The 144,179-nt window shown below is 40.5% G+C and overlaps 3 protein-coding genes across 6 annotated transcripts; 2 read left to right on the forward strand and 1 right to left on the reverse strand.

The window, feature by feature from the left end:
* The first annotated feature begins 2,595 nt into the window (after window positions 1-2,595).
* Window positions 2,596-36,917, forward strand: GFPT2 (glutamine-fructose-6-phosphate transaminase 2). Its single transcript, XM_048490328.1, has 19 exons — window positions 2,596-2,893; window positions 15,400-15,507; window positions 16,769-16,867; window positions 19,639-19,764; window positions 20,273-20,331; window positions 21,321-21,455; window positions 22,695-22,756; window positions 23,126-23,205; window positions 23,721-23,838; window positions 24,678-24,842; window positions 25,918-26,033; window positions 26,157-26,254; window positions 26,782-26,902; window positions 27,221-27,378; window positions 28,241-28,355; window positions 29,597-29,724; window positions 30,532-30,699; window positions 33,389-33,550; window positions 35,891-36,917. The coding sequence occupies exons 1-19, from the start codon at window positions 2,611-2,613 to the stop codon at window positions 35,933-35,935; spliced, it is 2,346 nt and encodes a 781-aa protein (XP_048346285.1). The 5' UTR covers window positions 2,596-2,610; the 3' UTR covers window positions 35,936-36,917.
* A 3,353-nt stretch (window positions 36,918-40,270) lies between these two features.
* Window positions 40,271-97,157, forward strand: LOC125427657 (mitogen-activated protein kinase 9). 4 transcript variants are annotated; one of them, XM_048487191.1, is made up of 12 exons: window positions 40,271-40,375; window positions 54,495-54,667; window positions 55,615-55,744; window positions 58,250-58,308; window positions 59,599-59,737; window positions 70,061-70,226; window positions 71,298-71,369; window positions 78,481-78,663; window positions 79,525-79,649; window positions 80,575-80,638; window positions 82,513-82,584; window positions 85,094-97,157. In XM_048487191.1, the coding sequence occupies exons 2-12, from the start codon at window positions 54,546-54,548 to the stop codon at window positions 85,234-85,236; spliced, it is 1,275 nt and encodes a 424-aa protein (XP_048343148.1). In that variant the 5' UTR covers window positions 40,271-40,375; window positions 54,495-54,545; the 3' UTR covers window positions 85,237-97,157. The 4 variants fall into 4 exon arrangements, with proteins under 4 accessions (XP_048343148.1, XP_048343147.1, XP_048343149.1 ...); XM_048487190.1 differs by lacking the exon at window positions 71,298-71,369 and adding an exon at window positions 71,628-71,699; XM_048487192.1 differs by having other exon boundaries at window positions 85,089-85,234.
* Window positions 97,158-97,552: 395 nt separating this feature from the next.
* LOC125427651 (rho GTPase-activating protein 24-like) lies at window positions 97,553-100,209 on the reverse strand. The gene is made up of 2 exons (XM_048487184.1): window positions 99,673-100,209; window positions 97,553-99,002 (listed from the first exon to the last, which is right to left on the reverse strand). Exons 1-2 carry the CDS (start codon window positions 99,975-99,977, stop codon window positions 98,765-98,767), a joined length of 543 nt encoding a protein of 180 aa, XP_048343141.1. The 5' UTR covers window positions 99,978-100,209; the 3' UTR covers window positions 97,553-98,764.
* Between the last annotated feature and the right edge of the window lie 43,970 nt (window positions 100,210-144,179).

Genomic DNA, 144,179 nt, shown 5'->3' on the forward strand with positions numbered 1-144,179 from the left:
GGAACTATCAACTAAGACGCCTAAATCCCTTTCTTGGTCTGTGACTGATAGCACTGACCCCTGTAGCATGTATGTGAAGTTTGGATTTTTTGCCCCTATGTGCATCACTTTGCATTTTGCTACATTGAACTGCATTTGCCATTTCTTAGCCCTGAACACTGAACTATTTAAGATGGGTGTTCTGTTCCAGGTAATAGGGTTGCAGTGCACAAAACAGTTTTATAAACTTGCTTGGATACATTATATGGGATTGTGGAATATACTGCTGTATATAGTGCACTGTAAGTAGGATCCTGTTATGTAATTTTTGTTCCACTTTGTGAGTTATGTGAATACTTATGCTCTGCTTAAGTTCTTTCTGGTGGTTCTATACTTCTAATCTCATAACCTATTGTATATTAAATTTCCCATTTCGTTGACTGCACTGACTCACTGTATATAATCCACCTTAAACCCTTGTGAGTAAGGCAGACTGTAAATAACATAAATAAATAAAAGTCTAAGATCTGGATGGTTAATTGGTAACTGTGAAGAGGTGCTATAGTTAGTGGTGAAGATATAGAGTAAACCTCAGATTTTCCTCTGGAAGATTCTACTCTTTTTCCTTAATCCCATACATGGGAGTTTGTTAGAATTAAGAAAATACATAAAGCACATATCTTAAGTAACTGTTACTATAGCATATATTGCAATGATGAAGCATTGGAACAAATTATTCCCTGATTGGGTGCCATACAAAATTAGATTCAGTAAAGTGGTAAGAGTGAATGTAAGAATTGCCTTACGCAATCCAACCAAAAATCCATCTAGAATCCATCCATCTTTGGTAACTCAATGTATTGAGGACCTTAGAACTCTTATCGGTACTTGAATGCATGGTATATAGATAACAATTGCACATGGATTTATTTTCAGATATTTGGAAACTTTTTATAGAAACTTATGTCTAGATCTGCTAAAACTGTTATTCCATTTTTGTCTTTATGCATATTCTTCTTACATTTTTCTTTGCTTTTTTCTTATTTTTCTCTTTTGAAAAAAATAAAAGAAGGGGGAGGGGAAAGAATCCATCTAGTTTAGCATTCATTTTCCAGTAGAGTCAGATGCCTATGGGAACTCACAGATAGGACAAGATGTAGTAACTATAATCTGTTGTTTGCTTCAATATACAGAAGTCAGAAGTAAACTCTCTCTAATTAAGTAGGCTTCATTTGGACAGTTTGGTTCATATGCATGGATAGAGCTATCTTCTATAATGAGTTTGATCATCCCTGGGGGGGAGGGGGGGACACCTTTCCAAGTATTTTCATGTGCCATGGCAATAATTTCCATATGTGAAACATAACTGAACATCTAGCCCAAAGTAAAAAATCTGAGGAACTCAAAATCTTGCTCACTTGGTGACATTTTACATGTATAATAAGTGATGCTACATTGTTGTTATTGTTCCATAATTCTTATCTATAACTACCATAATTATAGAAAGGACTCATATTGCACTTTAAAGGCTTACAATATTTATTCTAGCATAACTACAGCCCATTTTGTCAAATTTATGTAGTGCTGTATTTTTGTATATTTCACAATCCATTGAACCTTCTGTTTACATTTTTTGTCTTCTTAACCTCTAGCCTACAAAAGCTTATGTTGGAATAAAAACCTGCTAGGCTTTAAAGTGTCACAAGACTCCTTATTTTAGCTGCAGCAGATTGATATGGCTACTGTTCTGGAATTATACTCATAAATATGTTTCACTGTCAGTGTTTCACTGTCACTGAAACCAAGTACAATGGCACTTAAGCTAGATGAAGGAAGACATGCATTCTAAGTGTGGCAGACAGGGGTGTACCTGCCAGAGGGACGGGGGGGTATCCCCTGTCCCTGGGTGCCACCCTGCAGGTCTCGTGGGGAGGTGCAAAATCACTCCCCACACACACACCAAAGCCTGCTGCGGGCCAGCTGGGCACCTTTTGACTCGAGGAAGGGCGCCTCTCGACTCACAGAAGGGGGTGGGGTGCTTGGAGGTGGTGTTGCCCCTGGGCGCCATTTCCCCCTGATACATCTCTGGTGGCAGAAGTGGCTTTATCATGAAAATCAGTTCTATTAGCAGTGTAAAAGAAGAGGAGTTTGGATTTATTCTCCACTTTTCTCAACCATAAGGAGTCTCACAGTGGTTAACAAACTCCTTCTCTTCCTGTCTCCACAACAGACACCTTGTGAGGTAGGTGCAACTGACAGAGTTCTGAGAAAACTGTGACTAGCCCAAGGTCACTCAGCAGGATTCCTGTGTGAGCAGGGAAAACAAATTCAGTTCACTTCAGGATACCTGTCCACTTTTCCCTTGCTTTTAGATCAGTCTGCACAAACACAGGATTGTGGCAGATTTTGGAAAGGGAGATCCCAAATGCAGCTGCTCAGTCCATAAACAAGCCCAGCAGACAGCACTAGACGGTCCTATTCCTACGTCAGCCGCTGGCCCTGGCCATGCAAGCCCCGAGCATCCCGAGGCGGAATCCAGCTCCTAAACCCTGCAAAAACGCACGCAGGGATGATGCGGCCTCTCGGGGACTCTTCGCTGAGAGCTGGCCGGGCGCTGAGGCTCCAAAGGGGATGTGCTCGTTCCTACCGCCCACCACGCTAGCAGGATTTGACGAGTCCGACGGCTCCTCCAGGCAAGGAACAGCCGCGACCAGCCCCCACTCGTGCCTCGGTTTGCTCGAACAGCCAATGAATCTGCCAAGGGGGCCGTCCGACTCATATTATAAAGGACAGGCGGAGTGGGGAGAGGCGGAGGCGCTGGCTGCGGGTTGCAGGGATCTTCGTGGCGGCGCTGGCCTCTTGGAAGAGAGAAAGAGACACGGGGACTCCTGCGTGCAGGCGCCGGCCATGTGCGGTGAGTGAGGCGCGGGGGCCAGTTCTCTGAGCCGCTCTGCGGAAAGCTGGTAGGATCCAGGAGGGGAGAAGGCGTCGCGCTTTTTTTTTTTCTCCTTCTTGCTGCCTGAAACCTAACGAGAGCGTTGCCAATGATATTTGCGGGAAGGGAAATTGTCGAAGGTAGCCCAGAAGGTAACCCCGTCCACGCACAAAGAGAAGGCAGCCCGCCTCGCTTCCTCGCTGAAGTGATCTGTCGTTCTCTTTCCCCATCCTTGGTATTGCCGTGCCTTGCTTTCATCCGGGTAGCCATTAGCCACAGACTGGGGTGTCACTTAGTGCTCGTTCCTCCCTTGGGTCCTCTAACGTTGGGCTTTATCCCTTGAACGAGTTCCGTCCGTGCCTTTTGGAGGATAAAGTCCTGGGCTCATCTTCTCATAGGGGAACGGACTGAAAAGAAATGGAAGCAGCAGGAATTCAAACAGCAAACTTATTTTTTTTTCTTTTCACAGTATACTTCTCCCATTAAAATGCCTCTTTGGAGGCACTGAAGTTCTTAGAAACCCAGGTTTCTATTTCCCGGGGCTTTCTGATCCAAACTCTGTTTTGTTGCCTCTTCGGATTTCTTTTAAAATGATGGACAAAGTAGATTCAACAAGGGACAAGGTTATAGTTCATTTTCTGTGCCACAAGTAAATATGGGATGGAATCTTATTTCAATAAACGGATTCAAGGGACTTCCGAAATATCTTGGTGGGAATGCTTGCATACCTACACATTCATACATGTGCACACGTGTGGGTGTGTGTGTGTGTGTGTATACACACACACACACACACATCTTTCTTTTGAAGAAGAAGAAGAGTTGGATTTATGCCTCCCCTTTCTCTCAGGGGACTCAAAGGGGCTTACAAACTCCATTCCCTCCCTCACAACAAACACCCTGTGAGGTAGGTGGGATGGAGAGAGCTCCAAAGAACTGTGACTAGCCCAAGATCACCCAGCTGGCATGTGCTGGAGTGCACAAGCTAATCTGGTTTACCAGATAAGCCTCCACTGATCAAGTGGCAGAGCGGGGAATCAAACCCGGTTCTCCAGATTAGAGTTGAGCACTTTGAGACTCAAGACAGGTTGCAACAATATATGTTGCTGACAAATGGGCCATCTGAATCATGTGACACAAACATAAGTTTCACATATTGTTGTTTAACCTGAACCCAGAAGGTTTGCAGAGACATGCAAAACCGCAGTTTGTTTTCATTCAGTTCACTGTTGCTGTACAAAGTGTCACCTTGGCTGGGACAGGGGATGTCTAGCCACACAGAGAGACTCTACAAAGGATCTCTGAAATTGTGGCAGACATTTGTTGAATTGTTATTTCTACTGTTGCTGTCAGAACATTTGAGCTAACAAATATTAAAATAATGGCCAAATAGTAAAATATCCTAGAAATTTACAGTTCCATCCTTAACAGATTACACCGTTCTAAACCCACTGAAATAAAATGGCTTTGAGTAGTGTAGCTCTTAGGCCCCTTCCACACAGGCCAATAAACACAGGTTAAGGACAGTAAAAACCCCGTTTTGGGGGGGAACTTCGCATGAATCCCGCCCCTACAGTGAGTTTGCCCCGTGTTTCCCCCCAAAAAACCCAGGTTTTTCGGGAATTGCACTGTCTGCAAGTCTTTTTAAAAAAATCCTGGGTTGCATCTGCTTGCAAGTAAACAGCCAGGGAGGAGGTGCTTTATTTGGCTGTGGGTTTTTTTTGTTTTTAAATTTCCCGCATTACATCTGTGTAGCCATGCTGGTGCAAAGGGTCTTATCATGAGATAGCATGACTGTGGGGGCCCATTCATGCATGCCTGTGTATCTATGCATCAGTGGGACGTAATTTTTTTAAAAAGAAGCACCTCCTTGCGAAGGCGCAACAACAACCTGCATTGTTTTTGTGGGCTCCAATCTCTGCCTGCATGGATGCATGCGAACACAAAGACAGGAAAGCGAGTTACTTTATCCCGACTGCAACCCGCTGTACATTTGCTATGCGGAAAGGGCCTTACAGCCCAATCCGAGGGTGGTGGTGGAGCAGCAGCAGCTGGGGGGTGGCACTGCAGCAGCATACCCGCACTACCTCAATGAGATTTCAAGTAGTACAGGGCGGGGGGGGGGGGGATTTCAAAAAAATCCAACCACCTAAAAAATTCCATTGTGAAGACTGACTTATGCCAAACTTTTTGGTGGCACAAGTTGGCTGTCGGTGGGGAGGGCAGGGTGGATTTGATTTAAATCAAATCAATTTAAATAATGATTTAAATCACTAGTCAGTAGTGCTTGATTTAAATCATGGTTTTCTACATAAAAAACTAATTCTTGCAGGTATAATGTTAATATTTACAAGCAGACAAAGGTTTCATTTTTAGAATAATAACTTTTCAGACTAGTTTTACAGTGACACCAAAAATTACTGATTTGGTTATACTTTTAGAAATACATAGATAATTGTGACATTATTGCATAGTGAAGTATCTCCAGTTTTATTCGGGCCACCTGTCCTTGCATTTCTTTGCATTTTAATTTAAACTGGACATTGATTTGAATGTAGATAGGCCTCCTTTAAGGGTGTACATGGAAGTTTGCCAACCATTCCAGTCAGTTAAACCGACGTACTCTTTTAAAGGTGAACAAGAAGTACCTTTTTTCATCTGCATAAGACGATTCTGTTCTAGCAAAACCAGCCTGTTAAATTGACCCTTCTATGCTAAAGAAAATCCCTTCAAAAGTGCTCTGTGTAACTGTTGGTTACCATTCTGAGATTTTCACATAAACACAGGAAAGTATATTATCAAAAATAACACATCTGTGCTTTGATTGGGAAATAGAGATGTTAACACAGTTCAAGTGCAGCTAAGTGCTAAGAAGTGAGATGGATGACTCAGTATGAAGTAGCAATGAATCTGGTGTGATTTAAGACACTCAGCCTTTCTATGCTGCCTTAGCAACCAGACATTTTTAGTGATGTAAAAAGAATACATAAACGCATGGTTGAGGCAGCAACAGTTTTACCATCTTGTGGCTTCCCTCTTTTCCACCCTCCTCTTTGTATCCTCTGTTTATGGTGATGTTTTAACTTCATGGGGGTTTTAATTGCCACCAGAATATATTTTTAGATAGATTAGACTGACAGATTTGTATATTAATTTATTATATTTATCTTATTCTGGAAGCCACCCTGAGCCTGCAAGGGGAAGGGCGGCCTACAAATAGAATTAAACAAACAAACAAAGGCTCATTCCGCACAAGCAGAATAATGCACTTTCAAACTGCTTTCAGTGCTCTTTGAAGCAGTGCGGAATAGCAAAATCCACTTGCAAACAGTTGTGAAAGTGGCTTGAAAATGCATTATTTTGCCTGTGCGGAAGGGGCCAAAAATAATCAGATCTGCTCAAAAAATGTCAATGGAAGTGGAAAAGGAAAGTGTCTTGTTCCAGCTGAAAACCCCTCACAAAATAGGCATAGTTTGACAAACTAAGTTTGTACACCTTTGTATTCTGCTTTCTTTCTTTTTCTGCTGTCAAGTTGCAGCTGACTTGCAGAGACCCTGTAGGGTTTTCAATGCAAGAGATGTTTAGAAGTGGTTTACAGTTGCCTGCCTCTGTGTATCACTCTGAACTTCCTGAACTTCCCATCCAAATACTAACCAGGGCCAATCCTGCCTAGCTTTCGAGATCTGAAGAGATCAGGCTAGCCTGGACTATACAGGTTTGGTGGTCTGTTTTGTACGTTAAAAAAAAATTAAACTCATAATATTCTAAAACTTTATTTAAAGTTCAGATTTCAGAAGGATTCTGAAAGATATACTGCTGGCTTGTTGACTTTTGATAATGTTACTACTTCAGTTGTGTAGCATTGACACGGTAAGCACCTGACCAGATTTATTGGACATGGGTAGACTTATTTTATGACAACCTATTGGTCACAAAACACATGTGGGATTACTGACAGTAAATAAAATAAGAAGAGATGGAATAAAAAAAGATTTGGACGCTTAGAAAAACCTAATGAGTTTGGGTGGGTTTGTGAAAACTTTCTTTTTGGTTTCTGGCAGCACAATCTTAATCAGAATTGCACCTTTCTAAGTTCACATGGGGCTCAGAAAGATGTGATTCTGCATGCAATAGTCACAGCTGTTCTTTTGTAAAATTAGGAGTCTTGAGAACGGGACATCAGAACATCAGTGCAGGCTTTCTGGATCACACCGAATTCCTATGATCCAACATTTTGTTATTAAAGCTACCAGCCTGATGCCTCTGGGAAGCTCACAAGCAGGATTTAAAATCAACAACTTTTACCTAATGTTTGTCTTCTAATATTTGCTATTCAGAGGTATACTACTATTGAAAATAAAAGTTCAATTCATGGGTAATGACTGTTGATGGAATTTGTTGGACAATTTACAGAGCCATTCAAGTAGGCTTAAGCTTGCAGAATGCCTAAAGGTAAAACATGATGCGTGTTTCTGCCCTACCTCTTTTTAAACAGACTCATATTTGGGTGTTGGACCTTGTTGTGAGCAGAGAAAAATGGGAGATTGCTGAATGGATCAAATTCACTCCAAAAGAATGCTGGATTGTCATCCCCAAAACATAGTATGAAAGGGCGATACTAGTGTACATGAAGGCAAAATGTTGTGTAAGAATAATATGGAAGTAAACTCTTCTATGGAAGCATATTTAAAGGTAGCTAATGTGCAAGAAGTTAATATTTCAGCAAACTGGCTTGAGCTCACCGACATTTTATGCGGCAGCAGGAAATTCTTCCGCTCGTGGAAACACTCCAGTGCAGTGGTTCTCAACCTGGGGGTCGAATGACCCTTTCACAGGGGTCGCCTAAGACTCTCTGCATCAGTGTTCCCCATCTGTAAAATGGATAAATGTTAGGGTTGGGGGTCACCACAACATGAGGAACTGAATTAAAGGGTTGCGGCATTAGGAAAGTTGAGAATCACTGCTCCAGTGCATCCAACCTACTGTTTCCATCTCAGAAGACAGAGGTTGCTTTGAAGCAAGCTTTAGATATATGTAATGACCTAATTTTACATAAGTATTATCAGCAGTGCATGTTTAAAAGGAAACAAGAGCATGTGTGTTGTCACTCGTAAGTTTCAAAGGGACACTGATCTCTTGATCCTGGCAAAATAACTCAAGAACCAACTTCCCCGTGGAATGTCCCCACTAAAAACTCTGAAGGATCCCTTCTTTACAAGCCAGTTACATTCCTGCAAGGGGAAGTAAGCACTTCAAAGCCTCAGAGAGAGATAAAAAGAATCTTAAACAAAGATTGGCTTATAGGACTGCTAGCTGACACTCTGCTTGAACTTCAGTATTTTTACAGTGTTAGCATGAAGACCGACTCCCTCCTTCAGCTATCTTTTGAGTCTTTGCCTGGACAGCATTACTTCGGTGTAATCATTCAAAAGTAACTTGAACCTTTTTGTGTTTTTATGAAACCAGTTGTAACAGTACTTAATGTCATCTGTTATCTCTTGCCTGATTAAGGCAGCAGCTTGATGAAGACTGTGACACATGAAGCTCTGCTTTGGGAGCTTCTGTCAGGAAGTGAGGTGTCAATCTAAGAAATAAAGAATGTGAACAGTGAGGTTAAGACAGAAACAGTATCCTGAACAATAAAAGTCTAACTATATGTGCAAAGTCTCACTGTACAATGTCACATACTGTTTTCTGCTCTGTAGGATGTAGTGAATTTACACACACACAAAAGTTCAGCAGCAGCAAAGAAAAAAGTTGTTTGTGTAATTGCAGTGCATCCTCAGACTCTAACCAGAAACACATTTTATAATTGAAGAGAGCTATGGTTGACCCAGCATTTTTAAAATAATGTTTCTGCCTGTTATAAAGACTTACTTCAGCATTGCTAAACTGTCCATCAGGTTAACATTTTGAGTGCAGATCCTGGGTCAATTAGTGGCTTTATTTTTATTCATAGTATTTCAGACTACTTTCTCCTGCAAAGCAGAACTCAAAGCAGCTTACTAAACATAAACAACAATATAAAAATTAAAAACCATGAACAACAATATAAACATTCAAAGATGACTTACTGAAAAATGAATATTTATTATAGTTTCTAATATTCTCATAGTTTCTGAGTAGTTAATATACTCATTTACAAGACTGAATAATATGTTTCATACGAAGCTTATACAGTTAATAGCAAATGCTATACTGACCACAAACCAGCACATTGTTAGAGTGTGCATTTATTGAAATAAATGGGATTAAGCAATCTTAAAGCTGGATTGTGACCTTTATCTGTTTTGAAAGTGAGCAGTTAACAATTGCAAATGAAGGCACTATAGAATGTGTGTGTTGAAAGTCTGATTTCTTTCCCATGAACCAAAGAAATGGTAATATATTCTTTGGCAATCAATGCTATTGCTATCATTTTCAGTATGGTAGTCTCAGGTGGCTCTGAATCTCCTAGTATGCATAAATAAGAGAGGTGCTACAGTTCAGTATAATTTTATTTATTTATTTACAATTACATCCCCTGAACCTTTACTAGTCTCTGGCTGCATTGTGAATGGATCCTTCACAGAGGTTTTTCCTGGACTGACATGGGCATAAGGCTACTATACTGTAAGACTGGTATCCGTTGTTCTTAAAGTACATACACTATGAACCACTGGCTCAAAAAGTATCCAAAAGGCCCTAAAAAGTTTAAATGCTGCTCTGGAAAAGCAGCAAACAGTTGGAGCTGAGTACATGGAAAAATGGTTAACTGTCATAACCTTAGGGGATTTTCTAGCTTTCACTGGGAAGCTTTTTATTTCACTTTCTCAGGCATGGCCTAAATCTAGTAAGTTTTACCAGAAATGCAAAAACATGCCTTGAATGGACAATATATACAACTATAGCTTCCTGCCAGACCTATGAAATTCCAGCTATGTTCCCCTTTTCCCATTCATCAATCAAGTTCATTATGAGAAGGTTTGCTGTCTAAAACCTCCAAAAATCTAGCAAGTGTCTTCTCCTGTACTTTCCCATCCTTGAGATTGAGACTTAGCATAACATAGCTTCACATGTTCTTTAAGAATAAATTGCTTTTTATTTTGCTTGCTGAAGGAAAGTTTGTGTTAATTTGTATTCTTAGCCAGCAGTATCACCTAAACCCTCAGGACTGAATGGAAGTGACACATGGTTGATATAAATGGTTGAATTTGATACCTTTAAAATATGCTGTCATATAAAATTAATTTATACACCAATGGTATTATATTTATAATGTGCATTGAAAAAGACAGTACAATTTAGCATTTCTTAAACTTAATACAAATAAATTCGAATTCTTTTTAAAAATATGAATGCTGTGTACATGTTAAGTACTGCCAAGTCACTTCCAACTTAAGGTGACCCTATGAATTAATGATCTCCAAAATGTCCTGTCATTAACAGCCTTGCTCAAGTCTTGCAAACTGAGAGACATGGTTCCTTTATTGAGTAAATCCATCTTGTGTTGTCCTCCTCTTTTCCTGCTGCCTTCAACTCTTCCTGGCATTATTGTTGCATTATTCCTAGCGTGATGGTTGTTTTCTCATAATATGACCCAAGTATGGTAGCTTCAGTTTAGACATTTTAGCTTTTATGGAGGGTTCAGAGTTGATTTGATCTTGAAGCCATTCAGTTGTATCTTTGGCAGTCAATGGTATCTGTAAAACTCAAAATCTCGGTTCTATAGTTAGAGACATGATAGATAAGTGGTTTGAATGTTCCCATTTAAAAAGGGGGAATTGACTGCAACTAAGAAATACAGATAATAAACAAATATCATTTAACTATCCTCTTGATAACCTGGTAGACCTACCTGTTTGGTCTCTAGTTGACCTTTCTGAGGTGTTGATCCTTATTCCTTCACTCAAGTCAAGAAAGGCCCCAGATTGTGATCTGATACCCCCAGATCTAATTAAGAGAAATGTGAATTGGTGGTCTCCAATGCTGGTGTCCCTGTTTACAGCCACTGACAAATGTGGACAAATTCCTAAGGTCCAGGGCACAGCAATCATTGTCCTCATTTACGAGAAGGGAAACAGAATATCCCTCAAATATCCAGAGCCCTCCGGGGATGGGGCGGTATAGAAGCTGTAACAATAAATAAATAAAATTATAGACCAATACACTTTCTCAGTTCTATCAGTAAACTTTATGTGAGTCATCTTTAATGGAAACTTTGGGATTGGGTGGAACATGAAAACCTGTTGGGGGAAGAACAAGTTGGATTCAGAGAAGAGCAGTCAACAATAGATCAGTGTATGATTTTACATTTGGTTGAAAAATACTCCTGCAAGTTTACAGCTTTTATTGATTTAAAATATGCCTTTTATTCCATTCCTAGAGTTGCCCTGTGGGTAAAATGGCAAGCATTATCTATTGATAGAAGATTATTATTCCAGATCAGTTTATTACATAAGAATACAACAAGCAAATAAATGTAATCCCTGAGGCCATCTCACAGATTCAGTAATATCTGATAAAGTCTGTATTTTTGGCCCACTTTTGTTTAATTTTATATAGTTGATTTAAATAACATGGATTAACATTCTCCTAAATAGCAGACAGATGTAGCTCCATCTTGGTTTATGTAGATGATGGAGTTATTCTTCTAGAACCCCCTACTGGTCTTCGTATTACAAGTAACTGCCCAATATTGGAGAGAAGGCCATTTAGAGATTAATTATTCTAAAAGTAAGATTATGATTTTCACTAACATTTATTCTTGGTTTATCAATAAGATCTGTATTCATAGGTCTCCTGTTTTAAATGTCTGGGGGTGGCTTTTCACACAACAGTCTAATTTACATATGCTGCAGTGATTACACAAAGAAGTGCAGTGGCAATCCTATGAGAATATTGGATAAAGGAGGGGTAGCAGCTGTCTTTTAGCAGTACTTAAGCTATTTCAAGCCAAATCACTTGCCCAGCTTATGTTTGGGACAGTGACGTAGGTATAAATTTGTATGGGGGGGGGTTGGGGACAAGGCCATGCCCCCACCCACCCCTGGGGTGTGGCCACACCTTTCCAAGCCCCGCCCCTGGCCTCAGTGCTTGTAAAAGCAGCTCTCCAAGGCCAGAGATGGCAGACTCCCCTGCCCTGCCTGCCCCGCCCCCCACCAGCTGGGCTCCCAGCAGGTAGTGGCAGTCCCTTCTCCCTCCCCTCCAGGCAGAGGAGTAGCTAGGGAAAATGGAGCCTGGTGCAAAACTTGAGGTTTGCACACACACACACACACCCATGGGTGGCTGCTGTGATGCTGAAATCCACCCACAAACAGCATCACTTTCAATGGTGTTTAAATTAGGGAGCCCAGATTCTCCTTTTAAATCCATCTTAAAGGGAGAATTTGGGGTTCCCAGTTAAAACAACATTGAAAGTGATGCTGTTTTGGGGTGGATTATCCCCCACCCTGAAACAGCATCACTTTCAAGGTTTAATCTGGGGACCTCAGATTCTCCCTTTAAATCCATGCCGAAGGGGTTGGATTCAAAAGGAGAATCTGGGGAAACCTGGGGGGTCAATTTTCCTGCTGTCAGGGGTGCAATCGTTAAGCTAGCAGCACCAAACTTTCAGGATATCTTTAGGAGAGACTCCTGATGATACCACCCAGGTTTGGTGAAGTTTGGTTCTGGGGGTCCAAAGTTATGGATCTTCAAAAGTGTAGCCCCCATCTTCTATTAGCTCCTATTGGAAACAATGGGGGATGGGGCACCCCTTTTGGGAGTCCATAACTTTGGACCCCCTGAGCCAACATTCACCAAATCTGGCTGGTGTCAGCAGGAGGCTCTCCTGATGATACCACCTCGGTTAACTGAAGTTTGGTTCAGGGGGTCCAAAGATATGGACCCTCAAAAGGGTAGCCCCATCTTCTATTAGCTCCCATTGGAAATAATGTGGGATGGGGCACGCTCTTTGGAGGTCAATAACTTTGGACCCCCTGAACCAAACTTCACTAAACTTGGCTGGAACCATCAGGAGTGTCACTTGACGATAGCCTGAAATTTTGGTGCCACTAGCCTAAAAATGCTCCCCCTTTAGGCCAAAAACCAAACAACACTTTAAAATACAAAAAATCCCAGAAATGGTGGAGCTTTGGACATGCAATGGGGGGGTTTGAACCCGAGAACCCCCCCTTACCTACGTCCTTAGTTTGGGATCAACTTAAGAGTTTTTTTAAGCATTGTCCTAATAGAGACGGTCCAGTCCATATCCCTCAGGACAATTTTTCAAGTGCCACCTTGTGTCTCAAATGTAACCTTATGTCTTGAGGCAGGCTTAATTAAGGAGACACCAAAGTATGGATGTTAGTGTTTACCTACTGCCTAAGACTGGTTTTTTTCCTCCTGTCTTGTTCCTTTGCTAGTACAGGAAAGTTTTGTATCGCCACAGATAATATCTATAAGTTCAAAATTACAAACATATGGTCTTGTCCAATAACTGCTTCTCTCAGTGGGCCATGATCAGGCTAGGGCATTCCTTAAACAGTGCATACTTTATGTGGAGCATCAAAAAGATTTAAATATGGCACCTAAACTATTCCTCAATCCAAGTATAGGGTATAAGGTAATTTCAGTGCCTTATCTTGTACTTATGGAAAATCCAGGACACAGTAGAGTTTTCACATTTCACAGAAGAGTTTCTCAGCATTCATAGATGGGAGATATAAGTAAATTCCCTTTGTAGAAAAGCTGTGTCCTTCTGAGGATGGGATTGTTGAAACTGCTGAGCATGTTCTGTTGGACTGTGCTTTTTACATACAGATTTGTAGTGCCCTTATAACACTAATACTTATGGGTCATTGTAAATAACACACAAGATAGCTACATTTGGCATGGCGGCATACAAGATTAAGAAGACTCTGAATAATTCCATATGATAAATATTGCCCGTAACTGTATAATTAATATTAGTCTGGTTACTTGTGTTTGGATTTTGTATTATTATTTTTTTGCTGTAATTTATTTATGGTCAGTGACCAGTATAAAATATCTTGTACTGGTTATTGACTGTAAATAAACATTAACTGATATTATATAACAACATTAAATATCTCAGTAAGTAGTTTTTGAATATCAACAATTCAAAAGTTATCTCTGTGATATGTCAAATGTTACATAAATGTTTTGTGTTACAGCCTATGCCAGAGGTTTTTCTAAAAATGATTTTTAATACCTCCCTTTTGAACCTGTATGCTATTGAACCTGTATGCTATTGTATTGGATGTATTGGATGGATCACTTAAACCTGATAATAGCTTTCTTAGGATGGCAAAAAATATTGGTAGTGATAGGCAGCCCAATCCTGAGGGCCATTGTGGCAGAGGTAGTTGGCTGTCAGCAAAACAGGTTTTAAAAAAAAGAACCAGCCACACTAATGACTACCAAACTGAAGCCACAAAAAAGTATCTATTGTGAGAAGAGGCAAAGGATCAAAGAGCAGCAAACACAGTGTATACAGCATGTTAGATATAACAGTGTAAACAAAAATGCAGTAACAATTTACAAGAGACCAACAAGGTATAGGACCACAAGAATGTGTTTCAAAAAAGAACTGCAGGGAAAGACGAAGACAAAAAAGGAAAACTCAGGTAAGTTCTGGTTCAAAAGCCTCCCAACAGATAAATCTCCCAACACAATATTGATGGGGATTCTAGGTCTCTCCTATTTCTCAGCAGCTGGACTGCTTTGTCAGGTACACTTAATTTATTTTAGCCTGCCCATATTGAGGGACATTATTGTAACATAAAAATTAGCAGCTATTATTGAATCCCATAAATATGTTTAGGAACTAGTCAAACAAGGTGTCATCTTGTAAATGCTCCATAGCAACCCTAGCAGCACCCATTAATCAGGCAGTGGCACCCCATTGAGTGGCACAACAGGCACAACCAGTCACCACCTACCAATCTGGCTGCTTCCCCTTGATGCTACTCGTTCCCCAGTAGAAAGCCAACAGGCAGCAAGGAAAGACCCAGTGTCAATTCAATCTAAAAAAGCATGTGACCAGAGCATTCCGCCCGCCCCCCCAGTCCATAAGGAAAGGGCAGACAGGATGCCCACCATGTGACAGACAGGATGCCCACCCCTTCCCCAGCAAAGGAGTAACCGGCAGCAAAAATGCTCACATGCAGCCATCCCCGTTCTGAGCCACTCATATCCTTTCCTTGATTTTTTAAAATGACAAAAGTCCAGGCTTGAGCCCGCCCGCCCCCCCCCCCTCACGACCAGCATCCTAACCACTGGGCCAAGAAGGAAAATGCAAAGGAGGATGTTGTCTCCAAGCTTCTAAAACTCCCTCTTAAGCACAAGAAAAAAAATCCTGAGCCAAATTTGAAGTATTTGTTGGGAAAAGTTTACTTAGCACTTGATGTCACAGTACTCTATTTTTAACTTGTGAATGTATTACACAAACATATTAAAGACCAGGTTTTCCTTTCTTCTCTTCACCACTCCCTCTTTAACAGGAATCTTTGCTTATCTGAACTACAAAGTGCCTCGGACCAGGAAGGAGATATTTGAAACTCTAATAAAAGGACTACAAAGACTAGAATACAGAGGCTATGACTCTGCAGGTATGTAAACTATCTTATTGTACACATGAATGCTTGCAGTTACTTACCACCTTATTGCCACTTACAACCCAAGCATTTTTGTAGCACATGAGGGTGGAAGTTCTGAGAGATTTGGTGCTATCACCCTGTTTCCCCTCTCTTACTCATGATCACAATTCATGATGATATGTCATAAATTGTACTTTGCCCAACATCATTAGTTATCCTTGAATATCATAAAGTATGAAGTTGCTTTTGTCATGTTAGACTGATGACCTTCAACCTTTTCAGACCTGGGGCTGTGCAGAAATGGGCACCCACTGAGCTGCAAGCTCAGAGAAAGGATATCTGAGTCACATGACAGGAAGCTGGGGAGCCAGAGTACCTGCACCTGGCTGTGATAGAAGAGGAAATGTCTGCATTTCTCAGTAACCTTATAGAACTTGCTGTCCCAGTGCTCCTTTTGGTATGGCTGCAAAAAGAAGCAGAGTGTGTGGTACACTAGTGGCTTAGCAGAGAAATCGCCTAAAAAAGAAAAACAAAAAATTGTAGCTCTGCTGGGGCTCACAACCCAACCAGTCGGACCCTGTGACCACCCGAGGGTCCCAACTTGTGGGATAAAGATCAGTGTGGTAGATAATTGGTCCATTTAGCCCAGTACTGCCACTCTCCAAGATCTCAGGCACAAGTCTCTCTTTGGGGGGGGGGGGCGCTCTGCAACCTCCTTAAATGGAGACAACTGAGGAAATGTACCTGAGCCTCTCTGCAGGCAAAACATGTTTCTATCTTTGGCTGCTATCAGCAACAGGGGAAGGTAATGCACTTCAAAGTAGTTAGGAGGAATGAAGGGAAGAATAGACAGTGTAGTGGCAGCCCTGTGTTTCTGTGCAACATCTAACTCTGCCATTGCTCTTTAATAGGTCAGCGACTTCAGAGGTCAATCCCAAGTCATCCTTGGATGGGGTTTTTTTTCAGTTAAAAGGATCATAATTTTTCTCTTTGCTATGCATAGATAAGGTTGTTAATGAGGAAATGTATGAGACTAACACTTTGAGCTTCAGAAGTCATACATTCTGAATCACTCCTAATTAACATTTTGGTAGAACAAACATAATACTATTGAAGCCATACCGGTAGTTTAATTATAGGCAGATTTATGCAAAGCCAGATAAGAGTTTTATCTTAGAAAACTTATCTAAACATAATCTCTTCATACAAATATCACTACTACTTCATTCTCATATACCTTACATGAGGTTGAATGAGGTGTTCTGTGTTTCAGGTGTTGCAATTGATGGAAATAATAATGAAGACAAGGAAAGGTACATCAAATTAGTCAAGAAAAGAGGAAAAGTCAAGACTCTTGATGAGGAGCTGCAAAGTAAGTACAAAAATAGCCTTGTTGGTCTGACATTCACACTGACTATAACTATAATTTTACCTAGAGCTACCACTTCAGTGATACTTAATGATCCAGGGCTGCAAACCTAAAATTTAATTGTTGGTACACTTAGAGCTTCTGAACATTTGAGCCTTCATCCCAGATCAGCATGATCCCAATTTTTTGTAAACAGTTGCTAGTGAAGCAATGTTTTGTTCCAATTTATCTCTTTCCTCTGTTGATATGTCCTGTTTTTTTGGCATTTAAGCCTGAGATTTGATTTGGTAAAGTTACTGCAATGATGTACCACTGAAAAACAGCACCTGGGGTCACCGGGTCACCTGGGGTCACCCCAGGCACTGCCCCCCCTCACCCCCAGCCCCTGAACTCCCCCTGCCCCTCTGCTGTTACCTTGTTGGTGGGCAGAAGGAGTTTGGCCAGGGGGGGTTGCAGCGGTGGGAGTTTGGCCAGGGACTGGGTGTGGGGCAAGAGAGAAGGAGGGAGCATGCAAGGCGGTAGACCTTGCAAGGCGGCAGGCTGGGGTTGTGTGAGACGGTGGGCCATGCGAGGTGGTGGGCGAGTGGAGGCTGGTGGATGTGGGCCACGGGAAAGGTTGCAAAACTCCCCCCTAGATATGGGTTGCTGCAAAGCTTTCAGTAAAGTTTTTGAAGTGCTTTAAGACAAATTATAAATGCATGCCACAAAGATACACAAAGCTTAATCCTGACAAGAGAAGACATGCTACTCGTGGGCAGAAGATATGACCTGGAATTTAAGGTTCTGGATGGGTTGAAAGAACAGGTCTGTAATCTGGATTTGCTGTTGGATCCAGACCTACTACTGGATAAACAGGTGGCAGCTGTGGCCAGCAGTGCCTTTTACCAGCTTTGACTGGTTAGCCAGCTGCAGCCTTTCCTGGGCATGTAAGATCTGGCCAATGTGGTGTGTGCCCTGGTTACATTCAGGTTCGAATACTGCAGTGAGCTCTACAAGAGGCTGTCCTGTGTTTTGGAAATTTCAGATGGTGAGTGGGTCATAGGGACTATATTATTACAGACTTGGCCCGTCTATGCTGACTCACAGTTTGTTTTGGGGCATAATTTAAGATGCTAGTCTTGACCAAAACTGTATATAGTTTGGGATCAACATACCTGAAGGACCGCCCTTATGAACCCACCTGACTACTACAGCCATCTTCCAATGTTCTGATTTGGGTGTCCCTGTCTTCGGAAGTTAAGTGGGTGGCTTCACAGAAGAGGGCCTTGTGAATCATGGCATCAAAGCTCTGGGCTGTCTCCTGCTGCCATCTCCTACCAATGGGTGAATATTTCTTTTTGTTTTGTTTAGCATTTTTTCTGCGATCCTGACCACTGTTTTAAGTGCTATTTTTTAATGTCTTTGTACATATTTAAGCTCTATTTTTAATTGCTTTGGTGACGTGTGTGTGTTTTGGGGTTTTGGGGATTTTAAAGATTTTTAAATGTGACTTTACTATGTATGTTTTAAATTTTGAGACCCGGTGACCCTTGTGAAGGCAGAAAGGCAGGATACAAGTTAAATAATTAATAGATAAATGCCTGAGAGAGTGACACTTCAGAGGGTCTTTCCTGCATCTTTCCAAATATATCACGGCCCCTTCTGTCAGTTCCACTGGCCACCAACTGGACTGCATAGTATGCATTGAGAAATAAATAATGGATTGAAGAGGATAGACTTTGAAGCACTCTGTTCATGTGATATCTCAGTTCCCTGAAGCAAGGTTTTTTTTAAGATCTGTGGAAAACAGCTGTATTGCATTCCATTTGCATTGCAACACAAAATCATGCATTTTTACAATTTCCTTTTATTAAAGTGCTTACCAGTCATTTTTTTGTGCATCAAATGTACAGCTTTTGTCCATATACTCTACAGAATCCAGACAGCTTCCCTTTTACTTATCTTTTTCCAGTATTGGATGTATTGTGTTGTGTGAATCATTTCCCAGCTGTCACATCTGTCAAAATGGCAATTTCTGTGTTGAACATGTTTGTATGAGTGCATGTGTTGTCATCACAATTCTCTCATGTTGTTTTGCTGAACTAACTGCTGCTAACATGGATTGCCCAATGTTCAGACTTGCAAATATAAGCCCATATTATTAATATAGACACAACTATTTGACATGAGTTCTAAATTTGCAAATACCCTATTCTTTACAATCCAGAGAGCACATCTATTAAGATTTCGTTAATCATATGCCTTCTGATGATAGTTTGACCCTTAATAGCCCAAACCAGAGCCTCCCAACTGGCGGCGAGACCCAGCACTGCTGCAGGGGGGGCCCACCATCTCCAAGACGGCTTCTCGGTGGCATGGGGAGGCAAAAAACAGAAAAAAGCTTTGCAGCCACTGAAAAGCCCTCTATTAGGCTCTGTGGACTTTTAGGTGGCATAAGTCCAAGCCCTGGGAGCTGGCATTCTGGCAGGCAAAGGCTGCGCGGAAGCCAACTAATGTCAGCTCCACCCCTGGCCATGCCTCTAGAATGCTCCCAGCCATGCCAGGGCAGTGTCCTGTGTCAACAGGGCCGAGATATGACAGCTGCTTTTGGGGTTGGGCACCTGCAGCTCCCAGGTACCCACATATCTGGCCCCTCTGGTGGCGCATTTTTCTCTTGTGCCAGTGGGGTCAGCACCCACACCCGCACAGGACTGCGCCAGCTCCAAAGGTAGGTCTGCCCCACCCCAGATTGGGCTGCCAGTTGTTTAAACTTTGTTTCTTTTTCTCTTACTCAGAACAAGGTGTACTGGACTTAAAGGCAGCCTTTGAAACACATTTTGGAATTGCTCACACTCGCTGGGCGACCCATGGGGTACCTAATGCTTTGAACTGTCACCCTCAGCGATCAGATAAAAGTAATGGTAGGTGGATTATGTTGAAAAGAAATCTGGAGATGTGTTTGAATCAAAATTCCCAGGAACTACTTCTGAAATGTTTGTGCATTTTAGATAGTGAGGGATTGGTCAGCAGTGATTCCATGAGAAAGACATTTTTGCTAACACAATGGAATGTTGTCATTTTTCCTAAAGATGCATCCCCAACATATCTGAAACCTGGCAGCCTGGGTTCAGGAATTAGAATCAGGTAGCACAAGAGTACCCTTTATAAACAGACTTCCTTGTAAAGAATTTTGCCACACTTTTGACAAACTGTGAGTTGCATAGCCAAAATCCTAGGTCTAGTGATAGTGGTACCTTGACAGTTGGGGAAACAAACAAGAAATGGACTGCAAAAATTACATATTGAAATGGGCTATTACAATTTCCTGGATTTTAAGAAATTACACCTTTAAGCTATTGATAGAATTGTGGTTTATTGTCTTGTGGTTTATTGTCACCTCATTCTTTTTATTGTTCTTATTACATGCAGAATTTGTTGTTATTCATAATGGGATCATTACAAATTACAAAGACTTAAGGATGTTTTTGGTAAGTGTATAACTACTTAATTCTCAACAATGTCAATATGTTATTTCAATTCTGCCTCATGTTCAGATTTCCCATGTGAAATTTTTTGGGGAAGATCTATCACTGCATATCCTTGAACAGAGTGACAATGAATTCCTGATACTTCCTCAACTAGTCAGTGGCTTTTTTCCTCATCCAGTTCCCTTTTCTTCCTGCCAGATGAGAGAAACTTGGAGAAGAGGGCAAATAACTAATCAGTTGTATGTCTGTAATGCAATATATGTCCTTAAATTAGCCCCATGATATCCAATTTTGTAGTGCTGCAATCGTGCACTTAAATGTGCCTATATGTAACTTGGTACTGTGACTTTGAAGGTGGTCAGAAGGATAATGTTAGTTGTTATCTGTCATTGTCAAGTCTGGGCTCAGTGACAGTGAGCACTCCTTGGAGGAGGAGGAGGGACCCTGTGTGGCCAGCTGACAGCTGACAACCAGCAGAGAGACAAGTTTCAGGCACTCCTGGATTTTCAGCTGACGGTTGGCTCTGAGGCACTTCAGTCTTCTGACTCCAAGTCAGCAAGGGCAGACCATTAACCCGGCTCCAGCTCTCCAGCCCCCTTGGAATTTTGTGGGAGAAGACTGTGGTCAGAGCTACAGGCTGAGCAGTACAGTGTGTGCCTTGCTGCTCAGCACCAGCTGCATGTTGATAGTGAAGAGGAGTCTTTGAAGGACTTTTCCTGAAAGGCAGGCTGTACATGTAATTTCCTTAGAAAGAACAATTGGCTTTCTGAAACGCCTCTGCCTTTGCTGATCTCAGTCTGCACAACTTTGCTTTTAGAAATTCCTATAACTTCTTGTCTCGTGGAGCTGAGAGAGACACAGTAACCTGACACCAGCAGTCTGCAGGCAGGCAGACCAGTATCTTTTTTGTTTTGAGGTGTAGACTGTGAATTTAAATCCCCCCAAGCAAAGTGAAATGCATGTTATATGTCTCCTTTAAAACATTCCAGGAGACCAAAGGCTATGAGTTTGAATCTGAAACTGATACTGAAACCATTCCAAAGCTGATCAAGTATGTGTACGATAACACGGAGACAGAAGACATAAGCTTTTCTGCCCTGGTTGAAAGAGTAATTCAGCAGTTGGTAAGTGGGGAACTTTCCCCTCTATATTGATTTAAACAATATTGTGTTAAAGAAAGAATGAAGGGCTGGATCCCATGATCCGTCGAAAGATGGGACTGATGGTTGTGCATCTTTCCAACGTGCCCCTTCCACTAGCAGTTCTTTCCAAGGTTATTCCCAGGGTGGGACCTGCATGGACTAATAACCATGTGGCTCTGAAGGCTGCAGTGTGGAAGAGACCCAGTGATCCCAGGAATAAACCTTCCTAAGAATGAAGAGCTACTGAGGAAGGAGAATGCAGAAAATATCTTCTGTTGTTGGAACCACAGATCACAGGATCCAACCCCAATTGTGGCAAGAATTAATTATTGTTGATATGTTAGAAATGCATTAAAGAAGTCAAATTTCAATGCCCTTTTGAAGTTTGTGATGTAAGGCAGCATTTTGTTACTTGGAAGCTGCCTGCGGGTTAAGGTGAGATAACAATTCCAAAGAGATGAAAAAACACTAACAGTTCTAGCAATGTTGATTTTGTTTGTTTGCCAGTAATTTGAAGTAGAACACCCTAAGAACAATTTAAAAATTAAAATAGAATAATGACCATGATAGGATTAAAATAAATGGAAATAGCAACTGCTAAAAAAGGTTGAGTGGTCCGTTGAATCTGAATTAAGACAAACTTAATTGAAATAATGTCTTCCCTCTCCTTGGAAAGACAGGTAATAAAGTGGGGAGATTGCATGGGAACAGGTGCGCCTTGAAAAACAAGGATATTCATAATTATCACATAGAAAGAGTGTCACCTTCCCATTTACAATATTTCTGTTTCTACTGCCTTGCACATTGTTCAAAGAGGTTACCTAGTTGTCTGAACATTCTTGATCTTTTAGGAGTCCTAATTCCATGTCCTACAGCTGGATTTTGAAGTGAGTCTCCCATTGGCATTTACAGAACAATCTCTTCATCTCTGTTGAATTCAGAAGAGAGGGAGACTTTTACTTGTAAATGTATGTCTGATGGCTGATTGGCAGGCTGAATGTATTTCTGAATGTTTATTTTGCTTTATTTTTTTGCTGAAAGTTAATTTCATCCAGTACAGACTGACAAAGAGAGCTTTTGGGTAGAGAGCAGCAGGCTAAGACATGAATGGGTAGAGAGGGTAGGCTAAGACGTGAATGTACACATTCTTTCAGTATTGCTGTTACCGTTACATTTTTAAACTTGCTAATGCAGAGTGCTTATCTTTTTCTTTCCATTCAGGAAGGGGCTTTTGCACTAGTTTTCAAAAGTATCCACTACCCTGGAGAAGCTGTTGCTACCAGGTTGGTAAATGTTTTTGTACACTACAGAGAGTGAGTGAGTGAGTGAGTGAGTGAGTGAGTGAGTGTGTGTGTGTGTGTGTGTGTGTGTGTGTGTGTGTGTGTGTGTAATACCAAGGGGGATTGTATGCAGAGCCTAATACTTTTCATAATTAAGGACTAGTTTGCACATTAATGAAACTTGTTTTTCTATCAATATATAGGCTATATACAGGAAAGAGCCCAGTTGATTAGGCCACTTTTTTTTGACACAGTGATAACTTTAGTTTTCACCTTGAGCCAAGAGGCAAGGCAAGATACAAGTATGTTAATAATAAATATTCTTCATAAAATATTTGTAACTAACTTGCCTGTGATTCCACTATTTGACAGAAGGGGGAGCCCTCTGCTTATTGGAGTTCGCAGTGAATCTAAGCTTTCCACAGAACAAATTCCCGTCTTGTACAGAACTTGTGAGTAGTCGAAGCTCTACAATTATAAATATTTTTTTCAGAAGAGAAATGATTAAAAATTATGTAACACATTTTCTATAATTATCAGGTCAATTGCAACTGGAGAATTAGCCTGTAGCTAACTTATACTATACAAGAACCATGGATCCTTGGCGGTGGAAATGTTAGGCTGAAATTTCATTAAAAACATGGTTGATTTCAAACTAGTTTATTGATTGTATTTATAAACCTAGACATTTATAAGGATAGGAAGTTAAATTATATGAGAATGCATCCTAAAGGAAACTTGATATTCTGATACACAGGAGCATATTTGAGCTAATAATAAGCAGTCTCAGCCTGTGCAAAGTTTTCTCCCACTGAAATCAATAGAAGTGCTTAATTCTGACTGAATCACAGTATTTTCTTAGTGAGGTAATTATGATAATTTCTTTGTGATTCCTGTGCTAAACAAGATTTTAAAAAGTCCTCATCTCTTTTTTTTAACTCATGCATGTTTGTGATTTAATTGGCAGGTAACATTGAAAATGTAAAGAATATATGTAAAACAAGAATGAAAAGACTAGACAGTTCCACTTGCCTTCATGCTATTGGTGATAAAGCGGTTGAATTTTTCTTTGCTTCAGATGCCAGGTAACTGAAGAGATGTCTGTTGTCTTCACAATAATGTTATGTCACTTGGCTGCTTCCTTGCAGTTCAGTGAAGAAACGTCATCCAGAAGGAACTGTTAGGTTGCTGTTAGCCAAAGCTTCTGGAAAAGTCTGTGAGCGCTGTTCTAGCTTTTGCAGCTTGATTACAAGATATATTGTGCAGGGAGGCTTCTGTGTCATGGCCTGAGGTGCAAGGACATATTTAGCATGGTCACGTGCAGTGGCAGGGAGCTCGTGTTCAAACTAGTCACAGTGGATGAGTATGTCCTCGGCCACTTAGTCTTTTATATGCACTAAAACCTTGTATCCTTCTACCCTTAAGCTGTGATCAGGAGTTGAATAGCATACCAATTGGCCCTTACAGGTCTTTAATCTTTCACACTTAAGTAGAACACATTTATTTTACATTTTACACTCCATTCCAGTGCTTTCTTTGTTATCTGTCAAGATTTTCCATGTCATGAGGTAGCCAGTGTAGTGGTTAGAATACCAGACTAGGATCTGGGAGACTTAGAGAACTCAAGAGCCGATAGTTAACAATTGATTCATGAATGCCACAGCTGATAGAGAATAGAATCGTTAATTAGGCTGTAAAACATAGAAACAAAAGAGGAATTGCAGGAAGAAGGGTCACATGCTGAGTAGGACTTTCTTCCATGTACACACATAATAGGATTTGGCCTGTGAGAATGACCCTGTTTAATTTATATAGGAAATATAGTGCTAGATAAAGTGCATCGAACTAGTTTCAAAAGGAATGATGAACAAAAGTGTCTTCCTGTGAAAAAGTGTCTCTGATTCTTTTTTGATTTTTTTTGTAGTGCTATAATTGAGCACACCAACAGAGTCATTTTTCTAGAAGATGATGACATTGCTGCAGTCGCTGAAGGGAAACTTTCTATTCACCGGCTAGAACGTTCTGCTAGCGATGACTCATCTCGAGCCATACAAACCTTGCAGATGGAATTGCAGCAGATCTCAGAAGGGTGGCAGTAGGCCGATTTTGGCACTTTAAGAGAATATAAAGACAGGCAGCGCCAAAGGAAACGAATAACCAGTTCGCCTTACCTTTGGTAAAAACAGAACTGGATCCTGGTAGAATGAAAAAAATAAATAAAGGTGATATGTACATGTATCAAATATTTCAGGAAGCTCTTGCTTCCAAGTCTGGGAAATTATTCTGTGTATCTTACAGCAAATCCACAGCCTAAGGCAGCTGGGGACAGCTCTGCAGCTATACCACTTGCCGCCTCCATAGGGTTTTCCTGTGGCCCAGGGAGGCAGAAAACACAACACACACACCATCACTAGAAAGCCTTTCATGGGGCTAAACGGACTGACATCATGCAAAAGAGTGGCATATGTCCAAGCCCTGAGCCTCAGGTAGCTGCTCAAAGCAGGGTGGAAACCAAGTAATGTCAGCTACACCCCCAGGAATACCCCATCCTGCACCCCCCCACACATTGGTGTTCAGTTAGATGCCATCACAGCTCCATGGTGACCATGACTTTCGGGTTTCATCACCACGCAGCTGAGGGGCAGCTGGCTGTTGGCACCTTTTCTCCCTCTGCCAGCAGGGCTTCCCCTTGTACTAGTGGAGGGGGTAAACACATCAGCCCGGCCCTGTACCGGCTCCACTTCTCAATTCATTCCTCATAGTATTGTACTGTTAGAGTCATCAAATTTACATGTGATGGGGTAAGCACTTCAAGCATGATCATTAATCCCATTTTAGTGGTTCAGATTTTAAGATTACTGCTATTGGATTGATGTGGTGGAAGTTCTGTTAAATAACTGCGGATTTTTTAATTCTTGATTTCATTTGGGTATGTCACAGCTCTTATGAAATAGATTTTTAGAAATGTTTAAATTAAGCATGGTTCCTGTTTAGGAAGATTAAATTAGTTGAATTAAGTAAATTGACCAAATCCCTTCTATACCTTTCCTCTAATCTTTTACTGGCCGCCATTTTATTTCCTGTTGACTTTCTGTCCCAAGTGACCTGATCTAAATTTCATTCTTGTTTAAGATATAACAATAAAACCACTAAGAAACTTACAGTTCATATTTTTGTGAAACAGGCAACTTCAGTGCTTTCATGCAGAAAGAAATATTTGAACAACCAGAGTCTATTTTCAATACCATGAGAGGAAGGGTGAACTTTGAGACCAACACAGGTAAACTGGTGGGCAGATGAAGTGCATTGCTGTAATTCCATGAATCATTTCCTTCACTCTGCATTAGAAAAGGTGGCTGATCTAAACTTATCCTTCTGTTGTTGGTTTGTGTGTAAACCTCAGTTCTTTTGGGAGGCTTGAAGGACCACTTGAAAGAAATCAGAAGATGCAGAAGACTGATTATTATTGGCTGTGGAACCAGTTATCATGCTGCTGTGGCTGTAAGTTCAATGTGCTTTGAATATTTGACAGCTGTCTAGAAAAATTATCTCAACTGTGGAACTTGCAGCTTTTAAAGAACTTTTCAATATTCCTTGTCATATTTTCACACTGCAAACACATCATGTACTTTTTTGTTTATTTAAAATATTTTTAACTGCCTCTCAGCAGACTGCTATCAAGGTAATGTATAAAATAAAAATGACCTACAAATTACATTTGCCAGCAAACAATGAGAAGCCTAAAATACCCCCAAAACAGAAAATAAAAAAATGGGGTCCAACGTTCCTTGTAAAATCAACACCTTGATATACACCTTTTGGATACGCCTATCCAAGACAGAGATGTTAACTTTTTACATTTGCAAGATATTGTCACCGAAGCTGCCATTAAATGATTGGTTTTGCATTTTTCTGAAAGGCACATTCAGGATTTTAGTTCTCTCTATGCTATTGACTCGCCAATGTTGCCTTATTTTGTTCAAGCTTTAAAGATTTTAAAACTGAAGCTGGCTGCCATGTCATTATAGACTCGTCAAGTGTTGGAAGAACTGACTGAGTTACCTGTAATGGTGGAACTGGCTAGTGATTTTATGGACCGGAATACCCCTGTATTTAGAGATGATGTGTGCTTTTTTACCAGCCAGTCAGGTGAGTTGTATTCTGCTTTATATTCATTATATTCAAGCTAATTCTTTATAAAGAGCGTAGATCATTAGTGAAAGCTTCTTGTCATTTTATTCTGGCTTGCTCTAAGCAAGCCTGCATGTTGTCAATAGGTCCATTTTGCATCAATTTCAAGCCCTTTGCGCTTCTGACTCTGTCATTTTTGCTGCTTTTCTCTTTGCTAGTATTCACAATGGACATTTTCCTCCAGTTTGGATAATTAAGATGTTTCTGGAAATGAAATCTACATTTTATTCTACATTCACAGCTAATCATCAACATCATTGTGTTCTTCTATTGAAGGTGAAACTGCTGATACATTGATGGCTTTACGGTACTGTAAAGATCGTGGAGCTCTGACAGTTGGAATTACAAACACAGTTGGAAGCTCAATATCCAGGGAGACAGACTGTGGCGTACACATCAATGCAGGACCTGAGATTGGAGTGGCAAGCACAAAAGTAAGTTGCAGTAATCTGTAGCTGGGTTTTTTTTCCTCCTAGTTCAAAACAAATGCACAGGAGGCAGGGGCAGCTGGAAGGAGATTGGAGGCGGGGTGATTGGAAGAGGCAGAGGGGATAAAAAGGCAGAGGGGATAAAAAGGGACGAGAAAGCAGACAGGTGGTGGTTGGTGGTTGGGGAGAAGGAGGGAAGGGAGAGGTGGAGAAACAGAAGGGTAAAAGCAGAGTGTGAAGAAGGAGGGCGAGAAAGGAGGAGAGGGTTGGAGGGAAGCAAGGAGGAACAGGCCAGCAAGTCAAGGCAGAGCGGACTTGTATGGGCTGTTGGCTCAGCTGAGGAGGGATGGGGGAAGAAGGTGGCCAAGAGGAGCCACCTTCTTAGCCACACTGAGGCTTAAATTCCTAGTGGGAGTAGACCACTCCCTTGAGCCTGGGAGTGAGGTGGGGATTGACAACACCCGGGTAAGGAATGGAGGGACGGCAACAGGGCCCTGACAGGGACCCTGCAGAAGGAACAGGACAATATAACAGCAAACCCAAGTTTGCTTGGTTGTGCCTCGGCCTTATGCTCACATACTCCTTCTCACCCTTTTCATGCACACAGATTGTTTTGGACTTTTTCTTGTGTAGCAAACAACAATTTGCTGTGACATTTGAAATGGGAAAACTATAATTTGTACAAGTAATAGCTTGCCTGGCTACAGTGTAGCAAGAAACTATGGTTTGCTGGAAAAAAGGAAATGCAGGAGGGAATCTAAGCATGTGGAGGAGTGGGGAGCAAAGTTTTGGTGTTGCATTGGAATGAACCATTGTGCTGGCAAAAAGCAGGGAGCCAGTTTAACTGATGTGCTTTCTTCATTTTCAGGCTTATACCAGCCAATTTGTAGCTCTTGTAATGTTTGGTTTGATGATGTCTGAAGACAGAATTTCTTTGCAGCACAGGAGACAAGAGATCATAAGTAGCCTACGATCATTGCCTGGTATGCATCTTCTTTACTATTCACATTACTGTGGAATATACCAGGATATCATCTGAGAGGGCTAAAGTTGCATGGGCCTGATGAGATTTCCTTTCAGCAGCTCCCTCTACTAAACATGTTTTAAAACTCTCTTGAGACTTTAGTTGCCAGTGTGAAAGCAGTTTGGGAGGGATTGCTAGCTAAAGGAAATTACAGAGGATGTAACTGCATAGGATTGCACTGGTAACCTAGCAAAAAGTGTTCTAACTTCTTCTTTTTTTGCTTTTAAAGATAATGATGAAACTGTTAGCATGGTAAAACTTGAATTTCAAAATAAAAAGTATTTTAAAATTGACAGATCAATTCAAGGAAATGTATACACTGAAAATTATGAATTTATTGTTACTCCCACGATAGTATGAAATAATAAACCCTTGCTTTGTCTGTTTTGGCATTTTGTTTGCAAACAGACTGGCTACATTCTTGCAATGTAGTAATTCTACTGAATGCCCGATACATCAGAATAATAATTAGAATCAGGGCACACTTCTAGGTTAGAGGGAGAAAGGGAACATAAGAGGTCAGCTCAGGACTTCCCAGTTCAGTTTTTTCATAAACGGGTTATTTATGACATCTCATGTTAGGATGGTTTGTGATGTCTCTGCAAATGTGGTTACATCTGTTAATTGATGTATTTATTAAAATCTTTATATTCTGACTTTTAGCACAAGTCTCCTATGCAGCTAACAAAATCAATTAAACGAAAATATAAAGTAAAACCATGTCAAAAGACTAGATCAACAAAACAGTAGAAACCAAACAATTAATGGGTGTAACTATGGAAGATGTGGGAAATCTATGACTGAATGTCTAGACTTCTTTCATTTTTTTAAAGCATCTATGGAGTGGCCTGATTTGGATCTGGTCACTGCAGTGGGCAGGGTTGTTGTCCTTGGAGAAAAGCCACCACCTGTCCCAGTCAGCCACTCTCTGCATGTCAGATGGTGAGAGTATATGGAGCAGGACCAATCAAGTCAGCATGGTGTTGTGGTTGGAATGGTGGACTAGGATTTCAGAGACCTAGTTTCGGATCTGTACTCTCCCATGGAAACTTGCTTGGGTCAGTCACACACTTTGAGCCTAACCTACAGAGGCAGCTGGCTGAAGCCTGATCTGGGTCCAAGTATTACTGCTCATGAAATAAGAGAGATTTTTGCAGTCAAGGAATCTAAGTAATTCTCAGTTTTGATCTGTTGGTGCAGCACTGATTAAAGAAGTATTATCCTTGGATGAGAAGATACATGATTTGGCCCTTGAGCTATATAAACAAAGATCACTTTTGGTAATGGGTCGTGGCTACAACTATGCCACTTGCTTGGAAGGAGCATTGGTACGTATCCTTTACTCCCATTTCTCTTAACCTATAAATCAGGAAATGATCCATAAAATAAAATGGATCAATAACTGTTTACTGTTCCCCCCACTTTTCTTGACTTCTCTGATACAGTGAGCATTTATTAAAGTCTTTAATTATTTCAAAAGTGCTGATGCAATTTATTGCTGTAGGTAAAAGTAGAAATACTCTGTATATATTAGTTTTTGGGCATGTATAGTTATATTAATTTTGTATTCATTAGTTGTAAGCAAAATTGACTCGGTTGGATCAGACCTTTTTTTAACCAGCGAAATAATTCCTCTGTAGACTTTTCACTTTCATGCACTTCATGGAACATTACTGCTGTGCAGCTTTTTTCATTAAATTTGGACATTCAGTTTTCATGCAACTCCCTTTAATAAGTATAGAAGAAGCACAACAGCAGTATTTGATAAGCTTATATTTTATTAGGGTTTATTACCTTGAGGCATCCTCGCAGTTTCATGCTTTGTATTTAGCCATGTGGATCCCATACCAGTGGACTTTGGATAGGTTTACAAGAAAACAGACTGTCCTCTTACGCAGCATGGCCAAACTACTTCTGAAGCTGAGGAGAATTTCAACTACACCATTTCATTTTGCTATTGGGTCTTCCCCCTTTTCCTTTTTGGTCAAAACCCCCAAGCAGGCTCTTGAACTTGATAAAAGTAGCATTTGAATCTCAGCCATTATGAGTTATCTATCTGCATGCATTGTGAAAAGCTTAAAGAATTCTTTCTATGTAATATTTTGACTGTGATTTTTTTCTCACTTGCTTTGTAGAAAATCAAGGAGATTACATATATGCATTCTGAAGGAATCTTAGCTGGGGAACTGAAGCATGGTCCACTGGCTCTTATAGATAAACAAATGCCAGTTATTATGATTATTATGAAAGATCCTTGTTTCACCAAATGCCAGAATGCTCTGCAACAGGTCACTGCTCGCCAGGTAATCTTGCTAGAAAGTTTATTATAATTATAGGTACATCATGAATGCATTCCTGAACATTATTGTAAAGCTTACAAAATCATAGTCTTCCCTATATGGCAGTCCTCAACCTGAGAACTCATGCACAAACAGGTTAGTGTTCACATTTCTCCATGCTGAAAAGTCTTGTCTAGGAATTTATAATAATTATATTCTCATGCCTCTTTAAGAGTTGGTAGTGATAATGATTGTTCTGGTTGGGACAGAACCAAGGAGTAATGAATCCAACCCTCCAATTCCCCTCTCCATGAACATATTTTCAGTATTATTATTGACAATCTAGGATGCTGAATAAAGCTTTTATTTTTATTTCAAATTCTATGCCAAAGTTTTTGAGACGACTAAAAACAACACCCCTCTCACTGTGTTCCAGAAGATGGCTATTCTCTGTGCTAGAAGGCAGTGTTTTGACTGTACCTCCACCCCCATCCCCATTGCACTTGAAAGCACAGAAAATATCTCTGTTATATCCCAGATACTTGCAACACGAACACCTGGGATCCAATGGAAAAATTTCCCACAGGGGAAAAAGTTAGAATGCCACCTCTCAGCCCAAGAAACACCTGAGTAGCTGTGTTCTGATCTTTCCCAAATGGAGCCAAGAACATCACAGGGGAGAGCCATGCAATGTTGTAAGGCACTTAGTTCTTGTCAAGACCTCTGATGCCCTTGACTGACCTTTACACCCCTGATCTAAGGAATCGATTATATGTTGTGTGACGTACTTCCTTTGTTCAGAATCTGCTATCATTCTAATCAGTTTCATTGTGAACCCAAGTTCTAGTGTTGTGAGAGAGTGAAATTATTATCTGTCCACTTCCTCCGCACTATGCATAATTTTGTAAATGTCTATGAACTCTTCAGCTTTTTATCTAAACTCAAAAGCCCTATTACACTTCAGGTGTTTCTGCATAGGGAAAGTACTCCAACACTGTTGAGTATTTTGATTGTCCTTCCTGCCCTATCAGCAGCTCTTCTTTCTCTCCCTGGTGGTTGGATCTAGTGCCTGGCTGCAAAGGAAGGGGGAAAAAACAACCTTTGAACTGCTGTAGGCCTTTTGGTCATTTTGAATGCATAGAAATATGTACTCAGCAGCCCACAGCTTCATGTCCATTATACACAATCATGGACAATGAGTTTTAGGTTTTTAAAGTAATGATAGCTTGCTGAAAGTGTTTTATTTCCCCTAAAAAAAATTCAGTATTTTTATGGGGGAAAAAAAGAAATAATATTTTGGTCTGGAAATATTATATTTCTAGTAAAATATTACTTGAATATGTTTATCTGTACTCTAATAGTGGGCTATAGTTATAACTGTGTAAACTGCAGTTATAAATGTTTAAACTGCAAAAAGCTGAAGCTTGGTTTTGAATCATTAAGAGTACAAGCTTATGCATTCTCTCCTATACCCATTGAAGTGAATGGGCTTATACTGGAATACTTTTATGCAGTTTTGTGCTACAATTCAGTCAAAAAATGCCTGGAAAAATAGAACTGCTGCCTGCATTTAGATTAAAAATTAAGCCCCTCTAAAATCCCTGCTGGAGACCAGGGGCTCATGGGAACATGTGGATCAGATCATTTTGTCACTTGGGGGCGGGAAATTGCCCCCCACTGCACCCCAGACAAGGGCTCTGAGCCAGGCCCAGCTGACGGGCCAACTCTGCTGCGAGCTGTGTCTTGGCAGCTGGCCCCACAAGAGATAGGTCAGCCGGTGCACCCAAGGCCAGGGACGGCATGGCCAGTGCTGCAAACGGCATGCAGGCCAGGGAGAGGCCAACCCGGCACTGCCTCCCTGCCTGGCCCACCTGAATGGGAAGGGGTGCCAAGGCCTGGCCTGTAGGGCCAGGCCTTGGCAGCAGGCCCCACAGGAGAAGGCTCAGCCAGTGCACCAAGAAGCGGGGGTGGCATGGCCGGTGTTGCAGAGGGCATGCTGGCTGGGGAGAGGGCCTTCTCATTCAGGTGCATCAGGCAGAGGCGGCGCTAGAGCTGGCCTCTCCCTGGCCAGTGCGCCCTCCACAGCACTGACCATGCTGGCCCTGGGTAGACCAGCTGAGCCTTCTCCTGTGGGGCCAACCACCAAGGTACAGCCCTGCAGGCCAGGCCTCAATGTCCCTTCCCATTTGGACGCGCCAAGCAGGGAGGCGGCACCGGGGCCAGTTGGACAGGAGAAGGCTTAGCTGGCACACCCCGAACCGGGGGCAGCGTGGCCAGTGCTGCGGAGGGTATGCTGGCTGGGGAGAGGCTAGCCCCGGTACCACCTTCCTGCCTGGCATGCCCAAATGGGAAGGGGTGCCGAGGCCTGGCCTGCAGGGCCACACCTTGGTAGCTGGCCCCCAAACCCTCCTTGGCCGAGCCCCCCTGGCCAGCCACCTCCCACCCTGTCTCGTCCCTTCCAGTCTTGCGGAGGTGAATCCCAGGGGACGGGCGGTGCATTGTGCTCTTCCGAAGGCGCATTCCTGAGGCCTGAGAAAAATCTAGGGAAAATTGAGCCGGTGGAGGGGGGTGGAAAACTCTGATTTTTACCACAGGCTCCATTCCCCCTAGATACGCCTCTGCTGAAAACTGTAGATATTTATGGTAGTACACCTGATACAGGTAAGTAAAATATTATCTCTAATCTATATTATTCAACTTTTTTGATTCACAGGGTCGCCCAGTTATTTTATGTTCTAAAGAAGATACAGAGAGTTCAAAATTTGCTTACAAGACTATTGAGCTGCCCCAAACAGTGGACTGTCTGCAAGGAATTTTGAGTGTTATCCCACTGCAGCTGCTTTCATTCCACCTGGCTGTTCTCCGAGGATATGATGTAGGTCTCTTCTATACTTAGGCACCCCAATTTAAGCACTTGCAGAAAGACATTTAGACAGTTCCTCCATTTGTTCAGGCTGGTGGCAAGAACAGCTCAATAGCATTTATGTGCTCTGTGAAGGGCGTAATTCAATGCAAACATCCCAAGTTGCCTTTAAGTTTTGTAGAAACCAATTCAAAGAACAGTACGTAACATTTTTCTGAACATGCATATTCTCATTATACAAAAAGTAAAACTAGATCACACTAGTGATGGCAGTTACCTTATCATGGTTACTATAGGCTTGCTGATCATGTAGGGTCCTTATGGTATAAACCAGTTATGATCAGTTGTGTACATTTGAATAAGTCTTTTTTTTTTACCTATGTAACCCCACCGTTATTTTTTAAAAAACCCTGGGAATGGGACCTTCCCTATTCTATGAGGCCAAGAGGACAGGACTATGACTAAGAGGCAGGCAATGGACATTGTTCCCAACCCATGGAGATAGGCCACATGTGTACATACATTAATCATATACTGTGTAGCTGATTACACCATTGTTTCCATACAGTCTGGACCTGTTTTCATATACTTTGCCAGCATTAACTGGTGCAGAATGTGGCGGCGAGAGCCCTTGCAGGGACCCAGTAACAGTACATATTCATCCTGTGCTTTAGCATCTGCACTGGTTACCACTTCTCCCCGTTTTCCCCCCAGTGAGCATTATGCTCTGCTGGCAGTAACCTCTTAGTGGTTCCTGGCCTCATGAATGTCCGGCTAGCCTCAACTAGGGGCAGGGCTTTTTAGGCCCTGGCCCCAACCTGGTAGAACTCTGTCAGTTGAGTCCAGGACCCTGCGGCACTTAGTTCAGTTCTGAAAGGCCTGCAAAACAGAGATGTTCCACCAGCTTTCAGTTGAGGCAACAGTGGCTTTCCTTGAGTTCTGCTGCCCTGCCAATCTGCTGCACCCCCCTTCCCTCCTCTTTAATTGGCTGTAAACTAAATGTAAAGTGAGGTAGGAGGGTGTTATTTGATCAACAATTGGGATATTTACTGGCACCTAAAGTTATTTAAAGAACTTAATGTCATCTAGAATGGGATTCAATGTTTTAATGTTATTAAAAACTTATTTTATTGTGGTTGTCAATGTTTTGTTAGCCACTCTGAGCCTGGCTGTTGGGATGGGGACAGTGGGATATTAAGTTTAATAAAATAAATAAAATAAATCTCCTGGTGGTAGAGGCCCTAAATGACTGCCTGGCAGGTTTGGTAAAATAGATAAGAATGAACAAATTGCAGTTAAATGGAAAGGCAGAAGTGATGCTGGGAAGGTGGAAGACTTGAAGGACAGTATGCTACCTACTTTTAATGGAGTTTACCTGGACGTTGCTGACTCAGTTAAGACCCTCAGGTTATACTGGACCCAACATTATTGCAGCAGAAGCAAGTTAATACAGTTGCAAAAAAGGCTTTCTTCCAACTCAGACCAGTTTGAAAAATGCTTCCTTACCTTGATATGGCTAATCTGACCACCTGGATCCATGGCATAGTGACATTGAGATTAGACTGTGGTAATGAACCGTACATTGGGCTCCCCTCAAAACCATTTTGGAAACTCTAGTTAGTGCAGAATGCTGCAGCTCAGCTATTATCAGGAGCTAGATAGAGCATTCATATTACTCCCATATTACTCCACTGGTTGCTCATCAGTTACCAGGCTCAATTTAAAGTCTTGACCCCGTCATATCTGTGAGATTGTCTCTTCCCCTAAGCTCAGCCACATCAGCTTTGCTTATCTGAGCAAGGCTTTTTGCAGGTGCTAACCTGCAAACAGGCAAAATCAACAACTGCCCACATATGCCTTCTCCACTGTGGCCCCACCTTGCGAAATGGGTTCCTGAGGAGGTCAAGAAGGCTCCCACTCTCCTGGCTTCCTGCAAATTATGCAAAATTGAATGATTCAAGAGGGCTTTTCTACACAGGCAATAACAGGGGTAGCCCTGTTATAAAAGGTTTCACAAAATTATGTGGATGAATTATTGGGGACTGTGGTAAATACTGTTGTGTATAGTTTCCTGTGGATTGGTTCCTGTTGTGTAATTTTGCTTCATTTTATGTGTCATGTCAACACACATGCTTTGATTCAGTTCTTTTTTTAGACTTCAGGTTGGATCTACAACCCAAATCCTATTTCATTGTTTATTGTGTGTCCCATCTTGTTAATTGTATTGACTTGCTCTGTGTAATCCACCCTAAGTCCCAGTGAGTAAGACAGACGATAGGTAATGTAAATACATTAATTAAGTAAGTAAGTGTCCTAAAATTGTTATAGATGAATGTTTCTTATTTATTCCAGGTGGATTTTCCTAGAAATCTGGCCAAATCTGTGACTGTGGAATAAACAATATATCATTGAATATCTGTCACCAACAATCCTAATTTATATTTCTGCCAGTTAATCTTTAACAGAATGTTTGATTTGACTCATATCAACCAATAATACCACTACAAAGAATAATTTCAATTACTTCTGTGGAGTTTCTGATAGCGGATCTCTTGAGCCAGTACAACAAACATACTGCTAACTGGAAAGTATCTTGGAAAGGGTTTTTAACAGTTTAACGTGCCTTTAAATACTTGTTATACGTCTTGCACCTAAGTGGTCTTGCTTAAAAGGCTATAGCATCCTTTAAATACTAACATTGCCAAAGAAAGGAAGAAAATCATTGTTTACATATGGTTAATAAATGGGTTAGGTTTTTTTTTACTACTGTGCAATATATGTATAGCTTTCTTCTAAGTCACTGTGAATAAGTCACTATATGCAGTCCAGTCTCATACATGGTTATGTGGAAGCAAGTCCCATCTGAAGCCAGTGAGAATTGCTCAAGCTGAGAATGTATAGGATTGCTGCTTTTGGTTTAAAGAAAAGTATTTATATATACACAATTGTATAGCTTAAATTATTTTTAGTATGTTGCTTGCCTATATTAGTTGTAATACCCACTTAAATCTGTGCACATTGAGATTTACTATATACAAATTCTCTTATTTCTGCTAGTTCTGTATTTGTACTTTTAATTGGAATTCTATCTTATGACTTTTCTTTTTCCATCTATAATTGAGAAAATTTTGCTTTTTATATATAATTCCACAAATCTTCCATCTATTATTCCTGTCTATGACTATTCTGTACTCAGATTTTACTACACGTTACTGAAAATAGGCTTTAGTCAACTTAAATAAAAATGCTATCTTCATTTTGAATTGTTATTGTTTATAATCCTCTAAGACTATTGATTATTTTATGAGCTCAATATGTTTCTATTTAAAATGTTTTACAATCAAAATGCTATGCAATTAAAGAGAATATTGACTACAAAGGGTAGCGAGTCTGGATTTTACCTAATTACTTTCTCTTCTAGTAAGATGACCAGAATATTATCATTTTATATTCTAGTAGCGAAGTTGGCATATACATATTAGCGAAGTTGGCAGATACTTAAAATCAGTGACTGTAATTATGAATGAGCAAGACAGATCTGTTTACAACCTCAAAGGGGCTGCAGGTTTGCAGAAAACTTTGAAATCTTTAAAAAATGGGGAATTTTAAAAACTAAAAATGATAAAAAAGAGGATCTGTAGCTTTAACCAATGAATTCCCTCACTCACTGTTAGTAGGCAACTACAGAGTTCAGGCTTGGTTCTACCAGTAAAAAGGGGGGGGGCCTTTCCAGGCCTACTTTGACTTTTGAAGGAGGACATCCTGGGTCTAAGCCTGACTAGGGTTGTCAGCTCCAGAGAAGGGGTTGTCTCTGGGCACCATTTCCCCCTGATATGCCTCTGCTCAGGAAGATATAGTGCCATAGAATCCACTCTCTAAAGCAGCCATTTCCCCCAAGAGGATAGATCTCTTGTCTGAAGTTCAGTTATAATTCAGGGAGATTTCCAGGTCCCACCTGCAGGCAGGCTACCCAAAGCCTGGCAGCAGCCTCTAGGTTACTTGATACTGCCTGACTTATATGACACAATTCAACCTGGCTGCTTGCTACTGTCCAATAGTAGCCATCCTGGGAATGCCAGTATGATGTAGTGGTCAGAACTTCAGAGCAGGGTCTGGGAGGACTAGGTTCGAATCTCTATTTTGCTATAGAAGCTCACTGGGTGATTATGGACCAGTCACCTGTTTTCAGTCTAATCTACCTCACAGGGTTGTTGTGTGGATATAAAGGCAGAGAGGAGACTAATGTAAACTGCTTTAGTCTCCACTGTAGAGAAAGATTTTAGTTTTCCAAAATTGAAGGTGGGAGAGGGGGGAGTGGAGATGGAAAACGTAAGACAGATGGGCAGATAAAGGTAGGTTGGCTATTGGTTGGGTTGGAGGGAGTGTTTCCAACTCCAGGTGGGGAAAATCTTGGAGATCTGAAAGGTGGAGCTTGGGAAGGGTAGGGTTTGAGGACGAAAGGGACATCAGAATAGTATAATGCCATAGACTCCATCCTCCAAGGCAGCCATTTCCTCCAGAGGAACTAGTGTTGCCAACCTCCGGGTGTGGGCTATAGACCACCCAGAATTTCATCTGATCTCCAGATTATGGAGTTCAGTTCCCCTGAAGAAAATGGCTGCTTTGAAGGGTGGAGTCTATGGAATGATACCATTCTGAGGTTGCTTCCCTCCCCAAACCTCAGAGAATTAGGGGGAAAGGGGAAGAAGCAAAGGTGGGGAGAATGAGATAGCTGATTCCACAAGTTTCTTGTGGGTCCCTACTTGTTATATCTAATACTAAAGTCTTGGCCAATATAATGAAAATATCGAACTGGGGCCACCCACAGACAGGGAAGAGGTTTCCATGTACTTTGGGGGTCTTCTAAGATATGCAGAAAAATGACCTTGTAAATTAATCAAAATTAAAGTGATCCCTGCTCCCCAAACAGCTTGATGAGAACTGCCATATGCTCCATCAGGGGTATTTTTTTATTTATTTTAAAAACTTTACATCTCTTCCTTCAAAATGCTTGGAACAGCTATAGAGAGATTGGACACTGTTGACTGCCTCATTTACATCCTTAACCAGAGGCTCCTGCTTTTTTTAACCCCGCCCACTTCAGTTCTATTCAAAATTCTACTAAAATGCTTTAACTATATATAGTTTGTATGGGTGAGACTGTCATCCCTTAATTTTAACTAAAAGGTGGACAACTACCGGCACAATCCTAAACAGTGTTACACCTTTTAAAATCCATTGAAGTTAATAAGCTTAGATGGTAAACTCTGCTTAGCTGCATATTTTTTTTTATTATTATGAAAGCTTCCATAGGTTCAATATAGGTATGTTTATTAACTTGTATGTTTATATTTAAAATCCCTTTTTAAAAGGCGAAATATGAGATGGTTGACAGATATTAAATAAAAGGTTATGAAACCAGGTGAACAGAAGGGCCCTTGCCATATTTCACTGGGATTATTGCAGAAACAGGGGACAGCTTTGAAAAAGGACACATTAAATCAAATTACAGAGAATGGTTTTCAGAGCCATTGATTTGTTCTGAATGACTACAGGATTATTTGAATCTAAATGGATACTGGAAACTATTAACACAGATGAATGGTTAATTGCAAGATGATTGTTACCAACTTGCCTCCAAATTGCTGACCAAAAAGCCTCTGCTGACTATAATGTCTCTTATGGCAAATTTTATTTCAATTACATTTATGTATGTTACTTATATTCCACCATTCTCACTAGGACTCAGACTACAGAGTGAGCCAGTACAAACAACAGATTGGACATCCAGTAAATAATATAATAGGATTAAGATTGGAGAAGTCTGGCATCAACCAAAAACAGAACTGAAGCAAAACATAACTATCAGGCACATTAATTGATGCAATAATTCCATAGTAAGATCTTACTTATCCTGACCCACGTGCACCAGTCCAGCCCAGCCCAATTTCATCCGATCTTGTAGGTTAAGCAAAGTTGCCCTTGGTTAGAATTTGGAGGAAATTTAATGTCTAATACTGTTCAGTACGTCCAGTATTCTTGTACTTCTTTGCTGTTCTACCTAAAAAAATGTCTGCTCTACAAATTGCCTAGCAACAATAAGTATATAATACATCTACTAGGTCTGGAAAAGTATTGTAAATGCTTTTTCAATGAAGAAAATAAATCATGGTCTGCCATGTGGAGACAACCCTGGAGATCAGCTTGAAATCAACCATTCATTCGGGCTTTAACAAGTATACATTCCTAAAAATACACTTCAAATGTCGACTGACATTTGAGTTGTGGGGCACCCGTGACTTTTCTCTTTAACATTTTGATGTTCGCCTACGGCATTTTCTCAAATCGTGACAGGGGGACCTCATTCATGTTAAACGTCACTACAGTTCGGAAGGTGAGGATGTGAGAGAAAAAAATCATCACAAAACGGAGCTCTGACGTCAAAAATGATGCCACTTTTTTGCAAGGCTGTATTGGAAGGCGCTTGACTGAGCCATCCTCACGTTACGTGACATCCTGAATCCCGCCGCTTTTTCCCTCGTAGGCAGGTGACGTTACCTCGAACGTCCCCCTCCCCGCCCCTCATAGTCACAGGGGGGGAAAAAACCTCGTCTCTTTACCTCATACAGCGCCCTTTAGGACACGCCTCCGAAGGCTGGTTGGCCAAGCCTAGGGAAATCCAAGCGCTGGTTGGTTTCCGCGTATGCTTGTCAGCATCGTAGCATCGTTGGGCCTGGTGCAGCTTGTGAGCGGCTGAAGGAGGCCATTGCAGCTGGAGCGGCTTTGACTGAGCTGGGTGAGGAGTCGGAGTCTCGGAGACGCTCGCCGTAGGGAAAGGTGAGCCGGTTGCCCTGGCTGGCGGGTATCTGGGGGACCAGCAGCGGGTGCGGTCGAGGAGACCATGAAGGGACAGAGATGCGAGGGGGAGGGAAAGGAGGGGGGGGGCGATGACGGCTGCATGGTGGAGGCTTCAGGTACCCTCCCCCACCCACAGCTGAGGCTGGGAACTTTCTCTGCAGGGCTGTCAGCCTCCCCGGCTGTGCGAGGGTGCACATTGGAGGCTCAGGCCGAAGCCTGCTTCCCGCCCTCCCCTTCTCTGTTTCCTCTCAGCCGAAGGAAGCTTAAGGGGAGAGGTCGTAGCTGGTGGCCTGGCGCATGCGATGAATGTGCAAAGATCCCCTGGTACCTTTCAGATAGCAGGGCTAAAACTTACGGAGGTGCTGCAAGCCAGAGCGGGCAAATTCCTTGCTCTAGGCGCCGGTGAAAGGCGGCGAAGTCCGTCTAGTCCAGTCACCCTTTTCCGTTGTCCCTCCGTGCTGCTGCCACTTTACAATTCGTGAAAAGGAAAAGAGTCTGGGGTGTTGCTGGTTTTTGACCAGCCAGTTTGTGCACACCTGTCCCAAGTATCTAACTGCATAACTAACAAGGTCTCATTCATAGTCTAGGAAGAGTACTACTGTAGCGAAGGAAGACATTTACACAGGCTGCTCTTGTCCTTTACATCTGGATAAGCATCTCTGGGCAAGCTGGTATATATGAAAATATTATTAAATTGAAAGCAGAGTGAGGGAGATTGACAGTGCAGTCCTAAATAGTTACATCCTTTAAGGCTGTTGACTTAAATGCATTTAGAAGGGTGTAACTGTGTCAACCTCCAGCCATTTGTTTACTTTATTTATGTTATTTGTAATCTGCCTTACTCAGACGCCAGGCAGGTTACATGCTGTACTATCAACATGATCAACAGATAGGGCATCCAGTAAGCAGTGTAATAAGACTGGGATTGTGGAAATCTGAAACAGAATTTATTAAGCAATGCAGAGAGTTTATAATAGGATAACAACAGATAGTATTCTCAGTTCACTGCCCCTTTCCCTCCACTAAGTCATGTTTAATAAAACATCTTTATAATGTGGTAGGTGGTAATGCAATATTGTATTATTTTTGTAAAAATGCCCTGTATAATTTGCATTGTTTCAGAGTGCCAGGAAAATGAAAGCTGTGTTGACCTCATCCAGGCAGTTCCATAAGGTGGAGGCCACAAGAGAGTATGCACATGTACAGACTGTTTATTGGTCTTGCCCATTTACAAGGTGGTACCTTAAAAAGGTTTTGAGAAGATTAGGAAAGTAGCAGAGTCAAGATAGGGAGCCATATTTTGAGCTAAACTAAATGGAAGAAAGCTTTTTTTTTTCAGCTCCTCCAGCAGTACTGTTGGATCCAGTATAGCTCCTAGGGTCTTAACTGAGCCACCAAGTGTCAGCTGAACCCCACTGATCTCTTCCTTCTCAACCAGTGTTGTCTGCAGTGTTGTCAGAATGTAGTTTCAAATTGTAAATCGGTAGCCCTTTAACCACAGTAGACCAGTTAGCAGGTCAGGACCACTACCTCATTACCTAAAGATCTCGATAAGGAGAAGCAGAGCTGGGTGTCTTCCGCCTGTGAATGACAGCCAACTCGCATACTATTAATGTTTGTCCTACGGGCTTTACATAGAGGTTAAACAGCATGCATGGGAGATATGGTTGCACCCTGTGGATGGTCCCGCCCTGATGACCATTGATCTGCAATGGCAACCCTTTGAATCCAGTCTGTGAGGAATGATATGAACCTGTCCAAAGTACATCCTGTGATGCTTATTTCTACCTCCAAATTCCGGAACAAGATGCATTTAAGGCCAGCAGAAGCAACAGCAGAACCGCAGAAGAGTCAAGGCGTATACCTGTGTTCAAACAGAGGTCATCATCTAAGCCACCAGGGGTACATCTGTCCCATAGCCAGGCATGAAGCCAGCCTTAAAATGACCCTTAGGGTTTCTTTCAGCATTTCCTTCAAATCAGCCATAATTATATGGTTCTTTAACTCTCACAAGGAAAGGTAATGATTATTCCAAACAGAATTATTGTTCAGTTCAGTAATTCACCATGGCTGTTAATGTGCTTGATATCGCTTGATAACATGTTTCTCTGGTCCAGGATGGTTGTTTTTAAGGTTATAAAATGTGGTATAAAATGTCTCACATTTGTGGGGCCCAAATTATTTTATTTTGGGGATAATGTCTTTGCATATAGGAATTACATTTTAAGAAAAATCAGTAGTTTCTTTGTGTATATTCAAGATAGAATTTTCACCAAGCAAAAGGTGAAAGGACTAAAAAACTCATACTGTAAGTGTTTGGTGAAAATTAATCCATAATGGAAAAAAATATACACAATTACATTCAGTGCTGCAATTAAAAGCAATATACTTACCTTGGTATGGCTGATCTGACCACCTTATCCCCACAGTTGTATTATCTAGACTATTGTAACACACTGTACATTTGTCTCCCCTCAAAATCAACTCAGAAACTTAGCTGGTATAGAATGTTCCAGCTCCACTACTATTGGCCACCAGACGGAGCATGCATATTACTCCCATTCTGCAGACACCTATTGGTTGCCCGTTTGTTACCAGGCTCAGTTTAACATATTGGCCGTAGCATACAAAGTTCTCCATGACTTTGGTCACTTTTATCTGTGGGGCCACTGCTCTATCATCCTCCACCACAACAACTTTGCTCATCTGAGCAGAGGCTTCTGAAGGTGTCAACCAGCTAATGGACAAAATCAACAGTGCCTTCTCTTTGTGGCCTCCATCTTATGGAATAACCTGTCTGAGGACCTTGGGAAGATTTGCATTCTCTTGGCTTTCTGCAATTATGCAAAACTGAATTGAAGTTTTTCTGTGCAAGTAATAGGGTTTCACTGTACAACATGGTTCACAAATTTACTGGGATAAATTATTAGGGACTGTGGTTTATACTGCTGTGTATTTATTTATTTATTTTTGCCATCACAGCTGACTTATAGCAACCCTGTAGGGTTTTTAAGGCAGGAGATGTTCAGAGGTGGCTTGCCATTGCCCCCCCCCCCCCCCCGACTCTTACATTCCTTGGAGGTTGCCCATCCAAATACTAACCAGGTCTGAGTCTGTGTGGCTTTTGAGATCTCACAATGCAGTCAGGGCTAGGGTCCTGCGGGTCGAGGGCCAGAATCCACCTATCAGTTCTCAACATGGCCAATTGGCCATACCTGACAGAGGCTGGACGGGACCTGTAGTTCCTGAACATCTGGAGAGCCGCGAGAGGTTCCTCATCCCCTGGCCAGCCAGAGGTAGGGAACACGCGGCTCTCCAGATGTTCAGGAACTACAAAGAATTCCCATCGGCCTACCAGCATGGCCGGTGTTATGCGGCAGAGAGCTGATGGGAATTGTGGTTCTAATTTATCTGGAGCTCTAGGCTAACCAGATGTAGGGAACCTCGCGGCTCTCCAGATGTTCAGGAACTACAATTCCCATCAGCCCCTACCAGCATGGCCAATTGGCCACTGACAGAAGGCTGATGGGAGTGCGGACCTGGACGTGGGACCCTGGAAGCTTCTTCTGCAATCTATCCAGATCGTGGCTGGACTTAGATATACTGATACACTGCTGTGTATAACCTACTGTAAGCAGGATCCTATTAAGTAATTTTGTACCTCTTAATGTGTCATGTAAATGCTTAATGCTGCTTATTCTTCAGCTCTCTCTTGTGATCCCAGACTTCTAACAATCCCAATGTATTGTTATGCATTCTTTATTAAATGTTCCATTTTGTTTATTTGTACTGACTCACTATTTGTAATCTGCCTTCAGTTTCTGTGAGAAAGAAGCACTATAAATAACATGACACAGCCAAATATTCCAGAACTGTCTAGCTTCAATCATGTACCCTCTGGAATAAAATGTTCTTAATGCTGCAAATGAAGGTGTCATCCACATCCTCTGTGTTGGACTCTTCAAAAGGAATGGGCCTACCACAGGGAAAGATGTGAAAATGAGAAATAATGCTTGGTTAAGTAATGTTCCAGGTTAGCCAGTAAGTGCATGTCTAAATGTAGAAATACAAATCCAGTGTGCTTTTCCACTGGATAAATCCATGGCATATTCTGTACAGCTGAGATACATTCTAGAGCTGTGTTTCTACATTTAAAAGGACAAATATCTGTAAGAATGTTGAACAAGCAGCTCATTTCTATATGTATTTGTTCAAAGGTAAGTTTGGTGGGATTTACTCTCAAGTGTATGTAAAACTAGTCCTAAAACTGCTTTATAAGTTACGATTTTGCTACATGGCAATAACGTGCTACATAGGCAATAACTTAAATCTACCTTATGTAGGTTGCCATTTGTAATGACCCAGCATGTCTATGTTACGGTATAAGCATGCATGCATGAGTACAAGTGGCTGCTGTTTCCCAATACATGTATATTCTTCCGACTACATTATGGGGGTTCATTATAAGTGTATTGTATGATGAGTAGACAGTATTTATTGCCCAAGTGTTAGAAAAAATGCAGCATTTGCCTGTGAAGAAGTTGGTATCCCGGTAAATGGGCAGGGAGAGAAAGAAGGGTTGCCCTTGGCTAAGCTTGCCAGCATCTCAGGGGGTCATGGTTGGTGACTATGTAGGTCTGTGAGGTGATGCTGGGCATAAGCCATGCTTTTTGCCTTCTTCCGTAACACTGACCACAGCAGTGCTGAGACACAGGACATGAAGCTGACTGGTTTACTGCTGTTGGTTTGCTGCTGTTGTCGCATATGTGGGCGTTTCTTGCCCCTGCATTCTATGTTGTTTATTATGCATAAGTGTTTTTATATCATCTAAGAATTACTACAACGTAGCCTTGTATGTAAAACCACAGCCTAAGAAATTGCTAATTCACCTGCAACAGGTAACTCTGTTTCTTCAGTTACAAAAACCCAAAGTACACATGTATTTCAATATGTAAAGCACATAAATATTAGTTTTGCCCTCCAATTACATGCACTTTTTTCTTTTCCTTTTTTTTTGTTTTTGTTGGAGTGTCTTTAAAGCTACAAAGACACCTCATTGGAAAAAAGGGGGAAAGACCTGTGTGTGGAATCGGAAGGCAAAACTAACTTTATGTGTGTGCTTTACAAATTGAAATGGCGGACGACTGCATTGCAAGCAGAGGAAACCTCCATGGGAAATGCAACCAATGATGGATAGCATGGAGGATCTCAAGTGGAAGAAAATGGCAGGCACAACCAAAATGAAAGTGAGAGCTTCTAAAGGGGTGGGGAATACAATGTTTCCAGTGCTCCACACAGTGAGCAAGAAACATTCGGAAAACATTTCAGGAAAAACATGTCGCTAGTTAAGCGTTTCAAAATAAAATGTTTTGAGTAAAAATAAGACATTTTGCAAATCTTTTGAGCAAAAAGCTGTGCAGAATTCCTTCAGGAAACGTTTTATATTCCAACCTCAAAATGCTTTATTAGTATTATGCAGAAATGGCCACAGTTTTATATTTAATATTTATATTACAGTGCAGGGTTTGGGTGAAATGAGGATCCAGTCCAATGAATAAATGGTCCAATTGCAACATGTGTCCAACTCTATTGATTAATTCTGTTCTGCAAATTTATCTGGATACTGTGTAAAAACATGTAAGGTGCGATATTTACTTTTTGTAGTGAGCTAACCACCTCTGGTCCATCTTGAGTCCTAGTCTAATAATGTCAAACATTCATGATGTTTGTTCAGTTTTCAGATGTTGAATATTCTGTTTTGCTTTTGGAGGCAGGTATGAAGACATATCCGTTTGCTCTGGCCAATTGGTGTATGTTTTTATTTGTTTCTTTTCTCTATCATAGTTCCATAACGATTTTTAATTGCATGCTGATCTTAATGCCTTTATCTTCCAAACCTGTATATATATTTGGTGCATTTGTGTTTGTATGAAGCTGCTTTTATTACCTGATAGTACAGAATTTGACTTCTTTCAGCTTTTTTTTTTTTTTTGCTTCTGGATTCTGATATTTTGCTGGGTTGATTTTGTAACCTTAGTATACCTAAATTTGCAGTTGCACAGTGCCCCAGTAACCTTTTGGCATACGGTAATTGTATCAAATAAATAAATACATTTGTTCCCTGTTGGGCCTGTTCTATAGATGGTGGCTACTGGATATATGTTTAGCTTTACCAAGCTACCTTTTCATTTCTATAGCTAAGTATTGTAGTTTTAGGAAATTTGTTGTATATTCTGCCACTGTTTGTTTCTATTGAAAGGACTAGCACAAATACAGCTGTATCTTTGACATTGCCTGTAGTCAGTGATTTGTGCGCTGTGTTCTGGATGGTAGTTGAAAGCAAGTAGCACAACAAAGTTATCAGAAAATTTCTGATTTAAAGTTATTTATCTGTCCATAATTTAATTATATAGAAAGTGAACTTGCTGCATGGGTTGGTGTGGGCTTACACTGATGGTAGCAACTATAATGATCATCGAGTCTTTTGTGTCTGGAATAACAGTTAAGAGACAGGAAATTTATTCTATTTTGTAGAGGATAATCCCAGAATGACATAGGAATTTCAGTTAAAGGTACAAACCTAATTAAGAAGAGAATTGTTAATCATGCAGCAAGCATAATCAGTGCACAAACTTTGGGGCGGGATGTGGTTACATTCTACCACAGCCCAGGAGGTGAAGGGGCATGGATTGAGCTGCTGCTGGCATGATATGATTATCTGTCATTTCAGAAACAGGGAATGTTCTTTGATATTTCGTGAGTTGGTTAGTATTGGGGGAGGGGAGATCATGTGTATCAGAAGGTACCAAGTCTAGAGAAATAATGCTTTGGTCCTGAACTTAAAAACTTTGTAACTGATGCAATATATTAATGACTTAAGATTTAAGAAAAAGGAATAGTCTGGACCCCATTAACCAGTCAATTATTTCTTTATATTAATATTAGCTGAATTACTTGTTCAGTATTTTATTATGAATCAGTTTAAGCAAATCCTGTTGGGTGGAAGAGGGAACCCACAGCAAAATATTGCGGAACACACCAGCTTGTCCAATCATCCAAGCCATGATTTGGAAGACTGTAAATAATTATCTAATTTCTATGTTTAGTACTATTTCCAGTTTGCCATGATGCTCAGATTGGAAAACCATGGTTACCAGTTCTCAGATATTCAAACATCACCCACTACTTGATAGTGTTTTTGTTGATATGTTGCTTTAGATTTAACACAAAGTTCTCTCACAGTATTTGACAGGACAATACTAAGGACAATTCTTTCTTAAAATACATTTGTTTTCTTAAAATAAATTAGTTCTAGAGGCTTCTACTTTAATCTACAAAACAATTTGCATACAGTCATAAAATCCAACACAATACACGTGTGTGTGTGTATGATGCGCACACACATGTTAAATGCTGTCAAGCAACTTCAGACTTATGATGTAGGAATTAATGACTGTCCAAAGGTTCCATAGTTAACCTTACTCAGGTTTGCATACTGAGGGTCATGGTTTCCTTTATTCAGTCAATCCATCTCACGCTTTATTAAAGCATTCAGTATTTTCAGTGTTATAAGGTTTAGACCAGGGGTGGGGAACCTGCGGCTCTCCAGATGTTCAGGAACTACAATTCCCATCAGTTAGACTCCTAACTTTATCCAAACCTTCTGGCAGATGTACCTACTGTGACTATAAGAGAGTTTCTGTCCAAATAATATGTTTATTTCAGAATGTATTTTCTGCCTTCAGTTTTTTTTCCTACCTCTTAGATGACAAAAATTTTAAATGCATGTGTTGTAATAGCACTGGATGCAGCAATTTGCAACACTTTTTCAATAATTAAGTATGTTTACAATCTTTCTTACAGAGAATTGAGAAAAAAGACAGGGAAAGGAAGAAAAGGAGAGGGGGAGGTCCCTTCCTCATGAGTTTCTGGTGGTCCCCATTTGTTATTAATCATACAGTGACAAATTATTGAGAACAAATGGGACATTTGGAGCTAAATAAGTTCCTTTTGTTCATTGAATTAGAAACCTCAAGATGTTTTGCTCTGAATTCTACCGTGCTGACTAGTGGGGTAGTGTGGAGTGATTTTACCCTTACTTTCTCCATGGTATGGTTAAAGAGTTGGTTCAGGGAGAGTTGGTATTGGTCATGCATCTCTTGACCCTTACACACCATTCCAGAATGCCAGAATCACTTGGATGCTTTGTCATTAGAATCTTAGTCCGCAATTTGGAGGAAGTGCTTTTTCTGCTTACAGGGACAAGATGATCAAATTTGCTGTGAAAAGGAAGTGGATATTGCCAGTAATATTCTGTACGTGCAATATTCTCTGCTTTTGTTGATGGTAATCACTATGGTATATATTCACTTTAATAACCAAGTTGAATCTATTATAACATATTTGTATTTACAGTACAGCGTGGTTACAATTAAACAGGAAACCAATTTTAGTGAAACTGATTTTCATTCAAGTAACTCTTAGCTAGTATATGGCCAGAAAGAGCGCTCATCAGTGGCTCATTTTCATCCTGGAGAGAAGTGGGTAGTGAAGTGCCACAGGGTTCTGTCCTGGGCCCAATGATGTTCAATATTTTTATTAGTCACTTGGGTAATGAAACAGAGGGGATGTTGATCAAATTTGCAAATGATACCAAATTAGGAGGGGTAGCTAAAACCTGGAGGACAGGGGCAGGATTCAAAATGATCTGGTCAGATTAAAGAGCTGGGCCAAGCTAACAAAATGAATTTCAACAGAGATAAATGTAAGATTCTACATAGGCAGAAAAAATGAAATGCAGAGATATAGAATGGGTGACATCTGGCTTGACAACACTACATGTGAAAGGGGTCTGGGAGTCTTAGTAGACCACAAACTGAACATGAGTCAGCAGTGTGATATGACAGCCAAGAAAGCCAATGCAATTCTGGGATTCATCAATAAGACTCTACTCTGCATTGGTCAGACCTCACCTAGAGTACTGTGTTCAGTTCTGGACACCACAATTTAATACCACAATTGACAAGCTGGTACGTGTCCAGAGGAGGGCAACCAAAATGGTAAAAGATCTGGAATCCATGCCCTACGAAGAGAGGCTTAGGGAGCTGGGGATGTTTAGTCTGGAGAAGTGAAGATTAAAGGGGGATATGATAAGCTATGTTTAAATATTTGAAGGGATACCACGTTGAAGAGGGTGCAAGCTTAGTTTCTGCTGCCTCGGAGATTAGGACACGAAGTAATGGATTCAAGGTGCAGGAAAAGAGATTCCACCTAAACATTAGGAAGAACTTTCTGACTGGTTAGGGCTGTTTGACAGTGAAATTCACTGCCTCGGAGAGTGGCAAAGTCTCCTCTTTGGAGGTTTTAAAACAGAGGCTGGATGAACATATGTCGGGAGTGCTTTGATTGTGTGTTCCCTGCATGGCAAGGGGTTGCACTTGAGGGCCCTTGTGATCTCTTCCAACTTCCAATTCTAGAATACAACCAATAAGATCAACAAGAGGTTCACACCCTCTTGCTGCTTCACTCTGGGAATGAATCTGAATGTTCTTGTTAGAACATTTTAAACATTAATCATTTTCTGCACAAAAATTTTCATATGGGCATGAAAGAGGAATGTGCATTTCACATTCAGACCTTCTCAACCTGTGTAGAAGACTCAGTATTTAAAACAGAAAAAAAGGGATTAATGCTTTAATGTGATGTGGACAGTGGATCTAGTTTTATTGGTTTTGTATATACTGAGACAAGAAGATCTTGTTATTCCACCTCAGATTCAGAATAAAAAACCCAAACGTAGTCAAGATGTTTGATTAGAACATCTACAGCAGGGGTGTCCAATTCTGACCCTCCAGATGTTCATGAACTACTATTCCCATTAGCACAATGCTGGCGGGGGTGGATGGGAATCATATAAACATCTGGAAGGCCAGAGTTGGACAGCCCTGATATGCAGCACTCCCCTGCAGCAGCTTGTGAGGCTTCCTGTGTTCCTGAAATGTTGTTCTTCTGATCTTCTACCTTTTCTTGACCAGAATTTATTTCCAATATTTTATATTTATTAAATATGAAATGCAGAGGAAGAAATGATACTGTTGTGTTGTTGAATGCTTTCATGGCTGGAATCAACTGAGTGGTGTGAGTTTTCCAGCTGTGCGGCTACAGTCTGGTGGTTTTTGCTCCTAATAGTTCACCCGCATATATGGCTGGCATCTTCAAAGGCATGTCAGATTTATAGCTCTCCACACTATGCCATGGAAAGAAACACATCTTACTGTGACTTGCCCCTGAAGATGCCAGCTATAGATGCAACTGAAACATTAGGAGCAAAAGCTACCAGACCATGGTCACTCAGCCCAGAAAACCTACAAGACCCAAATACTAATGTTACTTTAAGAATGCTGTTAGTAAAAAGCTCTTTAAAAAGCTCTTAAAATTACATCACGGGTGACTTGCACAGTGAGCCTGTTTCTCTGCTTTGGCTTGGTTTGAGTAGCATGGTTATAAAGAGCATCCGCTTAACATCATCCCTTATTCGTCCTGTTTCTCTGTTTCTCTGTTTTCTCTCCCTCACTTTGCTGTGATCCTTTCCAAACCTGATTTTGCACAGTCTTTCTGGAAAGACCAAGTCAAAGCATCTTTGGATGCTGTATGGATGGGAAGGTGTTCATTTTGCAGATATTTATTTATTTATTTATTTATTTATTTATTTATTTATTTATTTATTTATTTATTTATTTATTTATTTATTTATTTATTTATTTATTATTTGGCTTTATTAACCGCTCCACCCCGATAGGGCTCCGGGCGGTGTACAACATTATTCCATAAACGCAAAAACTATAATAAGGGAGCAAATAAAATAAAATTAAACAGGCTCCAATAAATGCAAAAACTAAACCCCATTAAAACAGCGAACAATATACAAAAGGCGCCCAGCAATAAAACCCCCCATTAAAACCCTCCCAAGAAAAAGGGGGTAATGGCAAGTCCCACTGATGTTCAAGGGACCCCCGGAAAAGCCGGGAGGGGGAGGGGGCACATCAGCAGCCAGACGCTCCAAAAGCCCGGTGGAACAACTCAGTCTTACAGGCCCTGCGGAACTCACCCAAATCCCGCAGGGCCCGGACAGCTGGAGGGAGAGTGTTCCACCAGGCAGGGGCCAGGGCCGTAAAGGTCCTGGCCTGAGTGGAGGCCAGCAGCATCATTCTACCTCACCCCCCACATGTACGAGAGGGCTTTTAAAAAATGAGAATTTTTACATGAGAATTTAATTATAATGATCTTTTAATATAATTTACTTTCATATTTAAAAAAGTTAAGTCTCTAGCCCTTTTCGTTGTGGAGGCTATATATTTTCTCTTACAACTTTACAACAAACGTGGTGAGATACTGCTGTGTAAGTTCTGTAGCCACTGTTCCACTACAAAAGCTTATGCATTCACAGCTGTAATGAGAATTACCTGAAATAGTCTCCATTGGCTTGTTTAGTGAAATATTCAGTATGTTAAAACTATTTCAAGAGTTTGGTTAGTGTTTGTTTAAAAGTCCTTTGAAGACAATTGTAAAGTCTTATATTGTTTGTTTTCAAGCTACATTATTTTATGACTGCTGGCTTTCTGTCACAGTGTTTTCTTTGTTACCTCTTATTTACTGTGCTTATAAGTAGAATATTTTTCCATGGTTAATGTGGCTACAACAATGCTGAAATATGGATGTGGCATTAATTTTGCACAAAGGGGCATAGCAGCAAAACAACTCTACTCTAAATGGAAACCTATTTGACACTATTTACAAAGCTGACATTAGTATTTGATTTACTTGGAGCTCTAGATTTGGTAAAAAATGGGAATTGTTTGATATGGTACAACACGGTGAAATCACACTTGATCTTTCATGGATATGACATGTTTTGATTGATTCAGTCACTTATAGAAAGTTTTCTGTGTATGTTTAAAATGGAAGAATTGGTGTTCAGACTTGTTCTATACGCAGTTGCTATGTCTCTTTCAAAGCCTTAGGTACCAAAATCTGTATATATATTTAGTGGGACTAACCCTTTACTATGGCTACACAACAATTTTTCACTGATGTTGTGTTTGCTGTCTTGTCAAAACATGAGTTGGTTTTATGTTTGTTACACATTTGTCCTTCCTTCAAAGAACTCAGGGGATTATAAATGCAGTCTTATCAGATATAATGATGTATTTCTTTTCACTGACTGACATTTCTTTCATTGGTCCTTTTTAAAAAAAATCAAACAAATCTGGCTTGTAGGAAAAGGCGAAATTCATGGGCCTGTTTTCCACACCCTAAGGCAGTAGTACTTACTGCATGCATGCAAGCAACATGTGCCTGTTTCCCATGCCCCTTTTGGTGTGAAAGGGCCAAAAGGCTCTTTCAATTTTGGGTTTGCTCCATAAAATCACAGACACACTAGAAGTGGTGTGGGACAAGCTATACAAAAATCTTTAAAGGGCCAAAGGACACTAGAGGAAGTAAAGAGAGACTGTCTGGGAGACAGTAGGAGAATATTTCTCTTTGCCAAGAGAGGGAGCAAAACATGGTGAAAGGTAAAGGTAATAATGCATGCAAATAGACAACAACATTAAAATAGATACAAAGATACAAAAGAAAATCAAGTAATATTTATAGTTACAGTAAAATATGTTATTTGGAGGGGGAAATGTGTAACAGCCCCATCTAAGGGGAGCTGAAACTGCCGGTGGAAGCAACGTAGGACCCCCCCACCCCCCCGGACACTTATGTCAGTGGGAGGGCAATCCTGCTGCCGTGCAGACTCCACTGCTGTCTCCTGGTTCTGGAGTTCAGTGGTAGACTGTGCCAGTGTCACAGGGCCATTTCCACTGGCGTAGTGAGGGCAGGCAGGGGGAGGTACCGACATTAGTCAGCTTCTTCCTGATCAATCACTGTATTATGCGGGTGGCTAGGAGTCCTGACTTACAGAACCTCAACTGGGGGCATAAGGTGGGTGTAGGGCAATGTGGTTCCTTGGCAGCGGCGGCAGCGGGAAGCCCCTTTAGGAATGGCAGGATAGGGTGGCTGGCCACCCAGCTTGTGGATGGGACTGTAAGCCATGGAGTGGATGCTTCTTGGTTTGTGGTGGTTGCAAATGCATCTTTTCCATGAGCCTCACAGTGAGTACTGCCCCTAAAATTTCTTACATCTTTCAAAACATTTTCAGTAATACCTTCCTCTCTTCTGATTTCTGCTGACATCTGTTGAAAAAGAGAACAGGATGGGGGGTTGGGGAGGTAGTTGGGCGTGAGGCTGGGAGAGAGGTATGTAGTCATCCTTTTTGAGTTGCCTGCCCCAGAATTCCTTCTGACCCTTGGAGACTTCCAGTAGTGACTAATGATACAAGCACACAAGTGGGCCTAGAAAATTACAAGGTGGAATTAGTTACTTGTTTCTGGTTTATCAGTTTGAATGGTTTTTCTGTTTCTATGTAAGAACTGCTTATGTATCTTGAATTTGTGGTGAAAAGTGCTGTAATGTTCTAGCTGACTAATGGCAACCCTGTGGTTTTCAAGGCAAGAGATGAACAGAGGTTTGCCATTGCCTGCCTCTTCGTAACAACCCTGAACTTTTTTTTATGGTATCCCATTTAAATACTAACCAGAACTAATTCTGCTTAATTTTTGTTTCTGGTGAGATTGGGATAGCTTGAGCCATCCGGGTCCAGGCTGCTCTTTTAGAGACCCCTTAGAAGGGAAGAAGCAGATTTATGCAGTGTACTAGCTAGTTTCTGTAAATTGCTTTTAATTGACCTTATGAGGTGGATGTTGATGCTGTAAATTTACCATTTGGCTGCTCAGATAGAAAAAAGCAAAGTGCATAATTGAATGACTTCATGTGTGTTACAAAAACTGTGGAGTCTGAATAATCTTATATTGCAATGATCCATCATTATACTAGTTCCTTTTTGGATAATCCATCATGTTGATTAAGCTTTAAAATAGGATAATAAATGCAAAGCCCCCTCCAACTCCAGCTCTTTCTTGGTTATCTGATAAAGAGAAAGATCACTCTTCAATAAATTTACATATTTTACTTTTTGGGTACTCTTTGTATATAGATCTTGAAAAGCGTGCCAGCTGTTGGGAGGCAACCTACATGACACTGCATCATGACCGAGAATAAATGTGACAGTCAGTTTTACAGCGTTCAGGTTGCAGACTCTACATTTACTGTACTGAAAAGATATCAGCAATTGAAGCCAATTGGCTCGGGGGCTCAAGGCATTGTTTGGTGAGTACTCTTAATCCAAAACAGATATTAGCAGTCAGGTACAATACATAAGATAAACTGCATATTTCCGGAATATAAATTATTCACAGTAAATTCAGATTAATGAAATGTTATACTTTCTGAAGTTCTAGAGCAGAATGTTTTATTTAGTTTTGTCTATAGGGTAAGGGCACCTGAGTGAAAAATTATGTTAAGTAAGCCGTGGAGCAGCTGTCAAAATAATTTGCATATTGGAGAAGAATTTGTTAAAACATAGTTTATAGAAGGATTTGTTACAAAATTGTTTCTTTAATTTGTATTTGGTTGAGTAAAACTAATTTTTTTAAAAATTCTTTATAAAGTTTTTTTGTTGTTGAGACCACTTATAGGTGTGTTGACGATACTGTTACCAAAATCAAAAAGCAGTTTTCTCCAGAGGAGTGGTCAAAGGAATTCTTTTTTCCTCCCTTTCCACCCAATGACATTATCTTCTGCAAAATCCTTTTCCAGCCCTTTAAAATACAAGGAGGCTATCTAGATAACCATGGGTTTATGTTTTCTAGTCAGGAAAATAGTATTATGATGGCTGCGCATATGTGTTTGTTGTAAGGCTGGAAAAAAAACAGAGAGTGCATGTGCACAGCTGCCGTACCATACCACTGTCCTTCTTGAGCCAGAAACTGCTGTGCTGTTTTGGCTGGTTGTGACTAAAGAATTGATGTAAGCAAGGAATGTAATATGTGTGAGTTGCGGAATTACTTGTTTCCGGTTTATTGCAGGCAGCAAAGGAGAAGGAATCCATATAAAGTCAAGAGAGGGACAGGGAATAGAGAAGGAAGGGATTAAGAGTCCACTGAAGATTAGTTAAGCTATTTCATCTTGTTCTACAGTTACCCTTGCAAGCCTTTCAGTGCTTGTTTTGCATTGCAAAGGGCTAGAATTAGTGTGCTTCTGTCTTTCCCTTTCAGTGCTGCATTTGACACAGTCCTTGGAATCAATGTTGCTGTAAAGAAGTTGAGTCGTCCCTTTCAGAACCAAACACATGCAAAACGAGCTTATAGGGAACTTGTGCTTCTAAAGTGTGTCAATCACAAAAATGTGAGTAATTTTAATTGAACATATATTGGAACCAAATAAATGTGAAATAACAGTTCATTGATTGCCAAGTCAGCTGTGATTGAAACATCTGTACAACACGTTTGTTAATATATGTATCTCAGTTTAAGTATTTGGAAAACTACATCAATTGCTACCTTTGTTATATACTTTTATAAAACATACATTATAAAATAAATATAATGTATCTTTGTTAGCCCCTATCTTAAGCATAATCCATACGTTACTGTTACTTTATGACATTATGTTTTCTGGCTTTACTTCAGTTGGTCTAATCATTGTCCAGTTTCATCATGTTAGCTCATTTAATATTACTGAAATAATATAGTCTAAAATTCCAAAAAGAAAATAATGTTAGTCTGTTTCTGAAAAAGAAAAAGTAGTCTTATGGCACCGTTACAGACTGATACATTTTTTTGTATCATGAGCCTTTGTGGACTTTCTGGACACTTCATCAGTTGTATGGAGTATATTCTCTGTTGTCTTTTGGCCTGTGTGTGTACGTTTGTATAATTGTACGTATGTCACGCAAGGTAGCATTCCATCACTTGGTGGAAGCTTCCATATGCTACCAATACAAGTCTGAGCTGGACCACAGGGAAGTGTTTGTCACTGACTACCATGCCTGATTTGAGCTGCATGAATTAAGCCTTACTGAATTTGGATCATTAGAACATATGCAGCACTTGTGTATAAACAATTCACAAAAGGTCACAGTGTTTCTAGAAATAGGCCATGTCAGTCTGAGATGGAATCACACAGAAGAAAATCTAGTAACCTATACAAAATCTAATTTAATATGTTGATGGAACCAGGTAATATATTGAAGTAATTAAAGTTTATTAATTTCAGGAAAGTAATTGGTTTTATTGACTTTCAGTTTTCAGAATATAATAAAACTAATCTGTAAAACTGCTCAAGAGCAGTTTTTGTTGTACACTATCTGTCCTTCAGTGCCCCCAAAAGAACAACATAAATTACCATTTTCTAGTGCATTGTAATTGAAGTTTCAGTATGACAGTAACAAACTGAGTACGCCAATAATTGTTGCAATATGGGAAAAATTTGTTCATTCTTTATTGTCATGCTTACTTTAACAATTAAGGTAAATATTAGCATTTTTAGATGGATTTAGTTTCATATCTTCACAGATGCATAGGCTTGGTTTCTGCGTAGTGCCCACAGAAGATGCTGAAGGTTGAGATATTCCCTGCTTGCCTCCCTCCAAGACCCTTTATTCCCAGTTTATTTGCAGACTAAAGGGATTCGCATGTGCTAATAGCTGGGTAGGTTGGGCTGCTGCAGTGGGGTGGGGGAAGGGAAAGAGATCGGTCTTTCTCTTGATTGATCAGAGTTCTGCTCACAGAAGGGAAGGAGCAGCTTTACTGTTCCCCCTCTTCACTGGAGCAGCTCAGCCCACTTGGACTCAGGTCAGGTAGAAAGGCAGCATAAAAGTGTTTTAAATAAATAAAATCCTTCCCTATGGGATCCAACCCATGCAGTGTAATAGGTTTGCCAGTGTCACCACCTTGAACAGCCTTTGGGTAACTTTCTTAATAGAACACATTGCAGGCTTCTCCCTCGTACTGGGAACCAGTATTCAAATCATTTCAGTATGTTTTCCTTTAAGACTTGGAGAATTTCAGTCCAGCATGTTCATAATCCAGGACTGCCCCAGTGAACCTGAAAGTACATCAGATTAATTTACCAATTCCACCCCCCCAGCTGACCTCTGACTTTTCCTCATGCTGTTCTTGGGGTCTCTGTGTATATTATATGTGCTGGAAAATGAGCTTCCTATATAGATAAAATCAGGGGTTTTGCATACTCAGGAGACTCTTATGAATGTTAAACGAAGTATGTAAATAAAAAAACACATACCAAAAATGTCTTGATGAGAACTGAGCATGCTCATTGATTTCAGAATACTGAGCAAAGATGAGAAACAGTATGGTTACTTCCCATTTGAGTTTGGACTTTATATGATTTCTGTGTTCGGTTACTGGAATAGTGCTATACTAATTCCTAATGAAAGAATCAGCTTGATACCAAAACTCTCATTAATGAAGTTCTGGATTTTTGATAAATCAATTTCTAATCTATCTACCTAATAACCTATATGCAGTCCTGCATGCAGCTAGTTTAAGCCTGTTGATTTCAGTGGGCTTAGACTGGAGTACCTCAGGATAAATTTGTGTTTGAAATCTTTATCTTCTTTGTTGCAATACTGACCTATACAGCAGTTGATAAATAAGTAACACTATGCAAACATTTCAGGTTTGCAATAGTAAATTTGTTCTAAAATATTTTAGAACCATTAGGTTAAAATCATGATTTTTTTTGCCATTGTTGAAACTGCTGGTATACTGAAGATACAAAATCAGTAAATGAAATATTGTGTGCATTCTGGTTATGTAACACTGTTTATTTGTTTCTGCAAATATCTGTGGTGACGATCATGATTTTGTTTTACTTCTGGTTTTCCAGATAATTAGTCTGTTAAATGTATTCACACCACAGAAGTCACTAGAAGAATTTCAAGATGTGTAAGTTTTTGTTAATTGAGTTTTCTTGATAGCTACTCGTTTCAGATTTTAGGATCAAATTCTTTATGCTGTATGCAACAAAATGGGAATTAGTCTTGATTACAAGCAGGGTACCCACAAGGACATTCCGGGACGTCTCATTTTCCACAGTATCTCCTCCCCCACTCTTTCCTCTTTTCAAATCCTTGGGAGCCCCCATGGGCTCTCCCTTTTTCTTGCTTGCTTGTTTTCTTCCCACCCACTAGTCAACCCATGTTTATCTGCATCCCTGCTGCTTCAGCTTTCCCTCCTTCTCTACCTGTGGCAGCCCCTCCTTGGGAAAACTTTCACTTAGTTGTGCAGTGGTTACTAGACTGGGCCCAGTTGCAAAGCGGCAGCTGAGCCTGTCCCTTGGTGAGACCTCCTCAATTAAGGGACATGACAGGTGAGAGTGGAACCCTTTCCAGACTCTTTGGCATCCAGGTCCATCTGTGCTTTGGTTTACAGAAACCCAGTTTTGAAAGGTTTAGGAATATTGTTGTAGTTGTCAGCAATTACCGAAACTGTGATTCAGAGCTCAGTGGGCATTCTTTTCTTAAAGCCATTGTTTCTATTAGTTTGAGGAGCCTTTTAAGATTTCACCTTTTAAATGTTGGATTTACTGACCAATTTTTAATTGGCAATTTTCCCTTTTCCAACAGGGCAATTGAACCCATAACTAAAATCAGATTATGTTTTGTATTTGATGTAAGCCAATCTTTTAAAGTCAGTGAATATTATTCCCGTTGGCTTCAGTGGGAGGGTCTTGCACAACCTTATGCACTGAACATAGGACTCATGGATTGTTCAGATATTTCTGCTAAGCAGTATAAATAAATTAACTGTTAAATTGTTTAAATGGAACTTTTACTTAAAAATAAAATATATGGTCAGTGAATCTCAATTTTGTCCATTGTACTTAAACAAATTAATCTGATTTCCCATAATCTCTGTGTGTGAATAAAGGAAGACTATGTACTCTACTTATATTTAGACTTCTAAATGCTGTAGTTTTAATTCTGAAAAGTTTTTTTCTTGTGTTTTTTATTGTCACAAAGTTTTTGCCTTTAATGAAAGTAATAATGACTTATATTATTTACTGTAGACCATTTTTGGAGTTATCTCTTTTGCAAGCTAGTTGTATATAAGTATAATAGCAGTCTTCTTCACTTCCTTAATTGCACAGAAGAAAACATTCCTAGTGGACTGTACTCTGAGTGTTTATGAGAATCAAAATACATATGAAAATAGATTGTTTTTAAAATGCTTCAGGTATTTAGTAATGGAACTGATGGATGCTAACTTATGCCAAGTTATTCACATGGAGCTGGACCATGAACGAATGTCCTACCTTCTGTACCAGATGTTGTGTGGAATCAAACATCTTCACTCCGCTGGTATCATCCACAGAGTAGGTAGTATTATAGAAATAACATTTAATTGTTTAATTAAGAAGTTTTGCTTTTTACTACTTATTTCATTCATAATCAACTATATGTGAAACCTAGTGCTGATGATAAAATAAGAATTGCCTTAGCAGTTAAGGTGAAAGGCTCTGTCTCTAGCATTGACCAGCTGGATAATCTAAGAAATCTTGGAAGTGATGTGAGTTTTATACCATTCTCTCCTGTTTATCACTTTCCTTTAGAACCAGTCTCTCTCTGTCATTACTATGTCCTTTCTGTTGTGACTGAGGAATCTTTTGTCTAACGATAGGTAAAGAAGAAATTGAACATACAGGTTATAATAATAAATGGGAGCTCTTTATTTTAAGCAAATACCTGCCACTATACAGAATTACTATTCAGAAGGAGCAGTAACTAGTGTGTGTTTTCATTTCTTGATGCTAGACTGCTACTTAGTCACTTGCCTGTTTTTATAGGTTATGTGGCAATAGCTTGCAGGTGAATGGCAGCAGACTGGTTTCTAAGATAATGTTCTGCTGTTCCTGGCCTTTTAAGGATGAGAAAAGCTATATGAGAGCAAAGGAGCATGTTGGGCTCTGTAATGCTGGCAGCAGTCATTATCATCGGGGTCCCTAGGGCTGTAAAGCACTGCAATATAATTCTTTGAGCTACGGCAAAGAATAATGGGGAATTTGAGGGACAGGGGCTTGAAAAAGGACCGATAGAAAGTGGAGCTGAGGACTCAAAAACCTGTCTCGAACGTTTCTACGTTTTCTACATTTTATTTTATTCATTTATTTATGAAAACATTTATGTCCTGTCATTCCCCTTGTGTCAAGATAGCTTACAATAATAATGAAAACTTTCACAGCTAAAAACTAGCTCCTCCCTCCCCCTCAAAAAGATACTTGCTGTTCCAATGCCCTGGTGAGCAGGCAGGCCTTGCAGCGCCTTCTGAGCATCTCCAAAGAGAGGGCCCTTCTCACATCTTCCAGGATTCCATTCCACAGAGCCATAGCCATGATGGAAAAGGCTTGGGCTTTTGTTGATGCCAGATGGACCACCCTGGGTGTATATAAAGCGCCATCAAGTTGCAGCCAATTTATAGTGACCCCTGGTGGGATTTTCAAGACAAGTGATTAGTTAGTGGTGGTTTGCCATTGCCTTCTTCTGCAGAATCTTCCTTGGAGGTCTCTCTTCCAAGTACTGACCTAGCTTAGCTTCTGAGATCTGATCAGTTCAGGCTATATTGTACCTTTCCAAATCCATTGTAAATGGTGGGATAGTCAACAGAAGTCTGCCTGGTGACCATAGTTGGTGCACAAGAACATGCAGAAGGAGATGGTCTTTCAAATATGTATGCCCTAGGTTGAGAAGGGCTTTAAAGGTCATAACCAGCACCTTGAATTGAACTTCCTCCCCATCCTTTTTCTTTTCCTTCCTTCCCTGCTCTCTTCCTTTCTCTTCCGATTCCTTTTTCTCCCTCTCCTTACTTAATTGTTCTGTCTTGAATTATAACATTGACAAGGATTTTACATGTATGTATAATGCATTTTAACTGTATATTTTATAGCTTGTCAGCATCCTTGAGCCTGACTTTGATTAGGAAAGGGTTGAGTGAAAATAAACTAAAATAAACTGTATGAACAGGGAAACAGACTGGTACCCAATGTAGTGTTTCAAAGTGGGCAACATCCATTCCTAACAGCTAGTCTCTGACAATGATCAGGCTGCTGCTTTCTAGAGCAGTTGTAGTTTCCGAGTTGTCTTCAAGGGCAGCACTCTACATAGATAATCCAACTGTGAGGTTTCAAGAGCATGGATCTTGGCCAGATCAGAGGAATCTGGATACCAAGAAGGTTGTTGAATCAGATGCAGCTGACAGCAGGCACTCATGGCCACTGTGGCAACCTGCTTTTAAAACAACAAGCAGGGTCAATGAGCACCCAAAGCTCTTAATCTGCTCTGAAAAAGCCAATATTATTCCATCTAGGATAAGTAGATTCAGCCCTTTTAGAATATCATCCTTCCCAACCAACACTGCCTCTATCCTTCTGGATTCAGCTTCAGCTGCTCTGCCTTGGCCGCTTGATCACAGGCTCAAAGCACTGGTTCAAACCCAACGTGGATCCATCTGGAAACTTAGATAATGAAATGTAGAATTGGGTGTCATCTGCTTTACCAATGACATCCAACCCCAAAGCCCCAAAGAGTCTCTCAACAGCTCTACATACACGCATGTGCACACACACAAAGGACTATTCCCTTAATACCAACTCCATATTCAAGCTGGAAACAAGAATGGAGTGGTCCACTGTATCAAAGTCTACTGAAATATCCAACAGTACCAACAGGGAAGATTGTCCCCTGTCCAACTTTAAACAAAGATAATCTTCCCGTGCAACAGGAACTCAGTTGGTACCAAACCCAAGCCTGAAACAGGTCAAGGGCAGATGTGGCATTCAGAGTACCTCTAGGAAACCCTGGAGCTACTCTGCCACTACACATTCTGTTACCTTCCCTAGAAAAGATAGCTTGGAGACTGACCTGTAATTAGCTGCCTTGTCTCTAGGCCCGTGGTGGCGAACCTTTGTCACTCCAGATGTTATGGACTACAATTCCCATCAGCCCCTGCCAGCATGATGGGAATTGTAGTCCATAACATCTGGAGTGACAAAGGTTCGCCACCACTGCTCTAGGCAATAAAGTTTTTTTGAGCAGAGGTCTAATAACTGCTTATCGCAGTGACCTAGGAAAAGCCTTCTCAATCAGTTGAGGAGTTGGTGATTTTCACAAATAGCTCCAATACCTTTTCCTGGAAAGATTTTAACAGCACCAATGGGCATGAATCCAAAGCATAAGGTGTGGCCCTCACATTGCCAATGACCTTATCAGCATCCGTAAGGAGGCTCAATCTGAAATTATCCATAATGAAAGGACAATCAGGTACTTTGGACACCGTAGGTACTAGATCTGCCCTCAATTTGTCCTCTGGTCAGAATGGATGAATGGTATGTTGTCAGCAAAAAACCCTTACAAAACATCACAGCAGGGGGCCAGATTTTAATTGCACACAAGGTCACACTGGGGTATTATCAAAGCCGGCACCACTCTGAACAGTTGAGGTGGATGAGAGTCTGCTGACACAGTGGTAGCATAGAAGAAAGTCTTTGCTGCAATCACTGCCACCTCATAGGCCTATAAATGGGTTTTATGACATTTTCTTTCTGATTCATTCTGAGTCATGATTTTTTCCCCTTAGAGAAATTAGTTAGGAAAAAATATAGTGATATATTGACACAGCATATGCTGCAACCATTATAGAAATCTCAGGGCTTTATACCATACCACAGAGCAGTCAGTGCTAGAGAAAATTAAAAAAAGTCATTCAGTTTCTTGATCAGCTCTTATATAGGGCAGGAGTTGAGAAAAGAATCCTTCTAAATTTAGTTCAGCCATTTCTTCCTACTCATAGTGGGTAGATAGTCTTCCTGTGCATCCAACCTTCATTTCATAATTGAACTGTTATCCAAAACAACATTTGGTAAATAGTTTACTTTATTCCAAGCCTATTAAGAATCAATGTGGATATCATCCTTTTTATTGATGTTATCAGAAGTGTAAGGGGATCTGAATACTCCCTTCAGATTCCCTTCTTATCTAAGTAGAAACTGTGCCCTGGTACTGGAGGAAGGGAGTGTTCTCTGCATCTCTTTCAATCCCAATACCAAGAACACTCTGATATGCCAGTCCTTGTAAAGGACACCTCTTCTTCTCTCCCACCATTTCTTGAGTGACCAGACATGCCAAGCAACACCAACATAAGTAGGAGTAGGCTGGGTGAGAAAAAATTGTTCTCTTGGAGGCAGAGTTCATCTTGGTGTGTGATTTCCACCCCATCTCAGGGAGGGAGGAAAAAGAATCTGTCACTTCCTGTCTTGGCTTGGACTCCATTTTCCCCAGTATTTTTCCTGCCTCTGCAGGGAGTGGACAAACTTGTTTGTCTTTGTGCCTAGTATCTACCCCACTGTGTGTAGGGGGGGGGGGGGAGATTAAGAAAATCTTAGTGCCCGTAGGCCTTGTTGTTTCTTCCCGCCATTTTCAGCTGCTTCCTGCTAAAATGATGGATTGAGAGTTCTCCCCTCAGAGGGAGACTCAGCAGAAGCCACTAGGGCTGCTTATAGGAGGGAACATTCCCCTCAACTTTCAAGCTGCACTAATCTCCGCAGTGAAAGGAACGCTGCGGCAGTGACTGCCGAGCCAGAGGGAACGGCCATAGCGCTCAGCCGCAACAGACAGCTGCAGCTCGAAAAGTCGGTGGACGGCAAACGCAAAACAAAGACAAAGCACATGGAGCTGCCTCCTAAGAAGGGCAAGCTTGCGACCAACAAGACCTCTTCCTTTCCGACTGCAACTGGCTCCAGGAGGCTTACACCTGGCTCGGTTTCAACAGAAGGCAACCAAGACGCCGCCGCCCCCCCCCCCAGTGGGAGAGATGGATGCTAGTGGGAGTGATGGATCCACCTCCTCAGAACAGGCAAGATCACTCCGGTGAAGGAGGGGGGCGGGGGATCCTCTAATGGGGCTGGTCACACTTCCTTGATCCCAGTTCCCTAATGGAATGGCAGGCTCTCCCGTCTTCTGAATTTGCCTCTTTCTTCCAGCGTGCCATTGAAGAACATATTGAACAAGTTGCCATGATTGGTTCTCCCACTGTATCAGACAGCAAAGACAAAAGCAGCCTACCACACACCCCCGTTAATCCCCCCACTGATAGCGAAGGAATGTTTCAGGAGTGGAGGCGTGATACCAGCTGTTCATCAGAAGAGGATGAACCAGCTGTTGATGCAGTCCTCTGCAGGGCCCTCGAAGTTAGGACTTTCTCAGAGTCCACCCTCAGCACCCCAAGCAAACAGTCCTCCCGGTTCACCCACCCCTTTAGAGCAGCGTCACCAGCAGTTACGCCTTGAATTAGCTGAGCGTAGACGATCAGCTCAACTGGCTATTCGTCATTTGTAAGTTACTGGCAGGAGCAGCTCCCTGAAGCAACATTCCTCCAGCATTTCCGTCCTCACGCTGATAAGAGACAGGTCACAGCTAGTACGTTTTTGCAGAAGGCAATTCGTCACCTCCACTGCTACTCTTGCTTCGGTTGCGTGGATTGCTCAGAAAAGTCTGCTTTCCGGTAACGACCCTAGGGCTTTGCCCCCTGGACCTGATTTTTGGATTTGTGTTTTGGACTGTGACGACCTGGTGGACTGGTGAACTTGCTTACTGGTTCTCAGGCTGAACTCTAACCAGTGCCTTGTCAGGTGCCTTAAGAGACATTTCTGACCTGTGTTTAACCTGCAGTAAATATTTATCAGCTGCACCCTGTCTTCTGTCCGTCCTTGACAGTCAGCCCGTGACAGAAGTCCAGAGAAAGAACTCAACAAGATCAAGCCCTCACCATGCGGGTCTTCAAGAACCACAGCTTCTTAATAATCAAGGAAAAAAGCACCCTGATTCCCACCCAATGACTGATCCACCTAGGGGCTGTCATCAATACCACCATGAACACTCTGGTTGTGCCATTCCATCAGTATGAAGGGTTTCAGAACTCAGGGCCCTGTCCGTCAACCCCAGTCTTTGAGTCTTTCATAAGGACAGAGTCGTCCTTTCGCCAGATCCCACCTACAAACCTTAGGCTGCATACAGTTTTCATCTACATCAGGACATCATTCTGCCCAACTTCTGCCCTCAACCTTCCCATCCGAGGGAATGGATGTGGCACAATCTCAATGTTTGTAGGTCCCTTAAGGCCTTTATCATAAAGACCAACACCATTCGACAAACTCGACGTTTATTCATCAACACATCTGCCCCGAAATTAGGTCTACAGGTGTCCACTGCTTCTATCAGAACAACACTCAAAAAGTGCATTGTGGTAGCACATAAGGTGCAAAACCTTCCAGTGCCCAGAGGCATAACAGCTCATTTGACCCGTAGCGCAGCTACGAATGCAGCCTTCTGTCACAATGCCTCAGTCGAGCAAATCTGTAAGGCAGCCATATGGGTCATCCCATCATCTTTCATGAGGCACTACAAGCTGCAATCATGGGAAGCTGCAGAGACTGTCTTCAGATGAAGGGTGCTGGCAAACATACTGGACACTTAGTGATAGCCCACCCTAGTTGGGGGACACTGCTTTGGGAGGTCCCACCAAGATGGCCTCCGCCTCCAAGAGAACGGTCCATTTGGTCACTTACCATGAAGGAGCCTTCTCTTGGTAGGCAGGAGGCCAACTTGTCCCTCCCGTGGCATCGCTAGCGTCCAGAATGGACTACTGCCTTCTTCATCCAACAGTTGTGTTACATGTCACTTCCTGTTAATGTAATGTAATGTTACAGTTAAAGTTGCTGATCATGTTGCTGTCTCCATCCAGAGATTATTGTGCTTGTTGTTTTCTTATTCCATATGTCTTGTGTTCACCTCTTACTACTGCTCGGTCAGGAGTATACTGGGGAAAATGGAGTCCAAGCCAAGACAGGAAGTGACGGATTCTTTTTCCTGCCTCCCTGAGATGGGGTGGAAATCACCCACCAAGATGGCCTCCTGCCTACCGAGAGAAGGCCCCTTCACGGTAAGTGACCAATGGATTGTTCTCTAGCTCTCATTAGATAAGCAGTAGTTAGGTATGGGAGCTAGCATGCTTGGGTAAGATTAACTATTACCCCATAAGATTATTAGGAAAATAATAGCCAGAGCTTCATGGAGTAAAGTTAAGGTAAAATGCAAAATGGACAAAATTCCATTTTTGCTCCATTAATTTTTTTATTTAAAATTTTACCCTGTCTTATTTCCTGGGATTCAGGCAGCTAATAGAGCAGCAAGTTGAAAACATGTATAGCACCATATAAGAATCAATCAGCAACATAAAAATAGCACTCTGTATAAAATAGTGCAGCCAAATCTGTTCAAACAATTTACCCTTTAGGGTGGTTTGGGATGTAGAAAATGAGGCTGCCTCTGCAGTGACAAGAAAGCCATTCTAAAGGACTGGTCTTGCCACAGACACTTTCGGCAACTTTTGTCAAATGGACTGTTGAGAGTGTCTAATCCAAGACACCCTTGAGATGGTACAGCTAAGATAATTACAGAAAACTGAAGGATGACTCCAAATGTTTCAGTAAGTACACCAGTACCTTTCTCTGGCTAGTCATCCAGAGACCAAGGACAAGTCTTTGTCCCTCATGGGACTGAAATCAGAACAGTCACCCTTGCAAGGTAGGCTGGTTACAAGATGAGTTTCAGAAAACAATTAATTTGGTAGCTGTAGCCAATAAAGGCCAAAGTACTGGATTCAGAGTGAAGCCTCCTGAATTCAAAGACACCACAGAATATAAAGTGATTTATTAAAACTGTGCTGGAATATGAATAAAAGAGGTGTGAACATTGAGGATAAAATAACAAAAACTAATTCTAAAAAACTTACTACACATAAGCATAGGTTCAGATATCCAAAAGGCTTCATTGCCAAAAGAATATGTTATTCACCAAGGTCTGAGTTCTTTCATAGCAAGGCCCACCTGCAAGACAAGATACAAGACACAAGGTATGTAGCTGGGCCAAAGCTCAGGAACAAGCAGGGAGCAAGGATCAAACTAGCATGAAAGATCTAAACTATATACTCAAAGACCTGATCCTGCATTGACCTGATCCTGATTAGCTAATCAGATGTATGGTTTGTGATATCACTTGACCAACAAAAACTGTTGGACTCTTTTGTTTTCTTCCAATTCTGTGATTCTATGATTCTATAACTCCAGGTACTCAGATAATAATTCTTGCTGCTGCATTTTAAAGCTTATGAGATACCTTCAAATACAGCCCCATACAATCCAGTGTGGAAGTTATTGGAGTAGGTATGTCAACAGTATCTAAATAAAGCAGTATTTATTTCTTTTGAGTACACCTAGCATACAAACTAGGTGTAATCAAAAGTAGATACTCTTAGCCACAGTACCAACCTATTTATCTATCAATATGGCCATGTCCAAGAGCACTCCCAAGCTCTTAACTCCATTTAAGGTGGGAAGATCAGTACCAGCCAAATCCTCTGCCTCCCAAGTCAACATCATCTCAGTCATGTCTGGATTAAGTTGCAGTTTGTTTGCCCTCAGCCGTTTGACCACATCTTTGAGACACTGGCCCCAGACTGTCAGAGCTACTCTGATCTTAAATAATGAAATGTAAAACTAGGTATCGTCTACTTACTAATGGCTACTGAATCCATACTTCTTAATGATCTTGGTCAAAGATTCAAGGGCACTGGGGATAAAATGGAGACTTTCATCATCAGGTCCCAGTAAGCTGACTCTGCATCTCCTGTGGAAATTCTTTATTTTAGGAAACAATAAAACCAATGGAGGGTGTGGCGCCTCCCCTGACAGCCCGTCCCCCTGTGGCGAGTGTGCCGTCCCACCTCCCTTTACCTGGGGGTTGTCCTCCCCAGACGTTGTTCTAAATAACCTCGCCCACAGGGCGCCTCAGCTCCGGTGTTCCCTGACTCCCCTCCTGCACTCTTCCTGCTCACCTCCCCTTGCTCTGTTACTCCACCAAGCGAGGGTTGGTCCGCCTACCAGGCTCCCACCACTCCCCCTCCCCTGTTGTACCCTCACAGGGTGGGGGCTCCGCACTGGTCCCCCAGCTTGTTCCCCTGCACAGCTGGGCTGCAGGACCCTTCCACTCCCTGCCCTCCTGGGCTACAGAGCTCTCTTTCCCTTCCACACAGCTCTTTTTCCCTGCCTCCTTACAGGACTCCCTTCCTCCCTCTTCCCACAGCCAACGCCCCAGATCTTCCTTTCCCACCCCTTATATCCCTTTTCCTCCCTCATCTCCCTGCCTCGTCCCAGCTGCCATCCCCTCTGATCAGGCTCAGCTGAGACTGGGCGAGCCTGGCCGGGCTCAGAGCCCCGCCGCTGCAGTCCCTCGACCTGGCACGTTCGTGTCGGCGGATTGGCTGATCGCCCGACCGAAGGATCAGTAGGTCGATGTATCGACATGGCATCCGGACTGGGTGCCGGTGAATCACCATGTCGAGGCAGCGGCGTCCTGTCGGGGCGGGGAGGCGGTTGGGAGGCTAGGCAGCGTGTCGTCCCTTCTCCAGCTGCAGTCTTACACGGCTCTGGAACAAGTCTGGGCGCCGCGCTGGGGCTCGCGCCCGGATAGAGGGTGTCTTTTAAATCTTAACCATTGATTATAGTTGGTTCACTGAAATAATACAGTTGGCTATTATCAGGTGCTGCAAATAGAGATAATGGCAATGATAGATTTCACTTATGCAGTTGAATCTGGGGATCATCAACTATCAATCCCAAATCCATTTGAAGGACCTCCCAAATTGAAATGTGATAGGGGTAAATGGTTCATCCAGAAATGCCTGCACTTACAGTGCCACAACTTGCTGAACCACCTTGCCCAAACAGGAGATTTATCTGAAGATGGGGTTTTTTTTACAACGAATCACAGCTTCTTTTAGCTGTGAAGGAAACACCCCTTGTAAGAGGGACATCTTAGTGATCTGCCAAAGGAGTTACCACTGTTTCCTGACATGTTTTTTTAAATAGCCAGAAAGACCAAGAAAGGACATGAAGTTTCCTTCACACAAGCCTGTGATGACATCCGTCGGGGAGACCAACCAGAAATTGTCCATAGGATTTTGAATTTGCCACTTATAATCCCAAAACAGGTTTGACTTCAAACTGGCATCTGAGTCTAATTGTGTGAGCGAAGCTTCATCAGCAACAATGATCATAACAAATATGTCATCAGAATCAATGAGTAGTTGCTGAGGCTCATTTACAAATCGGTGAATAATGAACTTTAGTGATCTCTCTATTCCCATCCAAAAACAGATGGATTTACTTATTGTCAGACTTATCACTTGCAGGAAGGGGAGGTAGCAAATGCCAAGTGCATTTGCCACAGGTACACAGAAAATGGTCAGTTTCTAGAATCCCAGATTTTATTTTTAGCTTATGTAGCTTGTGGGGCCCCAATTACATGATTCTGTAGAAAGAAGTTTCCAAGAAAGGACTACTGTTAATTGATAGATGCAACAATATTTAACTCAACAACAAACCATCAATTTGCTTGCGAGTGTGTTAACAGAACATCTGATTAGATTTTGGCTTTTCAGTGCATTCGTGAACACATTTATTACAGATATCAAAAGTCTTTCTTTCAAATCACTTAAAGTGGCTTATAGAATAAATAGCCGGTGCTGACTTTTGTGGGTCATATCGTGTGTTGTTCTTTGAATTAATTGATACACTTTATTTTCTTAGGATTTAAAGCCCAGCAATATAGTAGTGAAATCCGATTGTACTCTCAAAATCCTTGACTTTGGACTTGCAAGGACGGCATGTACTAATTTCATGATGACCCCATATGTAGTAACTCGGTATTACAGAGCACCAGAGGTTATTCTTGGCATGGGATATAAAGAGAATGGTAAGTTACAGGTGGAATTACGATTACTTCTATCTGTGATTTACATGATTAGTGTTTATTTGATATCTTACAGCGGCCTAAGAGTGCCAGCTTTGTTAGGCTTGTTGTCCAGCTTGACTGTGCTGTAGGGTAATTGTCTGAGATAATGTCGCTGGAATGGCAATCTGGGAAATTGGTTCTATTTTAAAATCTGCAGCCAGTGAGCTAAGACTGCAGGTAGTACTTGTTCACTGTGCTGTTGCTGATCATCAAGAAAGAGGTAGGGGGCCTTCATGCCCTTAGCAGTGCTTATCGAGAGGTGTCCTTGGTGTCAGGGATACTGATTGGTCAGTGAACAGCTGTGAGCTTCACAATGCTGACCACCTGCCTCTCTCATGTAATGCTGCTTTTCAGTCCCTTCTGGTCAGAATGTGAAGGTCTCCTTCCCCTCTCTGAATGCAGCAGAATACTACTTTTTAAATTTGTAGCTGTAGTAAAACTAACTATCCAGATTGCCAGATTGGTTTCATGAGGAAAGGGTGTTTTTTTCTTTTCTTTTTTTTCACATGGTTATTGTGAAATGTTTCTCCAAAGAATGAGGTTTGGGGTAGACATTCTTGTAGAACACAGATCCTGGAAGTGTATGGATATTTTACTACAGTATACAGAATGAGAAGCACTGTAATGATCTGAATAAACCTGTCCTATATAAGCTATAGGTTCTAATCCCGAGAAAATTACTGCAAAACTTCCATTTAAATCAGCATGATAAATGAATCCTAATTTAAGGGAGAGTCCTAACTAAATCCCATTTTACTCAGTAGGGCTTACTCCAAGGAAAGGTTTTTTTTCATTGCAGCCTCAGGCGCATTAATTTCAACAGGCCTCATGAAATAGTTTTGTTGGTCACAGGCCCCTAGTTTATAGTAGTCTGCATAATTAATAGTGAAATCTGTGGCAAATTTTTCATATAGATTGTTGTAGATGATTAATTTATTTTGTAAAGCATTAAATGTTCAATGTGTGTTTACCATATTAAAATGCATTTGTAAATTTTTAATTTTTATCCCTATTACACTTAACATTTGATAGTGGATATCTGGTCTGTTGGGTGCATAATGGCTGAAATGGTCCTCCATAAGGTCCTGTTCCCAGGAAGAGATTGTATCCTTCACTGTGCTTTCAGGGAGCATGATAAATTAATACATGATTAATACACATGATAAAAACAGGATTAAGGAAAATATTAAAGAATTGAAGGACCTATTGTAGGTGGCTGTAGGATTTTTAACACTAGTTTTAAAAAACATGTAGTAGCAGTTTCATTTTCCACATTGCTGTGTTGTAATGTAAATGTGTTGTTTTGTTTTTCACATTTCTTCATGACATTTCATAATTTTATCATATCACTTTTACTTTCAGTTGATATCTGGTCAGTTGGTTGCATCATGGGAGAATTGGTGAAAGGTTGTGTGATATTCCAAGGCACTGATCGTATCCTTCCCTAATGATCTTTGAATCCTAATTTCACATTCACAAAAGAGCTATTTTACTTGTGGACATAAAAGATGCTAGTCCCCTGCCAGCTACTTAATACTTCTCTTTCCTGAATAGATCTGCCAGCCGTGTTTGAAATTTGTGATATTAACCAAGCACCTCTACTTTTATTCTTGTCCTTGATTACATTTAATTTCACTTTTTAAACATTAAGTATTATTTTTAGGAACTATCAGTTTGCGGTTTTAAAACTATGCTGCAAATTTCCTTAACTTAGTTGCCATGACTAAGCTACAGTTTAAACTGAACATTCAACAAAATTAAATGATCAAACTTTATACTATTTGACTTTCGTTGTTGTTGCTGCATTTCTCTGCACAATGGAAATAAACTCAAAACAATGGTTTTGTCTTGTCAGTTGTTATCCTGTTTATCTTCAAGTGGATAGTAAAGGCATGCAGGTTAGAAAAATATAATTCACAATGCTTGATTTCATGAAATAATAATGGTTGATCATGTATTAACCTAATAACACAAGTAATAAGAGAAGCTTGATTTTCATTTTTCAATTTTCTCCCATATGTATTATTTTACCCGCAAATGCCTTATGACCAACCTAACACAATTCTTCATGTATGTATGTCTCCACTTAGTTGCATGCTGATACTAGTTTCCATATTTGCTGTTTTCATGCATGTGGTGTTTCTCACATAAAAATCAAGAGATTTACCCATGCTTTATACATTTTTGTGCAGTGTATGAATTTTGCTTGTTCAATCTCCATAGGTCTAATGGCTACTTCTTTCTTCCTTTGCTCATTCACTTATATTATTGAATAACAGATCTATGGAACTGCAGTGTCAGTCACATCTCTGTTATGGGTAAATAATGTATAGATTTCTGTGTACATCATTAGCTTTCATGTCTAAACATAGTAGGTAAAATAGGTGTGAGACTTCTCTTGTTCATACATTGATTTGAATCCTGCCTGATCAGGATATTCTGCTTCTGAGTTGGGGATCATCCCAGGAATAGCTGGGGTGTATGTGTCAGAGATCTCCTGCAGGAGAGGAAAATCAGCAAAAGTTACTCCCCACCCTTGCGCAGCAAAAAAATTCAGGTGGGTCTGACCCTTTGTATTTTCCCTAGCACCAGAATTCTTCTTCTCTGTGACCTACCTCAAAACTATGTTCTTCCTTTCCTGAGCAAGCATTTTGCTCTCAATTTATTACTCTGTTTTGAAAGGAACAAGTGGCAGAGAACCATATAGATTTAGAAAGATGTTGGGCATAAGAACTGTTTTCTTTTTTTATCAAACACTTTAGAGATGCATTTACGTAGACATTTCTCCTACGTATTTTGGGATATGTTTAAGATGGCTAGTCAGTCAGCCAGGGAATAAATTAGTGGCTACAATGCTTTGGCAACCCCCTCCCCCTTTTCACCCATCACTCTACAAATTGTCATCACTGTAAGGCATTTTGTCTGTTTGGGTCACTCAGGACTGAGTAGCCTTTCCAGTAGCATGTGGTGGATTCAGGTTACAGTTCTAATATTGTCCCACCCTGAAGTGTAGAATGCCTTTTTTCTTTTCAAACCAATCTTCTTAAAAATGTCACTAGAGAACTGAGGCAGGTTTAAACAACTTTAAAAGAAAATGTATTGAACAATCATAGATGGAATTATGAAGAAAATCAGCAAATGGAAATCAAGCAGGAGTAAGCTATGTACAATCTTAGGTTTCTGTCACAGGCAGAGGATTTTATCAAGCAGTCTAGGTTTCTTAGATGTCATATTGCTTATGAAGGTGCAGTTTTGTCTTGAGTTACTCTTAGTTGTTACTGATGTATGTATTCAAAAAGACTCTGGGTTCTAATAGGCTGGCATCCGTTCGCTCAGTACACACAGCCTTTCTGCTGTAAGACATCCACTGTACAGAAATCTCCCTTGTGTGGTAACTTAAGCAAATCACTAATACACCAGACAGGGCATCTCCTCTGAGTATAATTCCCTTTCTAACTGGCCTAGGAATTCTTCAATCTCCCAGAAGATATATTCCCCTCACTATTTATGGTCACTGTGGAAATTCTCTCTCACTTTTCCATCTCTTCATTGACCAATAAGAAACATCCAGTTCTTTGTGTATTTCTGCTCTCAGCATATTCTGACACATACCATATTTCACATCAGAGTCATTGAAATCCTTTCAGGGTAGATTTTCACACACAGCTAAGGGACTTGATGTTAACCTGTAGAAGTCCGAATCCAAAAGATTTTCAATCTTTTCCCTCTCAGAGATACCTCCTCTCTCAGCAGGTTGTTCCACCAATCAGAACATAGGCCAGTTTACCCAATAAGTGTGCTGTTCAGCTCCTAGAAAGTTTTTTCCCTTGTACTCTGTGGCTGCCCTTTGTTTTTGGCTGCACTTCCAAGCCCTATTTATCTGTGTAGTTCCGTCACACATGCATTCAGGATTTAGAATTTAAAAGTGGTGAACAAATTGTGGGGGCAACAACAGTTTTTCCTTTCTCTTAAATTTAATTAGCTACAGACCAGGGACTTCTAAACATACAGAAGTTCATATTCACAAGAATCCCCCCCCCTCCCAAAAGCAGGATCAGCCTGTATGTAGGAAATCATTATGTCCCCTTACAGCAGAAAGAAAACTTTTTTAAAAAATAGCAATTCAGTTAATACAATATATGGTTTGCTCCTAATTCCTAAGCCACTTAGGAAGTTCCTTGAATAACAGGATTGCTTCTGAATCTAGATTTGATGAATTCTTCAGTAACAATGGATTTCTGTGTAGATTTGATGAATTCTTCAGTAATAATGGATTTCTTCAGTAATAATGAATTCTTCAGTAATAATGGATTTCTGTGTAGGTGCAAAGTTCTCAGGGGGAGGTTGAAGTTGTCTTTAGTTGTCTAGTAGTTCCTATATTATTGTATCATTTATCAGTTACAGCTGAATGTATTTGATCAATAGTAACTAAGAAGCCTTTATAATTTCTATGTATATGGAAAGGTATATCACAGCAATGCTTAGGCGGAGTGGTGATGTATGTGAGGCAAGGTTTTGCTTGTTAGTAAATACTGGAGGATATTGGGGACAGCTAAATGGAATGTATCTAGATGAGGATAAGAGATAGAAGGAGAAATAGTATTGTGGATGGAGTGTGCTAGAGACTGCCTGACAAGGATGAGGAGGTGAACAGCTGGACAGTATGTCCAAACAATGTTACCTTGTAGTTCACTGTTGTGTCTTCAGTGCAATCACAGATGGGACTTCACAGGCTGGCCATGGAGAACTAACTAGAAGGCTTCCAGAATCTTCAGAACACTTGCAATATTCCCCCTGCCCCTGTCTGGAGCTGAGAGTGGGCCGGTTTCCTGCCCAAACAGTCACTTGACATAGGAGAGCTCTTCTCCCTCAGTTTTCTCTTTGCCACCGTGAAGGAAGGACTGGCTTCAGCTGAGTGCTTAATTTACTTCAGAGTTTTCTTCTCTTTACTTTTTATCTTCTTTGTCAAGATGCTATTGTTCAAGGAATATTCCAAGTGTAGGACAAAGTTGACTCAAAGCTATGAGCTTAATGTATATCTTTTCTGCCTTGGAGTTGCCCATCTTGTAGCCTTTTTTACTCCAAAGGCCAAACATGAACTCACCTCAAGGGGTAAGGCTGCACTGTGGGAGAAGTCTGTCACTTTGGTGGATATTCCCTTGAAGAAATCTTTAAAGAGGGCTCATATGCCTTCATTCACTTCAGTCCTGACATCTCCTTTGGATCTGACTTCTGACTCAGCTTTGGACACCAGAGGTGCAATTTCTGAGCCCCCCTAAAAAGAAGGTTAAGAATACCTCTCAATCTTAGTCTGTCTCCTCAACACTGAGGCTCATCACCAGTGCACCCACAGTCTGATTCCCTGGTTCATCTATTCTCCTCTCAACGTCAATCACTGTTGTCACCTCTATGTCAAGGCTCGTTGGCACATCCACAGTCTGATTCCCCAGTTCATGAGCCAGATGTTTCTTCTCAACATTGATCATCATCATCTTCTCAACACCAACATTCTTCTGTTTGGGGTCAGCAATCCCCTTGATGTCATCCATTAATCTCCCCATTTAAATGGAGTCCTTGTCACAGTTGAGGTTGGAGATTGGGGGCCTTCTGATGTCAAAGCTTCCACTCCCATCAATCTGGAATGCTGTTGCCTCCTGTCATTGATTTTGCCATCAGAAAAAGTTGGGAGTTCCTGAATTGTCTAAGGACACCCTACACTTTATTCAACAGAGAATCTTCTCTGTCCTTGGAGGGCAATGTTTTCGAAGTTCCCTTACCTCTTGTACCAGGGAAAGCAAATGAGGTCGGCACCTCCTTCATCTTTTCCTCTATAAGGTTTCCAGTCTCATCTCTTTTTTTACCCAGTTTGACACAAAGCTCATTATTTAATGATTGGGCTAATACACAAGAGGAAAAAATGCAGACAGTTTAACTTACTGATGTGAGAAAAAACTTCAAATTCTACAGATAGCTCGATAATTTACTAATTGCTCTCTTTCTGGGGTGCAGGTTGTAGTTTTAAGTAGCCTTTGTCTGAATCATATAACACTTAATAGGTAAGGGAAAAAAGTGTTTGAGTTACTATAAGATCCTGATGGCACAGCATGTACTTTCATAAATTGATGTGGGCCAACTAGTACTTAACACAACCACCATTGATGATGACTTCCCCATTCTTTCTATGAAGCAATCCTTAGCTGATTCAGGATGAAAGTCATCATCAGTTCCTTGGAAAGCTACCTTGCAGAGTTGGCAAGTGCTTCACATAATAATTTATCTGGCAGGGGTGTTTGTTTGACTCTGCCGTTCTGAAAAAGTTAGTACAGGATAAATATAGCAGACCCAAGAAAAAAGTTCCAAGAGCTACCACACCATGTCTCCATGTATTTGGATTTAGGACTAGGTGCTATAATGAAATAAGGTTTGTAATGAGACTTAAATCTTCTGTATACACCTCATTAATGTTCAGGATCAACCTGGAGTATATTATGTGTAAGTAGTCCCTACAATGAGCAGTTCTCCTCTTAAGCATATCTAAGAATACTCTCTGCTGCCACCACCAGGTGTTTAGCTAGCAGGGCATTTGTCTGGTAACCTGGATCTTAGACCCATTGCTGCAGTCTGTCGCAGCAGACTTTTTTCCAAAGCAGAAATCACTTCTGTTCCAAATAGGGAAATTTTGGAAATCACACTCTTGACAGGCAGGTTCCTTGCTTTCTGTCTGTGTCTATTTAAGTGAGAGCAAGTTGTGGCTTTATATTTGTGTAGAGAAAATAATAAAATCTTCATATAGACAAAGATGATTGTATAGTCATACACAAATCAAAGCAGTTGGCAGTTTTAGTGAAGTCATTCTGAGGCTTTCTAGCACTTATGGTTTGCTAGTCTTACTAACACCGAATCGCTAAGAGTAGAAACAGGTAAATTGCATGTAATTGCTTTTTCAGTTAGCTAAGTCATTTTTCATGTGGCTCTTCTTCATAGGATTTTTTCCCTTGTGATATTTCCAGAACATCAAAAAGGTAACCAAACAGGAAGGGTGCTGAACCCAGATGTTCAGTGTGTGGCTTTAGAAACATCTGCAACTTTGTTGAGGGATTTTACACTTCAGGCCCAACACAGTGCATCTAAAGGTCCTACTTCGGATTGTGCAGCCATATTTCTACACAGAAAGCTACAAAGTGAGACATAATTACAGGCAATGGATGTTGCCTCTTTATTCCATTATTGGTGACAACGTGCTTCATTTTACTGGTATGAATGTATTTATTGAAAGTTTAAAAGGCTGGAAAGAGTTCAAGATAGATTTGAATGTTGACAGTTTAATAACATTGTTGGCTTGAAATGCCATCTCCAGTTCTTCCAAGTAACTCTTCAAGAGATTCACATTCATTTTTCTCCAGTATGGATCGGGCAGCTCATAGGATAAGGAAAATACCTTATGAAAAATACAAAGAAAGATGGGAACCTTGGTTTGTATACTTTGAGGAAACAAATGATATCAAACATCACTACATTACATACTGAACTTTATATCAAGTATAAAAACAAATACAGGAAGAAATAAGTGAATGAATGGCTCCAATTGTTCTCTTAGTGATAAATAGCTAAAAATGATTTTCTGGATGACCAATGTTACAGGAGGAAAAAAAGGGGGGGGATATTACTTATTTAGTATAATAAGGGGTACATTGAACTTGTCTTTGCTGATAGTTGTCTTGCTGGTGTATTACGGAAGGTTTACGAATCGTTATAGATAGTGAATAGTAGTGGATATAGTAAATAGGATTTTTTTGTAAATATTTGTGCGATTAATAACAATATGTAAAGTTTTAATATTATAATATAATAATCTATATTTAATAAGGATTGTTAAATTGTCATATATTTATGTTGTGTAACAGCTTGATTATTGATGTATATGTCAGTGATCTTTGGTTGGAAATAAATTTATTTGGGGAAAAATGAAAAAAAAAAGATTCACATTCATAGAGAATTTTTATCAGTTAACTCTTCAAATATTTAATCTCTGAGTAATTTTAAGTATGTCATAAATTGCTGTGTATTTTGACAAAATAATTGTATTTAATCTGAGAACTCTCCTGCCTTAATTTTTCCGAAACCATTTTAATACAATCTCTTCAGTCTTGAACTGCAAATATTTGTACTGAACAGATTTGGAACAAAGTTTATTTTCCTAAACGAGATTTTACAGACATTGACCAGTGGAATAAAGTTATTGAACAGTTAGGTACGCCGTCAGCAGACTTTATGAAAAAACTACAGCCTACTGTGCGTAACTATGTAGAAAACAGGCCAAAATATCCAGGTATCAAATTTGAAGAACTCTTCCCAGACTGGATATTTCCTTCGGAATCTGATCGTGACAAACTAAAAAGTAAGATTTTATTTGTTATACAAGTGTTTTAAAGATCTGTTCACTTGAAGTATGTGCAGTAAGAAAATATATTTACCAGGTTCTCATAGGTGTTAGGCAGATATTACCTAGAAGCTTTTTCTGCTTAAGGTTGCAACACAGAGTTGAAGTTAACAATATCCTAAAGACTGGTCCCTCTTGTTTTAGATGTTTTCCACATTGTGACAAACTTGTGGTTTCCCTGTTGCAGCTTGGTTGCCAATACGGCACAGCAGCAACAGGGCTTTCAGATAGCAAGATTCCCCATGGTTTCTTTGCCCCAATTCCCCAGCAGTGCGGGGAGAGATGCCTTTTTGCTGAATTGATATTTATTCATTCATTCATTCAACTTCCTATACCGCCCACCCCTGGAGGGCTCTGCGCAGTGTACAATACAATAGTATTCAATAACATAAAACCAATTAAAATATCATAAAGCCAGTCAAAAATAACAAATAGCAGCACAAAATCAGATGGCGAGATAGTGATCCATATTGAATTGGTGATTCATATTGAATTGATCTTCAACTGCTAATTTTTAAAAAATGCCTCAGTATTGAAGAGAGGAGATAGCTGATACTGAAAATTAATGTTTTGGTTTGATGCTACATCTTGTTTTGTGTGTCATTTTCCTATTGGAACATACACTAGGAAAATACTTGATCTTTATATTACATTTGTGTTTATTTGATATGGTAATATTTCCAAAAATTTACGTTTTCCTCCTACTGGTTTAGGCTCCTTAATGATACCATGTATTCCTCATTAATACATGTTTTGTATTTTGTCTGTATGTTTCAAGACTTCAGCGTCTATCACATCTTTTCCCACTTCGTTTTCTAGCAAGTCAAGCAAGAGATTTGCTATCAAAAATGCTAGTGGTAGATCCAGATAAACGAATATCAGTTGATGAAGCTCTGCGACATCCATACATCACAGTTTGGTATGACCCTGCAGAAGCTGAAGCAGTAAGTTTGTTGGGAAGTATTACTTGATGAGAAACTAATAGCATATTTTATTTATTTAAAATATTTTTATCTTGCCTTACCTTAACAGGCTCAAAGGAGCTTGTGAAAACAGATGTTCAAAGGCATACAGCAAAAAAATTTTTTTAAAAAAAGACGAGCATTGTCATCAACATTCAAACAACATAAGTTCAAACAGCTCTATAAATTTTTAGAAAACCTCAACAAGCTTTTAGCATACAAATTTGGTAATTTTCCTTTGACAGAAGTCCAAAGGAATAGCCATGTTTTATTCTGTTGCACAGAAAGATCCCAGGAGATTTCTGAATTAATCCACCACTTCTTCCTGTACCTTCTTGACAGTGGAATACTCTGTTGTGGTCCTAGTGCCTAGCTAGTTCTGCCCCCCCCCTTCTGATTCTCTGAAAGAATTAAATAATCTTTTGCCGCCATCACCAAAACCATTATTCTCTGCTCTATAAAACATTTGATAAGAGAGCATTTATAGTGCATCGCACGACTATCAGGAAGAGTTGCCTCATTGCTGCCATTTTCTTCCCCGTTCAGGAGCCCCTGTGCTGCCATGGCCATTTTAAGAATCTTCCCAGCTGTTTACTCTGCTTGCAGCTCATTCGATGGGCATTTCCATGTAAACAATAGATAAAGTTTGTTTATCCTGGTGATTTCATGCACATGTAGTTTTTTCTTATTTTTGTTTTAAATTAGCAATATTCAAAACTTTGCTGATTGTATATTAGAATAGCTGCTGCTCAGAGGACTGGTCCACCTCCCATTGAGAAGCATTGCCCTCAGAGGGCAGGTCCATCCAATGCTCTAGTCCTCTATATTCTCCAACTCTTCTTCTTATATGGAATCTGACCTTGATGTTGAAGTGGAAAAACTATATTGTGAACTTTGTTTTTTGTAGCCACCACCTCAGATCTATGATGCACAGTTGGAAGAAAGAGAACATGCCATTGAAGAATGGAAAGGTAGCCAGAATTTGTGATATACTCTTCATTTATGTGGATACTTTTAACCAGGTTTTTTTCCCCTCTGTGTGGACTCAAAGCCACTTAGAGTGTCAAACAACAGTAAAACTACCAAAGAGCCAATGTGGAATAGCAATTAGAGTATGAGACTAAGATCTGGGAGATCAAGGTTTAAATCCTGACTCTGCCATGGAAGGTCACAGTACGATCTTGGGCCATTTACATACTCTTAGTCTAAGATACCTTTGTATCTAAGATACCTAAGATAGTTTGTTATGAGGATAAAATAGCGGAGTAGAGAACAATATAAGCCACTCAGGGTCTCCATTGGGTGAGACAGATAAGATACAATGTAAGTAAATAAAATAAGTAAATCAATTTTCTAACAGGTTAGTTAACAACAAAACTGTCATCAACAGACTAATCCATGGGGTGGCAGGGGGTCAGGGTAGGTGGTAACACTGTTGTTGACCGCAGCAGTCTCTACTCAGGGCTAAAATATTACTGGTAAATTACTGAATGACTGAGAATAATCAGAACACAGTACCAGAATTTGCCTGATAAATTATTGAAAACTATATTATAATTCTCAGGAAATCAGGAAGTTATCACATTAAGAGTGGTATTTTGTTGCACTAAGCAACAGTACTATATGAAAACTGGATTGACCAACAAGTAGAAGAATAGTTAAGGCTATAGTTATACTATATGTATCTTGTTTGTATTTGATGAGATTTGGGTTTTTTGTCATGGTCTCTACAGTCACACCACTGGGGACTTGAGCATGGGAAGGTGCTTACTTGGGATATGCACAGTGGAGCTCTTCTCCCATAATGGGCAGACCTATCACTAAAAGTCCTTTTTGGCTTAGTGATGGAAGATTCTGGAAGTTGCTCTGGGTACATGTAAGTTCTGAGCAGTGTGACTGCATAGATGACCACTTAGAACAGTGATTCTCAACCTGGGTGTCAGGATCCCTTTGGGGGTCGAACGACCCTTTCACAGGGGTCGCCTAAGACTCTCTGCATCAGTGTTCTCCATCTGTAAAGTGGATAAATGTTAGGGTTGGGGGTCACCACAACATGAGGAACTGTATTAAAGGGTCGCGGCATTAGGAAGGTTGAGAACCACTGACTTAGAAGAATACCAGGTAGAGCTAAACAGCCTGGTTTTTCCCAGTGTTCTGTGATTATTTGGGGACAGCAAAACAAGCTATAAAGATGTATGGTTTGGTTTCTAACATACTTTCCAGTTTTCATTTGAAATTTGGCTATCAATATTACACAGTTGAGTTAAGATGGAAGTTTTGACTGGTTGACTGGATGTACTGTGGATAATTTCAGGTTAAAGTTTGTACAGCATGTCTTAAGAAAGTAATTTGTGCCACAGCTAAAAGTAATGTTTCAGTTTGGTCCTTTTCTTTATTAATGCTCAAATGATATTCTTCTTAGCAATGCTTGTACAAACAAAACTAATTATGTTAATGATTGTTCAGTTATATATATTAAGACCTCTTAGCCTTGATCTGAATAGCCCAGGCTAGTTCAATCTCATCACATCTAGGGCCTGGTTCACGTTTGGATGAAAGACCACCAAGGAAAACCAGTATTGCTATACAGGGGCAGGCAATGGCAAACTACCTCCCAGTATCTCTTGCTATGAAGACAACAGCTGTGACTTGATGGTGATAAATAAATAAATAGCTCTGTTAACCCTTGTAGATAGTTGTTTTAACAACGACATACATGTCAATGAAGATGCAATCATATCTTGTCTTAATCTGTTTTAACTCATGAAATTGAAAATACTTTTGAAAATACTTTTGAAAATACTTTTATAATGTTCCTTTTTTTCTTCTTTTTAAAAAAACGAAGAATTAATATATAAAGAAGTAATGGACTGGGAAGAAAGAAATAAGAATGGTTTGGTAAAAGAACAGCCTTCAGGTTAGTCATTGATGTAATAGTCCCCCCCCCCCCCCCCGTTGTTTATGATGTTAGATCTGTTGCCATTAATAATAGAAATGTATCAAATGATATCATTCAAATTGTTGTTTCCATGCAGTTTTTGAAATTTCAGAGTGCACAAGTACCTTGCAGTGCATGAAGTAAGTTACTGAAGTGTGTGGAAACCTTAATAATGTTTAAGGAAAGAGCACTGTAGGAGTTAAGACCTTTGGGACTGGGATATGCTTGTGCTAAAAGCATAGTTTTGATTGAAATCGCTCCATCCCTGCAATTAAGCAAATTTCAAATGTAGGGTTCCTGGATGTGAGGAACAGATGTGCTCCTCTTTATTTTTTAAAATTTTATTTGTTTGTCTAATTTCTAGGCTGCCCTTCCCAACGGGCTCAGGGCAGCTTACAGCAAACAATGAAAACATCCAGTAAAATGCAAAAGCCGGTTCCTTTAAACCCTGACGCCCCTCCCAAATTGAGGGATACTCAGTACCATCCCCACATTAATGTACTAATCAGTCATGGTTGGGATGGGAAAAGGGAGGAGGGAAAGGAGAAGCCAGAAGGGAAAAGGGAGGCCAGCGAGATGCAGACCATTTATGAGTTTAAGTATATTTCTAACACTGATTAACATATGCTATTCCTCGTGGCTTGGGAGAGAGCTTGGGAGAAAACAGAAAGCTTTTCGACCTTGCCTAGAATGATTATGTATTGTGTGGATAGGAATGCTCTCTGTCCATAATCAGATCCTTAATGATAACAATAAAATGAGTAATTGCATTCCTTGGTGTTATGGAGGAAGAATTTAACCCTTTTCTCAGAGTTTGGTGTCTGCATAACAATGATGAATGGAAGCCCTATCTTTCTGTCTTTCGGACTGACCTTCTGGGAAATTATGTAGGTAATGCATAAGTCTACCTGGTCTTCTACACCTATGTGAACTTGAAAATTAAAATTACAAAGGTGTTTTTATTGTACTAAAACAACATGAGTAGAAGAAGCTGGTATGTGCTCTTCCCTTCATGACCTCTGTGTAATTCCATGAAAGGACTATACCACGAGTAAATCTACTTGTAGAACCTTATAGAACTTCTAGTGTGAAGCATTGTTCTTAATTAATGTTTTTAGTGTTAGGCCTCATTTATTTAAAAAAATACTGTTTTTGACTACTAGCTTATTGTACTTTGGGTCTGGAGTGATCTCATTGTTTTCATCAGTGTAATTTGCCTGGATTGAACATCTTCATGGTAATATTATTATTGGTCTTTCAGGGAATTGCTTTTTTCTTTTTACTGGATTGAAGCACAAAGACATGGCAAAAATGTTTGGTTGGGTAAAGGTGTTTAATTAGATGGGTATCCCTTCTATTTTAACTTCCCTTGGGTTTAACTTCCCTTGGGAGGGATGCAGCACTGGCACTGGAGCAGTTTGTCAAGAAATTGACCATTTGGCCAACTTCTGGCTCATCAGTTACCAAAACAATTAAAACACAAGCTAAAATACATATTTAAAAAAACAATTATAATATTGAGCAGGAAGGAGGTATCACTGAGAGAATGTCAGACAAAACAAAACGTAGCCTCTTTATGCATCTGCAAGATGCAAATAGGCTAGCTTTTCATTTGTTACATGGCTGGAGAGCTCTCAGTTTTTACAGGCGTTCCTAGAAGTGCCCTTTTCTCTGTCACACAAAAAGCAAAAAGCGATGTAGAGCTTCTTCCCAGATTTTGTCAAGGCGATTCATGCCCAGGGCTCATATGTTATTTTAAAAAATCATGCCTGTTGAATGTTCACGTCCACTCTGCAATGGCTCAAGGTTCGTCAGCTTCATTCCACAGGGGTGTGTTAGTGATGAATGTTGGCAATGACTAATCATTTTGCCTTGTCTAGTTTATAGAATAAAGGGGAGGAGGTGCTGTTTCTACCCTTTGACTGAGCTGCTTCTAGCCAAAAAAGGAGGAGAAATACGTTTCGTTCTCCAAGTCTGGAAAGTTCCTTTAGAAACTTGTATATACAGCAAATACCATATGATTCACAGTACTGCTTGAACAGTTAAGCATAACTTTGTTTTTCTGTTGTGAACATTAAGTGCAGACAGTCCTACTTTTAACATAATAGAAGAGAAGTCTGCTTATATGGAATACCATATTTTTGACAATGTAATAAAAAGAAAGAAAAACTGAAATGCACCTCTTGTAAATCAAGTCTCTAAATCATTCATAGCATACAGGCTCCCTTTTCTAGCTTTGTTGAAAGCATGGGGCTTTTCCTTCCTATGCATACTGGAAGCTATACAGCTGTTTGCTCTGGAGGAAGAAGCTTCCAGTATTGCATTGTATCTTCTTAATAAAGTATTCTCTTAATAAGTATTCTCTTAATAAATAAACAATGCACCATTGCATTGTGAGGTAGAATTTATTGTGGATCCTAACAGTGTCACTTATATATTTAACCATGTCTTGCCTCAGATTTTCTTATGCTTGGTTTACTTAGCACAGATGCAGCAGTGAATAGCAACACCAGCCCTTCCCAATCATCATCTATCAATGACATTTCATCCATGTCAACAGAACAAACATTGGCTTCAGATACAGACAGCAGCCTTGACGCCCTGACAGGAACGCTTGAAGGATGCCGGTGATCGGTTTAGCAGACACAGCATTAGCAAAGAAACTTTTGCTTCTGTTGGTCCTGAGTTGCATATAAGTGTATGGAACCAAGTAGAAAAGCTCCATGTTCTGCATGTTCCTTTAAAGTAATGCCTGTGATTTTACTCAGTTGCAATAAGACTGTCTGCTTAATATTATAGAATGAAAGCAACTTTGTATTTCAGAGGCAACACAAATATGCACATTACTGTAACCTATTTCTGTTTTGACCTATATCAGGTGAGCAGTTAAATAACTCATGAACAGATGAGTTCATGGATACCTTGTCAGACTTCTGAAGTATACGCATAACTAATACAATTTCACAAAAAAGAAAGCCATTGTAAGTGTTGTTGAATGTATATCCTCTTTTTGAAATGTGCGATAACAGACATTTGCCATATTGGTGTATCTTACTGGAATTCTCAGTACTGTAGAAGCAATTGTTTTTATGCATAGCACTCTTTTCTTGAGGCCTTTTGCTCTTCATCTCTCAATAATTTTGTATGCTTTCCCCATAGAAGGAGTAAGCTTGTGAATTATTGCTTTGTCTTCACATCTGAATGTGACTCTTTATCTGAATGTGCATTTTGATTCTTTTATTTTGGGGGTAAGTAGCGTAAGCAAAAGTATGTCATGGAGGAATTTTTCTTAACTCTTGCATGCATCTATGCATTTAGTGTATGTTTTTTTAATTAAGATGTTGTTGGCCTTTTTATAAGCAATTCATTCTGATGTGTAGATATCCTTGCCATTTTTTAAATGTCCTACTGGGATGGCCTCTCTTTTTCCTACTGTGCAGTTCAAAACTGATCAATTATGAATGTCATGAAGAGATTTTGGAGTTTGCCTGTCTTCTGGAGTAAACATTACCGGGACTTGCTTCTGTTGTGTGTTAAAGGGACCATTACACATCATATAAATGCTCTTAAACAGACATCCAGAATAAATTGAAGGGCTGCACTATTATTGCAAAAAGTGAGAGGCACTATTTTAAATACTGTGCCATGAAAAAAATGACTGAATTTTTAAGGAAAATTCTTTAAATATTATTGTGTGTTGTTCCCCCCTGTGATCAACAGTTGCAAATTTCAAGGGAAAACACACGTCTTTTGCCAGCTTATTGGGAAAGGGTGGGCAGGGGTGGTGGAGAGTTCTAGCTCAAAGAATGATAATCAGTTATATCTTGATCATGAGCAAAATCCACCCAGCAAGTATTTACAAAGAATTTGCTCCTTTGTGGGTTGCCAAACTGGTTATTGGAGATGGTGTGGTAGAATAAAATGGTGAAACAATCCTGCATTTTAACCAGTTATTCCTGAATGCTGAGAAATTGCTCATGTGTGCATGGGAAAGGGGTATGTGCTAGGTTGGCATATCTTTGTTATTCTCAACAACCAAATACAAATTGCATATGCCACCTTTCTTTTCTGGCACCAGCACCAGCACTTTACAAACTAACTAGTTTTTTGTGGTGTAACTTTCATGGGCAATAGTGACTTCAACAAATACCCTTCAGATTACTTCTAATACATTGCTGCATTCTTTTTCTGGTTTTGTCTGTTTGCCACTGCGAGCTGACAAAACATGTGCTCTAGAGTTTGCTATTGAGTCTTGGAGCTATTTCACATATGCATGTAAACCCATTGGTATAATGTTGCTTGATGCACAGCTGAACATGTGAATTGCCTCTCTTGAAAATATTGTGCTGTATGTGCGAAAGCTGTACTTAAATATGCAACATAATTTGTTGGCCTTCATTGAGCAGTGTGTTCATCTGTAAATTTGTTCTTAGATTATTGTGATTCCAAAGAAATGAAGTGTCCTGTTCTCAGACATATTTACATAGACATATCTTTAATTGCTGTAGACCTTGATTCCAAGTAAATGTGTTCAATGAAAGTAACAGTTGGATATTTCAAAGAGCCCTTGTAAATTTATCAGCTGGGATCCTCATAGCTCCATGGGCATCCTAAAAATATGCCTGCACCCATACTGGGTTTTTCTGATTTCAGCTTGCCACATCATAGCCAATGGTACATTGAGTATCCCCTAACTTTTAGGAATGGGAAAACCTGGGATAAGGAAGGGGGCTGAAAAACTTCTATGCATTTGTGTGGAAGTCTCACTGTATCTCAGCCGTGTTTGTTCCCAATTTTTTTAAATAGATGGACCTGTAAGCATTATGCCTCAGAGTATCGTAAGTACAAAATATTGGATTAAGTCCCAAATCTAAAGAGAAGGAAAAGAGAAAAAGATAATAGAGATGAGCTAGATGAGAAAATCAAATGAAAGAGCAATTTACCTGACAGTTTGACTCCTAAAGTTTGATTCATTAAGTTGACCGTGCTGTATAATAAAATGTCTCATCTAAATGGGGAGAGAACACAAATTTCCTGAGTTTTTGTTTGTTTTTGCCAAAGTTTGCTTGTAAGTACTGTTGTTTTAGAGCTTAAAAACCAATCTGAGAGAAAATTACTTATTTATTTTCCAATTTATTAAGGTGGTTATTTGATGGTAATGTTTTCAGTGAAAACTAGAGTATGCTGAATTGAACATGCAACTGTCCCTTCATTCGTGTTTGACATGTTTTTTTCTGTACGGAGTTCTAGTGAAAAGCTTCTCACTTGGATTCTGCTTCAAGGTGCATGTGTATTGGCTATGCCGCTATGAAATTAAATTTTGAGTACACTGAAGACAGTGTAGAAATCGAACTATTCGCTGTAGAAAAATGAGTAATGCATGGCAATGTATGTTTTTTAACATGGCAATTTATTTTTTTAACTTTAATTTTTTAGTAAAGGTGTTCACCATTCATATTAACTAATTAGCACAATTAAAATAAGAAAGCAGGAACTGAAATTGCATGCCGCTTACTAGCTTCAGATGACAAAATTAAAGAAGCCAAAGACTTGAATCTAACTCTTCTACTGTCGACCAATATAGCTACCCTCTGAAACGATCTAATAGAAATGCAGTTACTTATAAATTATGGTCAGAAAGGTCTGGACGTAAAAGTATTTCAGCAGTGGAATCTTCTTCCTAGAAAGGTGGTTATCTCCTCCTCTCTGACATTCTTCAAACAGTGGCTAGCTGAACACTTGTCAGGCTCCAGGCTGATCCAACATTCTGCAGGGGGCTAGACTAGATGACCTGTATGGCCCCTTCCAACGCTATGATTCCACATTTTCTCTCTGTGTTGTGCTGCCCTAAATAGTAGCAGCAGAATATAAGAGTTTGCACTGATTCAGGATAAGAAAAAAGGAAGCTTTTAATAGTGCCAGCTCTGAAACAGGAGTACCATGTGAAAGTTTGGAGTAAGTTTTGGGAGAGGTTGGTTGAAATAGAGATTATCTTATTGAGACATCATGAAAAGTGAGGTGAACAGCTCTGTCCCTTTAATATGGCTATTAGGTTGCACAACCCATTAAAATAGTAAAATATATGAGGGCAAGGACTTAGGGTATGCTGGCGTCGATGGCCTAGCAGACCTAAGTTGTATGATTTGTACCTTCCTTCTCTGAGGCTGGAGGAGGGACATGCCAGCTCAGTAGTGTTTGAACTCCACTCCATCTCCAAAACATCTTGCTGTGTATCTTTACTCTGCCTCCTGCCCTGAGGGTTTAGGGCATGTAGAACTGGCCATTTCTCATTCCCACTTGCTACTTTAACCAAACACGGCATAGATAAGAGGAAGCTGTTAGCAAGCTACTTTGCAGTACAGGAGTTTGATGTTCCATGACCCAATTTAGCCAGGACCATCATGATTTCTGGAGTCCTGTTGTGGGGAATGATTTTCCCTCTAGCCTTCCTAACTGTAAAGAACCAGCTATACTCTTCGCATTATGCGTGGTTGTATTAGCTGAAGTTGAAGCCCAAGAACGAGGTATTGTAAGTAGCTACTTGTAGAAATTCTGCTTACAACTGTATTCCAGTTATATTTTACCTTATACATATCCCAGTTATATTTTACCTTACCTTACTATAATTGTTGACTGGCTGTTGTGAGTTTTCCGGGTTGTGTGGCTATGGGTCTGGTAGTTTTTGCTAGTATAACCGCACAGCTTGGAAAACCCACAAAACCAGTTGATTCCAGCCATGAAAGCATTTGACAATACATATAATTGTTGAGCACACAACTCTTAAGTTCACACAGAGGTAAGCAAACAAACTGCCATAGTTTTTGCTTTGCTTTAAATGCCTGAACTAATTTTTCACATCCTCCATTTTTCTCCCCAAAGCTTCAGAGCTAGATGAACATTAGATAGCTTTATTACTGACTAGATATTTCCCTGTCAGTGAGATTCAGAAAATGAAAGGGTAACATGGTGTCTTCTTTCATTGTGATATTTTTTATTTAATACATCTTATTTTGTAAATTGTGTTCTGAAATGAAGCAAGTTGCAGATTGTGGTGAGAAGAGGAAATCAAGAGTGAATATTTTTGAGGCAAGGGAGGACTGTGTGTATACTCTGAAAGCTCTGGGCTAAGTATGTGAATGTAATTGAATTCTAAGGCCAAACCCACATGGATGTTTTTCTCCACCTTGGCTTTCAAAGTCCAATAAGATTTTTGGAGCATCCATATGACATTGTCCACTAATCTTCCAATTTACACTCCCTCCCCATCTTCATACTTTCTCAAATGTGGCTTAGCATGATATTTGTGAAAAGAATGCAAACAAAGCATATTAGTAAGGTGCATAGTTTTGAAGGACCTATCCACCGGGTCGCCATTTTCCTTCTAACTGGCCATTGTAGCTACTATTTTTCCTGCTGTGCCTATGGAAGATTTTTGAGGGATTTTTTTTCCAGTAGTTATTACTCTTGTGCTATATCTCTGCAATAAAAAAGGCAAGCTGAGAATTCAGAGTAATTAGTAAATTATTATAATCTGCTATGCGTTAAACTTTTACCAGATTTTAACCCACCCACCCCCGAAACACTCTGATGGTGTGGCAGAGCAGAAGAAGTGGAGGTTAGTGGAAAAGAGTGTGCACAAGGACATTCCATTGCTATTATGTATGCATTCTTGGCACTGCTGACAGGAAAACGTAGAGTCCTTGCTGTGTAGATGAAGCCTGAGTGTGTGAGCTGCAGTTGTTTAGCAGTCCGGGAAAGTCAGTGTGCCCGTGCTAAGATACTCTTTCCCCCATATTCCATTATCTAGTTGATACTAAAACCACACATGTTGTGCATCTTAATGAGTTATGACATGAATTAAGTCAATGGAAGGGAAGTACAATGCTTGTAATGTGAAGAGGGGAGTTGTGAAACAAGAACCTGGTTTTGGCTTCGTTGCTCCAAGGAGCGGGACTACTAAGAGTAGATAGTTATTTGGAGAAGCGCCCTATGTACTATGGTTGTAGCTTGTTAGTATCAAAGATGGGGTTAGGTATACATGTGCTTTAATGTGCCTGGAAGATGTGCTCTTGTTCTGTAAATTTTGCTTCTCAATTTTAATCAGAAATATGTGCTTCTAAGCATATACTTAACATGTTCTCCTTATTGCTCAGCAACTTTAGCATTCCTGTGCCCTTCTTATATCCTTACACTTATTTTCCATGGATTCACTGACTGGAATTTGTGAAATCGCCTGTTTCTTTGCCTTGATACTTCTTGGCTATAAAGGTATCATTGCAGGCTTTGGCTTTTTTCATTGATTTTGTCACCTGAAGCCAGCTAGTGGCATGCATTTTAAGTTCCTGCCTTCTACCTGGGACACATTTAAGTCTGAACTGTTGTTGGCTGGCAGTTGACTACCAGATCAGGCTGCCCATGGAAAGCCAGATGTGTCAGAAAGAAGGCTAAGTTAGAAACTTTCCCCATGACCAAGCTTTACATGTACAGAGAACATTTTTGTGCAGAGGAGCATACAAATCATGTGATTCCCCTAGTTTGATATATTACAACCCACAAATCATATGTGCTCCTAATTCCGAACACTCATGCAGATAAGTCTACTATTTTCATCTACAAAATGTTGGCGGGTATTACTTAGAATTTCTCAGAAGCAACCAAGGGTAGCCTCATAACACGGTCTAAACAAAATCTTATTTTTGGACCTCAGAAGAAAGACAGCTCAAATCTGCAGTAACACCTTTCCTATGTATTCTGTGACAGAAAAACCAAACCAACTTTGAAGTATGTTCGTTCAGCATGCTTTTGATTTCAGGAATTCAGTTGGTAATTTTTTTTCTCTTGTGCTCTCACTCTGTAGGAGTCTCAGCAGCACCTATTTCTGTAACAGCTCAGAGCTACCTATTCCCCTGCTACTTAGGCTGCATACTTCTCTGCTCTGGTTATGTAAGCGTATTTTAAAAGTTCGTTATCTTGTTCTCTCCATTTTGAAAAATAGCATCTTCTCCAGCAGTTTTGACTCAGTAGATGAATATGGAATTAAAATTTGCAGCTGGTTATCTTCTCATTTAGATAATGTTCTGCAACCCTGTGAAGCAGGTGATGGTTCTTGTGAGTGGTTCCTATGAAGGCTGAGCACTGGTTAAGAGAGATGAGGAAGGGATAGAACTGAAGTGACAAGGCAGTTGGCATAGAGCTGAGAACATATGACACTGTGGCCCACTCTTTGTTTTTTCAATACCGTTAGCATTTGGGGAGTATTATTGCTGCACTATTCCTAAGAATAGGTAATGGCTCAATTTTAGAACTAACTCATCAAATAGTTCTAACTTTGGATTTGTAATTGACTGAATGGACTACTGATGAGTAAGAATTAAGACTGAAGTCTAAGCCTGAAGCATAAATTTGCACAACTGATCTTGTTGCCGCAAAAGAATGTAAGTGCAAATGCAAAATGGATTTTAACTAATCCATGTTATTTTAAAAACTCTAGCCTTGAGGCATGTAACGTTTTTCAGTTATATCACTTCTTATTTTTTTAGCTCAAGTACATTAATTTCGAGATTTTTCTCTCTTCTGTTTTAGTATGTGTGAGATTCAAATATTCACATTTCTAAAGAGAATTGAATTGTGTAGGTAAATGAGTACAGCCTTTAAGTACTAAAATCCTGTCATGAGCCTGACTACTACACCATACTCTTGACATTACTATGAAATCTTTGAATGGTCAGAATTTGTCAATATACTTAACTGCTCACCTGAAAAGGGAAATGGAGATAACTGGCTATTAAAATGTTTAATTTCTATATTCTAAATAATACATAAAATATACGTAGTTGAACAGCATTGCAGACATGGAGTAAATTTTAAAGCTGTGGTTTTTTTGTACATGCCTTTGCCATTTCCTCAGAGACATGTAAGAAATTAGTGAGACAACTCTCAATGTGAACCATTTGTAAAATGTGCTTTGAGGAAATGATTCAGTGTGAACAACATGCATATTTATGATATCAAGAAAGGCATGTGTCTGCACAGAGCATATCAAAGGGGTACCAGAGCTTTTCCTTGTAAGTTGCAGGAAGCTGTGGGAAAGAACACATACGGGACTTTCAGTAGGGAGATGCATGCTGCATGTTAGAGCAGAAGTATGAAAAAGAGCATGACAGTCAATTGTGTTTATTGTTGCTGCTTCCTGTAATGTGTGGGGAAGCCCTGAGTAGATTATACAACAACCTTTGGAAAATAGCTGTCTTACTGCGAAGAAACTTAAATTCTTACAGAACACAGGGTGGTTACACCTTGTTAAAAGGGTTTCTTTTTGAACCGGATCATTTGCTTTTAAATTGACAAAGTGCCCATATGCATTATTTGCTGCAGGATTTTTTTAAAAGTCTTGTACACTCATTGACTCATCCCTTGAAGTCCCTCGTTGCAGCATCGGCTGCTTAACATTAAATCAGTTTCTGCTGCTGTTACTGGTTTTATATGAATTTGGAGGGAGGGACCAGAATCCAAAGTACCAACTTGGGATTGGCTGTGCCTTCAGAGGTTTCTCAATATTTCCCTTTAAGAAGCAGCTTTCTTTCCCCTGGGCTCTATGGCAGACTTTTTCTTTTTTTTAATTGCCTTCAGTTTCGAAAGATGCTTGCCGTGTTCTATCAGGGGCAGGTGCTGCAGTTTTCCAAATCCCTTGGGCATTTAGAATTAGCCTGGTGATTTTTTGGATCTAGTTTCCTGGGTATGTAAGAGGTGTGAACAACAATTTAGTGGTCTGACTTTTAAAAGAAAAATATGTGTGTATTTAGTAAATGTGTGCTGGGTTGAGTTCCACTCACCAAGCCATAGCATCTCAAGACTGAGACTGTTTTCCAAAACAAAATTGATGGCTCTTATAATATGACAGATGTATACTGCATAGAACTTATTATAAGATGTATACTGCAAAGCATTTCTTATCAGTGTCTGAAAAAATTTCCTTCAAGTGCAGATTCAGCCTTTCTTGACCCTGCTACTTGGACTATTGGCTCAGTCTTGCAGCAATATAGAAAGTAAATGGGTCACAAGTAGAGGCAGAACTGTTGAAAAATCTTGATTGATCCTTGTAAATCCAAAATCTAATAGTGTCTGTAAATGCCACACATAATAGATGAAGTCAATGTATGTATTATGGAATTGATCAGGGCTTGATGCTAAGCTTAGTGATACTGTTAGAGCCAAGTTCTTTTCTGGTGATGTGCACACTTAAATATTTTACTTGAAATGAATGTGATATGCACATCTGCTTCCAGATACAGAACTTGGACTCAGGTTAAATTCCCACAGCTGACTTACCTGATCGTGAAATTCATTACTTCACCATGAATTGTATTGATATCACTTTTTTACATGTGGGTCTGACTAACAGTGAACCAAAATTTAAGATAATTTGTTAAGTTCTCTTTATAAAAAACATTTATGTAATAAATGCTGTGTTTTGGCCTCTATGCATGTTGATAATCTCTTATAATAGAAAATTATAAGCCATCTTCTCTTAATATCTTTGCAAGTCAAGAGGAGACCCCCACATTCTTATTGTTGAGCTACAAAACAATTATAATTTATATTTATGATGTTGAGTCTTGTGGGTTTTATAGAAAAACCTATGTCATCCATTTCAATACCTTTATGAATTTTTAAAAATAAAAAACAAATATTGTCTTGGAAGTTGGTTCCCAAATTCAATCTATTCCCATATTCAGAATTGACTAAAAAAGAAAAAAAACTTAAAGTGTATTTAAGGTTTTAAAATTTGTATGTATTTAAGACAAAACTTTTTACTTTGTCATGCTGCTTCTTCATTTTTCTGAAAGAGTGCCTGCATTTTTGCACAGCAATTAGTTTCATTACTTATTTTTGAAGCACTTTAGGATTCTTCTAAACACAACCATGCCTCCTTTCTATTGTTACACTATTTTTACATATTGAAAGTATATAGACTTCAGTTACTTGCAAATGAAATGCCTCTGAATGGAGGTCTTGACATGGGGCATGAGAGCCATATTTTCCTACCCACTTGAGGTATTTGTGCGTGGACATCAACATGAATATCACACCAGATTATATGGAAGCAAGAAGCTTGTGCATCTTTCCTATATTATCTAGTTTGCTCCTTCTGCTGTATCAAGGAAACAAGCTATGAGCTCACATTCCTTCCCTAAACAAAGGGATAAAACTGGATGGGGATATGGAAGGTACTCTCAAGCTTCTAATTTCCTGTAAAAGGCTGACATGCCGAATGCACACGCATGCCATGGAGTGAATGAGAGGGAAATTGGACTTTCATGTGCCCTGTGCAGGAGGAGAATCCCTGCACTGGTGGGCATTGAACACAGAGTGGACTGCATCAGGCCCTTTGTGGGGTTTGAGGGAATGGGGCGGACTCTGGCTCTAGAACCAGCATATCACTTTTAACAACGAAACTATTTTCAAAAGTTTGGGGCATACATTTTAATGGATTAAAACTTAATGTGCTCTAAACATTAGCTGGGTATATTTGTTTTCTCCAGAATAAAGGTACATTTCAAATTCTGTGGAGTTGAGCAATCGGAGCCTTGATTGTAGCGTTTCGTTTTATTAACCATCTTTTTTTGCTATTCCTCAATAAGTTAGGTTTTTGCTGTTATAGTCTTGTGGTACCCAGAGAACCTTGTAGGGATTCAAGCCCCTTATTGTATATACACTATAGATTGCATAAGTTAAAACTGTCTAAAGAGAGGATCTAATTTCCCTGAAAAGCCCTGGTCCCCCTGTTACATGTTCACATGCATGTTTGCAGAGATAGGGCTTTAGTGCTGCACTGTGTGCCTTAGATTGAAATACAGAGAACAGATTCATCATCCTTCATCATAATGAAGGTGAACTGTGTGTGTTAAGGATGACCATATTTAACTGGTTGCTGAAGCTGTATACTTGCTTTCTCAAAGCAGATAATACAATGAGGTGCTATAATCTTCTAGGGGAAATAAGTGGTGACTAAAACAAAAACCGATGTGCACAATTTTGTAATGACTTTTTGATGCCTAGATGAATTTTTCAACTAAAGTTGGCATAGCAATATGGTTGACATTTTATATACATGTATTTTTAAATGGCTGGTCATTTGCATTTAGCTGTAGTGCTTTTCCAGCATTTTGAGGATTTGCTTTTCAAAAAATATGGATTATTACAGAAAGGGTAGATTTCTACAGAAGGACTGTTGCTTCTTTTGAGATTTTTGCTGAGAAATGTAGTAAACCTACATTCAAAGGCCAGGCATTACTAGTAAATTTAAGTTTTATACTTTTTTTAAAGTCAGTAAATTCTTAAAGGCATTATGCAATGCCATTCAGTGCAGTAAAACTGTTTTAAGGTTTTTTAGAGAAATTTTTGAGCATTTTGCCAATGATTTTTCTTTTGGAAAATTGAAATATTTGATAGTGGTAAATGATAATGGTCTGGGTGACTATTCTAAAATGTCACTAGGGCTTTCAAATGGTCAGTGCACATGACCTTAAAAGTTGGTTTGGCACGTTTTTGGAGCATTGGCTGTGATGTTCTAAGTCTAGGGGCTACATCCCTAGTGAGCATCCAGGTAATCACATCACTGGGTGTTTACAGTCAGTAAGCCCCAAAACATTTCTGTGGGTTGAAAAGAAGCACCAAAAGTGGTTTGTAAACCAGCCCAAAGATTGTCATGATAGAGATTAAGATAGCCATATTAGTTAAAGATAGAAACTTCAGCCACTAGAATTTCTTGGGTATTTCCCTCCTGGTCCCAGTGACACTAGACACTCCGGAAATAATTTGATTGCGTGCGTTGGAAAATAAATAATGAGAATGTTGTTCTGTGTAACTTCTGCCAAGATACACTAATTTCAGTAGCTCTCATTCATTACAGGGGTACTTACATAGGATGTCCCAATACATAATGCCTGTAACTTGAAGTGGGTGACTTGTTCAATGCTGTGTGTTAAATGTTTTCTAAAAATGGCCTTAAATTTTTCTTCATATCGGCATTTTATAATCTTTTTCATAAGCCTTCATCTCTACAGTATTGTTTATTTCCTGTAAATGTGTGTTGCTGTGTATGTGCCTGTATTCACATAATTGCATTTACAAATTATCACAGAAAAATAGCATCAAGCCCTAATATCTGTATCCTGTTTGGAGTCTCTGCCTGTTTATTTTCAGTCAGTTTGAGATGTGTTTTCAGACAAATCCTTCGAAGTCTAAATATTTGCGTATATAAAATTACTTGTTCTGCCTACTAAATGAGACTCTGACATTTCATTCTTGATGCTTGTGCAATAAGGAAATGCTCTGTGGAAAATGGATGTGTTTCATGGTAACTTCAAAAAGATTAGTGGCCTCCCCCAACGGAACTCAATTTTTGAAAAGAACGTTATTGTTAGTGAACTTCTAAGTGAAAGCTTCTGGCATTTCTTAAATTTGGGTTGTCATTTTTCCCAATAGTCTTGTCTTACAGCATCAATAATAAAACCACTGTAAAAATGAAATAAATGTGGAGTTAAAGTGTATGTAAGAATTCTGTTGTGTTGGTGTCTGTGTCTTACAGTCAAACTTTTCATGCTTGTAATGGTATATTTGAGGGGGTGTTGGTAGACGTTCTCATAAAGTCTTGCCTTAATTGCTTGGTTTTCAAAAATTATCAGAAAACTCAAGATCTGATGTGTTATTCCAGATAGATCATGCAAAACAAGGGTACAAATGCTGCAGTAATGTCACTGAGTATTTAAAGGCATGGGCTACTTGATCCAGTGACAGTATTATTTTCACTGGTTCTTATTTATGCAAATTAGTAACATTCAATGTTTGAAATAGATTAGGCACATTGATGGACTGTGTATATTTCAAAAATACATTCAAAAGCCTTTTCTTTGTCACAAAAAAGTATAAAATGAGAGAGTGAGAGGCAGATTAATCTTTTTTTTATTTCTCCAGTTTCTTTGGATGGTCTGCATTACAGCACACAGCATGGACATCTAGCCAAGTCAGTCATAAGTGAGAAGCATGAATTCATTTCAGAAAACAACAAAAAATTGCACTTCTAACTTAATAGAGAATTACAGTCCTTCCCAGTAACCCAAGGATAAGCTGTTGCAATCTTAGTATGCTTTCCAGGATTCAAGCTTGAGGACCCAACTGAAGCTTACACTTGCACTCCATTAGAAGGAAAATCTTTGATCACTTGCCCTGTATTATTTTTTTTTTCAGATTTTGAACTGTGAAAGTCACATTGACTGTAGAAAGTCAGAGTTTTTAGTTTCCAGAGTTCTCAGTGCAAGATGGGCCTTATTGGGGGGAGGGGGGTCATCCACAACAAATAAGTCAGTACATCTGGATTTCATCCAGACCCCCTGCCCTCAAAGTGCAGCAAACTGTTCCCTGAGTGGTTTCTTTCATAATAGTGGCTTTGTGTGTCATACAGCACAATTTCCATAACTTCAATGTAGAGGCAGAAAACAGACCTTCATTTTTATGCAGCATGACCTTAAGCCATTCTGCTTGAAGCTTTAAAATGTGCAGTGTGAAGTAATGCCATGGTATCCTGACAGGGCTCCAGAGTTTGTATGGGGAGTGGGATTGTTACATAGGGTCTGCACAAAAAGCAATCATTAATATAGCCTATTTTGTAGCAAAGGAGTTTCTCCAAAAAAGAAATCCTATCAGCAGCATTGCAGAAACCAAAGCATTCCTCCCCCAAATATGACATTTCTTCCCTAGCATCTTTTCTCTATCCTTTTCTTCCTAGCCTTCCTTTGAAGATACACAACCCCCTTGCACTTTTCCAAAATGTACCTCAACATTCCAAATTTCCAAAATGTACCTCAAAATGTTCCTCAACATTCTAATTCTTCCTTAATACCAAGTCTCCCCTGTTCTTTTTTCCATGTTACTTTTAGTGTTAAAAATCCACATTTCTGCAGTTTGACTCTACAGTAAGAATGCAGACTAAGCAACTGCATGTTGCACTCTTTGACAGAGTATTTAAGTATTTAATGTATTTAAAAATGTAAGCAAGAGAAAGGGTCAAAATGTTAATATTTGGAGGAAAAATTCACCTTTGCATATAGATTGGAAGAGTTATAGAACAGATTTCTTCTATTGAGATGGAGGCCTGTTTCTAAAAACTCTGAGCATTTTGCTCTGGAGCCTTCAGTTCTTTTGTTAATTCTCCAAAAGTATCAAAAAACTGTTCCATTTCCCTCTGAAGAGTTGCATTTCTTCTCTCCGCATCTTCCCGAGCCCTTTCTGCATTGCGTATTTTAATCTCTACCAAATGATACCACTTCCGTTGCTGACCCAGTTTTGAATGCAGATCCTTAATCTCTAACTGCAGTTCTTTGTTCTGCTGCTCCAAGCTGTTGGTAAAAAACAGATGTGGTAGCTTTGCAACCCTCTTTTCTTGATTGTATCTTGAAATACAGTTATTTGTGAAGTGTAGTAGTTTTCAAACGCTCTTTTGAGCTCTAAGTAATATAAATAGGAGAGGCAACTTTATCTTCTAAGAAGAATATGTTGCCCTAGTCTAGCGTGCTCTAAAGGCATGATTAGAGTATAATCTGACAGGAAAGTTTTTATAACTGCCATGCCCATCACCATTTGAAATGAACAAATTTCCATGATTGCAGTCACTTTGGTATAACTGCCCAGTTTAAGTGGTAGAAATTAAGAGAATGTGGTAAAGACAAAAAAAAATACTATTTTCTCCTTCTGCTCCAAGAAGCATTTACTCAGGCAGTTAGTTTCATTTGAATGTAAATAATATCACACTGTACATACTCCTGGCTCCAGTGGGCAAAATGCAGTCATGCAAATGGGTCTTTTAGAAAAGCTCTAGCCAATTTAATCCATAGCTCTTACCCAAAGTAGAAGAGAGAAAAAATTATTTTAATTCTGATTAGAATTTTAACGAAGTGTAGCTGAAATTAGTATTTGTGAGCCAGTATGTCTTATTTTTCTTTTCATTGCAGTGATATCCGATAAACTCAAACACAACAGTTGTAGAGCATTCAAAGATTGAACTTTTACCTTGTAATCTTAGCTTCATACTCTGCCTTCTGCCTGGCCATCTGCTGCTTTAGACTGACAAAGTGGCACTGCAGGGAACTTTGACTTGTGGGGGTGTCGTTGCTGGAGAGAGGAGCTTCACTGCAGTTGCTCACCTGGCATTGTTCCAAGCTGGCTTGAACCCCCGCAGTACTTGAGGTGGGCTTCTTAATTTCTTCAAACTCTTCCACACAGCCAGGTCTGATACAAAGCCTTGAAACTGGATTTCCTTCAAGCATTGAGCTGTCTGGGCAGCTCTTCCGAGAGATGTCAGCAATGTTGTTCATGTCCTTGAGGCTTGTTCAACTCGGTTCTAGGTAAGAGCTGGCTTAGATTTTAGACAACATTTTCTTGTTTAAAGCTGTACTATGAGACTTCTCATCCTAGCTGCAGCTGTCTGAAGCTTCTCAAATGCCTGGATGTAGTCCATTTTATTGGAGCCTGGATCTTGTTTCAGCCCTAGAGTCTGCTTCTGATATGGAATGGGAAATGCCTTGAGTTGCTCTGCTTCACACGTCCTCTTGCTGTAAAGGCTCGTCCCACCAGAGACGCTGCCCTTTTATTGCCACACCCCCTCTTTTTTTGCAGTGCCATTTGACTGACACGGGTGGGTGGAACACTTACCCATTAACTGGTAGCTGCTTTCTTCAGTTAAAGTATCTCTTAGAGCTGCTCTGGTTGTCAAGGGGCAACAACAGGAGGAAAAACTTGGACCATCAACTACAAGGTCCCCTCTGTCTTTTATACAATGGAAGAAATATATGAAGTCTGTGGGTCATTGTAAGAGGACCAGCTTCAGGAAGCTGCACAATTGGAAAACAGATTCTGCGTAACAGTGCCTATCAGTTGAGCAGTTAGTTCAGTGATGTGATTTTAGATTGTATTATTCCTCTATCATGATCAAGTTTTTGAGGATTTAGCTGTTAAAAAGATATAACAAGCTCATAACAATATAACAAATGTGACAATACATAATAAATGTAATACTATAACAAGTTTTCAAGGATTTAGCTATAACAATAAAGTAAAAAACAACAGATTAAATTTTTTTGACATGCACTGACAGCAGGAAAAGGTTTAGCCTTTTCGGTGCATGCCTCTTGTTACCACCTCAATATAGTTTTGTTTTGTTTGCAGATTAAGTAAATGGTACTTAAAAGAAAGGACATGTGGTTCCAGATAATTAGGTGTTATTTCTTTCTAAACAGATCACTGGAATAAAGAACTCAGTGAATTATCGTCTACTCATTCTCCAAAATCTCAAATTCAAAAGAACTTTCCTTTAATAGCCATTTAAGACTATAACAGACATCTACTGGAGCTATAGAAGTGCCAGTTATCATTATTTAGAAATACATGTCTTTGAAATCATAGCTGGAGGTAAACAAAATGGTATGGAAGAGCCTTATCTTCTGCAAGATAGATCCAGTTGCATATTGTTACAAAATGGTGCCCAAGGTCTGTCCCACGCCCCCCTGCACCCATCCCCCGGCTGAACTCCCCCTGCTCCCTATTGCACCCTCTTCCAAACTCCCCCCACTCCCACCAAAAAAAATCAACAAACCTTTCATCCAAGGCGCTATCTGAGTGCTGCCAAGGCTGGCAACACACTGGGGGAAAGAACAAGGCCTTGACTCTACCTCCAGTGTGTTGCAAGCCATGGTGCCGCTTGGATGGAGTCTTGGAGGAAAAGTAGCTGTAATTTAAAATGCACCTAGCTTTCCACCATCCCTCCTAGCAGTGCTGTACCTCAGCCCCCAGTGTATTGCCAGCCTAACCATGATGCTTCTTGGAGGGACAGAGGAAACTTAGGTACATTTTAAAATTTCCTCTGTCCCTCCAAGCAGCTCCATGTTTCATCCCCCAGTGTGTTGCTAGATGTGGCGTCTGTTGGAGGGACAGAAGAACATAAGGTCATTTTAAAATGCCACTTTCCTCAATTCCTCCAAGTGGCACCATGGCTGGTAACATGGGAGGTGGGGGGAGTTTAGCTGGGGCTGAATGCATGGGCGGAGAAAAGGAAGGGGCAGGTGGCCAAAGTGCACCCCCCACATGACTCAGGTGAATGGCGCCTGGATCATATGCCCCCTCTGCTTCCCTTAGATACCCATTGGATGGGTCAGATTGAAAATGCACTATCACTCTGTTTTTTACATTCCCTTTAGCTGTCACTGGCCTCACACTGTCAGAATTTGCACTAGGAAGCCTGTCCAGGTGAATCAGGTCTCCAAAAGCAAACCATAGAAGTATTTTGAAGGAGATTCTTGGCTTCTAAGGTTAGGCCATCTCCAGTAAGCTGTAGAAAAATATTTAAAATATTTAAATGCACACCAGTGTTAATCTTATGATCTAATAAGATATTTTAAATGTCTTTTTGGAAACACCAAGAGCTGACCTCAACCCTATTTGGAGAAGTTATCAAGATATGAACTATAGTTACCCTCATCTTTGCTTTCAGGGTTTTAAGTGGGGAAGGGGGGGCTCTCATTATGTCTGCAGATTGGTCCTTAATTTGGAAAACTGTCTATATTCTGAGAGATGAGCCATGAATAAGAAGTTTAACTTATTCAGTATTTTGATCAGAATGTTTTTTCATGTGGTTTTTATCCTAGAACAGTCATTTTAGGCTTGTCAAAATGTGTAGACTGGTGTTTCTTTATGCGGCAATTTCCCAGGGAAGCCAAGGACTGTCTCTGTCATACTTGTCCAAAGAAAAACAGAACATACTACCCATGTTTAAAAAGGGGAAATTTTCTACCACCATCTGTAGGTCAATGAAAATGTTTCATCCTTTGACTCATTGATACATCATATATGTAAGATATAAAACAAAGGAGCTAATATGCATCTGTACCACTCATCCACAAGGTAAGATGTCTATTAGTGAAATGACTCTCATGAGTCCTGATTTACAAAGCTAATTAAAGGTCAGCACAAACAAGATGCTGTAGCTGGGCTGCATTCCTCCATCATGATCAACATGTATTTAGGGGTGCATTTAGTTTCAGCTTCACACATGAACGCTTGGCTTACATAGTATCAAATACTTTTTACCCGCTCACTAGCTGTGTTCCCCCTACAAAGAAATGGTTTAGCCATGATTATCCATAGAAACAGAGTTGGCACAGCCTACAATCCTAATTGGTATGCCCTGTTAATTGAATAAAAACAATTATTGTAACTCACAAAGAAAACATACAGGTAAGCACTTTTTGCGTCTGGAATATTTAGGTATTATGTAAAACAAAGCACTTTCATGTTTCTGAAAAATCTGCCGGGAGCACTTCTTGTTTCTCAGCAAAAATATTACCTTTGTAAAGTAAGAATTTTACGTAAATTTGGCAATATTATTAAATGGTGGTCAGTGATGACCACATTTACATTTCTAGTAGGTAATAATGCTGATATTCAGTGACAATGTTCTCTTAAGATTTTGGGGTTTCTGATCAGTTTTGGAAGAAAGTGACTGTGATATTAAAGACCATACAGAAAAGATCTCCCAAACTGTACTATCAATAAGTGTTTGCCTAATTCTGGTATCTGACTCCCAGAATATTGATTTATCTTTTGATACAGCCACACATTCCGTTTTTTCGCATATAAAGCTTCTGACAATGAAACGACTACAATTTTCATTAAGTCTTTTCTATTTTATATCATCCTATCAGAATTTTTATCTTAAGTTTCTGGGTTAATTTATTTGAGCTTCTTTGCTATTTGCTGTATTAACTTTGCAGAGGTTTTTTTTTTTTAAAAAAAAAACTACTCCCCAAATACTGAAATTCCACAGTACTGGAAATATCTGCTAGAACAGATATCATGTCAGAATCTGTGCTTCTTTCAGAATAGTTATTTTAGAATGCAGACATTGGCCTGGATCCTATGCTATATGTCCATTCGTGTTGTGCTATTTTCCGGGGGGGGGGGGGGGGGGGGGGAGGAGACAGCTTTCATTCATACAAGGCCACTTTTTTGAATGAGCCATTCATTCAAATGGAGGACCACTGCTGCTATCACCCTGTGCCAGGACTATTAAGCTATTAAAAAGCAGCCAAAGTAAAATATAAAGTTAAAAAGATCCTTTTGGATTAATTTTTTAAAAATTGTAACTTTGTTTTTAGGTTGCCCAGGAATGCAACGGTGTTCTTATGCAGCATAAGAAAAATAATATTTAAATTTTTAGAAGTTTTGGATGCATGGATAGTTTTGAGAAGGTTGGGTTTCTTGTTTACATGCTGGATTTTCTTTGGTGAGGCAACAAATTAATATATATTTTCTGAGGGGAACTAATTATTCCTTGGAACTTTACAAATCGAACATTGGTCTTATATAAAATGCATAGTCACTTTTCTAAAATTCTTTCCTAGTGTGTGTACTCTTGTTAAAGTTATTTGACACTTTTGCTAATTGATGTTACTAATGTGTATGTAATCTTTGGGGAGTTTAATTTCATAAATGAGCTGAAGTAGATCAGTCGCTGAATCAATTTAATCAAAGTAAATAAATAAGTCTGTTTTAATAACAAAAATATAATTTCTTAGAAAATTTAATTATTAGAACATTTTAACACTTCTCATTGAACCCACAGACATCAGTACAAGTAATTGCTTACATCTCTCTTTCAAATTTGAAAAGTTTAGAGGTTTAATATTAAGATAAGTTATAAGTGGCCTCTCCCAAGAGACAGCTAAAACCTTCACAAGCTAAAACCATACAACAAAACAATGCAACAAAACTAAACAACAGCATAAAAAGCAGGCTGTTAAATACACCCAGGGCATACAAACAGCATAAACTAACACCGAGCAGCCCAACGGGACCTTCATAAAACTGTTATAGAAGCAAACCATTTTACAAAAACTGCAAAAACATGGTCACCATGACTTTAAACCTGGATAAAAAATATTTTGGTCTGGTGCCTGAAGAAAGCTAAGAGTCCCAAGCAGCAGGACATTCCAAATTCAGTAAATCTTTCATATCTAACTTGCAAGGTGCTCTGGTCTGACTCAAAAAAGTACCAGACTAGTGATGGAGCTGACATTTGCAAGAGTTTGAGCAAGATGCCTGCAAAATGTGTACATACTTATGCATAGAATTGCTAGCCGTAGGTTGGGAAATTCTGGAGATTTGGGAGTGAAGGTTAGGGAAGGTGTAACTTGGGAAAGGGAGTGTTAGCGGGTGCTAGGTGTGCAGAGCAGTGGCGGCCACACTGGTTAAAATATAAAGATAAATGTATATTGGGGTACTATATTTTGATAGGAAAGCTGACAGAGATAGCCTGCAGCTACCTTGCTAGCTAGGGAAGTGTCAAAACCCCAGACTTGGTCATCAAAGGAATCAGAACTTTGAAAGCAGAATTCTTACTTCTTGATGGCAAGCATAGAAAAGCTGTTGACTTCTACTGTCAGAACTGAGTACATTACAATAGGCAATTCATTATATCTCCCAGCATAAATCTGTCAAGTCCACAATCCCCCCGCCCTTCCCTATAGCTAGAAGATACTGTCCCACACTCACATGTACACACATTCCTCAGGTGGTGAGAACTGGGATGAAAACACTCAGCTCCAACTCCCCCTTCTCTCTCAGACTCAGATAAGGGCAGACTGGTACAGAGGGGGATGAAAAGTAAACATTCCCAAGGCTGCTTGAGCAGTAACCATTCAGTAGAAAGAAATATGGCTGGACCCAGAATAAGAAAGTCATGATAGGAAGAAGGGAGGATCAGCTTCTGAGGAGGAAATCAGACCTAAAAGTATTAGTGTAAGGACAGACAAGTGGTGACAGAAAAGGATGGAAGAGTCTTTAACCTTACAGCCCAATCTAGCTGACTGCTTGCTTGCTTCCTGCTTGGTCATCTTCCCAGTTCTTTAGCACGCTAAACATCGCTACTTGTAACAGGGAGGACATCTGAGATTATAGTTTAATCGATAAACTTTATTGCACTCAGCCATAGGCCTTTACAATCTACAAGAATATAAAAACACATAAAGAATCTAAAACATGTATAAAGCATGATAAAAATTAAATCTGCTAACACCTATGTAACACTTAATTTCTCAGCTGCAACCCTCTTGAAGATTTTTCATATAACCAGATATATCTATCAGAGAGATAAGGGACCTCTAACTGTCTATAGTATACACAGTGTACATTAATTGTAAGCCAGGCAAAAGAAAATGGTTTTATTCATTTAGTGGTTGTCTTTGTCCTGATTTTGCTAGCAGCCACACCAGAGAGTGCCATTCTCTGCTTAACAAAAGAACACCTAATAATAAATAAGTTTGTCCATCTCAGAGCAAGAATATGCAGCAGTTAGGATTTTTTTCCCTAGGTTCAATATATAAAGGACAAGCTAAGACGTACCGATTAAACCTGTTGAACTACTATATAAACAAATACATTGCAGCAGTGGTTATTTTTGTGTATCAGCCTGTGAATAACTCTGTGGGCATAGTTTGGAAGCTCTATAAAATGAACATTATTCTAAAATTGTATGCTGATATGTCAGCCAAATAAGGAGATCTAAGATGGTCTTTCAAAGAAGTTCTTATACTGGGGGCAAATTTTGAATGAACAACTATTCGACTGTTGATTAGGGCATCTCCTTTATAGACCCATTGTTGCAGATCAGAGTTGCTCCCTAAACTGGAGCAGATAATCTGGAATGATGTATTGGAAAATGATGTCCTCAAGAAACTTAAAATGAGTCTTAGCATTATGTATCAGTAACTGAAAACTACATTTACTAATTGTAACAATGTTGTTTGAAATGAAGCATAATGCCATAGAGTCTGCTCTCTGAAACTGTCATTTTCTCCAGGGGAACTGATCAATATTCTAGAGATAAGTGGTAATTCTGTGGGATTGGCCAGTATATGCATTAGTGGCCACTCCTCACCTTACCTTTATGGGGAGGAGTAGCCAACTGAGGGGAGAGGAGTGTGCTGTTAAAATATCATCCTGCAGTGAATGTTACATGTTTCCTCAGCATGACTTCCTGCTGGGAATTGTAAATCTCTCCACTTTCTGTTCCAGCTTGTAAGTTCTGCATCATAGGTACTTCCCACAGTACATTCCTTTCCCTGGGATTCAGATGAGTTCTGAACTAACTGCAAAATCCAGCCCATTTTTGTGACAAGCAGAACTTCAGTTATTGCTAATGTGATCGTGGCAGGAAGGGGGCAAACCACATTGTTAAAAGGGTCTGCTGGGCATGTTATACAATGGAAAAAAAATTTTTTTTAGAAAGAATGCACTATCATTGGAACCCTCTTTCCCATTTTCCTCAAATAGGATTTGTGCCAATACCTTTTCTATCTTCAGCTGTGCCTCAGGAATGTGTCAGAGGGGAGAGGAAGAGCAGCTGAGTCTTGAATGGCTGAATACCCATGTGAAAGATATATTTATGAAGGTTTTCTACTCTGCATCTGTCACATCTGTCACAAAATATTGCCTGGAAAAGTGAAAATTTCCAGTAGCAGGGGGGATTGTTCTGCTTTCTCATCATGATGATGTCTGGTCAAAGATGTGAAAGTTGAGACATAAGAATGACATACCTCTGGTTTCATATATGTTTTTTCCGACTCAGTTTTGCAAAAACAGCGACAATGCCTAATATTCTGGGGCACAGTTGCTGGATTCATGGCACTGCTTTTTAACCATGCTTCGTAACTAATCTTGACAGATGTCTGAAAGCATAGAGAAATTAAATCCCATCTTTACAGTCAATCAGCTTCCAAGTAGTGCAAAGACTTAACTACAAAGATCACCAGCTGTTGCTTGTATGTATGGGAAAAACTGTTCTCATTCAGAAGTAGGACTTCTGGATGCATTCTTTTTTAGAAGCCTGGGCAAACGCAGGGTGGTTTTTTAAAACAAGCTATTTAGTAGTACTTTCAGAGGAGCTTGCCATTTGGACTAATATCAACATGACTTCAGTATTGTGGCATGCCAATGCAAATTTAGGAATGGAACTGAAGTTTTAAAGGGGTTCTATTTCTGCCTGCTCTGGATGAGAAAGGAAATCTCTTAAAGCAAGCAAACACCAAGGCTTTTTGAATGCCTAACACTAAGAGTGTCTTAGAAAGAACCGTGCATAAGAAAGAAGTCGTGCATTAAAACATATCAATAAGGTGGAAGCTGCAGAGGGTGCTAGACAAATAACTTGATCCTAGAGAATTTTACTTGGAATTAAACCAGTAGGATTTAGAAATTAATATTGTCACTCTTCTGCCAATATAAGTAGCAGAATAACCAATGCACCAACAGACAGACTGGATGCCAAGGTCTAGGAATGTCTTTTATCATGAGGAAGAAATAGTGAAATAAATGGCCTTGGAAACAATTCTGCTAACTCAGTGGTTCTCAACCTGGGGGTTGGGATCCCTTTGGGGGTCGAACGACCCTTTCACAGGGGTCGCCTAAGACTCTCTGCATCAGTGTTCTCCATCTGTAAAATGGATAAATGTTAGGGTTGGGGGTCACCACAACATGAGGAACTGTATTAAAGGGTCGCAGCATTAGGAAGGTTGAGAACCACTGTGCTAACTAAATTACAAATTTATGCACACACATATAGCCAATAGTTGCAATACATACATTAGGATCTACCATCATCACTTACCCTATAGGTCAACTACAAAGCTGTACAGGTGAAACAGATGTGGTTTACCTGTACTGGAAAGATTAACCTTGTGAGAATGTCACATTTTCAAGATTTCAACTGCTGGTTCTTGGCAAGCTACTCCATGTATAAACCTTGCTCATCCACGAAAGTACAAAACTCTGCTCCTATGAAGATCCCTGAAATGCTTTATTCCATTAGTTTCTATAGTTGTTACTTAATTGGTGCAGACCAGGTCAGAAGAATTGATCTACAAAACATACGGAAGTGGAAGGAATGGATGGAGGATATGAAGACATGAAGTACTGATCTGCCTGCTGAATGTTCTACTTGTATCGCATTCTCCTATAAAAAGGGGGTGGGGTTGCATATCTTTTTTTTCTTTTAATGTTTATGTTTAAGTATGTTTAATATAGTAGTTTATTGTGTAATGGCCTATAGATTTTAGTAACTTTTTATGTCTGTTTGCAAGTTGGCAAAGCTGCGTATTTGTTTTAATTGCAATTAAGATTAGTCTATTACTGATACCACCATTCCATTTAACTCTGGGATTCTTGTTTTGTTGTGTTTTGTTTAAGAAAAAACAATTTTTTCCCTGAATTTTTTTCAAAATAAAGTTTTTTAAATAAGCATTTTATTTTTGTAAGATATTTTTGTTTCCACTATGTTCAAAATCCATCCAAGCAGGGATCAAACTTTTATGCATACAGAATACTGTACACATAACTATAACAGCCAATGCAATTATTCGCCGCATCAATAAGAGTTGTGTCTGGATTGAGAGATATAATAGTACCACTCTATTCTGCATTGGTCAGACTTCCTCTGGAGAACTGTGTCCAGTTCTGGGCACCACAATGCAAGAAAGATATTGACAAGCTGAAACGGGTCCACAGGAGGGCAATCAAAATGATAAAAGGTCTGGATTCCATGCCCAATGATGTCATGGCCCAGCCCAGCATGTCTAGGGACTCCTCATATGAGGACTTAGATGGGGAAGAGGGCATGGCTTTGCCCCCAGAGTCCCAGGTAATGCCTGCAGGCTCTGAACCTGAGCAACCCGCATAATCTGGCCCAGAGGTTCAGGTAGAACCTGCAGGCTGCAGTAGTCCCTGCAGGACCAGGTCCAGAGGCTTCAACAGAGCAAGCAGGCTGGGAGCCACAGCCAGGCCCCAGCTCTGAGATTCCCCAACCTCCTGACACCAAATCAGGGAAGGCTCTGCCAACCCTCTCACCCCCTTTGTCTCCAGAGCCCCAAGAGCATCACCAAAAGAAGCTGCATGCAAATTTGCAGAGAAGATGATGCAGCAGCAGTTTAGCAGCTCTTGGGTGAGCTGGCCTTGATGAGAAACCTTTGCAGGTACTGGACTGCAATAACATAGCTGCATGAAGTGTTTGCACTGGTGGGTGAGGTATCTGCTATAAAAGGCTTGGTAGTCAAGCTGTGTTTTGGCAGCAATGTCAAGCCACTGTTTATGTTTTGGGTGCCTGAATCTGTTTTTGATCTTGCTTTGGACTCTGGACTTGGTTCTGTTTCATCCTTCTGTATTTGATGCTTGATCCCATTAAACTACTGACCCAGCTGTGAGTGGCTCTTGACTCTACTTGTTAAGGGCCGGTCTACAACATATGAGGAGTGGCTTAGGGAGTAAGCATGTTGATATAGTTGAATCATCAGTTACTGTAGTGTTCATCTAAGTAGGCACTGAAGCTAAAGCTATATTAGAGCTAAAGCTGATTAGCTGAGTCTCTGTGTATGCAACTCCTACAATTGGTTGCCATGAAGAACTGAATTTTTTGTTGCATGAAGTTGGATCTGCACCAATGTCTTAAAATGTAGGATTTTAACAAATTTGAGAATGAGGTGTCACAAAAACTTACAATTCATTCCTACAACTTCCATGAACTACAAGGAAAAATAGGGTATAAATGTTTTAATAAATAAAAATTAATAAATACAGAACTTAAAATCTGCAGCAAACTGAACCGCCTATTAAATCTTTAGCATATGGGGAGAGGGCAAATGAAAGGTAACACAGCAGAAAAGTCCTGAAATGAGTTCTTGTCTTAAAATAAATATTATTAATTTAAACAATCAAATCACTTCAACATTCTGGTCAAAAAATTTTCTTCACTGCAGTACTAAATATGATCACTAGATGTCAGAATTGCATTTTATTTGCCAGACATCACTAATCATGGAGATGAACTAGCATGGGTCCTAGCAGGTGCATGGGTCCTAGCAGTGATGGAATTCAAATAATTTAACAACTGGTTGTTTACAAGCACCATTTTAACACTGCTTAAGTTGTGCGAACCTGCTGAATCCTATCACTGGGTCTTAGTGAAGATTTTTATTATTTATTTATTTATTTATTTCCTGTGGAGATCCTGTGGAGAGCATACTTAAAACCAGTGCTGTGGTAGCTGCACAGCTCCCAGTTGTTTTCCAGATCAAGTTCAAGATGTTAGTACTCGCTTTTAAAGCCCTAAACAGTCTGGGACCTTTGTACCTTCAAGACCACCTTTTCTAAAATGCCTCTCAGAGAATCCTTTCTTCACCTATGGTCAATATACTGGGAATCCACTTAATGTTCATGGGTGTAACGGAAGACAGAAGGGTGGACAAACAATATAGTTATATGTATAAAATAATGATCAAAGCAGCCCATGCAACAATAGCCTTGGGCTGGAAAGAAAAGAAAAAATGGACACTTCAGAGATGGTTAGAATATATCTGGGAACAAGGGACACTTGATATTTTCGATATACTAACCAAAAATAAGACGTGGCAAGATAAACAGAATGAAATTTTGAAGATATGGATAATATACGTGGACTGGATGAAAGAAGCTCGAGTCAACGAAGAAATATGGGAGAAGAGGCTACAGAGAATGAACTTACTGCTGTTTGTGTGACAAAACTATCAAGAAGAAGCAATGGGGGGAGGGAGATAAGGGGAGGAAGTATTGTTTGAAAATGTATGAAGAAGAAAATTACTATAAACTGTAAAATTCAAATGATACAATAAAAAATTAAATAAAATTAATAATAATAATAATAATAATAATAATAATAATAATAATAATAATAATAATAATAATAATATAAATTTACTGGGTATCCCTGGCACAACGGCCATTTGTCCCTTTTCAGCTGTGGCCCTACCTAGTGGAAATCTCTGTCAAGTGAGACCCAAGCCATAAAAGATCTGACCCAGTTTTGCCAGGTCTGCAAGAGTGTAATGTTCCACCATGCCTACAGTGGAGGACAGTTTATATGGCTACATGGTCGACATAAAATGTGCATTGTGGGACCCCCTTTGCTGTTGTCACCTTTATTGTTCAACACCCAGTCTCCCCACCTTTTCGGCCCCTCAGATTACTGCTTGGGTTGTTGATAGTTATTATACCCTCCTGGCTTTGTATGGCTTTTTAATCTACTCAAGATCTAATCTCTGGGGTGGGGAGCTGTTGTGTTGTTTTATTAATAGCCCCATCCAAAGGGAGGAATCAACCATTGGAGGTGGTACAGGGCCACACCAGCAGATTTGCTCTCCTTGGGGCACTTGTCTCAGCAAAAAGGCAAATCTGCTAGCAGGCAGCCATAGTGGCCCTCCCCAGTGGTTGAATGTGACTCAGAGCACAACACCAGCATTCCTGTGCCCCTGCCACTAACGTAGCATGGCTGGGGAGGGGCCAACCCTAGTCACCTTTTACCCTGCCGTTGCCTCAACAACACCAGCACTTGGAACCTATGCCACTTTTTCAGTGGTGTAAGTCCATTGAGCCCAGTAGGGGATTTCTGGTGGCAGGGATTTTTGCTGTGTTTTTTTTTTGCCTCCCCACAGCACCAGAAAACCCTCTTCCAATTGGTGGGGAGGAGCAGCCTGAGTGCTTTGTCTCGGCATGCAGCCCTTTGGGTGTTGGGAGCCGCCCAGAGCCCTGCGTTGCGGCGGGAAGGCAGGATACAATGAAAATGAATAAATAAATAAGTAAAGTGCTTGAGTAGATAGAGAGAGATAGTGCTTCAAGCAATTTGGAAGGAAACAGATTATCCAATCCATTACAATCTGGATTCAGGCTGAGATTTGGTATCGAAATATCTTTGGTCATGTTAGCTGATGAAGTTTGCTGTAAGTGTGACAGAGAGAGAGCATTTCTGTTTATTCTCCTGGCTCTCTGTGTGGCATTGGACACCATCAACCATGGTATTCTTTTGAAGAGTCTGGCTGAGTTGGGGGCACTGCATCTCAGTGATTGTGCTCTAACTTGACTGGCCTGTTCCAGAAGGAAATGCTAGGCTCTGTGGCATTTATCTTATGGGGTCCAAGAGGGTTTCATCTTGAAGAACCATCTCTAGCTATATTGTTTAGCTTGCCCTTTAAGATCATCTTCTGAAGCCCTGCTTTAGGTGCTCTCATTTTAAGAAGAGAGGCATGATTAGAGATATGGTTTTTTTCTGTGATGTGTCCATGCTTTTGGAATGCCTTCCCCTATGATGGCCACCTGGCACCTACCTTGCTTTCTTGTAGGGGCCAGGCTAAAACACTGCTTTTGACCCAGCTGAACAATTTCATCTTTTAAAAGTGTGGTAACTTTCTTGCTTGAGGATTATTTATTCACTATCCTTTTAGGCTGCTCTGTGTATTTTATGCTACCCAGGCTGTTTTAATGGTATTGGTCTACCTTTATGATTTTCTTTCAATGGGTGTCTTTTAATGGTTCTTAGCTTAGGTGTAAGCCACCCCATGCAGTTATTTGTAGAAGCAACATATTTATTTTATAAATAATAAATCTAAATAATATTACCTGGTAAATCACTCCCAATTAGGCATCTATTAAAGGGATATGGCTTTTTTCTCCAGGCCGTTGGTAACTCAAATTACCTATCACAATTAAGATTCCAATCTTTTTGTCTTTAAGAACACAACAGAACACCTTCTCCTTCCTCATTCATTATGCCAATTAGGTCTTCATGTAAACGAATGGCATACAAAGATTGATATATACTGAGGTGAAGATCATAGAATGGGTGGAGCCCTTGTGAAGGAACTGTTCGTTTTAAACCACTGTTCCCAGGACTGAATGGCAAATCAGAGTAGAACAATAATTAACAGGCCCAACTTTAGACCTAGTATTCAATGCAATTTTATACAGATATGAGTTGCTAACAATTTTGTTTTCTTTGTTAATTTTATGCAACAGGATTTTGAGAACATCAGCCAGGAATATGTATCACTGAGTTTCTGAATTCTAGCACCTAGCTTCATGTTCTGTTATACTTCTAATATGAGCCATTAAATTTACTGTTACTTTACAAATGTGGGATACATTTAGCGTTGCCAACTCTGGGTTTTGAAATTTCTGGAGAATTTGGAAGTAGAGTCTGGGGAGAATGCAGTCTGGGGAGGGGAAAGGCATCTTATCAGTATAATGCCTTACAGCCCATCCAACCTAAGCTGCCATTTTCTCCTGGGCAACTGATCTTTGTAGTCTGGAGATCAGTTGTAATTCTGGGAGATCTCCAGGCCCACCTGGAGATTGGCGAACCCTAGTTAAATGAGGTCTCATACCAGAACACAAGACAGGCAGTAATTAATTAAAACACAACATTTCTTTCTGTCTGTAACATTTCTATCATGTCTGAAACGTTCCTTTCGAAAAGGCCATCAATAAATTGATATGGAAAGATTCAAGCAATTCCCACTGAAATCTGGTCGTTTCCATGTTTTGGTGGCCAGGTCAGTTCGGCCAAATAGCTATAAAGTAATTTTAAGTTAGTAATGGGTGTGTACTTTTTGTTGTTCCATATCTGTTGAGCACTATACCTCCCAAAATTACTGATGCCTTATTCTTACTTACATTATTCAAATGAACCTTGAAGGCCATTGTACCAATCTAACAAGAAAAACATACATGTAATATTTACTCAAACTGACAAACTCATCCATGAGGCAGGGTTGCATGTCGCCACGCCCCTATTAGAATATGAAATAGCAGTAGCACCCATTTCACGGGTAAAGAGAGGCTGAATCCAGATCTTTCAGAAGAACTTGCTCTCTACTGTTCTAGAATCTCTAACTGGAGCTTTATTTGTGCAGCCCTGGCCTCTGGGATCAGCTTTTCAGGCTTGGCAAACAAGGACCGGTTCTGTTGTGTTTCCTGTTGGATCAGGTTGCAGCCTGTCTTTGGGGTCTTTTGCTGCCTGATCCCCTTCATCCTCCCTCTCATTTCCCATGCATCTTCTCCTTTTCCCACGTGTATCACATACCCCTTTCAGATCATAAGTTTCAGGAAGGAGCCTGTTTTTAATTTCTAATATTGTACAACTTACAGTGCTCTATCTTATTAACCTTTAGGTTTAACCTGAACAACTTTAAGTAATAAAGAGGAGTTCTCTCTCCCACACAAAACTATTAGGTGGAGTCACAAGAAAATACAAGCTGGTTACTTGATACAGAATGCTTTTTTTTCAAACTAAGGATAACAACCAGATATGGTGATGAAGATCTGTGATCAGATCTCTTGGTTTTTTAAAAAAAATTCCTCTAAAGCATGTATTCCAAATTTAATCAAAGCAGAAGCACTGGAAGAGGAGGGAAATCCTCCCCATTATTTGCCTAATCAAAAGAAAAATTGTAGCTGTATCCTGATATTAAATCAGAAAAAAAAATGCCTGAGAAAGAGTCAAATCGGCTGCTTCCAGTCTCACTGCTCCAGTTAAATTCTGATCATGCACAGCTGTGCATGCATCCACATGTGCGCGCACACATGTTTGCCTTATAGTAGAAATAAATATCATGAGACCCCCATACCCATAATGTCACATGTAGTTTTGTTTTAAGGTACAGGACATTTATAAAATAACAAGTGGGAAACCCACAAAGACTTGCAGGCAATATCTTATTTTTGCCTTCCCCCATAATTCCCCCCCCCCTTTTGCTTTCCTATCTCTTTCCCACCTACCAGGCAAACAACCTATATGTTCCTTCCCAACTTCAAGGAATAGAAGAGAACCTACTATACCAAGATAAAGGCAAAAATACAAGAATGCAGAATGTGTTGCATTTAACGTGAAATACATAACACAAATGTGTGTATCACTCCCCTCAAAAAAATGAGCATAAACAGGTGAATAAGTCTAACACATCAAAATTCCATATAACAATAAATAAATCAGAAGGATTCTATGAAGTAACAGAATTACAGGTAAGTCAACTGGTCATAAGTCCAAAGAATTCCACATGGTAACAAAGTAGTGTCCCATGGAACAGGATCCTCAGATTTAAAGATAAGGTAAGTCACATATGAACAATGAAGATGTAGTTGAAATCAATGGCCAAACTAGAATGAAGAAGACAGGGAATTCCAGATAAGAGACCCATTTCACTCTTAGCATAAAGGGCTTGATCACTTCCAACACCTTAGTAGCATGGCTTAGGAATCAATATGAGGCATAGTAATCCTGAAAGCCTTCTTATGCTATTATTCATCAAGTAGGACTATGCACCCACAAGTAAAATAGTAATAGTTGTTCATTGTCCATACGAAGAAGCTTTCAGTCTGTCATTGCTGTATCATTATCAAATATTGAAGATTATATAAAAAATAAAATGAGGCACACATATTTAGCACCAGTCTAATGGCATATATTTAGCTAATGATTTTAAGTACTACTTTGAAAATGATTTTAAGTAATGATTTGAAAATGAGTATCTACATTTGGTCATAAATTGGAGGAAGTGGCTATTACAAGTACAGGTACGGATATTTATAATTCTATTGTTCTTCTGCTTCTGAGTCTCATAAACTTGGTTTTTAAGCCTTTGATTTTTTCTTCATTTTTCCTACATATTTGCTAAGTTTGCTTTTATCTTGGCAGCACCTATGAAATTCCTCTTTTCATCTCTTTTATCTCCATTCATTCACTTTCAGTTCTTATTCACATTTTGTCTTTTCTCAGATTGAGTGTTGCTACAGCTTTCTTTGGCTCTATCTTCTGACCCCCTTTCCTTTGCCTCAAGTTTTTCAGATCAGCTAGTCTGCCCCGCTGTCAGGGTGGCCTGCCCACTAGGTAGGTCTAGAGTTCCAGAGACACCAAAAGTGAGCACCCTCAGCCCAGGAGGGGTGACAGAACCATAGGCCAGATCTGACTGTTATGATTATTTTCGTCTGGAAAGGTTTTCATATGATTCTGTTGATTGTGTTAATTTGATTTTTAAATTATCTGTTAGCTTTATGGTGTTAATGTTAATGTTAGCTTTAGAAAGATAGTTTATCACCTTGATCACCAATTGGCTGAAAAAGGATTTACAAAAATAAATACATTATAAAAGTTACAGACCAAGTAATAGAGGTCAAAGGCATAATCACTGTGGTAAAGAGTTAATCATCACCTATTTTAGAGTTAGAGTCATGGGCTCCTCCTGCTCAGGTGCCACCCTGGGTAATTGTGGTCGAAAGAGCCTCAAATAACATGTCAAAGAACCACATGTGGCTCCCAAGTCACTGAATATCATTGAGCTGGAGTATATATCTATATTTTAAAATGTAAGGTATATTGCTGCCAGTGAAGGGCTATAATTAAATCTAAATTATAAGAAATTCTGTGACTCAGGAGTCATAAGGATTCTTAGTTGTGAGTTAAATATGGTCTGTCTGACAGTATGACAAACATTCATTTTGCCCAAAATCAAGAATATGTGCAGCATAACAGTCTTAACAGAGGTGTTTTCTTTCCATAAGAAGTGCTATGTAAGTAACAGAGAGGAAATAGTCCAACTGATGGCATCAAATGGCAAGAATATTGAATATGAAATAGTATTCAATATTAACATTCACCTGTTGTGTATATTTTGCAAGACCAGTTTTCTCAAATACATTTTTCCCTCTTGCACTGCCTCTTGTAAAAAAATTAACCTAACATCCTCATTTTCATTCAAGGTGCTACTTTTCAGGGGGACTTCCACTCCCATCAAAGATTAATCAAAGGAGAAACGATCAAGACTCGATAAATGTATTTCCCACTCCTGACCTTTCCTTAGTAAATAATCAGCCCGCTGTACTTTATTTCTCAAAGTCTGCTGGCCTTTTGTTTTCTCCAACAAGGTGCTCATGTTGGCAATCTCATTCTTCATTGTAAGTAGGCTACGCGTGAACTCTATTGCTTATGCTTATTTTGCCTTTTAAGAACTAACGGCAATTGCTCTGGTGCCAGACTCCTTGCAGCTGCTGCGAGAGACAGTGACTCTATCTCCAGACAACAGTTCATTGTCATGGTCCAGTTCCATTTCTGAATGGGAAGCAAAACAGGGTATATTGTTGCTTTGGTCCCATGAGCTGTCCCTAAAATAAGGCATTTTTTATATAGCTGCAATGTCTGTATAGGCTAGGAAACAGAAAACTATTCCAGTTGTATCGATAGTCAAAAGAGAACAAAACTAGAAAAGGCCTAGCTTGTAGTTTAAAAGTTACAAAGAAGCCACTCTAAATATTTATTAATTGGATTTCATTTATAGGGGTGATTCTAATGTTACTTTTTTATGCATCAAGATTTTCCATCCATGCATGAAAAACTAGATATAACAACAATGGCAACATATACATTTTGACAGAGGAGTATGGTGGGAAAATGGCACCCAGAGACAGCTGTTCTCCAGGCGCCCCCCCATTATGCCAGGGGGTGGGGCTCAGAAGGGTGGGGTTCCATCCCCAAGCCCTGCCCTCCAGGTCTTGCTCTCCCCCACTCCTGGCTCCCAGCCAGCAGCCAGCAGTCCCTTCTGCCCTCCCCTCTGGGAAGAGCAGAAGCAACTGAAAGGCTCCGTCCTCAGCTCCTTTGCTTTTATAAGCACAGGGCCTCAAGCCCCGCCCCCATGTTTATAAAAGCAAAGGAGCCAAGGATGGAGCCTTTCAGTTGCTTCTGCTCTCCCCAGAGGGGAGGGCAGAAGGGACTTTTGGCTGCCAGGAGCCAGGAGGGGGTGAGGCTTGGGGGTGTCCTCATGCTTCCTTGGCCCTGCCCACATTGATGACGAGATGGGCAGGGCTGAGGGTGCCTGAAGACGACAAGGCAGCAGGATTTCCTGCTGCCTTGCCGTCTTCCCGGTCATGTGGGGGACCGATTTTGTGCCCCCCGTGAACAGATTATTGGCACCCTGGGACAGAGGGTACCACCCATCCCTAGGCAGATATGCCACTGCATTTTGATCTTAACTATGAAATTATATTGCAAGATGTATAAGCATGTCTGGTGACCTATTCTCATACTTCCTTACTTGTTGGTGTACATGGATTAGGTAGTTATTTATGTCATGCCACATTGTGAATTCTTAAAAATTGCCTGATTTGCATTCATCTTTTGTTATTTCAGTTCTTCTAGTGCAGGGGTCTGCAAACTATGGCTCTCCAGATGTGCATGGACTACAATTCCCATCAGCCCTGCCACCTGGACATGCTGGACATGTTCTAGTGAAATCAAGGCTAGATAGATCTCTTCTAGAACACCATAGGTCAACATACTTGGTTTAGTACTTGCCTGAGTATGTATACAACTGTGGCAATAGCTGTAAATAACATAAGCTAGCAAGTGTACAAAGTCAATCCCTCCCCTAAAAATAACCTAACTCTGGTGTTTCCAGTGCACTGGTGATCAAGCAACTATGGGAGATAGACAAAAAGTTATGAGAAGAATGAGCTGATAACAATTCTGTCATGGACACAGCTAATATTGTGATCATTCTGAATCTATCTGAATCTTGTAAAACAATATATCTATGACAAAAAGCTACAGAAAATGTGTATTGACTAATAATTAATCCACAATACCATTAAAATTCCTAGTTCATAGTCTCAAAAATATTGCATTTTAAATCTGTGAAGTTATCATAATTTGCTTTCATAAGACCACATATCTGGGAACATAGACTATTATAAGAATCACCTTTATCTATTTTATAGTCATTTTTTTATTTTACAGTCATTCATTCCTGACCCCCCCCTTCCAAAAAACATCTTTTATGAGGAGTTCCTGCTACTTATTTTCATCTTCTCCCCCACACCTAGAAATGGTACTGTTGCCCATATAGGAAGCCAGGATGCTTTGGAGTGTATACAAAGTCATGCCATGAAAGCACCTGCACTCTTTTGCTTATGGCAAGCCTTTGTGTAGTCCAGTATTTTGAACTCAGACTGTGAAAGGAACCAGCTGTCCTTGTGTGCCAGAGCCTCTCTTACAGGAGGTAAAAAGATAAAAGGAGACTTCTTCCCAAGGTTGAAAATAAGGCCTATTTTTGTACTTGAGTGAGGATGGCAGCAGCACACCAGCTTGTGCCATGTGGCCCAGGCACCTGTGACAGTTGCTACAATATTGTAACATCTGCGTTTTATACAAAGGTAACAATTTTGTAAACTGTGATTTCAGATCTCAGGTTAAATTATCAGTCATGAAATGCATTGCCCCCTCTGCAATGGCTGCATGTTTTACATTTGTTGCAGTCAAACAGATTAAGGCTTATATAGTGGTCCTCCCTTCACCCATTGCCGTTCTTCTTCTCTGGTCACATTTTTTACTTCGTAAGGGATTTACTAGTGTGAGTGACAACAAAACTATTGTATAGGAAGACCTTATTTTAATCATTTCAGTCTATTTTAACATTACCTCTTTCTAAATAATTGTTCTGTTCTCAGATTGCAGCATTAATATAGGTTCTATCTGTTGTAACTCTTGGGTTCCTGTTGTGGCTGTAGCCTCTTGTCCACTCATTAACCTTGGAAATTATGAGACTGGGGAACTGAAGCCAACCTGTCAAGTTGGATGCCCTTGGGAGCATGGTTAAATCTTGCAGACAGCATCGTGCCTATAGGAAGGGGTAAAGCCTACATCTTGGAAGTTCTAAAGCATATAAACAAAAGAATCTGAGTATGAATTTCCAAACATTACCTTCAACTTAAATGTGTGTTATCTCAGGGAGGACTGCATATGTCAACAGACCACCAGAGATGATTGACTCCAGGCAAAAAAACCCTTACTGTAGGGGAGGGAAAGTGTGAGCCCAAAACTTTGTCAGGTTTGTTTTTGTCACAAACTAGTTCTATTTTTGTCACAAACTTTGTCCCACTTTTCAATAGTACAGGTAGAACAGTGATGTGGAATATACATCTGTGCCCTCTGGAGACTGTCAGTAGAATACATTGTCAAAAATCATTAGTCAGTATTACACCTTCCTCTAAACTGCATTTCTTGGCCTGACGGTGTTGTGTTCTGTGCACACTGTGAACTGTGTTTTCTCCCTCCATATCTCTCACATAAACTCTTGCAATCTTCCAAATCAGTTCATATACTGGAGGCTGTACCATAGCATACTTGTTAGTCTGGAAGGGGCATGAGGACTTCCTTGCTTGTGTTAATGTGGATCAACTCACCTGTTGGAGGCTTACTTGTATTCCTTTGGTCTGTGTTATGTGCCTGTTGTACCACACCATAGAAGGAATATACAAAACTCTCTGATTTCAAAGTGGGAGAAATGGACTTTCTTTACTAAAGAACTTTTTCAGCACTTCTCTTTTCAGAGAACTGTGCTAATCTGATACTATAGGAAGCTGCCAAACACACATGCCCTTAGGCAGCTTGTCATAATAGCTAACATCAGAGATATCATTCTCCCCATGTCCTGTGAGCAAGCAATCTATCTAATAGTCTTCTGGGAGGCAGTGCTACATTTCTTTCAAAAAACCTCACCCTGCTCTGTGGCACAAGGGGGGGGGGGGCCACAATGACAGGCACAATGGCTCCATGTCACTGAAATACAGCAGTCATCATGTTGAATCATTACCATTTATTTGCATGTCCAATTACAGCAGTGGGGGGAGGAAGATGGCAATCAATAATAAAATCAATAGTGTGTTCATCGCTTCAGGTCTTCTGCCCAGAGCTTATCAACAACCAGCAGTGAGAACAGCCAAAGACTATTAATTAAAGGAAGCGGCTGCTACTCAGGAGAAATGATTGGCAAACTAAGAAAATTCCCCAATTTCTCATTAATTGTGAACGTTCACACAGTCAAAAAATACATTTCCAGTTGCACTTCAATTCACTTCTCTCAGGGTATGTTCACATTTCATTCAGAATCCTTAATGCAAAAAGAACTAGAGACCTGCAATTGGAGGAGAGAGACAGTAACAAAAAAATGCTTCCAGACCTACAACTTGAGAGTGAAACATATGCATGAAGTATTATCACAATTCTGGACTAATTGCAGTCTTTCTACAAAGAGCTAAGGGGAGAAGGAGGCTTTTGTTGTGTTTCTCACTCTATCTTGTAACGCAGGTTAGATTGAGAGAGAGAGAGAGAGAGAGAGAGAGAGAGAGAGAGAGAGAGAGCATGTGACTGGCCCCAAGTTGTCCAGTTAGCTTCACAGCCCCAACAGGAATTCATACTCTAGTTTTGCCATTCCAAGTTTTATCACAACATCACACTAGATGCTTAGAGTCTCTCTTTTCAAGAAGTCTCACTATAACTTCAAGGTTTAATGCAAATGATAATGAAAAATTCTTTCTCCATATTATTGCCTTTGTTGCTTTGAAACTGTCCTGTGGGTGCAGGCAGGTACATAAGAACATAAGAGAGAGCCTGCAGTGGCCCACCAGATGCCTTTGGGAGCTCACATGCAGCAATGGCTACTCCCAAGCACCTGGTCTGCTAAGGCATTTACAATCTCAGATCAAGGAGGATCAAGATTGGTAGCCATAGATCGACTTCTCCTCATAAATCTATCCAAGTCCCTTTTAAAGCTATCCAGGTTAGTGGCCATCACCACCTCCTGTGGTAGTATATTCCAAACACCAATAATGTGTTGTGTGAAGAAATGTTTCCTTTTATTAGTCCTAATTCTTCCCCCCAGCATTTTCAAAGTATGCCCCCTGGTTCAAGTACTATGAGAAAGAGAGAAAAAATTGTCAACATTTTCTACCCCATGCATAATTTTATAGACTTCAATCATATCCCCACTCAGACATCTTTTTTCCAATCTAAAGAGTCCCAAACACTGCAGCCTCCCCTCATAAGGAAGGTCCTCTAATCCCCAAATTGTCCTTGTTGCCCTTCTCTGCACTTTTTCTAACTCTTCGATATCCTTTTTGAGATGTGGCAACCAGAACTGAACACAGTACTCCAAGTGCCGTCACACCACTGCTTTATATAAGAGCATGACAATCTTTGCAGTTTTATTATTAATTCCTTTTATCAATTCCAGCACAGAGTTTGCCTTTTTCACAGCTGCCATGCATTGAGTTGACATTCCCATGGAACTATCAACTAAGACGCCCAAATCCCTCTCCTGGTCTGTGACTGATAGCACAGATCCCTGTGGCGTGTCTGTGAAGTTTGGATTTTTTGCCCCTATGTGCATCACTTTACATTTTGGTACATTGAACTGCATTTGCCATTTCTTAGCCCACTCACCTAATTTATGAAGGTCTTCTTGGAGCTCTTAGCTATCTTTTGCGGTTCTCACCACCCTACACAATTTAGTATCATCTGCAAACCTGGCCACCACGCTACCCACCCCTACTTCCAGGTCATTTATGAATAGGTTAAAGAGCCCAAAACAAATCCTTGGGGGACACTGCTCCCTACATCTCTACATTGTGAGAATTTCCCATTTACACCCACTTTTTGCTCCTGTTCCTCAACCAGTTTTCAATCCATAGGAGGACTTCCCCTCTTATTCCTTCATTGCTGAGTTTTCTCAATAGTCCCTGGTGAGGAACTTTGTCAAAAGCCTTTTGGAAATCCAAGTAGACAATGTCCATTGGTTCCCCCTTATCCACATGCCTGTTTACACCCTCAAAGAACTCTAGTAAGTAAGGCAGGACTTGCCTCTGCAAAAGCCATGCTGACTCTTCCTCAGTAGATCTTGTTTTTCTACATGTTTTATAATTGTATCTTTAATGATAGATTCTACTGATGAAGCAACGCTGTTACTATCCACCTCACAAACTATATCTCCAGATTAGGTGGGACAGTAGTAGTTCTATGTTGGTTCAAACTTCATTTATACACAGTTTTAAAAGAACTACAATGACCTTTGTGAGAAAACATGTCTGGATTCTTAAGTAGGACTGAGTGAACAAAAATACTAATATGGGGGTGAGTGGGGTAAGATACGAATGTGGAAGCACCTTGCAATCCCTCATCTGGTTTGACATTCTTTCAAGATGTTATAATCCCAGATACTAAAGGCAATTTAACATGTTGGAGTTCACCAAGCAGATGATAGAACTGGCATTTAGTAAATAAGGGTATTTGTATTGGTCATTACCCCTACAGTTTGGTACATGCTGGCATGACAGACTGGGGTCCCTCTATGAGAGGCCTCTGCTGCTTTTAGCTTTGCTAATATTTTACACATCAGCATGTGATTCAACAGGAATCTTCATATGCAGTATGTAGCAGACGCTGCAAAGTCTTCAGACTTTTAATATCACATTGGAGTATTGTAGGATAGACATGCTGGTTTCAAATGGTTTCAGAGGGTAGCTGTGTTTGTCTGTGGTAGAAGAGTTAGCTTTGAGTCCAGTAGCACTTTAGAGACTAGTAGAAGTTTGGGGGTATAAGCTTTCAAGAGCCAAAGCTCCCTTCATAATTTAGCAGCTCATCTGTAAGGCCAGTGTCCTGGGGCGCGGCCCTGTCCCCAGCGCCCGGACTCAGCACAGCAGGCAGGGCAAGGGCTGGCAAAGGGAGAGACAGCAGGATAACAGCAGACAGAGTAAAAGCCAGCAGAGTGAGTGTTGGCAGGGAGGGGCCTCTCACAGCTGAACCGGCTGTGAGAGAGAGTGATGAGCTGCAGCTGGGCCAAGAGGAGGAGTCGATAAAAGGAGAAGGGAAATGGGCCTCTGGAGCTGCCGCTGCAGCAGGGACTGGGGAGGGCATTGGCAGGGGAAGGGAGTGGTAGAGAGACAAGGAGCTTAGAAGGGGTGGCTGCCCAGTGCTGTGGGGAAACAGGCTGGTGAGCCCCGGGCTTCACACCGGCTGCTCACCCACCCCACCCCTGTGAAGCATAACAGGGTGGGGCAAGGAAGCTGGGGAAGGGGAGAAGCAATCAGAAGGCTCTCTTCTGTGAGGCAACAGAGAGCGAGCGAGAGGGAGAGGAGTCAGGCAAGCCGGTGGCTCTGGCAAACAGCGCCGTGACCCCAGGCCAGGGTATGGGAGGAGGGTACAAGGCGTGGCCTAACGCAAGGCGCCCTGTGGGCATGACTGTTCCTTGGCCCTCAGGGTCAGGCTAAGATAACCAGGGGCGAATCTAGGCAAACTGGAGCCCGGGGACAAAATCTGAGTTTGGTGCCCCCCCACCCCAGGTATGGACGACCACCCTCCCCCACAACAACCAAGCAATGATTTTTTGCACCAGCTCACAAAACACCTCCCACCACCAGCAAAACATACATGGCTTTCTCCCCACCAACTCTCTTTCCTAATTGTGTCCTCACACCAACCCTATGAGGTAGGTTGTTAGCCTCAGAAAGAGCTCCAAGCCAGTGCAAGTGGGAATTAACTTTTAAGCATGTAAATCTCTCACAAGTCACCCCCCATCTGAAGGTTTACCAAGCAAACATCAGCATCATCTCTCACAAATCACCTCCTACCCCCAGCAAACATACATGGCTCCCTCCCCACCACTTTCCTAATTGTGTCCTCACACCAACCCTGTGAGGTAGGCTGCTAGCCTGAGAAACAGCTCCAAGCCAGTGCAAGTGGGAATTAACTTTTAAGCATGTAAATCTCTCACAAGTCACTCCCCATCTGAGGAAGGTTTTACCAAGCAAACATCAGCATCATCTCTCACAAATCACCTCCTACCCCCAGCAAACATACATGGCTCCCTCCCCACCACTTTCCTAATTGTGTCCTCACACCAACCCTGTGAGGTAGGCTGCTAGCCTGAGAAACAGCTCCAAGCCAGTGCAAGTGGGAATTAACTTGTAAGCATGTAAATCTCTCACAAGTCACCCCCCATCTGAAGGTTTACCAAGCAAACTGCCAGCATCATCTTCAGTTCTGCTGCTGCTTCTGGGCTCCCTGCTCAGCTTGCCTTTTCCTGTGCCTGCCGGGGAAAAGGCTTCTGAGTCATGCCACACTTAATTTAAGGCGAATAAGGCACGCTGGGTTAGAGGGGGGGAGGCGGAGCTCCCCAGTCCTGCTCCTGGGAGCCCAGTGGGACTTCTCCCCCGCCCCCTGGACACTCCAGGCCACCGTACAGAGTGGGCGGGGCTACAACAGGCACTGGGAGCAGTCGGCTGCTTCAGTGCCTGCTTTCTAGGGCTTGCTCAATCCCTCCCTGTGTAGAAGGATGTTTTGGCACCCCCATGTGACCTCAATCGATGCGCCCGGGGACAAGGGGTACCCCATGTCCGTAGGCAGGAACGCCAGTGAAGATAACATCGGCTGGGGAGTCCAACCCCCGGGTCAGGGAAGGTGGGTCGGTACAGCCACTTGCGGGGCTGGGACAACTAGGGGAAACGCCACAGCCAGTCTCTCTATGTGAATGTAAGGTGTTTACTAATCAAGACCTGACCTGAACAAATTCATTAGTAAATGTCAGGAATGCTCCAAAAGCAAAATTATTTCAAACGTTTGGTAGAGGTTGGGAACCATTCAGTGTGATGGTTTATTTTGCCTCCTCACTGTTTCATTCTTCCTGATCCTGATCCAAGAGGCAGGAATGGATGGGGCGACAAAGGATGGTTCACATGTTATAGATTACACAGGTCTGGGATCCCTTTTCTAAGCAACAGTCAGGTCATGGTGTGGGCTGCAAGTTTTCCTCCATCCCCCTGTGTGCAATGCCCACTCAGATCAGCACTGTGGCATGGTGGGGAAGGGGCTTCAGCCTCCTCATGTACCATTGTCCTGACCTTACTCTGCTTGGGGTCATGTGTATCCTGGGATGTACCCCATGGGTCAATACTGAAGTTTCCATCCCAAATGTGCTACATAATCCCATAATGACTCCAGACACCACGTCTAGGGGAATCAAGGAGAATCTGCACTGTCATCAGTTACATAGAGAGGATACCACCAGCCATTGTAATCCTTAACATGTGAATTGTTTGTGATTGAGTAACAGCACTATGCACATGATAGGATTGTTAACTAGAGGTTGTGCTGGTTGACATTTTTGTATTCAGCTTTCCCACTTTCTATCAGTCATTGTTCTACCTACCCAACCAGTCTACTGCCACCCAGCCTGCAGTGCTATGGATCCCACCCCATTTTAATGAAAGATCGGTGAACAGTGATTCAAATTAGCATCAAAAGGGTTTTCAATGGTTGTGTAATTTTTTATATGCATATAATTGAGCTTATTCATAGGATCAACCAGAGTATAGACAGTAGCACACTTCTTCAGTTACAGAAAAATATGAAATCTGTCCATTTTGTACTAGATCTTGATGGGGTAGAAGCAATACTTGTTTGTTAGTCATGGAGGTGTGGGGTTTTTCCCTATTGTAGCCAAGATAGTGGCTTTCACACAAAATAGATGCAAACAACTGCAAGGTGTTTTGAGTTATGAGGCATTATCTAAAGCACCAAAGAAGCCAGCATTGCTGCCAAGGGGAATTAAGCCCATTCAATTAAATATGACTGTTCCACTCATAGGATTTCAATGCCAGAGGCCATTTGTGTCAATTGAAGTATTTCCAGCAACATCAGCAGGCTTTGGCAAGGATCCAAATCCCTGCAAATGATAGAAATGGTCATTAAAGACCCTGATTTTCAAAAGCAAGTTCTGTATTTGAAACAGAAAGTAATGTGTCTATTAATACAGAACTTGAAAGCCTTTCTGCCCCATTACTAGTTGGTTGAAAGCATTCCGAGTTCTTCCTAGTCATCCTTTTCACTCATACCATCCCTAACTTTGAACATACAGACTGTGGAATTTGTCAAAATGGCATGTCTATAACATCCTGCCCCATTCTTGGAAACATTCTAAGGGATTCTATGGCTTGCTGTTGTGTAAATCTAAGAAGTTCTTCCAAATCGCTGTTTCTACTCTGAGTCAAACTTCTAAGGCAGGGAAAAATCAGTAATTCATTTATCCAAAATGGGCAAGAGAAAATCCAAATCTTTTGGGGATGAAAAATTCGAATGCAATTATTTACACGTGCTGATGAACTCCAAGAGATGCAATTTTTTAGCTGACGGCTCATGTGCCTTTTGCCCCAGAGAAAGATGGCGCTGGGATGCACACTCAATTGCTAGGCTGCAGCAGTGGCATAGAGGTTAAGAGCAGGTGTACTCTAACCTGGGCCAGATGGCTTTCTCAGAATATGTTCGTGTGGAACTAGCTCACTCCTTCCCCAAACATTTTCTCTCTCCTATTTTGTGGTAGGGAAATGGCACAGTTCCTACCATAGATGGTCTTTATTTTTGTGTATCATCCATGAATCACCTTATTCTGTCCCTTCCTTCTGAAAGCTGAAAATACTTTGAAGATCTTTTGATGAGGAGCCCTGTAAACAGTGTTTCCATGGAAGAAGTTCTCCTCTGCTCATCCTTGCAGGCAGTGATAGATAGCAGGGCTACCTGCATGTCTGACGCCAGCACCACTGTGCTGCTGTCCCTGTTTTGTTTTGTTGAAGGGGGGAGACTGCTTAAACACCCCATAGCAGTGGATCATGGAGTGAGTTTAAGAAGTCTCTTCCTCATTCCACATTCTGAACAAAAATCTTTATGCTCCTGAAAGTTTCTTTGTCCTTTCCCCCACCAAGTGTTCAGGTGTCTGTGAACGTATGAGGCCCACTTCCTTGCATTGGAAATAGTTACAAAAAGGACCAGCTCTGTTGACATTCTCTCAACCAAATTTTTATTGCTGAGCTCTAGATTTGTTTGACAGCTAGCTGCACAGTGTTTGTTTTCTGTGATGCTAATAGGCAGTAATTATTAACCTATCATATCAGTTGCGTCCCGTGTGATGCATGGCTTGATGTTTTTTGATAGTTGATTTTGGAACACTTGCAAAATCTGCTGATATTTAGCCCTTCTGCATATTATTGATGCCAGAATCTAAGACAGGATATTTGGGCCTCGTTGATCAGGAAGGGAAGTAGATATTTTGTGAAGTTGTATGCTCCCCGAACAGGGACCAGTTTCTGCTTTAAATGCCCAGCTGTTCATTATCTTCTTCCAACTCACTTGTATTACTTGGCTTGTCTGCTCCTACAACTACCTGTAGCATTCTGTCATCTTTGTTTTACTATTGGTTGTAAATGGTTTTCTATACTTCTCAAGCTCCACCCCTCGCAGTATCTGGTAAGCCAGGATGGCGTGACTGCAATCTGACTGAATATTCTATGTCAGTAGCAGGTCCTGTTATTTCAGTAGCCCCGCAACCCAACCCAAGAAAATTGATACAAAATTAGCCAGGAACCTCTCCTTCTCTCAGGGACATAGGTATAGATTTTTAATGGGGGGGAGGTTCAGGGGCGGGGCCGCACCCCCACCCACCCCTAGGGCATGGCCATGCCTCCGCAAGCCCCGTCCTCAGCCTAGCACTTATAAAAGCAGTTCTCCGAGGCTGGGACAGCAGATTCCCATGCCCTGCCATGCCCTCCCCCGCCCCCCCACCAGCTGGGCTCTCAGCCAGCAGTTCCTTCTGCCCTCCCCTCAGGGTATCTTTAGGAGCTCTTCTAATGATACCACCCAGGTTTGGTGAAGTTTGGTTCAGGGGGTCCAAGGTTAAGGACCCTCAAAGGTGAAGCCCCCATCTCCTATTAGCTCCCTTTGGAAACAATGGGGGATGGGGCACCCCCTTTGGGAGTCCATAGCTTTGGACCCCCTGGACCAAACTTCACAAAACCTTGGTGGTATCAGTAATAGACTCTCTCGATGATACCTCCCAGGTTTGGTGAAGTTTGGATCAGGGGGATCAGAGTCCATAGCTTTGGACCCCCTGAACCAAACCTCACCAAACCTGGGTAGTATCATAAGGAGAGTCTCTCAAACAATTCCTGAAAGTTTGGTGCTGCTAGCCTAAACAATACGCCCCCTGCAGGCTGAAAACCGGAAAAACACTAAATACGTTTTAAAAACCCAGAAACATGGGGGCGGAGCTTCGGACATGAATGGGGGGGTTGAACCTGAGAACCCCCCCTTACCTATGTCCTTGCTCTCTGTTCTGTTTTTAATTAGCTAAAATATGAAGATAATATGTATTGACAAATACTGAAAAAGTAATATTTAATCTATATGTTTCTAAAGCCTATATATATATGTAAAGCCTGTACTTGTTCAGTTAAAAAAAGAGAGAGAGAAATGTAAGCTTTTAGCTAAGAGTTTTTTTAAAAAAATCTTGTCAGTAATTTTATGGTCTACTTCTAGTCTGAGGTCTGTTTTACATTGAGTTTAATTTTCATTTCACTTATTCAGTTTTTACCCCACACGTTCCCAATAATTCAGGCTCAGGGCAGCTTCAAATAAAAAGTACAATAATAAAATATACGTATACTTCAAAATCCTGATTAGTAAAACTCACTGATGCCAAAACAATAAGAGGATCCAATCAGAAAAGAAGGGACAAAGTTAATAGGAAATAGGAATTAACAATAATAAATGGGGGGGGGGGCAGGAAAGGTGGGGGGGGTCAGGGGAAGAGACCAGCAAGATGGAATCCGTTGCTGCCCTCAGCCATAGGCCTTGCAGAACATCTCAGTCTTACAGGCCCTTCACAACTGCATCCGGTCCAATAGGGTCCAGGTCTGACTTAAAAGAGAGTTTCAGCAAGCCAGGACTAGAGCCAAAAAGGCTCTGGCTACAGTTCAGGACAGCCGGATGATTTTTGGCTCAGGGATCACCAGTAAGTTGTCTCCTGATGAGGTGTTTGGAGAGAGGTTTGTTGGGAGAGACAGATATACTCCTGGCCTGTTTTAAATGATTTTTGTTTGTTCGTATATTGATGGTTTATTATGATTTTATGGTATTGTTTTTACTTGTAAAATGCCTTCAGCAAGATTTTGGTGAGGTGGCAGAAACATTTATTCAATGAAAGAAAACTGTCATGTTCTGATCTAAAACGACCCTCTGCCAGTCCAGGTCCCAGACAGGTGAATTACTTGCCTATACCTTTATGGTCTTGGTTTACCTCATCACATTTCTTTCTTTCTTTCTTTCTTTCTTTCTTTCTTTCTTTCTTTCTTTCTTTCTTTCTTTCTTTCTTTCTTTCTTTCTTTCTTTCTTTCTTTCTTTCTTTCTTTCTTTCTTTCTTTCCAGCTTTCTCTCTGCTGCCCTCAACAAACACTGGCTTTTCCTCATTAGTCTCTTTCTTGCTTTTAAAAGCTAGTTGAAAGAGGAGGTAGATCCCTCCACAGCTTCTTGGCTCTCACAGGAGAGTAGATGTTCCTCTGAGAACTGGAGAGCTGATTAGCTGATAGGTCCAGCTTCATCTTTGCCTGTTTTAACCTAGTAACTGCCCATCCAGCTTGTGGTGATATGTGCCTATAAGACAGAGTCTGAGTTGAGGGGCAAAGTTAAGGCAGAACCCCAAAAGAGGCAGTTGGAGTGGGAACTGGGAGAGATCAGTCTGGGAGCTGTTAAGTAGCCATTAATTATTCTTGTTATTAACTTTGATAAATATTTATTAAAACCACGAGACAGTTGTCCTGCCATCTATTGTGATTCCTCTGGTAGGCAAGGATCCCTGTCAATCACCTGAGTGATTTTTGGCACCCTGTTAATCACCTGGGTGTTGTTGGCACTGAGTTGAGTGGTGGGTTGGGTTCCCGTCATGGCCAGGATACAGCCACCCATTTTGGCAATGGACTTCCTCCCAAGGCTCAGACCAGCCCCTGTTGGGAGTAAGGGGTACCCGGGTACCCCCCACCACACACACACAAATAGAGCTGTGCTATTTAATTTTTAAAGAGCTGCTGCCAAACCCACCACCAAGCACAAATTGGGCAGCTGGTTTAGCAGCTCTTTAAAATTTAAACAGTCCAGCTACCTTGTAGTTTTTGGACAATCTTTCTGGGGGAAGGGACCAAATTTTCAGCAAAACTGCTGGTGACTCTTCTGAGAAGAACCTCTGAGGTTAATGAAGACTGGGTCAAAGAGTCCACTTTTATTGGCCCCATATGAGGACCAATAACATTGGATCCCCTGACCTAATCTTTACAAACTTCAGGGTTCTCCTAAGGAGAGTCAGCAGCAGCTACGTGGCAGATTTGGTACATCTATTTTTAAAAATAACACCTCAGAGCCCTGGAAAGGTTTTTCATAACCTGCAGTGGAGGAGTGTGGGAGTTAAGTGCCTTTTAGCAGCTGTAGCTGGCAATCCTGAAATGATTCTGCAAAAAGCCCATTTTTTCTCAGCTTTTTGGGGGATCAGGAGTGCCAGCTACATATTAAAACCTCATTTGGCTCAATTTAGCTTTGCTCAATGTTCACCCCTTGTTGTAATAGTGTCATGGGTGTCATAGACAATAGTGTCATAGACATTCACTGATGTCTATGACATCACCATGAGGTAATCTATTTTTCTCTCATCATTTGAATATTTTCATTATTGAAATAGTCTTTTATACACTTACATTTTTATCTCCCTTCTTCTGGCAATATAGAAATTCTTTGCCCACATAGTGCTTGGTAGAACTGTGAAAAATAAAGATTTTGTATTTTTTATGTTGGAATTTGAAACTCTCCTCCACCTGATTGGGCTGAAAGGATCATGGACTTCACACCTTAGATAGGGCACTTTTATGCCCAATTTTTAAATTTAAATCCTCACATGCACAGTAAGCTAAGGGAGGAATGAACTGGAGTGTTGTTTTAGTTATGTTCCCCTTCTTTATTCCCATTTTACTCCAGTGGTGCATGAGGTTGGGATTTTCCCCAAAAATCAGAATGCACAGGGTCAAAAGAATGAACCGCTTCCTGCAATTTCTTTTCCTTTTCTCCCAGTGTGACCAACTTCCCAAATCAGAGGATGCTTGAGAGGAAATATACTTCAGATAGTAGTGGGATGCTACAAGGTAGGTAAGTGTGTATTCAGTAGGAGGAAGTAGGTTTACCCTGACTTTACATGTGGATAGGTAGGCCTGTATATTTATTTTGGCTCTTCCTCAGATAGTAGCACTTCCTTTGTATACTATAAAGATGTCTGGGTGTTCACAAGTCCTGAATCAGCACGACATTTTTTTTCTTGCACACAAAGATGATCTCATTCTTTCTTCTTCATTATTTTCTCTCATATCTCTTAAGCGTGTGACCTCTCCATGCATTCACTCAGGATGGGAGATGTCAAAATTTTCCTTCTGGTTGCAGGGCAGGCATGCTGCTTGTTGCTGGAAATCGAGAGGAATCTGAGCTTCCATTAACCGCACACTCTACAGCTCAGCCTATCTGCCCCTAGCAAGTAGCAGGCACAACCCCAGAAAGTAAACTAGCTCACATAGATGCAGTGTGGTGCTTATATAACGTCCCTCCCAATGCCAGTGAGATGGTGCAATGATTTGCAATTGGAAACACAGTGCACAGAATTTCAGTTTGAACAGTCATATTAGCCAGAAGTAGAAAAGAAACATTGACTTTCCAGCAGCCTCGTTGTCAACTGGTCTGAGTGGTGGTGAACAGCAAGGTACTCGACAAGCTGGTAGTAAGACTGGCTTCCCAGTGTGTGTACACCTCAGCTTCATTTGGTATTGACTGGGCTGCTAAACCTGTCACATGTGGGGGACGCATAATCGCCCCTCACATCCCTCCTCCCCTGCGCCGGCTCGGCTCCCAGGTCAGCGCAGGGGAGGAGAGGTGTGCCATGTGGGGGGCAATTTTGTGGGGCCTCCATGCCTCCCCCATGCTGACTCAGCTCATCTGAGTCAGCATGGGGGATGAGGGAATGGCACCTGTGGGGGAAAAGTGCAAAATCAGCACCGGGGGATGGCGTGAGGGGCAGAGGGGGGCAGAGGGGGGGTCATTTTGTCCCGGGAGCCATTTTCCCCTGCTACGCCTCTGAATGGCAGTGCAGTACACAGTAGCAGGCTAGTGTGCAAAGACTTCAGTGAAGGTGGCTGCAGCACAATGGTAACTCTGGTGAATGTAATTATTCAGATGCCATTAGACAGAGAGCCATTGAACCAGCCTCTAGTTATCAATCTGGCAGTAGTGAATTTCCTAGGCAACAGAAATACTTTCCCTTATTCTGTACCATTCAGAGTGACACCAGTGGAGGACAGACTGGTTCAATCTCAACCCATAAACTTTGTTCTGAGCTGGGATTTGCACTCTAATCTCTCTCTCCCTAATCTGGCCTGGTAACACTGTACCACACTAGCTCACCAGTAGCACCACTCTATGGTTGGGAAATGTGTTTTCAAGATTATGGGAACCCCCTGCAATGGACATCTAAGAACTTCTCACATATTATGAGTCAGCAAAATTATACGTATTATTATAATTGCATGTTGCTGCATGAGCATACGTTCAAGAATGGCAAAAAAGGTTTAAATGAATGAATGTTAAGGAGAACGTGAGTGAAAAAATGTTTGGAACCACTGGTCTAGTGTCAGAGGTTCGGAAGATGTGATCTTTTGAGCTTTCTAAATCTTTGGCGCTATGATTCACCAATCAATAAGGACTGATGCTAGAGAAAAAATGAAGCCAAACGTTCCTTGCTTCCTGAACTTTTTGCTCAGTTTGCTAAGACATCGGCATGGTCAGAGGTTCTGCTCAGGCAGAATAGTCCATATTTATATGATTACAAAGCAAACAGAATGACTGAGGCAAACAATTCCAGAATAAACATTTTCCTATGTGCCACTCGTTTTATCGTTTCAGAGGACTGGCAGCAGCTGTTTCATCCATTATTTATCACTGAACACAGTGCACAGACTTTACACATTCCACAGGAAAAGCACTGATCTCTGCCCAAAACCACTGCATGCTTCATTCCTAGGATGTGCTTCATACCCACTCTTTCAGCTAAATATGAAGGTGTTTTTTAAAGGAGAAACTGCTTCCCAGGAAGATGTGACGGTTTGTGTCAAACAGCAAGACAGTTTTATGATCCAAATTTTTTTTAATGTAGCTTTGACAGCCCTAAACAGCAAACAAGGCCTGGTTTCTTACAGGAGCAGAGGGAAATAATGTTATCTACCACCAGGGCTTTGCAGCATTGACAGATAAACAAATTTTGTGTGTTTTTCTCATTAAACTAGCATTTTTCACACTGCAAAGTAATTCAGAATTATTCCCTACAGCCCAAAATAGTTTTGTTTCTAGAGAATGCGCACACATTAGGGTTTGGATTACAACTTCCAAGATGGAGATTATGTCTCATGCTATTGTTCAATTTACAATTTACAGAGTCGTGTAAGTGTCCGATTACCCATCAGGCAACTGCTGTGCGCTGGCAGCTGGAGCAAGAAATCTTGTCCCAGCATGCTTCCTCCCTGGAGCACGGCAGGAGAAGAAGCACGTCAAGGCAAAAAATCTTGTCTCGACGTGCTTCCTCCCTGCAGTGTGCCTAGAGATTTCTTGTCCTGACGTGCTTCCTCTTGCCCTGCCTGCTCTTCTCGCTAACTCCACATCTAGCAAAAGCATTTTTGGCATGACTTTTGTGCCAGAGGCAGGACAGAACCAACTGTGGGTAATTGACCAGTGTGTGCCTAGTTATCACATACTTAATATTTCACCAGTGCTGTCTTCTCTATATTTCCATATAATGTACAGGAAGTTACAAATAATGAAAAATCATTGTGAAACCTCTCTGATACACATAAGTTCAGTAGAATGGATGAAATGGGATTTATCTCAATCACTCACTTAATGTATTTTAAAATATGTTTGATCTTGGGACTTAAAACTAGCCAGTTCACAATGGAAAAGATTTAATTCTGGGTCTATTTTTTTAAATCCAAAGAACAAAATGAAATTAAAATATTACCCTTCAGCTCTGCCTTATAGGGCTGGATTCAGTCCAGCCCCATGTTTCCCTGGGTGGAAGGATCTCTGCCTGCAGAGTATGACTTTGCCTCCCCCCCTCCCACTGTAGCCCAAAATGCCCATTGAAATGTTGCTCATGGAGGGTCCCATGAGAATTTTGGTGTACAGCAGAAGGGGGAGGTGAGAAAATTATGCTACATGAAATCCAAGTCACCATGGCAGCAATGAGTTGAATTTATTTATTTGGCTACTTGTTAGATCCATGCTCCATAAATAGGAACTTTGGTTCAGTTGTGTGCAACTACCCTATATACTCGAGTATAAGCCGACCTGACTATAAGCTGAGGCACCTAATTTTACCACAAAAAACTGGGAAAACTTATTGACTTGAGTATAAGTTTAGGGTGGGAAAATCAGCAGCTACTGGTAAATTTCAAAAATAAAAATAGATACCAATAAAATTACATTAATTGGGGCATCAGTAGGTTAAATGTTTTTGAATATTTATTTCAAAGAAAAACAGTAAACTACCGGTAGCTCTGTAAGTGGAAAAGAGAGTCAATAAAAACAATATGGTACCAACAATAACTTTAAAAGTACAAAAACCTTAGCTCAATCAGCAACCAAGCTAGAACACAAGAGTTAAAATCCTTCAAAACTGGATTCCTCCTCATCAGGCACCCGCAGATGAGCAGGAGAGACCGGAGAACACCCGCACTGCACCGGAGAACAGGTGAGTGGGATCCTCACTTGAGTATAAGCCGAGGGGGGCTTTTTCAGCATTAAAAATGTGCTGAAAAATTCGGCTTATACACGAGTGTATACGGTAATTATAAAAAGAAAGACTAACGAAGGAAAAAATTAATATCTGCCCACCAATGTAGAATTGCACATCAGAGTTGTAATGACTGATTTGGCTCTAAGGAAGAACTACATGCAGCAACAGACATGCTTATATTTGGGGCAAGGGGGAGGGGATAGGGGAAAGACTTCCAATTGTGTTCTAAATAAATGAAGAATTATATATTTTTCGTTATGTCCACTAGTCTCATACAGTCATTAATGGTCCCAAATAAGGTTATTCACATCTTTTCCTATCAAAGATATAACAAGCAGATCAATAGGCTTATATAAGAATCCCCGTGCAGATGTGCCTTCTGTCAACTTCTGTCTTAGGCAGCTTGCACATGGGGGCAGGAAGAGGCACCCCTGCAGCGGATGCAGCAGTGACTGGGACTCAGGCAAGTGGAGACAGCCTCTACACAGCCTTGTCTCCTTGATAGCTTTTCCTACCCCTCCCCTAGCAAAACACTGCATTGGTGCAGAAGTGTGCCAGCCAATATCAGGCAACACCTCTTTTCCCCTCGACAGTTGAGTGGTGGCACCCCTGCTCAGTGGTGTTGAGGGGAATCCGTTAAGAGGATGAAAGGGGAAATGCAGAACTTAGCTCCTTAGCACCACTTCCCTCCCTGAATTGGAATCTTACCATGCAGAAGGCACTTGAATTAACTCCTTTTTACTGTCATGGCAGCTTAATATGATGGTTCCATTAATGTAGACTTTTTAAGGTAAGTTAAAAGAAAACAGACAAGCACCTTTCCACACAGTTTTTTCCCATTAAAAACAACTTAAAAACTAGGTTTAGTGATGTGTAAGAAAAAGCATAAACAGACTTAGCACACTTTGGCCTGCACCTAAATCTTGTGGAACACCTAGCACTTTTTACCCTGTATATTATAGCTTGAACACAATCTTGCACAAGCAAAAACACAAAAAGGGGTACAATACGTTTTCTTAGCTCAAGTAGTCACTTTTTCTTTGCATTTCCACTTGTACAAAAACTCTTAACGCAAGCAGAAAATTGCACAGTATTTAACCCAGTAGATTTAAGGAAAACCTGCTGGGAAAGTATTGTCCAATGGACAGAGTATTGGACCTTGGCTAAAGTACCTTACATGTACATCCTTGCTGAGTAGCCTTCTATAGGTCAATCTACCTTGTAAAATAGGAATGGGGGTGAGTCCATCATGTCACCATTGTAAGAATGTACAAGAGAAAAATTTTGATGTGCACAGTGCATTTTTTAAAAGTATGTATTTATTTGACCCACTTATAAGCCTACCTTTCTCTCAGACAACTGTGAAAGCTTAAAGTATTCAGGCCTGGAATATTTGCTGGTCCAAAATATCATTTCACTTGAGGAAAATAGAAATGGTGAGGAAGCCATTGACTGGGGGAAAGTCACAGTAGTTTCAATGGACTTCAAGATAGCTTGTTAAAGACTGGAAAAAATCCTATTTACCTCAACATTTCTGCTAAGTTTCAAGTTAAACACTTAATTTTAGGCAGCCACTTACTCAGTGCAAGAGAAATTGTTTCTGTAGAGTAGGCTATTTATAGCTGCCATCTGATAAAGTGACTATATTTGTTTAAATCAGTTTTTTCTTTTCTTGTTTTTTGTTAGTAAGCTGCAATTCTGCAACAAAATGCATGCTGATTTTATTTTATATAATAGCTGTAAATCCAACAGTTAATTGTCTGTGTATGAACTGTGTGCCAATTTTCCTGCAAAGGAAATTTGAATTATTTTAGGTAAGCACAGAGTACAGGCTTTGTTTGTGTCCATTTCTACTGAGTTAGAATTAGCAAAACCAGGCAGCCAATAACACCATGATAAAAAGGATGCTGTTGTAGGACCACTATTTTGCATTCCATTTGTGAAATTGTGGGCCCTCTATTTCCTTGGAATGTGTACCAATGTAATTTACTTCTAATATTTTGTGAAATAACTGTTAGATTTGGTTTTGATTTTTTTCAACTCCTCTAATTTATTTCATTCATTATATTTTGTTTTATTTCTCTCCTTTTTATAAATGGTGGAAACCTTTCAAAAGATTATAAAACTCAAAACAAAATAATATAAAATATCATTACTCTTGATAGCATAATAGACTCCAAACAGTTTATCCGAAGTTGATATTCTAAAAGAAGTGGCATCACTTGAGAGAAGACCCTATTTGTAGTCACCACAAGGGTTGCCAACTCTGGGTTGGAAAATACTTGGAGATTTTGGGGGTGAAGCCTCAAGAGGGCAGGTTTTGGGGAAGGACTTAATTGAGTATAATACTCTAGAGCAGTGGTGGCGAACCTTTGGCACTCCAGATGTTATGGACTGCAATTCCCACTTGTTGCTGGAAATCGAGAGGAATCTGAGCTTCCATTAACCCGCACACTCTACCAGCTTCAGCCTATCTGCCCCCCTTAGCAAGCAAGTAGCAGGCACAACCCCAGAAAGTAAACTAGCTCACATAGATGCAGTGTGGTGCTTATATAACGTCCCTCCCAATGCCAGTGAGATGGTGCAATGATTTGCAATTGGAAACACAGTGCACAGAATTTCAGTTTGAACAGTCATATTAGCCAGAAGTAGAAAAGAAACATTGACTTTCCAGCAGCCTCGTTGTCAACTGGCCTTGCACATGGTCTGAGTGGTGGTGAACAGCAAGGTACTCGACAAGCTGGTAGTAAGACTGGCTTCCCAGTGTGTGTACACCTCAGCTTCATTTGGTATTGACTGGGCTGCTAAACCTGTCACATGTGGGGGGCACGATACATCCGCCTCTCTTTCCTCCTCCCCCTCGCGCTGACTCGGCCTCCCAGGTCAGCGCAGGGGAGGAGAGGTGTGCCATGTGGGGGGCAATTTTGTGGGGCCTCCATGCCTCCCCCATGCTGACTCAGCTCATCTGAGTCAGCATGGGGATGAGGGAATGGCACCTGTGGGGGGAAAGGAGTGCAAAATCAGCACCGAGGGATGGCGTGAGGGGCAGAGGTGTGTGGGGCAGAGGGGGGGTCATTTTGTCCCGGGAGCCATTTTCCCCTGCTACGCCTCTGAATGGCAGTGCAGTACACAGTAGCAGGCTAGTGTGCAAAGACTTCAGTGAAGGTGGCTGCAGCACAATGGTAACTCTGGTGAATGTAATTATTCAGATGCCATTAGACAGAGAGCCATTGAACCAGCCTCTAGTTATCAATCTGGCAGTAGTGAATTTCCTAGGCAACAGAAATACTTTCCCTTATTCTGTACCATTCAGAGTGACACCAGTGGAGGACAGACTGGTTCAATCTCAACCCATAAACTTTGTTCTGAGCTGGGATTTGCACTCTAATCTCTCTCTCCCTAATCTGGCCTGGTAACACTGTACCACACTAGCTCACCAGTAGCACCACTCTATGGTTGGGAAATGTGTTTTCAAGATTATGGGAACCCCCTGCAATGGACATCTAAGAACTTCTCACGCATATATTATGAGATCAGCAAAATTATCACGCATTATTATAATTGCATGTTGCTGCATGAGCATACGTTCAAGAATGGCAAAAAAGGTTTAAATGAATGAATGTTAAGGAGAACGTGAGTGAAAAAATGTTTGGAACCACTGGTCTAGTGTCAGAGGTTCGGAAGATGTGATCTTTTGAGCTTTCTAAATCTTTGGCGCTATGATTCACCAATCAATAAGGACTGATGCTAGAGAAAAAATGAAGCCAAACGTTCCTTGCTTCCTGAACTTTTTGCTCAGTTTGCTAAGACATCGGCATGGTCAGAGGTTCTGCTCAGGCAGAATAGTCCATATTTATATGATTACAAAGCAAACAGAATGACTGAGGCAAACAATTCCAGAATAAACATTTTCCTATGTGCCACTCGTTTTATCGTTTCAGAGGACTGGCAGCAGCTGTTTCATCCATTATTTATCACTGAACACAGTGCACAGACTTTACACATTCCACAGGAAAAGCACTGATCTCTGCCCAAAACCACTGCATGCTTCATTCCTAGGATGTGCTTCATACCCACTCTTTCAGCTAAATATGAAGGTGTTTTTTAAAGGAGAAACTGCTTCCCAGGAAGATGTGACGGTTTGTGTCAAACAGCAAGACAGTTTTATGATCCAAATTTTTTTTAATGTAGCTTTGACAGCCCTAAACAGCAAACAAGGCCTGGTTTCTTACAGGAGCAGAGGGAAATAATGTTATCTACCACCAGGGCTTTGCAGCATTGACAGATAAACAAATTTTGTGTGTTTTTCTCATTAAACTAGCATTTTTCACACTGCAAAGTAATTCAGAATTATTCCTTTCGCTAGCCCAAAAATAGTTTTGTTTTCTACAGAGAATCGCGCACACATTAGGGTTTGGATTACAACTTCTCCAAGATGGAGATTATGTCTCATGCCATTGTTCAACTTTACAATTTACAGAGTCGGTGTAAGTGTCCGACACTCCATCAGGCAACTGCTGTGCGCTGGCAGCTGGAGCAAGAAATCTTGTCCAGCATGCTTCCTCCCTGGAGCATCGGCGGGAGAAAGAAGCACGTCAAGGCAAAAAATCTTGTCTCGACGTGCTTCCTCCCCTGCAGTGTGTGCCTAGAGATCTCTCGTCCTGACGTTCTTCCTCTTGTCCAGCCTACTCTTCTCGCTAACTCCACATCTCGCAAAAGCAGTTTTGGAATGACTTTTGTGCCAGAGGCAGGACAGAACCAACTGTGGGTAATTGACCAGTGTGTGCCTAGTTATCACATACTTAATATTTCACCAGTGCTGTCTTCTCTATATTTCCATATAATGTACAGGAAGTTACAAATAATGAAAAATCATTGTGAAACCTCTCTGATACACATAAGTTCAGTAGAATGGATGAAATGGGATTTATCTCAATCACTCACTTAATGTATTTTAAAATATGTTTGATCTTGGGACTTAAAACTAGCCAGTTCACAATGGAAAAGATTTAATTCTGGGTCTATTTTTTTAAATCCAAAGAACAAAATGAAATTAAAATATTACCCTTCAGCTCTGCCTTATAGGGCTGGATTCAGTCCAGCCCCATGTTTCCCTGGGTGGAAGGATCTCTGCCTGCAGAGTATGACTTTGCCTCCCCCCCTCCCACTGTAGCCCAAAATGCCCATTGAAATGTTGCTCATGGAGGGTCCCATGAGAATTTTGGTGTACAGCAGAAGGGGGAGGTGAGAAAATTATGCTACATGAAATCCAAGTCACCATGGCAGCAATGAGTTGAATTTATTTATTTGGCTACTTGTTAGATCCATGCTCCATAAATAGGAACTTTGGTTCAGTTGTGTGCAACTACCCTATATACCGAAAGTATAAGTTTACCTGACTATAAGCTGAGGCACCTAATTTTACCACAAAAAACTGGGAAAACTTATTGACTTGAGTATAAGTTTAGGGTGGGAAAATCAGCAGCTACTGGTAAATTTCAAAAATAAAAATAGATACCAATAAAATTACATTAATTGGGGCATCAGTAGGTTAAATGTTTTTGAATATTTATTTCAAAAAGAAAAAAACAGTGAAACTACCGGGTAGCTCTGTAAGGAGTGGAAAAGAGGAGTCAATAAAAACAATAATATGGTACTCAACAATAACTTTAAAAAAGTACAAAAACCTTAGCTCAATCAGCAACCAAACTGCTTAGAACACAAGAGTTAAAATCCTTCGTGGTAAACTAGATTCCTCCTCATCGAGGCACCAAGAGATGAGCAGGAGAGACCGAGGAACACCCGCGACTGCAATCGAGAACAGGTGAGGTGGGGATCTCTCACTTGAGTATAAGCTTAGCCGAGGGGCTTTTTCAGCATTAAAAAATGTGCTGAAAAAAATTCGGCTTATACACGAAAGGTATAATGTAATTATAAAAAAGAAAGACTAACTGAAGGAAAAATTAATATCTTGCCCACCAATGTAGGAATTGCACATCAGAGTTGTAATGACTGTTTTGGCTCTAAGGAAGAACTACATGCAGCAACAGACATGCTTATCTTTGGGGCAAGGGGGGGGGGATAGGGGAAAGACTTCCAATTGTGTTCTAAATAAATGAAGAATTATATATTTTTCATTGTCCAGTAGTCTCCTTACAGTCATTAATGGTCCCAAATAAAGGTTATTCACATCTTTTCCTATCAAAAGATATAACAAGAAGAAGCAGATCAATGAGGGCTTATATAAGAATCCCGTGGGCAGATGTGCCTTCTGTCAACTTCTGTCTTAGGCAGCTCTGCTGCACATGGGGGCAGGAAGAGGCACCCCTGCAGCGGATGCAGCAGTGACTGGGACTCAGGCAAGTGGAGACAGCCTCTACACAGCCTTGTCTCCTTGATAGCTTTTCCTACCCCTCCCCTAGCAAAACACTGCATTGGTGCAGAAGTGTGCCAGCCAATATCAGGCAACACCTCTTTTCCCCTCGACAGTTGAGTGGTGGCACCTCTGCTCAGTGGTGTTGAGGGGGGAATCCGCTAAGAGGGATGAAAGGGGAAAATGCAGAATCTTGAAGCTCCCTTAGCACCACTTCCCCTCCTGAATTGGGAATCTTACCATGCAGGAAGGCACTTGAGATTAACTCCTTTTTTTTACTGTCATGGCAGCTTAATATGATGGTTCCATTAATGTAGACTTTTTAAGGTAAGTTAAAAGAAAAAACAGACAAGCACCTTTTCCACACAGTTTTTCCCATTAAAAACAACTTAAAAACTAGGTTTAGTGGATGTGTAAGAAAAAAAGCATAAAACAGACTTGAAGTTACACTTTGGCCTGCACCTAAATCTTGTGGAACACCTAGCACTTTTTTTACCCTGTATATTATAAGCTTGAACACAATCTTGCACAAGCAAGCAAAACACAAAAGGGGTACAATCATACGTTTTCTTAGCTCAAGTAGTCACTTTTTTTCTTTGCATTTCCACTCTGTACAAAAAACTCTTAACGCATAGCAAGCAGAAAATTGCACAGTATTTAACCCAGTAGATTTAAGGAAAACCTGCTGGGAAAGTATTGTCCAATGGACAGAGTATTGGACCTTGGCTAAAGTACCTTTTACATGTACATCCTTGCTGGAGTAGCCTTCTATAGGTCAATCTACCTTGTAAGAATAGGAATGGGGGGTGGAGTCCATCGTATGTCACCATTGTAAGAATGTACAAGAGAAAAATTTTTGATGTGCACAGTGCATTTTTTAAAAGTATGTATTTATTTGACCCAGCACTTATAAGTTTCCTACCTTTTCTCTCAGACAACTGTGAAAAGCTTTTAAAGTATTCAGGCCTTTCGGAATATTTGCTGGTCCAAAATATCATTTCAATTTTGAGGAAAATAGGAAATGGTGAGGAAGCCATTGACTGGGGGGAAAGTCACAGTAGTTTCAATGGACTTCAAGATAGCTTTGTTAAAGACTGGAAAAAATCCCATGTTACCCTCAACATTTCTGCTAAGTTTCAGAGTTAAACTTACTTAATTTTAGGCAGCCACTTACTCAGTGCAAGAGAAATTTGTTTCTGTAGAGTAGGCTATGTTATAGCTGCCATCTGATAAAAGTGACTATATTTGTTTAAATCAGTTTTTTCTTTCTCTTGTTTTTTGTTAGTAAGTTGCAATTCTGCAAGCAAAAATGCATGCTGATTTTATTTTTATATAATAGCTGTAAATCCAACAGTTAATTGTGTCTGTGTATGAACTGTGTGCCAATTTTCCTGCAAAGGAAATTTGAATTATTTTAGAGTAAGCACAGAGTACAGGCTTTGTTTTGTGTGTCCATTTCTACTGAGTTAGAATTAGCAAAACCAGGCAAGCAGCCAATAACACCATGATAAAAAGGATGCTGTTGTAGGACTACACTCATTTTGCATTCCATTTGTGAGGGAATTGTGGGCCCTCTATTTCCCTTTGGAATGTGTACCAATGTAATTTACTTCTAATATTTCTCTTGTGAAATAACTGTGTTAGATTTGGTTTTGATTTTTTTTTCAATCTCCTTCTAATTTATTTCATTCTATTATATTTTGTTTTATTTCTCTCCTTTTTTATATAAATGGTGGAAACCTTTCAAAAGATTATTATAAACTTCAAAACAAAATAATATAAAA

The sequence above is a fragment of the Sphaerodactylus townsendi genome, linkage group LG03 (assembly GCF_021028975.2).
Source record: "Sphaerodactylus townsendi isolate TG3544 linkage group LG03, MPM_Stown_v2.3, whole genome shotgun sequence".
Taxonomy (NCBI): domain Eukaryota; kingdom Metazoa; phylum Chordata; class Lepidosauria; order Squamata; family Sphaerodactylidae; genus Sphaerodactylus; species Sphaerodactylus townsendi.

Coding starts and splice junctions, on each gene's coding strand:
- LOC125427657 (XM_048487191.1), top strand. CDS start 54,546: ATGACCGAGAATAAATGTGACAGTCAGTTTTACAGCGTTCAGGTTGCA. Junction 54,668..55,614: donor GGGGCTCAAGGCATTGTTTG/GTGAGTACTCTT, acceptor TTTCCCTTTCAG/TGCTGCATTTGACACAGTCC. Junction 71,370..78,480: donor CCTGTTCCCAGGAAGAGATT/GTATCCTTCACT, acceptor GAGATTTTACAG/ACATTGACCAGTGGAATAAA.
- GFPT2 (XM_048490328.1), top strand. CDS start 2,611: ATGTGCTCGTTCCTACCGCCCACCACGCTAGCAGGATTTGACGAGTCC. Junction 16,868..19,638: donor TCTTGATGAGGAGCTGCAAA/GTAAGTACAAAA, acceptor TCTCTTACTCAG/AACAAGGTGTACTGGACTTA. Junction 19,765..20,272: donor GCGATCAGATAAAAGTAATG/GTAGGTGGATTA, acceptor TATTACATGCAG/AATTTGTTGTTATTCATAAT.
- LOC125427651 (XM_048487184.1), bottom strand. CDS start 99,977: ATGAACAACATTGCTGACATCTCTCGGAAGAGCTGCCCAGACAGCTCA. Junction 99,003..99,672: donor TATGAAGCTAAGATTACAAG/GTAAAAGTTCAA, acceptor TTTTACCAACAG/CTTGGAGCAGCAGAACAAAG.